We start from the raw sequence: 144,179 nt of genomic DNA, 5'->3' as shown, positions 1-144,179 counted from the left end.
GACATTTTTAAAAGTATACAATATTGTATTATTGACTATTGGTACTATATCATATCTCTAGAATGTATTCATTTTGCATAACTGAAACTTTATACCCATTGAGCAACAATCCCCGATTTCCCTCTCATTCCCCCCAGCCCCTGACAATTGCCTTATATTCTCTGATGTTATGAGTTTGACTACTTTAGATACCTCATATAAGTAGTCATGCAGTATTTGTTCACCTGTGGCCAGTTTATTTCACTTATCATAATGTACTTTAGGTTTATCCATGTGGATACAAATTATAGGATTTCCTCTTTTAAGGATAAACAGAACTCCAATGTATTCCAAATGTATGTATCACATTTTCTTTACCCATTGATCTGTTGATGGGCACTTAGGTTGATTTTTTATCTTGGCTATTGTGAGTTATGCTACATAAACATGGTGAGGCTGATAACTCTTTGGGACCTTTATTTCTATTCTTTTGGATATATACCCAGAAGTGGGATTGCTGGGTAAGTGGTAGGTCTATTTTGAACTTTTTGAGTAACTTTCCTACTGTTTTTTATAGTGACTGTACCATTCTACATTTCCACCAACAGTACATAAGTGTTGCCTTTTGTCCACATCCTCACCAACAGTTGTTTCTTTTTTTTTTTTTTTCTTAATAATAGCCATGCTAGTAGGAGTGATTGGATATCTCACTGTGGTTGTGATCTGCATTTCCCGGATGATTAATGATATTGAGCATCCTTTCATATAACTTTAGGCTATTTATATGTTTTCTTTGGAGATATGTCGATTCAAGTCTTTTGTCTATTTGTTAAAATTAGGTCATTTGGCTTTTGTTCTGTTTTGTTTTCCATTTTGGTGTAGTTTCCTGAGTTGTAGAAGATCCTTATGTATTTTGAACACTAACTCCTTTTCAGATAGATAATTCACAAATGGCTGGTCTTGGTGGCTCATGCCCGTAATCTTAGAGCTTTGGAAAGTGAAGCCAAGTGGCTCTCTTGAGCCCAGGAGGTCAAGACCAGCCTGGGCAACATGGTGAAAACCCTGTCCCTACAAAAAGTTGAAAAATTAGCCAGGCATGGTGGTGTTCCCCTGTAGTCCCAGCTACTCTGGTATTCATGGCTGAGGTGGAAAAATCAACTCAGCCTGGAGGTCGAGGTTGCAGTGAGCTGTGATCATGTCACTGACCTCCAGCCTGGGTGACAGAGTTAGACCCTGTCTCAAAAAAAATAAAAAAGATAATTCACAGACATTTTCTTCCATTCCACAGGTTGCCTTTTCAGCTTGTTGATAGTTTCTTTTGCTTTGCAGAACATTTTTAGTTTGATGTAGTTCCATCTGTTTTTTTTTTTTTTTTTGCTTTTGCTGCCTGTGCTTCGAGTGTCAAATCCAAGAAATTATTGCCAAGAACAATGGCAAGAAGATTTTCCTCTGTTTTCATGGAGGAGTTTTACAATTTCAAGTCTTACATTTAAGTTGTGAATTCATAACAGAAGGCAAACATTTCCCAAGGTTCTGAGTGCACTCAGTTTCTTCCCTCCTGAGAAGCTGGCCCAAAACTAATTTTTTTTCTTTTTAAATATTCTCTAAAACAGAGTCATATGACTAGCAAACAAGGATTATTAAAGCCCATTGTTACCATGTAATTCAGATACCTTTACTTCCTGCTTGGTTTTTGCACAAAACACCCATGATCACTCATCTTTTCTGTGTTGTTATTGTTTACTTTGCTGAGGACGGTCAGCTTTTTATCCACTTTCTCTGCTATGGCCTACCATAGTGATAACATGCAGATTTACCACATAGACTGTAATTTTTTACATATGGGTACCTCAGTGCAGCAGAAAGAAACATCATTGTCATTCTTCTTAGAAGACAACACAAAAACAGAATCAGCAGGAAAACATCCATGTTCAGCAGCTTGCGCCTTCCTGCACTGAGACTTTAAACTGAGAATGCTGAGGATAGGATGATTTAGGAAAATAAAATATTCAAACTGGGTGACTGAACTTCAGAAATGTAATATTTTGCCAATTCATTTTAAGGAAAAAAAGAAAAAAACATAAATCCAAGTACACAAAAAACACCTATACGTAGACTACAGATTCTTACGCAGTTACTATATGCAACACTGGCTTGCCTATTAGCTTCCTGGCATTTTGATCGAAATAATTTTGCATTTGGATAAAGTTAAAATATCTCTACTCTTACATCTTTATGTTACCCACACAATGAGTGGTTTGACCACTTGGCAGATGACAGTTTAATGACCAGAATCAATGAGTGTTTAACAATTTGCAGCAAGTAAGGAAGATTATGGGGATAGTTCCCAAAGCAGCATCTCCCCAAACACACATGAAAACAGGGTTTTTATTGGGAGTGGAGAGTAGCTGAGTCATATATGCAGAGGTGGAGTAAAGGCAGCGCAGGCACAGTTGCTGATCGTACTTCTATGTACTTCACATGGGTAGAAAATGGTAAATAACATCTTCCCTGGGTGGGGATTTTAGTATTGTAATGAGAAGAGTTCCCCAAAATTCAGCTCCAACTCAGGCATTTTGGATTTTGTTTTTCTGGAACTGAGATTCTTCCTGGAATCATTTTGAAATATTAATAACACAAATTTAAGGTGCGACAGTTGCAAGTGAGCACTTTTTTACCCAGGGACCCTGGATTGCTTTTACAAATGAAAAAAATGGCATATCTTTTTATTTATGCTAAGGAAAAAATTGAATAATGAGAAAAAAATTAATATAATAAAGATGTTCAGAAATGAATGGACAGTTATTCTGATGCACTGGTGAATAAAATTAAATTAGTGCAATATTTCTGCAAGAAAATTTGGCAAGATCTACAGAAAATTTAAATTATCTTAAATTTTCAAACTCTACTTTTAGAAAAATAATGTAGGGAGGCTGTTAATCACAAGGAAGTGTAGATAGGTGATAGATAGATAATAGAGACAGAGATAGAGAGATAGATAGGATAGAGACAATACCTACAGTAATAGCCTAGAATTACTGAGTATTTACTAAAAGCAAAATATTCCTGGTTTGCTTTTTATGTTCCTCATTAAATACTCAGGGTATTTTTTTTTTACAAGAACGCGATTACTATGACTGGTATCCCATGTGATGTGACTTCAGACCCAGTTTCTTAATGGCATCACATATTTAGTGAAAATTAGAAGAAAAATCGGTGAATATATAAAGTATTAGACAATCATAAAATGTAATAGCATAAAACCATTTAAATTATATAAAGGAGATATAGCCCTAGATGTTCAGAATATATTTTCCAATAAGACCACTGTTATAAAACTGTACATGAAATTTTATTTCATAATACCTATGTGTATATGAATATGTATGTGCCTATGCATGCATACACAGGCACGCATTTTTTGTGCATACATATATACATATAATGTGGATATATTTATGAATATGGGTTTATACCTACATATGAATGTGTGCATATGTGCATGTCCCAAAGTGTACAGCATATGTGCATTCATGTGCATTCACACATAAATAGGCTTACATGAAAAACTTATCCACCACAATAAAGTATGCTTTATCCCTGGGATGCCAATTTGGTTCAACATACACAAATCGATAAATGTGATTCATGACAGAAATGGAACTAAAGACGAACATCATATGATTATCTCCATAGACGCAGAAAAGGCTTTCAATAAAATTCAATACCCCTTCATGTTAAAACCGCTCAAAATGGAAGGACTGAATTCTCATTCACAATTGCAACAAAAAGAATAAAATATCTAGTATTATAGCTAACCAGGGAGATGAAATATCTCTACAAGGAGAACTACAAACCACTGCTCAAATAAATCAGGATGACATAAAAAAATGGGAAAACATATAATTGATTTTATTGGATATTTAGAAAATAAGTAGTATCTGCAAATACTGAACATTATAGCATTTTTCTTTTCATTATTTTAATTTTTTAATTTTACTATTATATTTCATTGGCTAGAAACAAAATAGAAATATAAAATTAATGCCTAATTCATTATTTATACTTGATCTTAATAGAATTGTTTTAAATGCTTCTTTGGTAATATATGATGCAGAGATCAAATAGTTATTCTTTACCAAAACAAAGGATTTTTTATCAGTGTTTCATGAAAGAAAATTTTATTGGCAATATGTTGGACCTAAAGCTAGACCAAATCCTATGCTTTTAAGCTATGCAAAAAAATAGATGCCTTTGTTTGCGTAGATTGGTTTGAGATAGATTGTCCGTCACTTGCAACAGTAAGAGTCAAATGAAACATCATCATTTCTTTTCCTTAAATCTATCATAATTATCAATTTTACTTTATCTTTGCTTTCTGAAAAAGTGATCAAATATGTTAATCCTTCCTTCATGGTTTTCAACATGAATTTAAATTTAAAGTGATTATTTTAATTGTTTACAATTATTTATTATCACATCATCTGTTATATATCACTTTGCATCCTGTTTTTTGTCACTTAAAATTATTTTATTATGATTATCCCATATCATTAAAGAGTCTTCACACCTTGGCTAAAAGCAAGCTAATATGTGCTATACAATGTAAATTTAAAGTCTGTTTTCCTGTTTTTATAGATTTTGTTTTGTGTAAAAATTTTGGTAAAATATCTCATAGTTTTATCTGATTGTTGTTAATGTTAGTAATTACATTTTAATTTTATTTTTTTTGTCTAGTTTTTTTTTTTATTGTACTTTAAGTTTTAGGGTACATGTGCACATTGTGCAGGTTAGTTACATATGTATACATGTGCCATGCTGGTGCACTACACCCACTAACTTGTCATCTAGCATTAGGTATATCTCCCAATGCTATCCCTCCCCCCTCCCCCCACCCCACCACAGTCCCCGGATTGTGATATTCCCCTTCCTGTGTCCATGTGATCTCATTGTTCAATTCTCACCTATGAGTGAGAATATGCGGTGTTTGGCTTTTTGTTCTTGCGATAGTTTACTGAGAATGATGATTTCCAGCTTCATCCATGTCCCTACAAAGGACATGAACTCATCATTTTTTATGGCTGCATAGTATTCCATGGTGTATATGTGCCACATTTTCTTAATCCAGTCTATCATTGTTGGACATTTGGGTTGGTTCCAAGTCTTTGCTATTGTGAATAATGCCGCAATAAACATACGTGTGCATGTGTCTTTATAGCAGCATGATTTATAGTCCTTTGGGTATATACCCAGTAATGGGATGGCTGGGTCAAATGGTATTTCTAGTTCTAGATCCCTGAGGAATCGCCACACTGACTTCCACAATGGTTGAACTAGTTTACAGTCCCACCAACAGTGTAAAAGTGTTCCTAGTTCTCCACATCTTCTCCAGCACCTGTTGTTTCCTGACTTTTTAATGATTGCCATTCTAACTGGTGTGAGATGATATCTCATAGTGGTTTTGATTTGCATTTCTCTGATGGCCAGTGATGATGAGCATTTTTTCATGTGTTTTTTGGCTGCATAAATGTCTTCTTTTGAAGTGTCTGTTCATGTCCTTCACCCACTTTTTGATGGGGTTGTTTGTTTTTTTCTTGTAAATTTGTTTGAGTTCATTGTAGATTCTGGATATTAGCCCTTTGTCAGATGAGTAGGTTGTGAAAATTTTCTCCCATGTTGTCGGTTGCCTGTTCACTCTGATGGTAGTTTCTTTTGCTGTGCAGAAGCTCTTTAGTTTAATTAGATCCCATTTGTCAATTTTGTCTTTTGTTGCCATTGCTTTTGGTGTTTTGGACATGAAGTCCTTGCCCACGCCTATGTCCTGAATGGTAATGCCTAGGTTTTCTTCTAGGGTTTTTAGGGTTTTAGGTCTAACGTTTAAATCTTTAATCCATCTTGAATTGATTTTTGTATAAGGTGTAAGGAAGGGATCCAGTTTCAGCTTTCTACACATGGCTAGCCAGTTTTCCCAGCACCATTTATTAAATAGGGAATCCTTTCCCCATTGCTTGTTTTTCTCAGGTTTGTCAAAGATCAGATAGTTGTAGGTATGCAGCGTTATTTCTGAGGGCTCTGTTCTGTTCCATTGATCTATATCTCTGTTTTGGTACCAGTACCATGCTGTTTTGGTTACTGTAGCCTTGTAGTATAGTTTGAAGTCAGGTAGTCTGATGCCTCCAGCTTTGTTCTTTTGGCTTAGGATTGACTTGGCGATGCAGGCTCTTTTTTGGTTCCATATGAACTTTAAACTAGTTTTTTCCAATTCTGTGAAGAAAGGCATTGGCAGCTTGATGGGGATGGCATTGAATCTGTAAATTACCTTGGGCAGTATGCCCATTTTCACAATATTGATTCTTCCTACCCATGAGCATGGAATGTTCTTCCATTTGTTTGTATCCTCTTTTATTTCCTTGAGCAGTGGTTTGTAGTTCTCCTTGAAGAGGTCCTTCACATCCCTTGTAAGTTGGATTCCTAGGTATTTTATTCTCTTTGAAGCAGTTGTGAATGGGAGTTCATTCATGATTTGGCTCTCTGTTTGTCTGTTGTTGGTGTATAAGAATGCTTGTGATTTTTGTACATTGATTTTGTATCCTGAGACTTCGCTGAAGTTGCTTATCAGCTTAAGGAGATTTTGGGCTGAGACAATGGGGTTTTCTAGATAAACAATCATGTCATCTGCAAACAGGGACAATTTGACTTCCTCTTTTCCTAATTGAATACCCTTTATTTCCTTCTCCTGCCTGATTGCCCTGGCCAGAACTTCCAACACTATGTTGAATAGGAGTGGTGAGAGAGGGCATCCCTGTCTTGTGCCAGTTTTCAAAGGGAATGCTTCCAGTTTTTGCCCATTCAGTATTATACTGGCTGTGGGTTTGTCATAGATAGCTCTTATTATTTTGAGATACGTCCCATCAATACCTAATTTATTGAGAGTTTTTAGCATGAAGGGTTGTTGAATTTTGTCAAAGGCTTTTTCTGCATCTATTGAGATAATCATGTGGTTTTTGTCTTTGGCTCTGTTTATATGCTGGATTACATTTATTGATTTGCATATATTGAACCAGCCTTGCACCCCAGGGATGAAGCCCACTTGATCATGGTGGATAAGCTTTTTGATGTGCTGCTGCATTCGGTTTGCCAGTATTTTATTGAGGATTTTTGCATCAATGTTCATCAAGGATATTGGTCTAAAATTCTCTTTTTTGGTTGTGTCTCTGCCCGGCTTTGGTATCAGAATGATGCTGGCCTCATAAAATGAGTTAGGGAGGATTCCCTCTTTTTCTATTGATTGGAATAGTTTCAGAAGGAATGGTACCAGTTCCTCCTTGTACCTCTGGTAGAATTCGGCTGTGAATCCATCTGGTCCTGGACTCTTTTTGGTTGGTAAACTATTGATTATTGCCACAATTTCAGCTCCTGTTATTGGTCTATTCAGAGATTCAACTTCTTCCTGGTTTAGTCTTGGGAGAGTGTATGTGTCGAGGAATTTATCCATTTCTTCTAGATTTTCTGGTTTATTTGTGTAGAGGTGTTTGTGGTATTCTCTGATGGTAGTTTGTATTTCTGTGGGATCGGTGGTGATATCCCCTTTATCATTTTTTATTGTGTCTATTTGATTCTTCTCTCTTTTTTTCTTTATTAGTCTTGGTAGTGGTCTATCAATTTTGTTGATCCTTTCAAAAAACCAGCTCCTGGATTCATTGATTTTTTGAAGGGTTTTTTGTGTTTCTATTTCCTTCAGTTCTGCTCTGATTTTAGTTATTTCTTGCCTTCTGCTAGCTTTTGAATGTGTTTGCTCTTGCTTTTCTAGTTCTTTTAATTGTGATGTTAGGGTGTCAATTTTGGATCTTTCCTGCTTTCTCTTGTGGGCATTTAGTGCTATAAATTTCCCTCTACACACTGCTTTGAATGCCTCCCAGAGATTCTGGTATGTTGTGTCTTTGTTCTCATTGGTTTCAAAGAACATCTTTATTTCTGCCTTCATTTCGTTATGTACCCAGTAGTCATTCAGGAGCAGGTTGTTCAGTTTCCATGTAGTTGAGCGGCTTTGAGTGAGATTTTTAATCCTGAGTTCTAGTTTGATTGCACTGTGGTCTGAGAGATAGTTTGTTATAATTTCTGTTCTCTTACTTTTGCTGAGGAGGGCTTTACTTCCAACTATGTGGTCAATTTTGGAATAGGTGTGGTGTGGTGCTGAAAAAAATGTATATTCTGTTGATTTGGCGTGGAGAGTTCTGTAGATGTCTATTAGGTCTGCTTGGTGCAGAGCTGAGTTCAATTCCTGGGTATCCTTGTTGACTTTCTGTCTCGTTGATCTGTCTAATGTTGACAGTGGGGTGTTAAAATCTCCCATTATTAATGTGTGGGAGTCTAAGTCTCTTTCTAGGTCACTCAGGACTTGCTTTATGAATCTGGGTGCTCCTGTATTGGGTGCATATATATTTAGGATAGTTAGCTCCTCTTGTTGAATTGATCCCTTTACCATTATGTAATGGCCTTCTTTGTCTCTTTTGATCTTTGTTGGTTTAAAGTCTGTTTTATCAGAGACTAGGATTGCAACCCCTGCCTTTTTTTTGTTTTCCATTTGCTTGCTAGATCTTCCTCCATCCTTTTATTTTGAGCCTATATGTGTCTCTGCAAGTGAGATGGGTTTCCTGAATACAGCACACTGATGGGTCTTGACTCTTTATCCAATTTGCCAGTCTGTGTCTTTTAATTGGAGAATTTAGTCCATTTACATTTAAAGTTAATATTGTTATGTGTGAATTTGATCCTGTCATTATGATGTTAGCTGGTGATTTTGCTCGTTAGTTGATGCAGTTTCTTCCTAGTCTCGATGGTCTTTACATTTTGGCATGATTTTGCAGCGGCTGGTACTGGTTGTTCCTTTCCATGTTTAGCGCTTCCTTCAGGAGCTCTTTTAGGGCAGGCCTGGTGGTGACAAAATCTCTCAGCATTTGCTTGTCTGTAAAGTATTTTATTTCTCCTTCACTTATGAAGCTTAGTTTGGCTGGATATGAAATTCTGGGTTGAAAATTCTTTTCTTTAAGAATGTTGAATATTGGCCCCCACTCTCTTCTGGCTTATAGGGTTTCTGCCGAGAGATCCGCTGTTAGTCTGATGGGCTTCCCTTTGAGGGGAACCCGACCTTTCTCTCTGGCTGCCCTTAACATTTTTTCCTTCATTTCAACTTTGGTGAATCTGACAATTATGTGTCTTGGAGTTGCTCTTCTCAAGGCGTATCTTTGTGGTGTTCTCTGTATTTCCTGAATCTGAATGTTGGCCTGCCTTGCTAGATTGGGGAAGTTCTCCTGGATAATATCCTGCAGAGTGTTTTCCAACTTGGTTCCATTCTCCGCATCACTTTCAGGTACACCAGTCAGACATAGATTTGGTCTTTTCACATAGTCCCATATTTCTTGGAGGCTTTGCTCATTTCTTTTTATTCTTTTTTCTCTAAACTTGCCTTCTCGCTTCATTTCATTCATTTCATCTTCCATTGCTGATACCCTTTCTTCCAGTTGATCGCATCGGCTCCTGAGGCTTCTGCATTCTTCACGTGGTTCTCGAGCCTTGGTTTTCAGCTCCATCAGCTCCTTTAAGCACTTCTCTGTATTGGTTATTCTAGTTATATATTCTTCTAAATTTTTTTCAAAGTTTTCAACTTCTTTGCCTTTGGTTTGAATGTCCTCCCGTAGCTCAGAGTAATTTGATCGTCTGAAGCCTTCTTCTCTCAGCTCGTCAAAATCATTCTCCATCCAGCTTTGTTCCATTGCTGGTGAGGAACTGCGTTCCTTTGGAGGAGGAGAGGTGCTCTGCGTTTTAGAGTTTCCAGTTTTCCTGTCCTGTTTTTTCCCCATCTTTGTGGTTTTATCTACTTTTGGTCTTTGATGATGGTGATGTACAGATGGGTTTTCGGTGTGGATGTCCTTTCTGTTTGTTAGTTTTCCTTCTAACAGACAGGACCCTCAGCTGCAGGTCTGTTGGAATACCCTGCCTTGTGAGGTGTCAGTGTGCCCCTGCTGGGGGGTGCCTCCCAGTTAGGCTGCTCAGGGGTCAGGGGTCAGGGACCCACTTGAGGAGGCAGTCTGCCCCTTCTCAGATCTCCAGCTGCGTGCTGGGAGAACCACTGCTCTCTTCAAAGCTGTCAGACAGGGACATTTAAGCCTGCAGAGGTTACTGCTGTCTTTTTGTTTGTCTGTGCCCTGCCCCCAGAGGTGGAGCCTACAGAGGCAGGCAGGCCTCCTTGAGCTGTGGTGGGCTCCACCCAGTTCGAGCTTCCAGGCTGCTTTGTTTACCTAAGGAAGCCTGGGCAATGGCGGGCGCCCCTCCCCCAGCCTCGCTGCCGCCTTGCAGTTTGATCTCAGACTGCTGTGCTAGCAATCAGCGAGACTCCGTGGGCGTAGGACCCTCTGAGCCAGGTGTGGGATATAGTCTCGTGGTGCGCCGTTTTTTAAGCTGGTCTGAAAAGCGCAATATTCGGGTGGGAGTGACCCGATTTTCCAGGTGCGTCCGTCACCCCTTTCTTTGACTCGGAAAGGGAACTCCCTGACCCCTTGTGCTCCCCAGGTGAGGCAATGCCTCGCCCTGCTTCGGCTCGCGCACGGTGCGCGCACCCACTGGCCTGCGCCCACTGTCTGGCACTCCCTAGTGAGATGAACCCGGTACCTCAGATGGAAATGCAGGAATCACCCGTCTTCTGCGTCGCTCATGCTGGGAACTGTAGACCGGAGCTGTTCCTATTCGGCCATCTTGGCTCCTCTGACAATATTTTTTATTCATTTAAGCAATAAAAGCAAAAAAAGTATGCTTATGTAAATACATAAAGATAGCAACAATGATATTGAGTATTCACGAATTTCCCATCATTGTCCTAAGTGTTTTAAATGCACTCATGTATTTAATCCTCACAATGATTGTAACATCTAGGTACTATTGTTATCAACACCTTACATGTTAGAAAAAAGACACAAAGAGCTAAGAAATTTGTTCAGTTATCACACAACGATTAAGAAAAAAGTCGGGTCCACAAGTCCATGCAGTCTGGATCCAGGGAGTACATATTTGCTATCATTTCCAGTCATATTAATCTACAAGGCCAGAAAAAAAAAGGATTGAAAATTAACACATTCAACAATTCAGAATGTGAAAACACATAGAAATGGACATGCTTTCTTATGTTTTACTCTCTATAATTAGGAACTGCTAACATTATTCAAAAATACTTGATTGGTGCTGCAGTGTTTTTAAAGAATAATCATGGTTGCCTATCAGATAATGAATCAACTATGCTAAATAAAGAAAGGAAGAGAGGAGATGGAGCAAGATGGCAGAATAGAAGGCCCCATCCATTATCCCCCCTACAGGAACACCAAATTTAACAACTATCTACACAAGATAAGCACCTTCATAAAAAAAAAAAAAAAGGGGGAGCACTTGCAGTACCTGGTTTTAACTTCGTGTTACTAAAAGAGGTACTGAATAGGGTAAGAAAACTTAAATTGCCAGTGCCACCCTCCCCCATTCCCGTGCAGTGGCTGCATGGCATGGAGAAATCTGTGCCGTTGGAAGAGAGCAGCAATTGTGAAACTGCATTGAGCTCAGTGCTTTGTCACAAAGCAAAACTTCTTTGAACTCAGCTGATGCCAACCCATGGAGAAAGCATCCGAACTGGACCTACCCAGAGGGGTATCACCCATCCCAGTGGTGGAATCTTGAGTTCTGGCAAGCCTCACCACCTGGGCTGATGTGTTCTGAGGCCCTAAATAAACTTGAAAGGCAATCTAGGATATGAGGAGTTTAAGACCCAATGCTGAGCTGGGCTATGAGCCAGTGGACTTCAGGGGAATGTGAAGTACTGAGATACCAGCCACAGCAGCTAAAGGAGTGCTTGCGTCACCCCTCTCCCAACCCCAGGCAGCACAGTGCATGGCTCCAAAAGATGTCCCTTCCTTCTGAGTGAGGAGATAAGAGAGAAGGGTAGAGAGGTCTTTTGTAACACCAACTCAGCCACAGTAGGATAGGGCACAAGGAAGAATCATGAGGCCCCCATTCCAGGCCCCAGTTCCCAGATTAAATTTCTAAAGACAGCCTGGGCCAGAAGTGAAGCTGCTGCCTTGAAGAGAAGGACCCAGTACTGGCAGGATCCAACACCTGCTGACTAAGTTGTCCTTGGGCATTGAATAACTTACAATGACACCCAGACAGTACGTCATGGGCCTTGGGTGAGACTGAGACATAATGGCTTCTGGTAAAACCCAGCACATTTCCAGATGTGGTGGTTATGGGGAGAGACTCATTCTGCTTGAGAAAAGCAGAGGGAAGAGTAAAGGGGACTTTGTCTTGCACTGTAGGTACCAGCTTGGTCACAGAGAGGTTAAAAAACTAGCAAGCTCTTGGGATCCCTGATTCCAGTTCTTGTCTCCTAAGTGGCAATTCTGGACATGCAGTGGGCCAGAGTGGAGGACACTGCCCTGAGGGGTGAGTTCCAAATCTGGCAGCATTCACCACAAGCTGACTAAAGAGCGCTTGGGCCTGAAGGGAACATTGGTGGTAGCTTGGTATGACTCTTTGTGGGCCTGGGATGGTGGTGACCATGGAATGAAGCTCCTCTGCCTATGAAAAGGGGAGGGAAGAATGGTAAGAATTGTGTCTCATGGTTTGAGAGTCAGCTCAGCCATAGAAGAATAGAACACTAAGTAGACATCTAAGATCTTTGACTCCAGTCCCTAGCTCCCAGGTGGCATCTTCTGACTTGCACAGGGCCTGGGGGAGCTGGACACCCTAATGGAAGGACACAAGTCTGGCTGGCTTCACCACTTGCAGATTGTAGAGCCCTACGACCTTGAGGAAACACAGGTGATAGCCAAGTAGTGCTTATAGCCGGCCTTGGGGGAGACTCATTGCTGTGCTGATTTCAGATCTGACCCAGCTCAGTGCCCGTGGTGGTGGCCCCAGGGGAGCTTGTGTCACCCTAGCCTCAGCCCCAGGTGGTTCAGAACTGACAGAAAAACTCCATTTGTTTGGAAGAAAGTAAGGGAAGAGAACATGGATTTATGCCTGGTAATCCATGGAATTCTTCCAGACTTAAGCAAGACCATCAAGGCAGTACCTCCATGAGTCTGCAAGACTTGTGGGCTTGGATTGCCCACTGATGCAGATACAGCTTAGATCACAACACCCAAGTCCTTTCAAATACCTGAAATTCCTTGACGGGGAACATCTAAGAATTATTGGCCATAAAGAGGAGGCAGAGAAAGAGATAGGTGTAGAAAATTTATTCAAAGGGATAATATCAGAGAACTTCCCAAACCTAGAGAAAGATATCAGCATTCAAGTACAAGAAGGTTATAGAATATCAAGACAATTTAACACAAAGAAGCCTACCTCAAGGCACTTTAATAAGCAAACTCCCAAAGATCAAAGATAGAGAAAGGATCCTACAAGCAGAAAGAGAAAAGAAAAAACACCATCCAATAAAGTTCCATTATGTCTGGGTGCAGACTTTTCAGTGGAATTTTTACAGTCCAGAAGAGAGTGTCATGACATAATAAAAGTGTGAAGGAAAAAACCTTTTTACCTTAGAATAGTATATTTGGCAAACATATCCTTCAGACATGAATGAGTAATAAAGGCTTTTCCAGAAAAACAAAAGCTGTCATCAACACCAGACCTCTCCTACAAGGAATGCTAAATGGAGTACTTCAATCAAAAATAAAAGATCATTACTGAGCAATGTGACATCATCTGAAGGCAGAAAACTCACTGGCAATAGTAAGTACCCGGAAAAACACAGAATATTATAATGCTGTAACTGCAGTATATAAACTACACTTATGTTAAGTAGAAAGGCTGAAAGGTGAACAAATCATAAAGAATAACTACAACTTTTCAAGCCATAGACAGTATATTACAATATAAATAGAAACAATAAAAAGTTTAAAAAAACTGGGAGATGAAGTTAATGTGTCAAGCTTTTACTAGTTTTCTTTTTGCTTGTTTGCTTGTTTATGCAAGTGGTGTTGGTAATGCCTTAAAATAAAGGGTTATAAAATAGTATTTGCAAGCTTCATGGTAACCTCAAATCAAAAACATACAATGGATACACACACACACACACAAAGCAATAAATTGTTATACCACCATTAAAAAGCACACAAAACTTCACTAATAGGAAGAAAACAAAGAAGAAAAGAAGGAAGAGAAGACCTCAAAACAACCAGACAACAAATAACAAAATGGTAGAAATAAATCCTTATTTATCAATAATAAGTTTGAATGTAAATGGACTAAACTCCGATCAAAATACATGGAGTAGCTGAATAAAGAAAACAAGACCCAATGATTTGTTTCCTACATGAAACACACTTTACCTATAAAGACACATATAGACTGAAAATAAAGCCATGGAAAAAGATATTCTATGCCAATGGAAACCAAAAAAGACAAGGAGTGGCTATACTTACATCAGTCAAACTGTATTTCAAAACAAAAAATATAAAAAGAGACAGAGAAGGTAATTACATGATGAACAAAGTATCAATTCAACAAGAGACTATAACAATTTTATGTATACACACCCAACACTGGAGTACCCAGATATATAAAGCAAATATTATTAAAGCTAAAGAAAGAGATAGCCCCCAATACAATAATAACTTGATACTTCAACACTCCACTTTCAGCATTGATCTTCCAGAGAGAAAATCAATAAAGAAACATCAGACTTAATTTGCACTATAGACCAAATGGAACTAATAGATATTTACAGAATGTTTCAGCCACGGCTGCTGAATATACATTCTTTTCCTTAGCACATGAATAACTCTCAAGGACAGACCTTATGTTAGGCCACTAAACAAGTCTTAAAACATTCAAAAATAAAATAATATCGAGCATCTTCTCTGACCACTATAAAACCAGAAATCAATAACAAGAGGAATTTTGGAAACTATACAAACATACGGAATTTAACAATAGGCTCCTGAATGACCAGTGGGTAAATGAAGATATGCAAAAGGAAATTGAACTATATCTTGAAACAAATGATAATGGAAAGGCAACATACCAAAACCTATGGAATACAGTGAAAGCAGTACCAACAGGCAAGTTTATAGCTACTTGTGCCTGCATCAAAAAAAGAGAAAAAGAACTTCAAACAGGCACCTTAATATACATCTTAAAGAACTGGAAAAGTAAGAACAAACAAACAAAATCAAAAAATAATAGAAGAAAAGAATAAAGATCAGGACAGATATAAATGAAATGAAAACATATAAAACAATACAAAAGATCAATGAAAGAAAATGTTTTTTGAAAAGATAACAAAATTGGCATACCTTTAGAAAGACTAACTTCAAAACGAGAGAAATCCCAAATAAATAAGATCATAGATAAAAAAGGAGACATTACAACCAATACTGCAGAAATTCAAAGAATCACTAGGGACTGCTATGAAAGACTTTATGCTAATAAACTGGAAAATTTAGAAGAAATAGACAAATTATTAGACATATACTACCTACTAAGATTGAACCATGAAGAAATCCAAAACCTGAACAGACCAACAAGTATTGAGTTTGAAGCCATAATAAAAAGACTCCCAGTAATGAAAAGCTGGGTACCTGATTTCTTCAGTGCTGAATTCTACCAAACATGTAAAGAAGAATTATTACCAATCCTACTCAAACTATTCCTTAAAATAGAGGAGGAAGGAATACTTCCAAACTCATTCTACAAGGCCAGGATTATCCTGATACCAAAATCAGACAAAGACTCATTAAAAAAAGAAATCTACAGGCCAATATCTCTGTTGGATATTGAGGCAAAAATCCTCAACAAAATGCTATCAAACCAAAGTCAACAACACATTAAAAGGAACAATCATCATGACCACGTGGGATTTATCTCACTGATGCAAGGATGGTCCAATATATGCAAATTAATCAATGTGATACATGATATCAACAGAATCAAGGACAAAAACCATATAATCATTTCAATCGATGCTGACAAAGCATTGATAAAATACAACATCCCTTCTTGATAGAAAACTGGGTGTGGAAGGAACATACCTCTAACATAATAAAAGCTGTATACAACAGACCCACAGCTAACATCATACTGAATGGGGAAAAACTCAAAGGCTTTTCTGTAAGATCTGAAACAGGACAAGGATGTCCACTTTTACCACTGTTATTCAACATTATACTGGAAGTCCTAGCTAAAGCAATCAGAGAAGTGAAGGAAATAAAGGGCATCCAAATTGGAATGAAAGAAGTCAAATTATCCTTGTTTGCAGATGATACAAACTTATATTTGGAAAAATCTTTCAGAACTGATAAACAAATTCAGTAAAGTTGCAAGATACAAAATCAACATACAAAAATCGGTAGCATTTCTGTGTGCTAACAGTGAACAATCTGAATTAAAAAATCAAGAAAGTAATCTCATTTATAATAACTACAAATAAAATACCTAGAAATTAACTTAAGATGTGAAATATTTCTGCAATGAAAACTGTAAACCAGTTATGCAAGGAGTTGAGGAGGATGCAAAAAAATGCCAAGATATTCTCTTTTCATGGATTTGAAGAATCAATATTTTTAAAAAGTTCATAATACCTAGAGCAAACTACAGATTCAATGTAATCCCTGTCTAAATACCAATGACATTCTTCACAGAAATAGAAAAAAAAAAACATTCTAAAATGCATGTGGTACCACAGAAGACCCAGAATAGCCAATGCCATTATAAGCAAAAAGAACAAACCTGGAAGAATCACATTAGCTGACTTCCAGTTACACTACAGACTATAGTAACCAAAAGAGCATGGTACTGGCATAAAAACAGTCACATACACCAGTGGAACAGCATATAGAACCAATAAATAAATTCATATGCCTACAGTGAACTATTTTATGACCATATTGCCAAGAACATACATTGGGGAAAGTACAGTTTATCCAGTAAATTGTCCTGGGAAAATTGGATATCCATATACAGAGGAATGAAACCAGACTCCTATCTCTCACCATTTACAAAAATCAAATCAAAATGGATTAAAACATAAATCTAAGACCTCAACCTATGAAACCAGTAAAAGAAAGCATTGGAGAAACTCTCTGGGACATTGGACTGGACAAAGATTTATTGAGAAATACTCTACGAGCACAGGCAACCAAAGCAAGCATGGACAAATGAAATCACATCAAGCTAAAAGGCTTCTGTACAGCAAAAGAAGCAGTTGACAAAGAGACAACCACAGAATAAGAGAAAGTATTTGCAAACTACCTGTCTGACAAGGGATTAATAACCAGAATATATAAGAAGCTCAAATAACCCTATAGGAAAAAAATCTAATAATTTGATTTTAACATGAGCAAAAGATCTGAATAGACATATCCTAAAAGAAGAAATACAAATGGCAAACAGTTAAAATGGTTTTTATCCAAAAGACAGGCAATAACAAAAGCTCACGAGGATGTGGAGAAAAAGTAATCCTCGTTCATAGTTGGTGGTAAGGCAATTAGCACAACCACTATGGACAAGAGTTTGGAGTTTTCTCAAAAAACTAACACTAGAACTATCATGTGATCTAGCAATCCCACTCCTAGGTATGTTCCCCAAAGAAAGGAAATCAGCATACTGAAGAGCTATCTGCACTCCCATGTTAATTGCAGCACTATTCACAATAGGCAAGATTTGGAAGCAACCTATGTGTCCATCAACAGATGAATGGATAAAGGAAATGCGGTACATATACAAAATGCAGTAGTTTCTTCATAAAAAAAAAAGAGATCCTGCCATTTGCAATAGCATGGACGGAACTGGAGGTTGTCATGTTAAGTGAAATAAGCCAGATACAGAAGACAAACCTCATATATTCTCACTTACATGTGGTATCTAGAAATCAAAACAACTGAACTCATGAAGATAGTAGAAGGATGGTTACCAGATGCTGAGAAAGGTAGTGGGTGGGAGGGTGAAGGAGAAGTGGGGTGATTAATGGGTACAGAAGATTGTTAGAAAGAATGAATAATACTGAATTTTTGCTAGCAAGACAGGACGACTATAGAAATAATTTAAATGTACACTTTAAGATAACTTAAAGAGTTTACTGAATTGTTTGTAACAGAAAGGATAAATGATTGAGGTGATGGTTACACCATTTACCCTGATGTGACTATTAAATATTGCATGCCTGTATCAAAATATCTCACATACTTCATAAATATATACACCTAATATGTACCCACAAATTTTTTAAATAAAAAAAAGCATTTACTTTCACTAGCTGAGAAAAATGACAGAGAAAGAGATTGAATTTGAAAGGCCAGAAAGTTCTTTCACAAGCCCATGAAACCACAGCAAAATAAAAGAAAAGAGAGAGGGAGAAAAAAATGGTGAAATATGTGAAATACTTCGGTTAAAATAATGCTGATAACCAATAGCTATATAGAATAACTGTTAAACAGCACTAAAAGATGTTATTTAGTGGAAAAAAAAATTCCTAAAATTTTACATTTGATGTTTTGATCAGAAAAACTCATTAAAAGTATCCTTTGTGTATCACTTTTAGCCTTCATATATCACTTTTTTCTTGCTACTTACTGTCATGCCATTCTATTTTCAGTGTAAGAGGGAAAATGAGTTACCTAAGTTTACTCATGATAGGTTCAAGTTGGTATAGTTCATATTTATTTTATTTCTTATTTCCACATATTTTTTGTGTTGGCCATCTGACTAGACCTTCATTACTAAGTGCAGGATTTCTAAATATATTAATTAACATTTAAGTTGTTAACCCAAAAACTTTTTCGATTACATGGAATATAATTTATGATTAGAAAATATGAAAGAAATCTACAATATCCTCACTTTTTCACATAAGTAATTTGAAAAGTATGCATAGATAGACATATAAGATGTATTAACAACCACCCAAATTTATTTCACATTATAGTACTGCGTGTAATTATATGTGTTTTGAGAAATTAAGACTTGATTTTATCATGTAGATATTTAGCAATTTTTGCAGAAGATCGGAGGGTATGTTGCAGATGGAGAGAGTTCCTTTTGTCTAGTTAGCAGCATGTAACTTTATGGAAGACATTAATACTAGCCTAATAACTTATTGTTAACCTTTACAGTGACATTGAGATAACAAAAATGGCTCAATGTCTTTGCTACTTGCATTCCTATTGCTATATTTCTCCAGACATTTGAGAGCCTATTGGGTTCTTATCTCAGTGCAGGAAAACATCTTATGGCTTATGAAAAATATGTGTTTTTGATAAGATTCTTGGTTTTCTCCATTAATTTGTTGCTATCATTCATGTTTTATGTAAGATTCTTGACCCTATAATGCTAGAGATATTGTGAATAACTTATTAAACTATGCATAGTTGGTAGCGAATTTTTGTTTTCTTTTGATGTTCTTTATTCTTTCTATTTTCAATTATGAGGATATATTTCTTTAATAATAAAAGAAATTAGAATAATATTTTAACGTAAAATGGGTTAAGAATATAACTACACAATGATAATGGAAAGAACACATGATTTGGAAATAAAGACAATGAATTTTAAAGTTACTACTTATCATTATTATTCCATTTGGTAAGCAAGTGGCCTACAAGAAATGTAATTATTAGGAGGTAGATAATTAATCATGAGTGATAGAGTAAATAACATCCCATAATAATCTAAAGTTATATGTTATAAACAGAAAATTGAAACATATAATTTCAACTGCTAAATAAATGTATCCAATTACATACTTGGAGACTGAGCAAAACAAAATAGTGTGAGGCTGTGTACTTGCTCAAACAATTATGAGGTGAATTTTGGCCAACATTATTTTACTGCCTCCTTTCATTCCTGTCATCGATACGCCTTATTCTAATGTGAACAACATGAGTCTTTACATCATTTGACTCAAGTGTCAGTGCAGAGATCATATCCAACAGTCCTCAAAATGTCTGGATATTCCTCTTTCATTGGTTATAGAAAATATAAAAAAATAATTTGTATACTTTTCAAAAATTATATAAAATATGTGTCATTTGTATTCTTTTGATGTTCTTTATTCTTCCCATTTTCATTCATGTAAACCTCTTTTCAAAAGAAGGTTATATAGAAAATAACCTCTTTCCCTTTTGGAAAAAAAAAATCAGGAAATTTTTTCCTTTTTTTTTTTTTTTTTTTTTGAGATGGAGTTTCACTCCTAACCCCCAGGCTGAGTGCAATGGTGTGATTTTGGCTCACTGCAACCTCTGCCTCCCAGGTTCAAGTGATTCTCCTGTCTCAGCCTCCCAAATAGCTGGGATTACAGGTGCGTGCCACCACGCCCAGCTAATTTTTATGTTTTTAGTAGAGATGGGGTTTCACCATCTTGGCCAGGCTGGTCTTGAACTCCTAACTGCAGGTGATCCATCCGCCTTGGCCTCCCAAAGTGCTCAGATTATAGGTGTGAGCAATCATGCCTGGCCACTACAATACTTTATGTTTGTACATTATAATCCTCAGAAGTGGCCTGAATTAAGGTTTTGTTATGTTAGCATTTTCAGCAAGATATGTAGGAAGTCAAAAGTCATTGGCTGACTCCTACCTAACAAGCCCAGTTCTAGGGCAGCTTCTTCTACCATCAATATTGGCCTATGGAGGAAAGCCACTATTGATCTTTTCAAAGGTTTATATCATCTTCACCAGTACATTAGTTATTACCTTAATTAAACCAATTTTCTCTGAGCCATCTGCAAAACATAATCAGGTGGTGTATTCTCAAATTCCATTTAATTTACTAAAGGCATATGGAAGTTCTAAGGACCCATTATGACAACCTATTAGATTAGACTCTGTTTTCAGAAAGAGTTGAGTTTTCCATATTCGGTCTTTTGTCCTCACCAGCAAAACTCTCAAGATCCGCTTTCATACTTGTTCCACTGGTTCCTACAATTTATTTGGTACTTAATTAGGCTGTGTATAGAGCTGTCCTTCATAAGCAGCCTAGAACTCATGAGGGTAGTGAGAGCAGATCTTAAGGAAAATCAGCTTTACATGGTGAGGGGCCTACCTCAGGTGAGTTCACAGCATGGTCTCCAGAAAAGAGTGGCTGGTCTTCTCCGGAAAGTGGAAAGTCATTGCTTCTTTCATTCTGGAGATTTAATAGTGAAATCTGGAGGATAAACGTTCTTAGGTTTACCCATTCAAATGTCACCATTCTGTTGCTCAGGTCTCGACAATTATTCATCATTGAGTTTTGTTTTAGACATAATATCAAAATTAGAAACTGGTCCTAAATTTCAGGCCAGGTTTCTCTGTGTTTTGCATTGGTAGTTGGCTTTCCTGACTATACTACATTTTTCAAGGTTCTTAACAGGCTTAAAAGAATTAAGACTATCCTAATCTGGCAAGTATTATTTCCTCAGTACCATGTAACATTATCACCACTGTATTTCTCTTTTTTTAACTTTTAACTTTTGTGGGTACATAGTAGGTGTACATATTTATGAGGTACATGAGATATTTTCGTACAGTCGTGCAAAGTGAAATAAGCACACCATGGAGAATGGGGGTATTTTTCCCTTCAAACGTTTATCATTTGAGTTACAAACAAACCAATTATACTCTTTAAGTTATTTAAAAATGTACAATTAAGTTATTATTGACTACAGTCACCCTGTTATGCTATCAGATAGTAGGTCTTATCTGTTCTTTCTAATATTTTTACCCATTTATCATCCCCACCTCCCCCTTATCCCCCACTACCCTTCCTAGCCTCTGATAACCATCCTTCTACTGTCTACATACATGAGTTTAATTGTTTTGATTTTTAGATCCTACATAAAACGAGAACATATGATGTTTGTCTTTCTGCACCTGGCTTATTTCACTTAGCATAACGTTCCATCTATACTGCATTTCAATTAACCAAAGAAGACAACTTTAATAATTGGATACCACTGCATGACCTATGTTATTATCTACAACTTCCCATCAACAATGGGGTCCTTATGCCATCAGAACAATGGTTTAATACCAGAATCTCATCCTAATTATAGATGCATCTGTCTAAACCTCACCATAGAAAGCCAAGTCTGACACAGAAGGTTTGTATACTATTACTTTATTAGGAGTATTATTCTAAGTAGTAGGGAAAAAGGACAAAGAGAATATAATGGGAAAATCAGGAGAGATGATGCAAGGTTTACATTACAGTTGACAGCTGAAATGTTCAACTGACTATTTAAAGTCATAGTATATCTTTCAAGAACCCATACAAACTAAATCAGAGAATAGCCCACTGTGGGAGAAGAGGGGAATAATTTTTTCACTGATTTTAGTCTCTCATTGATCAAATGAACTCCTATGGAGCTTTAACTCCTCCTCATTTTTGGTTGTGCCTGGATGACTTTTAGGCAGAGAGCTGTGGTGTCCTATCTAGCCATATAAAAAGGAAAGGCCTAGATCAAGAATTGAGGTGCCCAGAACTGTCAGTTGGATAGCCAGGATCTCTAGGGTATACCAGCAAGTCATATGAGAGACGGGGATCCATTATCGTAGGTGCTTCAGTCTGAATACAGCAGTTGCAGAGACAACATGGTCTCATGATTATAGAAAGAGTGCAGACTATAATAAAGCCAAATATGAAGATCAGGGGACAAGGTGCAGGATTGAATCTAGTCAAAAGTATACGGTAATTCTTCATCATCCAAGGTATTTCTAGATCAGGTCATGATTTTTAGACTATTCCTATGTCCAGGTGGTCACTTTAGTCACATGGCCTTTGTAACAAAGTATCACTCTACAACAAAAAATCACCCAATGTCTATTACTATTCAATTGAAATTAGAGCACTCACTCATTTCAACTGTAGCATTTCACGTTATGATTAAAGTAATTTTCAAAGATTCTGGTTGTCCACTCCAGCCTGGAGTTATTTCTTGTGACCTTGTGCATTTTAAGAAGGTATTGCATCAGCTTAACGCACTAGCTGAATTCATTTAGTTTTAACTTCCAAAATATTTAAACTTCTCTTTCTATACTGTGGAAAGGAAATCTGAAGACTTCACATTTTTCAATGTGGGTCACCTTTGAGGAAACCTTTTGTTTACATGTATACTATAAGAACTAAACAATCTACTAAATAGTTCAATATAAATTGAAATCTATAACTGGTGCAACTATAATAATTGTCCTCTAACATTGATAGAGAATTTTCATATCTTACATGCAACTGGATAATTGATATTATTTTTTAAATGAGGAAGACTTAGTTTTTTTTCTGTTTGTTCATTTGTTTATTTTCTTTGTACTCTTTAGGATGTACTTGGAGCAGACTATTTATAATTGTGAAAACAGTGAAAGAAGTATAAGTGAAACAGTATTGTTTTTGCAATAAAATTCCCTGAGGCAAGAAAATAGCAACATTTTTAAGCAGGGAAGGAGGAGTCTCAATGCACAAAAGTGAAGGGACTTCAGTGAACAAGGAAGGCTCAGTATTGGATAGGGCATGAGGAAACTCCAGTTGTCCAAATTCCAACAGTTAAGTTTCTTCAAATTTTCCTTACCTAGCTTTATCTGACTTTTGTTTATGGCAGCAGGTAAGGATTTTAATTCTTCCGAAATTACAGTTTGGCAATACCTCTCTCAAAGTTAAAGGTTTGTTCTTAACTATCTCAGCCCTATAGTTAAAACATGTGAGGAAATCTTTACAGTGTGTTAATAGAAGTCAACATAGGTATTTGATCTGGTCATTTATTTTCTTTTTATTCAATGTTAGAGATACACCTACTTCCCCCACAATTTCTAAATTATTTATATCCTTCATATCCTTTACACAGATATATTAGAGTGTAAATGTGAGTGTTCAAAGCTATTTACTGCCTTCTTCCTTGGTGACTAAACCCATATTTCTCTTTTTTTCCTGGAGGGTTCATTGTCTTTATTGCATCATCGGTATCGGTCTGAATACTTGGTGGTCTGCAACAGAAAGAAAAACTGAAAGCATTAAGCAAAAAATGAGAGATTTATTTAAAAGAATACTGAATACTTAATTAGTAATAGGATATTAATCTTAGTAAATCAATAGAGTGAAAATAAAAATAAAGTACAATTACGTTTTATTAATGAGAGTCTAGTATTCACAGTACACAAGCTGTAGGACCTTGTCAATAACTCTGAACATCACTGTTCTTACTACCATGAATAAATTCTAACCACCCCATCACTCATTCCATATCCAAAAATCCAGGTAAGAGCATTTGATTGGTCATGTCAAGTTCACATTCTTGAGCTCTGAATAGGAGGTAGCAAATCTAGAAACCCTAGTTTCTTTTAGCTGCCATACTGAAAACAGACATAGTTGTCTTCATTGAAATTTTCAAGATTTATATACAAGGGGGAATTCTCTAATAGTAGTAAAATGGCTTGCATGCTGCATTTTTAAAAAGCCAGTGTTTATTGACTTTGCTTTAGATAAATTAGCAAACAATGAAATATTAATTTGGGGTCTATATTATTTTCAGAAAAACATATTTGTAAATGAACACTTCAAAAATATGATATATGGAAAACTGCTCTACAAGGTTTAATTTCAACGCTAATATGCAGCTATTTTCATTATTTATTCTGAAAATAGCAGAAATCTTCAAAATGCAATCTATTGCAAGGCAGTGTAAAATACATGCTTATGGTTTCATACTTAGTTCACACAAAACCATGATTAGTTTATTAAAATAGCATAGGCTGGACGAGGTAGTTCATGCCTGTAATCCCAGCACTTTGGTAGGCCAAGGCAGGCAGATCATCTGAGGTCAGGAGTTCGAGACCAACCTGGCTAATATGGTGAAACCCCGTTTCTACTAAACATACAAAAAATTAGCTGGGCATGGTGGCGCAGTCCTGTAATCCCAGCTACTCGGGAGGCTGCGGCAGGAGAATCGCTTGAACCCCGGAGGCGGGGGTTACAGTCAGCCAAGACTGGCCATTGCACTACAGCTTGGGCAACAAGCGAAACTCCATCTCAAAATAAACAAAAATAAAATAAAATAAAATAGCATAAAACCATATTCCCCCCAAAAATTTTACCAACCAACCAAATATATGTATATAAAAAATATGTGTTTATATATTATATATATTTATATGTACTACATATTTTTCTATATTATATATAATTAATATTATATATTATGTTATATAGTATATATGTTATATATTGTTATATATAACAGTATATTTATGTCATATATTATATATATTTATAGTCATATATTTTATATTACATATATTTATATATAATATACAATGCAACATATCAACATACATGTATCCATTTACGTTTTTTGTCGTTGTTCTAGAAAGCAGCCACATTGAAAACAGAATGAAATGCCTATTTTACACAAGCCACACATGACAAATGCATTTTGCTGTGGTATATTAAACAAATAGATTCCTAAATAAAACTGTGGGGAGAATAAGGAGGAAGTTCAATATGTAAAATACCTTCAAAGCTATAAATTTTGAGAACAAAATAGTATTTTTAAAAATATAAATTGTTTTACACAATTAGCTGTTTATTTAAGGAATATTAAAAGTACACATTAATGTCAAGGAAAATTGAAAACAATTTCACTAATCAATGTTTAAAAGTTACTAGAATATCAAAGCATTTCTTCCCAGTGAAAGAAAATATGGCTTAGATGGAACATTCTGAGACCCTTCCTGCCCAATCTTCCTTTGCTCCTCTTTTCTCATCACAGAGCTCGGACATGCGTCAAAGGCTAAAGCTCTTCTTGCTTCCTCTTGCTTCCTCCCATTTGTCATTCACGAATGTTTTACCAATAAATCTCTTTTATATCCATTTCTATCCTGGTGTCTGCTTTTTGGAGGACTCAGACTGATAGATGGTGATATGTTTTAGCTGTGTTCCCACCCAAATCTCATCTTGAATTGTAGCTCCCATAATTACCATGTGTTGTAGGAGGGACCTGGTGAGAGATAATTGAATCATGGGGGCGGTTTCCCCCACACTGTTCTCGTGGTAGTGAATAAGTCTCCTGAGATCTGATGGTTTTACAAGGTGAAACCCCTTTCGTTTGGCTCTCTTTCTCCCTTCCCTGCCGCCATATAGGATGTGACTTGCTCCTCTTAGCCTTCTGCCACGATTGTGCAGCCCCCTGAGCCACGTGAAACCGTAAGTCCATTAAAACTGTTTTTCTTTGCGAATTACTCGGTCTCGGGTATGTCTTTATTAGCAGTGTGAAAACGGAGTAATACAGATGGTATTTTAGAGATGATCTTTACCTTCCCAATAATCTCCATCATTTCTCTCAAACCATTCCAATAAAATAATGGAAATAAAAACAATATCCTTTTCCTATTAAGAAAGTAAATTCAAGTCAAATTTTCTAGTCCCATTCTCCAATGATACCTCCTTTCCTAATTCCCTATACAATGAGATGTTGGAACTGTAATTGCACGTAGACCATTATGTTTTTGTATTTATATACTGCCTGTTTGAAAATAGCAATACTGTTTAGGGAGAATAGCTATACACTTTCAGGTGAACTTTTGTGTTGAGCTGGGCTATGTGCAGTGGGAGAGTTATGAAGAATCTTTCTACCTTCCCTCAAGGTGGTTTCTGTGTCAGAAGAACTTACAGCACTCATTCTGAAATTTCACGTTAGTTCTCTCATCCGTAAGAGGAGGTTTTCCCAGTGATTTCTAAGTTGTGTATTTCCCCATAATTGGTAGTCTAAGTATTTGTACCTGGATCTTTCAACAGTTGTTCCTATTTACAAGATACCACCACCTGGAAATAATCTTGATATCTAAAACCCAAACATAATGGATTCTCAAATGTTGTTTTGTTCAATGTTGTTTTGTTATAATAGCAATTAAAAAAATATATCCCCCTCTGGCACCACTGTCTGTATGTGATTTGTGCATTCTGCCCACACCTGCGTGGGTTGTCACCGGGTACTCCCATTTCCTCCCACATCCCAAAAATATGCACATTAGGCTAATTGGTATGCCTAAATTGTCCCAGTTGTAGTGCGTATGTCGTGTGGGTGTGTGTGTGAGTGCACCCTGCAATGGGATGGCATCCTGTCCAGGGCTGGCTCTCACCTTTCACCTTGCATGCCCAAATAGGCCCCAGCCAGTGGCCACGCAGAACCAGAATAATTGGGTAAATAATAATTGTACTTGTTTTTATTAATCTTTCTTAAATGTATGTGGAGCTCACATTTCAATGTTTAATATTAGAAGTGTTTTGGTCTTTACATATAAGTCTGGCAATGTTTTAGTGACCAGAAATATGTCATAGAAACCTAGCTCTTGTTTATATCAATTAACCTATGATAAAATTCGTTTCATTATGTCTTTTTGCTAAAAGTCAGTTTCCAAGAACCTGTTGATGATGTTAAATGAGGACTGGCTGTATTCACATGGACTCCTGTCAGAGCATTTGTATTTCTAACCAGTGAATCACCTGGAGTTCTGCTGGTGGTATTAGAATGGCAGACTTAATTAGGATTTCTGACATTTGGACTCTGGAATTGGAGTTTATGTAAAGTATCTTTAGAATACCAATGCACATCAAAACCTGAAGGTGCCTCATTCATACTCTTGACTTTTACTGGCAAAGAGGGTCAGCTGAATTTACTTAAATTCATGGAGATGATCCAATCAGTTTTTGAGTCTCATTGCTCCTTACCAAAGTATATCCTATTTTTCCTCAAATAAAATCTCTGTTCTTTAATCATTTTTCTTTCCCTCCTTTTCCCCCTCACACTTTTTTTAGCCTACACTGTTTAATTATCATTTTTTTTCTACAATAGGTATCACTCAGTGCAGTCATACACACAAAAAAGTTATCTGCTTCAAAATGTCAATAGTCCTGAAGTTGAGAAACCCTAGTTACCATATCTGTGTTCAAACTGTTAATGGCATAACCTGAGCCATGTGGCAACAAAGTTAGGTTACCTGTGGCAAATCTTTACAAGTCTGCAACAACCTCAATTCTTGCCTCCTCAGAAGAAAGAATTTGACTGAGGGACATAAGGCAGAAGAAGAGCAGGAGTGAACGTTTATTAAAAAGCTTTAGAGCAGGAAGGAAAGGAAGTAAAGTATACCTGTAAGAGGGCCAAGTGGGAGACTTGAGACATTAAGTGCGTGGTTTGACCTTCTGACTTGGGGTTTTATTAATATATGTAGGCACACTTCTTGGGTCTTGTGTTCCTTCTCCCCTGATTCTTCTCTTGGTGTGGGCTGTCCACATGCCCAGTGGCTGCTAGTGCTTGCAGAGGTAATATGCGCACTGTGTTTAACTGAAATTGTACGCTTGCTCACTTGAGGAGTACTTCCCTTACCAGTTGAATGTCCCTAGGAAGTCATATATCAGTTAATTTCTGCTATTTTGCCTCTTAATGTGTATGCTTGAGCCCATTTGCCCAACTCCTGAGATCTTATCAGGAAGCTGCTGATCACCAGTTTCAGATGTTTTCTATCTGTTGGAAGACTGCCGTTCCCTTGCACCAGCTGTGACTGATTATTATTTTAGAGAGACAGTTAACAACCACCTGACCATCATCTAATGGTCACCTGACATTCCTGTTAGGAAGAGGCCTCTCCTGCCCAGCTCATGTCTGCAGCTACCCACTGTAACAAAACCACATGGAAAAATGAGGTATTTTCTTTAAATTAACTCTTTTAAATTGTTGCTATTGATAATTAATCAAAGTTTAGAAGTCAGATTATTTGGTAATTTATAAATTGACTACTATTCTAGAGCAAAGATTTATTTTGAGTGTTTTTCAAACATTTGAAATGAGTTTTACATCTTCACTGTGAGTCTAAGGATTTAAATAAATTTCTAAATTATTTGATTCTGAGTTGTCATTGGATAGATAATGATTCCAACCCTTCAGGGATATTGTGAGAAGAATGTGTAATGTGCATAAGGCACCTAGCACACAGTATATGATCAATAGTCACTGTCATTGTATCTTTTTATTTTAATCACTGCCATTGTTAAATATAAATGCTATAAAAAATTGTCAGCATCCCAGGTAAAAGGTATCAGGTATGCTAAGGTCCTGAGTTTCAGAAGAGGTTTCATTTTAATTACGTAGGTTGTTGACAAACTGTGGCCAAGTGTTAAATATTACTTTTGTTTCTGTTCACAGAATTGTATTAGTCCTTTATCTAAAACTTATATGACCTGATTTTATAGGTCTTCATTAGCTTGATTTTTATAATTACTTTTTAATTTGGAAAATGAAAGTAATGCAGCTTAATATTCCTTAAGTGCAAAAATGATGACAATAGTAGCTACTTTATAAGGTTACTGCGAGTATCATATCAGATAACATAAGCAAAAGTACTGTGTGACTCTGACACATTTTCTACATTCAAGTCATCACAAGTTCAGACACTACTATTCCTAGATTTTTTTGACAGATTTTAGATGACGTGTGGAAGTCATACTGAGTAGAATTTCTTTCTACAATTTTTGAGTAAAAGTCCTGAATTACAATGGCAAACACATATATAAAAGAAAGCAAATCAAGGGATATTACTTGAGATGATGAATTTCAACAGATTTAATGACAGATAATTTTAAATTACTTTTGCAGGTTTTGTTTCCAAGTTCTTCATTGACCATACTTAAATCTTTGTAATTTCATCCAGCTTTAGTCAGAACATTGCTCAGATATATTTCAGTCACTGTACAAATTCCGTTGTATGTCAAAATCAAATGATAAATAACTTGTAAACCTTTTAGCCACAGATTTGCAGTTTATGCTGTCGTATGACTGTGTGTGCATGCTAGGAAGCAATTTTTATTTCCTATAATTTATTTTGATAATTATTAAGATAGAACAAAATATCTCCAAATTTTGCAATGGACATTTTTGTATTCTGCTATGCTAATAACTACCTTGTGAAACAACCACAGTCATATAATTTTGGAAAATATTTAGATGTTTGAAATTAAATGGGTTTCTTTAATTTAGGAGCTCTCAGAACATTTATTATGTTGATATGTGTGGTAAATATCAAAAAGATTTCTAGTGAACATAGGTCTTCTCCCCACAAAGTTCCTTCCACCTCTTTCACTTCGTGTTGTAAGTAGGTTCCGGCATCCTGTGTGCTCTGGTAGCCTAAGCTGATCATAGTCATCTTATCTTTCTTGTTTGAGTCATAGAACTAAGTCAATGATTGCATGATATTGCCTTTAGATAGACATTCATTTATAAATGGGCATGGGATTTAATGAAATGTAACAGTTTCCTGAGGTCTTTGTGATTATTTTAATGCTAATAGCTCTCCAGGAAGAGACACTATATACTTTTTGTTCATCTGTTTTTGAATCTTGTTCAGAAGTATGAGACATTTCTCTGACTACTAGCCTGAGGATAGAGGAAAAATCATAGAGAAGTAAACCAAAATAAATTCTTTAGAATTAATTCAACCTTGAAGCTTATCGTTGGACTTCTAGTGTTGTGAGATAATAAATTTCCTTATATTTAATTCTATCTGGTTTCTGTTGATGGCTGCCAAAGATATTTTACCATTGTGCTGTAAAAGGGTAATAGGTTCAAAATTTTTGACAATGCAATATTGTTGTTTAGACAATCCACTGATAGGGCAAACTTTTGAAAATCTAGTATAGGAAGAAAAGAGTGGTTTATATAGTGTCAGCTGATCTGGGTTTGAATGCTTTCTAATTCATTACTAATTTGATTTGGGAGATAATATAATCTATATATAATTAATATTTCTCTGTAATAAAATTATGATAATAAAACTCCCCATATTATCATAAAATTGTTATAAGGATAAGTGAAATATGTAAAATTACCAATAGTGCTTAACAAATAGTATGTGCTCACTACATTTCATCTGTTATAATCATTATTATTTTATCATAATTAAATATTGCTTACTATAACATATAATAAGTATTAATCTGACCAGATCATTAAAGCTATCAAGATACTTTTCTTGTGTCCTCATTTAATATATGCTGCTCACATTCCAGAAGAGTGAAGCATAACAATAAAAACAAAAAAAAGTCCCTGAAGAATATTCTAAAGTCTTATAAAATTTAATATTAATCGGTATTAAAAATTTCAGTGGGCCTACTTTATGATAAGAAAATTCTCTTAAAATGATCTCTAGCTAGTCTTCAGATATTGAACATAAAGTCTTAGCATCATAAAATCTAATGTTAAAAATGTCTTAATAGAAAGCTTAGAGGGCTTAGCCTGACTGGAGAAATAGACTGTTTAGTACCTCTTACAGAATCTGATTATTTTCAACGTAGAGCATTCACAGGCAATATATTTCCTTATTACACAACTCTAAGTGTTTAAAAAATTATTTCAAACTATCCTCTGAAGTTCACAGAGAAAAAAACATAAATATATGGCCTATAGGAATATCCAACTGAACCCTTTCCATTTGTGAGACACCAGGCTAATCATTTTAAGTTCATTACTTTAGTTAAATATCTCCAAAGCTCTATAAGATAGATACTATTATCATTTCTATTTTACATCTAAGGAAATGAGGATTTCAAGAGCCTCAAATTGCCATAAGGCAAACAGTTAGTAACTTGATTTTAACTCATGTATATGTGCATCTGAAGTATCTGATCTTAATTTACAACCAATGGTGCAATTCATAAATAATTAAACGAATATTTTGAATGCCATTTGAATATTTACTATTTGCTTCCTCGTGGGGAAAGGAACTATCACTTAGACTCAATTTAAATAAATGAGGAATAAAAATGGAAATTGCAACTTGAACAACTTCACATAGCTAAGACACAGTGCAATTGATACTTTATAAAAAGTGATTAGAAACTATATTTCAAGACAAACATAACTTCAAAGAAACAGAAAAACAAAAGGCAAAGAGATGAAAAATTAATTATATTGGTTAGTCAATCAGGTGATTACTCTTTTAATTACATCTAAACACAACTTTGAATATGATGTATCAATGATAATGTAAAGAATAGAAATTATTCTCTAAAATAATTTCAACCCTTTAAATGGATATCTTTCCAAATAGTCAATGCTTTTAGTTAATTTTTAGTTAATTTTTTAGTATATCACACATACTACTGTTAGAATAAATTTATAGACTATTTTTGATATATCGTTTCACTGAATGCTTCCTACATGTAGCATCTCATTTAATTATAACAAACCATTTTACCAACAACAGCTATCCTGACATTTTCCATGTCATATATAATTATTAATGTTTTCAATTATAATATGTTCTACAATAAAATAAAAGGAAGATCTGAGGAACTGTTTTATGTAATAGATGCCTCAGAAAGATAACAGGTAAATGCAGTAAGTGATTCTGGATTAGCTCCAGGATTGGAAAAACAAAAGAAATTTAAAACACAATATTGGAACAATAAAATAAATTTGTATACAGGATCTAATATGGATAATAGCATGGCATTTATATTAAATATCTTGATTTTGATAGTTATATTGTGGTATATAATAGAAAGACCTCAATCTTAGTAAATACATAGTGAAGTACTAAGGAATAAATGAGTACTATGTTCCTAACTTACACTCAAATGATTTTAAAATATATACACAAAATCATATACTCTTAGAGTGAGGAAGAAAGTGAGAGAAGAGAGAAAACAGAAAAATGAGGATAATGATAAATGGGAAACTTTATAATTGGTGGCTCTGGATAAAGGATATATGATTTATATACACTATTTTTGTAACTTTTCTATAAGTCTAAAATTATATCAATAATTTACATGTGCACACACACACATACAATGAGTTACTCTTGGTATCTTATTATGTATAAAATTAAGCTATCAATGCCTTGCTTCTTACAATATTGAGAGAATTAAATAAAATAACCTACCTAGTCAAATAGTGTTATGTGTTGAAATAGCAAGTGTTCTGTATGTTTATTTTACAATTAAATAAATAATGATTGAATATTTAAGTAACTTATCAAAGAGAACACTGCCAGAAAATAGCACAGCTGTGCCTTAGAATGCATGTTTACCAATCTCATAACCAGTGTAATTATTTTAAAATTTAATTTGATGCTGGAAAATCTATCCACAAAAAGAGTGATATAATTCATTGAAGAGAATGAGCTAATCATTTTGTGAAGTTCTGCACATTTTGCTTGATTTATTGCTGTCTAGGTTATTCCAAATAGAATTAGTAAATAATGACAGGTTTCTCAATATTTTAAATACTTTTGTTAATTCACTAGAACCAATTTTGAATCAATTACCTGAAGATACTACTAGCATTGTGTTATACTTTCCTCCAATTAATGGCATATGTAAAAATAAGAAACAAAACAAAAATGAGAATAAATAAAACTGACCAACATAATCTAAAATTGTAGCATGAAATATTTTACTATTATTCTAATTCCTGGTTTTAATTAAAATGAATTTTGTGCAATATAAGAATACTATTTTGTATAAAACCAGTCATTTTTATATCTAAAATATAAATATTTACTTCTTGTTATCTAATTCCAGTCTCTATTAAATTTTCTCAGATATATGTGCATACATGTGTGTGTTCATGTGTGTATCGTAATGTTTTTCAGTTTTTATAGGATTACTCTACTTTTTCTTATTACATTTTTCACAGGATGGATTTTTCCTAACTGAAAAATTTACTGATGTAAACCACACCTTTTCATTAGCATTTTGAAAACAAATTCTTTGAATCAGAGAAAGATAAAAAATATTAAATATGTCAGTTTAGGACAAAAAAAAACCAAACTAAAAGAGAAACCAAGGAAAATTAGATACATGACATCACATACAAAAGCAATGAAATTATAAAGTATAAGTTTGATATTATTAAGACTTAAATATACCTTAATTTGTAATTAATCCTTTATAAAAATGAAATATCATATGCTTCACAATCAATATAAAATATGAAGAAATAACATAACAATAAATAAGGGAATAAAGCTTCTAATGCAGACATGAGTGAAAAATGTGATATTTTGTGGGAAAAATGTAAAGTAGAAATTGTGTGTATTGTATTAGGTTTCTCTTAGAAGGACAGAACTAATATATGTATATGTATATATATATATATGGGAATTTATTAAGTATTAACTTACATGATCAATAGGTCCTATAATAGGCTGTCTGCAAGCTGAGGAGCAAGGAGAGCCAGTCAAAGTCTAAGAACTTGGAGTCTGATATTCCAGGGCAGGAAGCATCCAGCATGGGAGAAAGACGTAGGCTGGAAGGCTAGGCCTGTCTCTGCTTTTCACGTTTTTCTGCCTGGTTTATATTTGCTGGAAGCTGATTAGATTGTACCCACCAGATTAAGGGTGCATCTGCCTTCCCCAGCCCACTGACTCAAATGTTAATCTCTTTTGGCAACACCCACACAGACACACTCAGGATTAATACTTTGTATCACTCAATCCAATCAAGTCGACACTCAGTATTAACCATCACATGTATAGTATGTATGTGTGTGTGCACTATTCAAACAAAAATCTTCTCAATAACAACACTTTATAATATGTCACACTTTATTTTGATGGAATAAATGCTGCCCTTGCCTTCCAAAGATGATTGTTGGTATTGTATGGGTGAAACGACATGAGGCCTATATTTTTCTTTAAAATACGTCAGAAGATTAAAGAAACTAAACTTATAAACTAAACAACCTCAAACTAGCAGAAGCTACACAAAATTTGTTGGTCGAGTGGCAGGAAAAATCTGAGAATAACAAATATAAGCAGAACCCAGAAACACTTTTCCAGAATAAAAGAATAAATGGAAATAATGGGCATTACTCTAAGCATTTATGAGAAAGAGAGAAGGTTGGGGGGCATCCATTGGAGAGCTGGGGAAAGTGAATATAAAACCTATTCTCAGATCTAAAGATTCCCCAGCCCCCTTCTTCTCTGTATTGAATTCTCATACTTATGATTGTCTTCAGAACATCTAATCATTATGATTGGCTAGAAAAAAATAAATTAGAACTGCTGCATCTACATATGATCTTCCACATAAAATGCTGAAAACACTGCTGCTAAACATAACAATTTTGGATTTGTAAAATATAAAACAAAAGTCTATTTTAAGGCATTAGAAAGCTCATGAAATGAGGAACACAGAGGCAAAGGTTTTGAAGAAGTGAGAACATCAAAGAGGTATGCTGAAATCGTGAAGCTACATTGCTCCTGGGAATATTTTCCATTTTTTTCAAAGAGACAAAAAAGAATGGTGTATAGAGTGAAAATTTAAGTTTTCCCTTACAAATAAATGTCCATGTTTCAAGAAAGTGGGGAAGGTTGGTAATGTGAAAATAAGTAATTCAAAATCTATGCTGTTGGAAAGTTAAATTATTTTGAGCCTTAACAAAGTATGATTATGGGGCCTGTGTCACCTGGCAAGTATCTGTAAGGTAGGCAGTTGTAACCTTTGTCTCTCTAATTATGAATTAGCCTTTTTCCTTACCTACATTATTTTGGAAAATGTTGTAAATGACTAAAGGGTGCCAGGGAAGACTCCTTCCCCCTTCAATGTTGATACTCATTATATATTATCTTTCATTTTACCCAACTTACACAATGATTTCATGAATATCACCTCGTCTTAAGATGAAATGTTAAATACAATCTTTCAAATTAAAAAAAAAGCAAGCTGCAGGGAAAATAAGACAAACTGTAACTTATTAAATTGTTATATTTCATAAACCAGCCAAGTATAGAAAATGTATAATCCTACTAAATATTTTTTTTTCTGCCTATATAAACAAGACCTTGACTTTTAACTTTAGAGCACTGATCCCATTTCTCTGGAGTATGTTTTTTTCGTGATGGGCATCCGCAGCTCTTCTCTTGAATAAATTCTTTAAACCTGGATTATGATTTTGTTTTAATCATTTCATGTTGACAGTAGTGAACCAAAATCAGAAAAGAATGTGGAGGGCTATGTCTCATAAACAGGTGATTAAAAGGTAGACAGAACCCAGGCCTAAACTAACTTCGTCTCTAATTAGATAGAAGTGATTCAGCAATACTTTATTATTCTAGAACAAGAAAGAGTATATCACCTCTAGGTGAAGACAATATTATCTAGATACTGTATAATTTTGGATATGCAATGGTATATCACTCAAAAAATGCTAGATATTGCAAAAAGAAGATCATATGAATGAAAAGAAATAAAAAGACAAATTAATGGGTAATCCATATATTGGAATAGTAAAAAAGATTTTAAATAACTTATAATTATGTTCAAAATATGAAATCAAGGAGGACATAGATAAGAACATGAAAAATCTTATGAGAAAATTGGATTCTATAAAAAGCAATCAGCAAGAAAAATATCTGGAATGACAGAATAAGGACTTGTTAAAGTCTGCTTCTCCATGAAAAAAAAAAAAAGAAAAGAGAATATTGAAAAAAAAGAGTAAAAACTGACTTTTTCAGAATTTCAAATTAAAGATTTACAACAATCCAAAAAAAGTGGTATTAAAAATAAAATGGCTGAATTCTGGTAAGATTAGAAAGCTTTGTGATGTTTAACTTACCCTAAACTCACCTGTCCCCAGTTCTGCAGTAGCCATAAAAAACAAAAGAACAAAAACTTTACAACAATGGTGGTTTTGGAAAACAGCAGCCTGCTAGTCATTGGAGGAGCAGAATGTATTTAAATCGTGATGAAAATGGTCATCTCTCAGATAATTGTCACTATTCACCTGTTGGCAGCTCTCTGAAAATGCCTTATTCTCACAGATTGTTTTTATTTGACCTTAGAGTTTCCTTTATGCAAACAGTCCTGTCTTCAGTGCATTTGTAGAAAACAATCAATGACAACTGTTTAACATTAAACCTGCTTGAGGTGGCTACAACAGCTGTTGCTAACAAGATGCTAGCTGAAACACTTGAAAGAAGTAGTAGGAGAATAAGATTTCCACAGAAAGCTTTGTAAAGCTCTGATTTACTCCTGAGAATGTAGAATACTGCACACATGTTCAGGGCTGTGTACATGCCCAGCAAAAGCGTGGTTTTTTTAAAACTGATGCATAAGAGTTGTACATAGTTTTGGGCTACATGTGACAATACATTTATATAAGTTTTAAAGCTCAAATCTTTGTACTTCGGGGTATCTATTACCATAAATATTTGTTTTTTCTTTATGCTAGAACTACTCAAATTATTTCCTCTAGCAATTTTGAATTATATAATAGATAATTAGAATCTATAGTCACCCCACTAAACTAAGTTTTATCTCTTCTATCAAACTATATATTTAAGCCAGTTAAAAAATCTGTAAAACATGTGAAAAGACACATCACCAAAGAAAGTAGACAGTTGGCAAATAAGCATATGAAAGACATTCAACTTCATATGTCATTTATGGAATTACAGATTTTAAAAACAAGATACCTAAACAAGTATTAGAACATCTAAAATCCAAAACACTATAATACCAAATACTGAAGAGGACTGAAGCTACAGACATTCTAATTCATTACTGATGGGAATGCAAAATGGTACAGCCACGTTGTCAGTTTCTTACAAAGCTAAGCACATCATCATGTGATGCACCATTGGTTCTCATTGTTTTACCCAAATGAGTTGAAAACTGATGTCCACACAAAAACCTGCACATGAAGGTTTATAGCAGTTCAATAGGTGAAGGGATCAATAAACTTTGATACACCAATGAAATGGAATACAGTTGAGCAATACAAAAATGAGCTACCAAGCCATGAAAATACAATGAGGTACTTTAAATGTATATTGCTTTGTGGAAAAAGCCAACCTGAAAAGGCTGCATACTTGGAAATGTAGCAGTGATGGTCACTCCTGTGGCCATCTTGGTTTGGGCTGACTTCTTTACTGCAAACTGTTTTATCAGCAAGGTCTTTATGACCTGTATCTTGTGCCAGCCTCCTGTCTCATCCTGTGATTTAGAATACCTTACCCGTCTGGGAATGCAGCACAGTAGGTCTCAGCCTCATTTCACCCAGCTCCTTTTCAAGATGGAGTTGTTCCGGTGTAAAAGCCTCTGACAAAACAATACGGACAATTACAAGGTCAGTGATTGCTAGAGCTTGAGGGGAGAAAAAGAGATAAATAGGTGAAACACAGAGGATTTTTAGGATAATGAAAGGATTCAATTCTGTATGATACTGTCATGGTAGATACATGCATATTAACCATGTTTTCTAGTTTTTGAGTCTGATATTTTGACACCTGGGGTCTTGTTGACTAGGACAGTACTGCTCCTCTTAGGGTTAACAGATTCCTGGAGAGAGTAAGGAATTCTCCTGTGTGCCTGTGCTTCATATGCAAACCAACCAATTCAGAGCCCATACTCCCCACCCACTAGCTTTATTGGGCTATAACATTTGTGACACTAGTTCCCTTCCTTGACATCAGATCCCTTCCCTAGGCATCAGACACCTAGAGGCATCCCTTATACCTGAGATACTGGTGAAATTATTTAAACTATCCAATCTTAAACCTCATTATCCTGTTTACACTGCCTCCCCCATTTCTTCCCACAAAAATCATAAGACTTTCGAGCAGTTTGCCTAGCTTTCCCTCTCTGCCTGCAACTGAGTTTGGTGTTCTCCCCTGTGACCATACCTTGCTTACCTTCCTCTTGGGAACTGTAATAAACTATCTTTTTAATAGCAATCATCTACTGATCTGCTGCCCTCACCACATCTGAGTAAAACCAAAATCCCAGGAACACTTTAATGCAACATGACACAATGCATTCGGCAAAACCCACAGAACTACACAACTCAGAGTGAACTCTAGTGTAAACAATGGACTTTGGTTAATAATGATATATCACTTTTGTATCATTAATTTCCACAAATGAGCCATACCAATGTAAGACATGAACAATAGGAGAAACGATAAACCAGGGAGAGGGAATTCTGTACTTTCTAAAAATTTTTCTGTAAATCTAACTTTAAGAAATAAAATCTATTAATTTTTAGAATTAGATCTATTCTTAGAAATAGACAATCTAAGAAATGGGAGAAAATATTTACAATTAATATCTTCAATAAAGAACTTGTATGCAGGAAATAAAAGACCACTTACAACTCAAAGTTTAAGACAAATAGTCCAATTGTAAAAGGGCAAAGCATTTAAATAGAAGTATTTTTCAAAGTAGACAAACAAATGGCCAATAAACACATGGGAAATGCAAATCATTAGTCATTAGGGAAATGCAAACTAAAATCATATTGAGGTATCGTTTCATATCCAATTGGATAGCTAAAGTCAACAACTGTATAGAAAATAACATGTTGTGGAACGGATATAGAAATATTAGGTCTGGAGCAGTGGCTCATGCCTATAATCCTAGCACTTTGGGAGGCTGAGGCAGGCAAATTGCCTGAGCTCAGGGGTTCAAGACCAGCCTGGGAAACGTGATGAAACTCTGTCTCTATTAAAATACAAAAAATTAGCCATGTGTGATGGTGTGTGCCTATAGTCCCAGATACTTGGGAGGCTGAGGCAGGACAACTGCTTCAACCCAAGAGGCAGAGGTTGCAGTGAGCCGAGATAGCACCACTGCACTCCAGCCTGGGCAACAGATTGAGACTGTCTCCAAAAAAAAAAAAGAAATATTAAACTATGTGTCATTAATAGTGGCATAGTAACATGTTAACAGCCATTTTGGAAAAGAGTTTTGCAGTTCTTCACAATGTTAAAAATACAGTAAGCATACTACTCACCAGTTGCAGTCTGAGGTATATATCCAAGAGTACTGAAAATATATATTCAAAAAAGAACTTGCACACAAATGTTTATAACAGCATTATGCATAATGCTGAAAAGTGAAAATGTTCCAAATGTCCACTAACTGTTAAATAAATATAATGTGTTATATCCAAACAGTGAAATATTATTCAACAATAGAAAAGAAGGAATTGTTGATACATACTGAAACAAAATATGTTTCAGTTTGAAAATATGTACACTGTATTGTACAGTTTAAAAGGATAAATTTGTGGTATGTGAATTATATCTAAAAGCTGTTATTAAAAAGAGCATCAAATAAAAATTCTAGAAGTAAAAATGGCAATGACTAAAATTTAAAAATAGATCATGTTTAATAGTCATTTATTGAAAATTTTTCCTATTGAAATGGCCTCATTGTCTGGAGTGATACCTGAGGTTCAGTGTTCCACAACCATGGGGAAAAAGGACGTGGACACACAAGAGTAAGGTAAAGAGTGGAAGTTTAATAGGCAAAAGAAAGAAAAGAACTCCCTCCTGCAGAGAGAGGGGTCCTCAACGGGTTGCCGGTTTCGGTTTCGGGGTGAAATGCAGGGGGTTTTAGAGATAAGCTTGAGGAGGCGGTGTCTGGTTTACATGGAGCGCGAAAGATTGGTCAGATCAGGTGTGTTCTTTGCATGAGGAGCGAAATACCGGTTAGGACTAGGTGTGCCATTTGCATAGGGCATGAATTTCTGGCCTCCCCCAGCCTACACTTTTATTATGCAGATGGGTTCGCTGCCTGGCTGGTACCATGTTGCCCATTCCTTTACTGTACACGTGGTAACAAAAAAGGGAAGATGGAGCCTCCATGTTGGACATGCCTGGCCGCCAGGTAGCTCTTTTCTATTGGCGCAGCTGCCGCATTCCCTCATGCAAGCTTCCGGCTTCTCTATGTTCGCATTTCCATTTTTCAGGCTGCTCTTTGTTAGGAGAAAAAAAAAAAAAAGTGCTCGAGCTGCTTTTAGTTAGAAGGGAAGCATTGCCAAGGACTCTTTTACTTTCACTATCTGCCAAAATAATTTATTTCTATCTCCTGTATTGCTATGAGATCAGGAACTAGACAATACCTAAAATTCTCCCACCCTCTCCCCTGCCTTTTTTCTCTCAAAGCTCTACTGGTGTTCTTTAAATTGGGCCAAAGAAATGTAAATCATAAGGATTAAAAAGGAAAAAAAAATCCTGTGGCTATTATCATAAAATATGATTATTACATAGTAAGATAAAATAATCTGTAGTCAGACAATTAAAACTAAATAAGTGCAAATGTCATATGGATAAGTGGTTAAGAATTAGAGGGGATAAAAATAAGAGAATAGAGAGGAGAACATGAAAAATAAGTTCATTAGTTCCTTTAGGTAGTATGTGAGAATAAATACAACATTTTAAACTGACAAATTAATAAGAGTAATCATATTCAATAAAATAGCATCAAATTATTATTTGCTACACAGAATCAGGAGGAGAAAACAAGCAGAGAGAAAGGAGCAAGATGTAGTAAGAAAATGTTGTTGATCATAATAGGTAAGCAAGAGATATGGCAAAAATCGGTTAAATGTTTGTGTTTATTTGTGAGTGTATGTGTGTGTGTATGGGAGGTGAGTATATTGTTAGGATACATTATATGATATTAGGATAAAATATATGTTAGAATATAAGTAATATTATATATAGACATTAGGATACATACATATAATATTAGGATAAAAATAGCCATGATAACAAATATATAAATGGTCTCATATTTAGAAATACAAGCAAACAATAAAGAAAAGATATGACATATGACATAGAGAATGTGTTTTTAATTTACATATATTATTTTAGATTTACTTTTTATTTGCAAATCCATACATTAAAAATAAGAAAATAATATGACAGAATTTAAAACCAACTTTTAAGTCATATCAAGAAATGTAAATTGACTTAACAGGAAAAAAAAATTTTGAATGAATTACAAAGTCAAATTTAACTGTATGTTAAATATAACAGACATATCTAAAGCAAAAAACTCAAATAATATGCATAAAAAGATGGGCAAAGATATGTCAGACAAATGAAAATCAGAATGAAGACAAGATCATGATATTTGGATCACTAAAGGTAGAATTAGACCCACAAAAAGAAATTTAAAAGTTTGAGAGAACATTTTATATTGATATAATAGCTGTGAACTACACAGCAAACAGTGATTTTACAAGGCAGAAATTACAACACTTCCAAACTACAGAAGACACTCTGTAACACAATCATCACTGAAAGGATGTTCTCAAGGAACCTGGATTCCTTGAGAAAGTGGCTGATTCTAGGTCTGGGAATAGAAAAAAATCTAGATGACCCTGCAACATTTTCTCAGATGAGAAAAAAATGAAACTTTCAAAAGTTAACAGGGTCATGTCAAGTAGACACAGTGGAACTTTATCAATAAAGTCTTGATTGAAAAAAATTATTTGGAAAAAGTGAGGATTAAGTATAAGAATTCTAATGAACTGACACACATAGAAGTATGAATGAAAATTATTGAATCTATATGATACTCAGAAAAAAAGAGCAAAAGAGCAGGAAAAATGGTATGTCGCTATTTAAGATGACTATTAAAATATCTTCTTAATAAAAACAATATCTAAAGGAAAAGTATTAAGTATTTATTCTGGCTTTCCAGTAGGAACTTCACTGCAGTATAACTGAATTCCTACATCAAAGAAGCATCAAATATTCTGATACCATTTTATGTATAATGATATGCATAATAATACCATTCCTTCAAGGCATGTGGATCAAAGAGCTTATAGTTATGAGTTCTAGTTTAAATTGTAAGGTTGGCAAAACTCATTTAATCTGTTCCCACAATAAGAGACTTCCCAATTGCGATACCTTTTCTTCGTCCCTGCTAACCTGTGCCTACTATTCTCTCTCTTTTTAAGGAGGAGGGGGATTACGAAACCGTGGATCCACACAGGCATCTAAGAGCTAACTACTTAGACAATTAATTGGTTTTTGTCTTACTTCTAAAAGATGAAATATCAGCAAAGAAAAGAAAAACATTCAATAATAAAATTTTAAAGTATAAATACATTTGGAAAGTTGGGAAATACTCTATTAGGACGTAAATGGCCAGAAAAAGAGGTCTGTACTGGTATTTCTATTCTAAAATGAATTTATTTTCACTAATATGAAAAAACAATAAAGACTACATTTTAATGAATTTAAAGGTATTATGTTTTCTCTCTTTTACCCATGTCAATCATTGATGTATTTCCCAAATTGCTATTCTCCTCAACTGTTAGATAAATATCCCTACCTTTTAAAGTTGTATATAACAGCTGGAAATTCTCCCCAGGTAAGATCTGACTAAAATGAGCTTAAGACAAAAGAAGCATATTGGAATTTTGTTTCCCATATGCCTCACTGTTATGAACAACTAGGAGAATTGATTTAATGAGAAGAAAAAAACTTAGGCAAATTAAACATAGTGAATATCAATCTAGTAAAAATAAGACAGGCAAATCAATAATGACAGAAGTTAAGGCAGTCAGCTACGTGCAATGGCTAATTTAGGACCAAGTCAAAGTGTAGAGGAGACTAATGAACCTTAATGCAAATCATACAATACAGTGAGAATTGCAAAACATGTGCAATTCGCACACATGTTGGGGACATCAGTCTGAGATTCCTAAATATAATATGAAGCTGTTATCAAGAGAAGATTGGAAACTGGACTTGAATGCCCAGGTATGCAGCTAAATCATCACTTCAAAACAAACAAACAAAAAAAACCCATCGGGTGGAAAGTAACCCAATCAGGCAAAATCTTGTATCTCTCTAACCAGGATTGTCACAAAATAAAATTATATCTAAAAATCAATCACTTGACTCAGAACTGTGTTTTTAACAGTATGTGTCTCATAATAGGATAGATTGACAGTTGCCATGCTGAATTTACAAAGGGAAATAGAAGTTGATCATATTAACTATGAAGCTTCTATTTAAATAATAATTACATGTGGGTCTTTAGTGACAACCCTCATCCTTAGTAAAATTGGTTTAGTTTTGTTACTTCATCCAGTGACCACAAGATCCAACTAGCTTCTTCAGACTCTCTCTCTACCACTGCTTTTTGACCCTCTGAACATTTCGTAGGCTTGTGAATATACTATGTTGTTTGATTAGTAAGCGTACTCTAAGTTGTAAAAGACAAAACAAATTTGAACTAATTTAAGTTAAAAGAAGATAGGATCATATTAAAGGATCAATAGAGTGGAAGTGAGGAATCTGGGACTGAATGCAATTGTCTCAATTCTGTGAAAACTATGAGGCTGGAAACATGAAATTAGTTATTTCTGGACTCACACATTCTCGGCTTCATCTCCTCTGAAAAACCTCAGGGAAAAATCTCTGATTAGCTTTGAGTGAAGAAATAACTAAGAGAAAAAGAATTTAGAAGTTTGTTTTCAAGAAATCCAAGATTGTCAGACTTAGAAGGACTAAATAATGAAATAGAAAACACAAGATGTGTTTCAATGTTTTAAAAAACACATTATTACCAAAATTATAAAGCTTGCTGTTAGTCTATTCAAGTTTGAAAAAAATTCTTATGGGAGCTGGGAGTGATGATAAACTCCTATAATCCCAGCTACTCAGAAGGCTAAGGCAGGAGGGTCACTTGAGCTCAGGAGTTTGAGGTTGCAGTAAGCTGTGATCATCCCACTGTACCTCAGCCTGAGCAACAAGTAAAACCCTAACTCATAAACAAAACCTGATCATTATTACATTTACAAAGGAGGTGATATGTCTTCAGATATCAGCATTTAAAAAGTCAGTGATAAAATACTTTCCTTGGAGAGTCAATAATGTTATAGGAAAGGCTCAGAAATCAACTGAGTTTGGGAGCTGAAAAAAAAAAAAAACCTGTTATATTTGGAATATCTCAGAATGTAAAGTGCACCCTATCCACCTACTACCAAGGGATATGCTATTCACACTTATTCCTAATGTTGGCAGAAAATGTGTTAGTTTTGTTCCCACATTCTCTACTTTTCAAGTTTCTGTCCCTAAAACATAGATTTAATCCTGTAAGTTTGTTCTGTAATTTTGTATATAAAAATCATCAATTTTATACTTTATTTGATGAATTTTATTTCCATAGGTGTGACAAAGGTTGTGACAAAGTTTTTTCTTTTTTTGCTTAGCAAAATTAGAGCCATATCCTATTAAGTTTCAGAAATTAAACCTGTCTAGAGACCTCATATGATCCCTATGCTTGTAACTCTACCCTACACGTCAGAAATATTTTCTTTTTGTGATTATTGGCTCATCAACTGAGATCAGGAACACAGAACAATTCCGTTCACCTCATTTGGGTTATACTGTAGTAGCTGTAATTTTATCAAACTTACAAACACTCTAGCAGAGTTTTCTTCCTATCTCATCTGCTGTGGTTTGAGTTTGCCACACCAAAGCTCATGTTCAAATTTAATTACCAACGTGGTGGTGTTGGGAGGTGGGGCCTAGTGGAAGGTATTTGAATCATGGAGGTGAATCCTGCATGAGTGGCTTGGTGTGTTCTTACAGTAAGTGAGTTCTTACTCTGGAGAGAAAAGATTAGTTCTCTTAGGAGCAGATTAATTTCTGTAAAAGTGCATTGTTAAAAAGCAAGATTCCTCCTCCTGTTCGGTCCTCTTTCTTTGCATTTGTTCACTTCTCTGACCTTATCTGTCATGTTACAATGCAGCACAGAAACCCTCACCAGAAGTGAGGGTCATGCTTTTGAACTTCCCAGACTGTCAAACCATGAGTTAAATAAATTTCTTTTCATTATACATTACCCAGGCTCGGGTATTGTGTTACAGCAACACACAATGGACAAAGACACATTATATCTTATTCTTTTCCATTGCAGACCAGTCATATTGTGGGTTAATTTAGGCCTACAACTTTGTTTTATTAATGGCTTGTCAGCATTCAAACTTACTGTTAATTCTTGACTTCACTAATTTTTTGTTTCTCTGGGACATTTCTCAGAGGCCTGACACATGGCAGTGAACATACCTCTTTGAGATCCTGATTTAAATTGTTTTGGATATATATATAATATCCAGGGATTGTTAGATCACATAATAATACTATTTTAATTTTATGAGGGAATTCCATACTTATTTCTATAGCTACTCTGCCATTTTACATTCCTACCAACAGTGTAAAAAGGTTTCAATTTTTCTGCAATCTAAATAACACAAATCACAGTTATTACCTTTTTAAAAAATTAAAAACCATCCAAACAAGTGTGAGGTGATATCATTTGATCTGCGTTTTCCTTATGACTAATGCTGTTGAGTACATTTTTATAAACCTATTGACCATTTGTATTCCTTATCAGATATACAGTTTGTAAATATGTTCTGTCAACCCATAGTTTGCTTTTTCACTCTGTTGATTGTGTCCTTTGATGTGGAGGAGCTTTTGAATTTGACAGAGTCCCATTTTACTTTTTCTTTTGTTTCTTACTGCTTTTAGTGTCATATCTATGAAATCATCGCTGAGTTCAATGTCATGATGATTTTTCCCTGTTTTTTTCTATGATTTTTACATTTTCAGGTCTTCGGTTTAAGTCTGTAATTATTTAAGTTGATTTTGTGTATGGCATAAGATACGGGTTCAATTTCTTTTCTTTGAGTGTGAATATCCAGTTTTCCAGACATCATTTGCCAGAATAATTTTCTTGTCTTTATTGTATATTCTTTTTTTGTTGTTGAAGTTTAGTTGACTGTATGTGTGTGGGTTATTTCTATTTCAATTATAGCTGGGTTTAATTTCTGGGTTATTTCTATTTCAATTATAGCTATTTCTATATCAATTATATGTCAATTATACCTCAATATAGCTAAAAACTGTTACTTGACTAATACATCATCTCTCATTTCATGGTAGATTTGTTTGGCTTTAGTAAATGCACAGATTATGAGCAGAAATACATGATTAACATACCTCAGAGTTTTCAGAGAGAGAGAGAGAGAGTGGCAGACAGACAGGCAGAGAGGAAGAGAGAGAGCAGGTCATGCATGTGTGAGTTAGGAAATTGGTCATATATCCAAAAGTAGTACAATTATAAACAGACCAATATAAAATATTAATGGAGGCCGGGCATGGTGGCTCATGCACGTAATCCCAGCACTTTGGGAGGCCAAGGCATTCTCATCACTTGGGGTCATGAGTTCGAGACCAGCCTGGCCAAAATGGTGAAACCCCATCTTTACTAAAAATACAAAAATTACCCAGCCGTGGTGGTGTGCACCTGTAATCCCAGCTACTCAGGAGGCTGAGTCATGAGAATTGCTTGAACCCAAGAAGCAGAGGTTGCAGTGAGCTGAGATCATGCCACTGCACTCCAGCCTGGGTGACAGAGTGAGACTCTGCCTCAAAAATAAATAAATTAAAATAAATTAAAAAATAAAATTTTAATGACCTTTCTATTGCTAATAATTTTTTTTCATTTACACACAGCTGTGTTACTAACATCAGACTTAACAACAATCATGAATCAAAAAGGCACAACATGCACCAAATCACTGCTTGGCTCTGGTAAAGATCTTGAAGATACACATCCCATTCTCCATTATAGCAAGTACTTTGTATACCTGTATGTATACATACATTTAGTTATCTGAGCTCTGCTTGGCAAGAAAATTATACCATACTGAAGATAGAGGTACAACAATCCTCAAGAAAAATAAATATATAATTTAATAATCCATAAAATATAACTGGATAATTTTTATTTTATGCTACCAATTGACATCATCCCATAGGCTGTAAAATCAGATCTCCAGATATTTGTCACCAATTGAATGGACATGCACAAATCAGAAACAGGTACAGAACCAGAACTAGACTTTGCTAAGAAAACTAGACTCATTCTGGAAAAAGAATTAGAAAACGTTAGAACGCTTTGAGTAAAACACTAATGACCACATGGGACTGTTTTGTATCTTGGCTGTATCAATGTCAGTATACTTACTGTGATATACACTACAGTTTTGAAAAAGGTTATCTTTGAGAGAAACTGAATAAAGGGAACATGGGCTCTTTGTATTATATCTTACAACTATAAATGAATCTACAATGATCTCAGAATAAAACTTTAACTTAAAAGGTAAACAATCAACAATCAGCCACAAAGGCAGAGATAGTAAAACTGTCCTACTACTGTGTGTGTCAGAAAAAGGATCCATCCTGTAAACAGCTTCCAAGGTGTTCTTCTTGGTTATCACAATTTATTCAGCTCTTGTTAGCCAGTCCCTCTCACCATGTCATGGTAGAAACTATGGCTGTGAAAGGAATAGACAATAGGAAAAGAAAAAAAAAAAAAAAAGCACAACAAAAATGTTGGGTTCTGTCTTCCACTTAGTATGTAGAAAGCTGGAAAGAACACTGAATCCACTCTTATTTATTTATTTATTTTTATTTATTTTTATTATTTTTTTTAATTATACTTTAAGTTTTAGGGTACATGTGCACATTGTGCAGGTTAGTTACATATGTATACATGTGCCATGCTGGTGCGCTGCACCCACTAACTCGTCATCTAGCATTAGGTATATCTCCCAATGCTATCCCTCCCCCCTCCCCCCACCCCACAACAGTCCCCAGAGTGTGATATTCCCCTTCCTGTGTCCATGTGATCTCATTGTTCAGTTCCCACCTATGAGTGAGAATATGCGGTGTTTGGTTTTTTGTTCTTGCGATAGTTTACTGAGAATGATGATTTCCAATTTCATCCATGTCCCTACAAAGGACATGAACTCACTCTTAAAAGCAAAAATAATGCCAGACAATCTGCAAGTTTGTTATTTTTCTAAGGTCACAGATTAACAACCTAAAATCTAAGTGAAGACTGGCGTTTCCAATGAGACAAGGGAGATGAGAAATTGCTTACTTGTGTCTAACTCCAGCAGGTATAAGTAAAAGAAATTCCATTAAAAATTTTAACATATTGCTAAAGACTGAATGAAAACTAGTGAGAAAAATAGAAACTGATGGTCACATAAACAAGGGAAATTTACATCTATTCATAGACTCTTTTTCATATACCAAAACAAGTGCTGACAAATAAGATTGACAAGATTGCTAAGAAGGCCTCCCTTGTCATGTAGAACTTGGAAAAGAGAAATAACGGCTGCTATAGGATAGGTATGAAACTCTGTCTGGGTTCTCTCTCCTTATCTCATTTATTTCCAAAAACTTTGAGCTGCTTAAAGAAGACCACCAAAAATTGCTCTTGTGAAAACCTATTGCGGCTTAGGGAAGAGAATAGCCAAAAAAATAAAAATAAAAGACCTTAGCCAGGGACTAGGGTACATCTGTTCTGTAGGTGCTCCTGCCCACCAGCCCCTCCCAGGTCCCCTGTCTGGCCATCCTGCAGGAGCATTTGCACAGAGCAGCCTCTGGCTACTCAGCCTGGGTGTTTTGCTTCACCTGATTATGTTCCCGGTGGCCTGGGAGTACTTCAGATCCCCCATTGCATCCAGAACTTGACTTGGAGGGTCCAGAGGATGAAGCCACCAGTCAATCGTGGAGGCCCAGAACTGCTAAGCTCAGGAGTACCAACCTGGTATCTGTGGCTGGCACTTGAGCAGGAAAGGACCCCACACTCTCACAGCACTGAGAGGTGTCAGATGCATGGGTTCCTAAGTTGGAGTGGAAGCTGGGCATGCCTCTCCTCACAAGTCCAGCCAGGAAAGGGTGTGGCCTATTTCCCTGACTTGACCTCTGCCCCGGGAGCCCCGTTGCCCAGATACCTAACAACGAAAAAAAAAATACAGGTGCACTGCCAGTGATTGGAGGGGAATCCCCCCAGACCCAGGAGCAGACTAGGTGAGGGAGTCATCTTGCTTTCCACAGCATAGCAGAGCATGGATGCAAATGAATCCATGGATAACGATGGATGAGGAAATAGAGAAGCTGACAGGTAAGAGCCTACCAACCACCCATTACTCTTAAGTGCCATCTACTGGATCACAGCCCAAACTACAACACCAAAAATATTTTGCTAATATATCTCCCTGTGAAACCAAAGGCAAGAATTCAGCCACTAATAAAGACCCTGTATAGAGCTTTGTCCCTCTGAAAACATCCAGAAATAAAGCTAATTGACTATACTCAACTTAGAGCATAGTTAGAAAAAACCCACCCTTCCAGATTAGAAAGAATCAGCACAAGAACTCTGACAATGAAAAAAAAACAAAAAACAAAAAACAAAATAGAATGTCCCCTTACCTTCAAATGGATCCATTAACTCCTCAGCAATTGTTCTTAACTAGTCTGAAATGACTAAAATGACAGACATGGAATTCAGAATCTAGATGACAAAGAAGCTTATTGAGATTAAGAAGAAAGTTGAAAGACAATAGAAGGAATCCAAGGAATACAGTAAAACAATCCAATAACTGAAATGCAATATAACCATGTTAAAGAAGCAAACCAAATTTTTAGAGTTGAAAAATTCACTACAAAAATTTCATAATGTAATCAAAAGTATTAAGAACAGAACAGAACAAGGTGAGAAAGGAATATCAGAGCTCAAAGCTCAGTTCTTTGAATCAATTCAGTCAGACAAAATAAAAATATTTAAAAATGAACGAAACTTTCCTGAAATGTGAGATTATGTAAAGAGACCAAACCTATGACACATGGTATTCCTGAGAGAGAAGGAGAAATAATAAGCAACTTGGAAAATATTTTTAAAGAGATAGTTAACAAAATACTCCCTAATTTCACTGAAGAGTTTGACATGTAAATTCAAGAAATTCTGAGAACCCTGGCTAGATACTGTAAAAGATGACCAACCCCAAGGTACATAGTCATCAGATTCACTAAGGTCAATGCAAAAGATAAAAGCTTAAAATCAGCTAAAGAGAAAGATCAGGTCATATAAAGAGGGACCCTCCATCAGGCTGGCAGCAAACCTCTCAGCAGAAACCTTACAATCCAGAAGAGATTAGGTGCCTATTTTCAGCATCTTTAAAGAAAAGAAATTCCAAACCAAGAATTTCATATCGGCCAAACTAAGCTTGATAATTTAAAGAGAAATAAAATGCTTCTTAGATATGCAAATGCTGAAGGAGTTCCTTTCAACTAGATCAGTCTTACAAGATGATCTTAACGGAGTGCTAAATATCAAATTAAAATAATGACACCAGCTACCCCAAAAACACACTTAAGCACATAGCCCACAGGCAGTATAATGCTAATACACAACCAAGTCTACATAACAACCAACTAAAAATGCAATAACATGATGAAAATCTCACACATCCATACTAATCCTGAATGCAAATGGACTAAATGCCCCCACTTAAAATACACAGAGTGGCAAACTGTAAAAAAAAAAAACCAGATTCAACCATCTGCTGTCTTCAAGAGACCCATCTCACATGTAACAACACCCACAGACTCAAAGTAAAGGGTTGGAGAAATATACATCATGCAAACAGAAAATTAAAAAGAACAGCAATCATTCTTATATCAGATAGAATAGATTTTAAAATGATAAAAAATTAGGACAAAAAGCCATTATATGTTAAAGGGTATGATCCAAAAAGAGGACTTAACTATCCTAAATATATATATACTCAATATTAGAGCACCCAGATCCATAAAACAAGTTGTTCTTGCCCTCTGTGAAGACTTAGCAGCCACACAATACTAGTGGAGACTTACAACAGCCCACTAACCATGTTAAACAGATCATTGAGGCAGAAAACTAAGAAACTCTGGACTTAAACACAACACTAGATCAATTCGACCTAATAGACATATACACAACAATCCACTGAAAAATCACAAAATATACATTTTTCTCATCTGCACACAAAACGTATTTTAAGATTGACCGCATATTTGATCATAAAGCAAGTCTCAATAAATACAAAAAATTTTAAATCATAGCAAGTACACTCTAGGACCATAGTACAATAAAAATAGTAATCATTAGGACATCTCTCAAAACTGCACAAATATACGGAATTTAAATGCCCTGATCCTGAATAACTCCTAGGGAACTTCAAAATTAAGAAAGAAATCAAGAATTTTTTAATTAATGAGAACAAAGATACAACATATCAGAATCTCTGGGACACAGCTAAACCATGTTAAGAGGTAAGTTTATAATGCTAAATGCTCATATCAAAAAGTTAGAAAGATCTCACAATAACCTAATATCACACCTAAAGTATCTAGAAAACAAAAAGCAAACCAACCCCAAAGCTAGCAGGAGAAAAACAACTAAAATTAGAGATGAAATGAAAAAACTGAGATGCAAACAACCATACAAAAGACTGATTAAACCAAGAGTTGTTCCTTCAAAAAAAAATGACAGCTGGATTACCAAAAAGAGATCCAAATAGTGCAATGTTAAATGACAAAGATGACATCACAACTCATACCAGAAAACTACAACAGATCTTCAGAGAATACTGCAAACAACTCTATGCACATAAATTGTAAAATTTAGAGGAAATGAGTAAATTCCTGGAAAAAATACCATCTCCCAAGATTGCATCAGGAAGAGATTGAAACCCTTAATAGACCAATATTGAGTTCTGAAACTGAATTAATAATAAACAACCTACCAATTGAACAAACAAAAATCCATTAAACAGATGGATTTAGAGCCAAATTGTATCAGGCTTACAAGAACTGATACCAATCCTATTGAAACTATTCCAAAAAATCAGGGAGGAGGGGCTTCTCCCTAAGTCAGTATATGAAGCCAGCCTCAACCTGATACCAATATCTGGCAGAGACACAACAAAAAAAGGAAACCTCAGGCCCATATCACTGATGTACCTAAACACAAAAATCCTCAATAAAATACTAGCAAAATGAATCCAGCAGCAGACCAGAAAGTTAAAACACCACGTTCAAGTAAACTTTATTCCTCGTTCAACGTATGTAAATCAATAAATGTAATTCACCACATATACAAATCAAAAGCAAAAATGATATACTCATCTCAATAGATGTAGAAATAAGTTTTGATAAAATCCAGTATAACTTCACGATAAAAATCCTCAATCGACTGGGCATCCAAGGAACATACCTCAAAAAAATAAGTCATCTATGACACATCCACAGTCAAAATCATTTTGAATAGGTAGAAGCTGGAAACATTCCCCTTGAGAACTGGAACAAGATAAGGATGCTCATTCTTACCACCCCAATCAACATAATACTCAATATTCTAGTTAGCGCAATCAGGCAAGTGAAAGAAACAAAAGGCATCCAAATAGGAAAAAAAGAACTCAAATTATCTTTCTTCACTGATAGTATGATTCTATAGCCAGAATACCCTAAAGACTCTGCCAAAAGGTTACTAGCATCGATAAATAACTTTATAAAATTTCGGGCTACAAAATCAATGTATGAAAATCAGTAGCGTTTTTATACACTGGTAACATTCATGGAAGAACCAAATCAAGAACACAATCTCATTTACAATATCCACAAAGAAAAGACCTGGGAATGTATCTAACCAAGGAGATAAAAGATTTCCACAAGGAGATCTACAAAACAATGGTGAAAGAAATCAGAGTCAACACACACAAAACATGGAAAAACATTTCATGCTCATGGATTATAAGAATCTATATTATTAAAATGACTATATTGCCCAAAGTAATTTATTGATTCAATGCTGTTCCTATCACTCTACCAATGTTATTCACAGGATTAGCAAAACTATTCTAACATATAAAAACAAAAAAGAGCCCAAATAGCCAAAGCAATCCAAAGCAAAAGAACAAAGACAGAGGTATCACACTACCTGAATTCAAACTATACCATAAGGCTAAAATAACCAAAACAGCATGGTCCCAGTACAAAAACAAACACATAGACCAATGGAACAGAAGAGAAAACTCAGAAATAAGCCATCTGATCTCCAAGGCAAACTAAAACAAGCAATAGGGAAAGGACTTCCTATTCAAGAAATGGTTCTGGGATAACTGGATACCTATATTCAGAAGAATGAAACTGCTTATCTTTCATTATAATCAAAAAATTAATTCAGGGTGAATTAAAGTTTTAAATTTAAGATCTAAACTCTAAAAATCCTAGAAGAAAACCAAAAAATACCCTTCTCAGCATTGGTCTTGGCATAGAATTTTTGGCTAAGTCCCCAAACGCATTTGCAACAAAAACAAAAATCAACAAGTGGGACCTAATTAAACTAAAGAGCTTCTGCACAGCAAAAGAAACTATCAAAAGAGTAAACAGACAACCTACATAATGAGAAAAAATATTCACAAACTATGCTTCTGACAAAGGTCTAATATCCGGAATCTATGAAAAACAAATAACAGGTAAAAAGCATGAATAGATGTTTATCAAAAGAAGACATAAGAAGCAACAAACATATATGAAAAAATCTTCAATATCATTAATTATCAGAGAAATACGAATTGAAGCCACAATGGGATACCATCTTACACCAGTCAGCATAGCTATTATTAAAAAATCAAAAAAGAACAGATTTGGTGAAACTGCAGATAAAAGTGAATGCTTATACACTGTTGGTGGGAATGTAAATTAGTTCAGCCACCTGAGAAGGCAATTGGTTGACTTCTCAACAAACTTAAAAAGAACTATCATTTGACCCAGCAATACCGTTACTGAGTATATACACAAAGGAAAATAGATCATTATATTGAAACAACACACATACTCCTAGGTTCATTGCCACACTATTCCCAACAACAAGACATGGAATCAATCTAGGTACCCATCAATTGTGGATTAAATAAAGAAAATGTGATACATACATGCCATGCAATATTACACAGCCATAAAATAGAAAAAAAAATCATATTCTTTACAGCAACATGGATCTAGCTGGAGGACATAATTCTCAGCAATTTATACATGAACAGAAAAACAAATACCACGTTTTCTCACTTACACGAGGTAGCTAAACATTGAGCACACATAGACAGAAACATGAAAATAATAGACTTACATGGTTTGGCAGTGTCCCCACCCAAATCTCACCTTGAATTGTAATAATCCCCACGTGTCAAGGGTGGAACCAGGTGGAGATAATTGAATGATGGGGGCAGTTCCACCATACCGTTCTCATGGTAGTGAATAAACCTCAAAATATCTGATGGTTTTATAAATGGTAGTTCCTCTACAAAAGCTTGCTCTTGCTTGATGCCATGTAAGACATGTCTTGCTTCCCCTTCATTTTCTGCCATGATTGTGAGGCCTTCCCAGCCATGTGGAACTGTGAATCAATTAAAACTCTTTCCTTTATAAATTACCCAGTCCTGTATATGTCTTTATTAGCAGCGTGTGAACAAACTAATACAGTAAATTGGTACCATTAGAGTAGGGTACTGCTGTAATGGTACCTGAAAATGTGGAAGTGACTTTAAGACTGGGAAACGGGGGGAGGTTGGAACAGTTTGAAGGGCTCAGAAGAAGACAGGAAAATGTGGGAAAGTTTGGAACTTCCTAGAGACTTGTTGAATAGTTTTGACCAAAATGCTGATAGTGATATGGACGATAAAGTCTAGGTTGAGGTGGTCTCAGATGGAGATGAGGAACTTGTTGGAAACTGGAGCAAAGGTAACTCTTGTTACGTTTTAGCAAAGAGACTGGCAGCATTTTGCCCCTGCCTTAGAGATTTGTGGAACTTTGACCTTGAGAGAGATGACTGAGGGTATCTGGCAGAAGAAATTTCTAAGCAGCAAAGCATTCACGAGGTGACTTGGATACTGTTGAAACATTTAGTTTTATGTATTCATAAAGATATTATTTGGAATTGGAACTTATGTTTAAAAGGGAAGCAGAGCATAAAAGTTCAGAAAATGTGCAGCCTGAAAAATATAATAAAAAAGAAAAACCCATTTTCTGAGGAGAAATTCAAGCTGGCTGCAGAAATTTGCATAAGTAACAAGAAACCAATGTTAATCACCAAGACAGTGGGGAAAATGTCTCCAGGGCATGTCAGAATTCTTCACGGCAGCCCCTCTCATCACAAGCCTAGGAGGAAAGAATGGTTTCATCCACTGTGCCCAGGGCCTTGCTGCTTTGTGCAGTCTTGGGACTTGGTGCCCTGCATCCCAGCCATGGCTAAAAGGGGCCAAAACAGAGCTCAGGCCATTGCTTCAAAAGGTACAAGCTCCAAGTCTTGGCAGTTTACACTGTTGTGGATCTGTGGGTGCACAGAAGTCAAGAATTGAGGTTTGGGAACCTCCACCTAGATTTCAGAGGATGTATGGAAATGCCTGGATGTCCAGACAGAGGTGTACTACAGGGGTGGAGCCCTCATAGAGAACTTCTGCTATGGCAGTGCAGAAGGTAAATGTGATGTTGGAGCCCCCATACAGAGTCCCTATTAGGGTACTGCCTAGTGGATCTGTGATAAGTGGGTCACTGTCCTCCAGACCCCAGTAATGGTAGATCCACCAATAGCTTGCACTATGCAGCTGGAAAAGCTGCAGACACTCACAGCCAGCCTGTGAAAGCAGCCGGGAGGGGGGGCTGTACCCTGCAATACCACAAGGCAGAGCTGCCCAATACCATGGGAACCCACCTCTTGCATCAGCATAACCTGGATGTGAGAAATGGAATCAAATGAGATCATTTTGGAGCTTTAAGATCTGACTGCCTTGCTGGATTTTGGACTTCATGAGGCCTGTAGCCCCTTGATTTTTGCCAGTTTCTCTCACTTGGAACATGTGTATTTACCCAATGCCTATACCCTCATTGTATCTAGGAAGTAACTAACTTGCTTTTGATTTTAAAGGCTCATAGGTGGAAGGGACTTGGCTTGTCTCAGGTGAGACTTTGGACTGTGGACTTTTGAGTTAAGATTGAAATAAATTAAGACTTTGGGGGACTGTTGGGAAGGCATGATTGGTTTGGAAATAGGAGGACATGAGATTTGTGAGGGGCCAGTGGTAAAATAATATTGTTTGGCTGTGTCCCCACTCAAATATCACCTTGAATTGCAAGAATCCCCATGTATCAATGGTGGGCCCAGGTGGAGATAATTGAATTATGGGGGCAGTTCTCCCTATACTGTTCTTGTAGTAGTAAATAAGTCTCACAAGATATGATGATTTTATAAATGGGATTCCCCTTCACAAGCTCTCTCTTGCTCTACTGCCATGTAAGATGTGTTTTGCTCCCCCTTCACTTTCCACCATGATTGTGAGGCCTCACCAGCCATGTGGAACTGTGAGTTTCTTTAGTTTATAAATTACCCAGTCTCAGTTATGTGTTTATTAACCGCATGAGAACAAACTGATATATATAGACACTGCCAACAACTAGAAGGCGTAGGAAGGTAGAAGGAGATGGATCAAAAAACTACCTATTGGGTGTTATGCTCACTACCTGGGTGATAGGATCTATCCCCCAAACCTCAGCATCACACAATATGCCCATATAAAAAACCTACACATGTAACCCCATATCTAAAATAAAAGTTGAAATTTTCAAATAAGTTAAAAAAATCCTAAGGGAGATCTTATTCTCACACAAAAAAAGATAATCATGAGGTAAGAGTTAATTAGCTTGATTGTGTTAATGATTTCATAGCATATTCACATATAAAACATTACATAGCATACTGTAAATACATATAGCTTTTATTTTTCAATTATAACTTAATAAAGTTGAAAAATACTCATTTTTTAAGATACAGTTTCCCTAAAGCATAAACATTTTTTAATGTAGCAGCACTGTATTTGTCTTTATAGCATACATGAATATAATTTAAATTATATAATAATAATAGTGGACTGGTGGAAATGGTAATATGGTATTATAAGGTCCTTACATGACACATGATGCAGTATTTGAAGGTAATTATTAAACATATATATTGTAAATGCTAAGGCAACCATTAAAATCACTACTTTATTGCTGAAAAATAGGATAGAAATCATAAGCCACTAGTGGATACAAAAAGGCTTTTTAAAATATCCTCTTTAATACAAACAAATCAGAGGCAGTGGAATAAAAGAATAAAAAACTGAGCAAAATTATTTTAATCAAATAAATGTTTTCATGAAGTGTAACTTATCTAAATGCAGAAACTGAATGAAAGAGATTGTGAATAAAGAAATAAAACAACTGAATGTTGTCTACAAGAAACCTAGTTTGATTATAAATAGGTAATATAAATGTAAACATATGGAAACATGTAATAATCAAAAGGAAGCTGGAGTAGATATATTAGTACCAAAAAAGAATTAAGAAGGCGATATCCAGTAATAAAGATGATATCGCTTACTGATAAACAGAAAAATTTCCACAAAGTAATTCAAAGAGTATATGAAACTACCAAAAGGACTTCCCAATATATAAAGTAAAAAGGGATAGAATTAGAAAAATAAATGGACAAATCCAAAATTACAGTCAAAAACTTCAATACTTTTTCTAAATAATTTATAAAACAAGTAGACAGTAAGGAAATAGAATAGAACAATACTAACTCACTTGACCTAAGTGTTGTTAATGGAATATGATACTGTGAACAGAATACATAATATTTTCAAATGAAAGTGAAAAAATTTACCAAGACTTATCACATTACAGGCCATCAAACAGACCTACAAATTTAAAATATTAGAAATGATGTGAATTAATTTTTTAAAACAAAATTAAACATAATGAGTAACAAAATCTGCAAATTTTCAAAATACTTATAATGTAAACGACATGCTTTTAACCCACAATACAAAAAAATAAGATTTCAGGAGAATTTAGAAAATATTTTGTTGAGAATGGAAGTGAATGCACATTCACCTAACTTTATGATATACAGATAAAGTATTGATTTGAGAAAAATTTATAGCACTTATTACTTACATTAGAAAAGAGAAAGGACTTCCAATGATCTGTTTCCAAAATAAGAAACAGCACCAAATAGAAGTATAATTTCATCATTAAAATAAAAACAAAGAATTATAAATGATATCCAATAAAATAAATAATATCTACATAATACCTACATGTAACATCATACTTAATGATGAAAGACCAAATCATTTCACCTTAAGAACAGTAACAAGGCAAGTATATTACTTCACATTATTCCAGTTTAATGTTGTTGTTGTTGCTTTAGCCAGTCCAATGGAACAAAAAGGAGCATACATATGAAAATAGAACAGATTAAATTTTTTTTTCAGCAAACAACGTAATTGTCTGTCATGAAAGCACTATACAAACTACACAAAACTTGTTAGAAGTAAAAAGTAAGTTTAGCAATGTCATAACAGTTCATACTTTTTTTACAAACTGTGTATTTCTACATTCTTCCAATGATAAATTCACAATTGAAACAAAAAACACAATGTCATAGCAATTAGAAAATACTTCTCTTAATGTTAAATGCAGTATATATACACTAAATACTACAAAACACTGATGAAGAAAATCAGATAATTCCTAAATATGTGAGGAGACAATGTTCATGGATTGGAGGCTCAAAATTATTGAGAAACCAAATGGATCTATAGATTCAGTTCAATTCCAATAAAAATTCCAGTAGTATATTTTTATAAATCAAGTTCTTTCTAAAATTAAAATGGAAAGACAAAGGAAATAGGATAGCCAAAACTATTATTAAAAAGGAAAACCAGGATGGAAATTTATACTATTTGATTGTCAGACTTACTATAAAGCTATAAAAGTTAAGACAACATGGAATTGAAAAAATAATAGACATATTTTTCTATGGAAACTATTAATAGTTTGTAAATAGACTCACACATACATAGTCAGTTGATTCTCAACAAAGGTGCAAAGGCAATTCGATACAGAATAATCTCTTCAACATATGGCTGAAGAACAATCTACATGCCAGACCAATCTATATGCCAAAAATAAAAAATAGAAATAAATTGTGATCCGTTATTTGGAACCACACAAAAATGCACTCAAAATGAATCCTAGACCTTCATGTAAAACTTAAAAGCATTAAACTTCCAAACAAAAAAAAACATAGAAGACAATCTTTCGGACCTGATTGAGACAAAGCATTCTTAGTTACCATACCAAAAGTGCAATTCATTAAAAAAAAAAAAAAAAAAAAAAGATAGGTTGGGTATGGTGGCTCAAGCCTGTAATCCCAGCCCTTTGGAAGGCCAAGGCGAGCGGATCATGATGTCAGGAGATTGAGACCATCCTGGCCAACATGGTGAAACCCCGTCTCTACTAAAAATACAAAAATCAGCTGGGTATGGTGGCGCACACCTGTAATCTCATCTACTCCAGAGGCTGAGGCAGGAGAGTCACTTGAACCTGGGAGGTGGAGGTTGCAGTGAGCCGAGATCATGCCACTGCACTCCAGGCTGATGACAGAGCGAGACTCCATTTAAAAAAATAAAATATACATAAATTAAATTTTGTCAAAATTAAGAACTTCCGTATACATTTTAATATTGAGTTCTATATAATCATTTAATCATAAGAATTAAAACACTCCTCAGGCAGGGAGAACATATTTGTAAATGGCATAGCTGATATAAGACATATGTATATAATATGAGGTAAATAATAAACAACACCCCTAAAACAAAACAATAACATTGTTGATACAAAATTTAAACATATATATCACCATAATTTTTGTTTTCAAAATTTGTTCAAAATTATTCAATAGGGTAAGGCAAAACCAAAATAAGATATCACTACACACTGTTAAAATACAACAAGTAGAACTCTTAGCATTGCTGGTGGGAGTGCAAAATAATACAGCCATTTTGGAAAACCTGTTTAATAGACTCTTCTGTAGTTAACTATTCTCATACCGTATAGCCCAGAAATCCCATTCTTAGATATAACTTAATGAAATGAAAATTTATGAACTCACAGAAACCTATTTGCAGATGTTTACAGTGTCTTTATTCATAGCGGCTTAAAATAACTATTCAATCCAAATGTCCATCAACTGGAGAATAAACAAACTCTAATACCTCTTTATAATAAAACACTACTTAGCAATTAAAAAGAACCAACCCTTCACATAACAGAAACATGGGTGAATCTCAAGTGCACTATGTTATGTGATAGCAGCCACCTTCACTCATTCTGTATCTTCATGGACTAGTAGGCACTGAGTGGAAAAGAAGTTAACTACAAAGAGATGTGAAGGACTAGGGGATTTGTGAAACTGTTCTATATCTTGTGGTGATAGCACAACTATATGCATTTATCAAAACTTATAGAAAAGTACATTTAAAAGATTAAATTTTACCAAAGGTACCAAAAAAACAAAACAAAGTAATAGAATAAATTATAAGTGCCAGGGAGTGAAAATTAGAAAGACTGGCAAATCAAATATGCACACACACAAACACACACACACACACACACACACAGGAGTATGATAAAAAAAATAATATTATATTTACAGCCAGTGTCTTCATAGTGAAAAGACAATATATTTCTCACTCTCATTTAATATCCACAAAGTTTGAGACATATCTTCAATTGTAATTATAATAGAAAAAATTGCTTTTCTTAGGGATTGATGCGCCAGATTTCCTCAGTCATGAAAACAAGGATTAGATAAAGTAGTCCAATTGATTTTTGTTTAACTTAGCATGCACAGTATAGTCTCCTCCAGCTATTAGATATGATATGCCGCCTTATTCATAATGATGGCAGGGGAAACTGTCATTGTTTTCTTTAGCCCTAATCATGTTTATCTGGACATGGGGAGGGTCAATGAGACCCTGTGGAATGGCTGCAGTTTTCAGATGGAGAGTCTTGTTTTGATCGATATAGCAGGCAACAGTACACTTAGAAATGCAGTTTCTACTACATTCTTTCAAATCTTCATATTTTGATATATGCTGTCCCTTCTACCTGAATTTCACTGTGTCTGCCCCTCCCCACCAATCTCTTTGTGCCGACCTCTAACCATTTGATGTCTTTTAGGTTCAATGCCTTTCATTCATTAGTGAACATTTCCTCTCACTTGTATAGAGAACAGTGTTCAATAATATCATTAGATTATTATATAACCTATAAAATTCTAATTTTATTTCATAAGCTTTAAACTCCTCAAGTTTATTTCTTCTTGTCGATCAAATACATAGCACTGTGATTGACACTTAATAGAAACCAAAATCCACTGTACTAAGAAGTCAGTGAAATTCACGTTTGTAAGCCTCTCTACCTCATCACTTCCGTTCCCCTTCTTTGGCTTCTTGAGTTTTTTTACCCTTGCCAACTTCCAAGGTCTTACTTATTTGAGAGAGACTATATAATTTTTTTTCTGAACTAAAATTAGATTTTGTAAAACGATTAATTAAAAAGCTATACAAATCAATCAATATTTGATAGTCAGAAATAGCGTTGTAAGAAATAGCTCAGAACAACAGGTAGAGAAGAAAAGTAAATGGCAATGGTTGTCCAGAGGTCAAACCGAGGATGAGATATTTCAGAGCAGAGTTTGGAATGAGAAGAAGGTGGAAAAGCTGTAGAAAACTCATGTGTAGTGGGCTATACCCTGGAAGGAATCTGAGAAGAGAGTTTCAAAACCCCTAGTCTTCACTATAACTGATACAATATTGCCATATGGGGATGTTTAAATATAGATAGTTGAATTTGGTAACCAGGAGCTCCCTGGTGACCTTAATCAATAATTTAGATAAACATTATGATAGAATATTGAATGATTGCAGTCTGTTAACGTAAGATCCAGAACCTATCATCATTACACATGTACTATATTTCTACTTTGATATTTGAGAAAAAATCAAATGAAACACAAGCACCCTGATAGGGAAAGATTGGATTGCATGGATTTCACTCCCTGGCACTTGTAACTACCTAAATGTTTTCTAGTTATGCCATTTGGGGAACTACTATATATCTAAATGCCAGAAAAGACAGACTTGGTTGTATGTACTGTAATCACTTTTAAAATAAATAGTTTTCTGAATAGTTTTTTAATGTAAAATACTAGAACTTGATGAACTTAAGAACATTTTATAATGAAGAGTTTTGCATAATCATTTAAAACATACAGTGGTATTACTATCACTTCTTTGGACAGTCTTAGGCAGTTAAATGAACTTCATTCTGTATTAGAGGATATTCAAACCTGGCATGTGACACATGGTATCATCAATATAGATTTATTTTATTCAAATATCAAAATAACACAGGACTGAAACTTTAGTAGTAGTATTGTCTGTACTTTTTAGAAAAGAATAGTTCTCTCTCTATATATACACACACATGCATATAGGTATGCTACATATGTATGGGCATACTTATCTAGCTTAATGTTTTCTAATTTATTAATGACATCATAAATTAGTCTCTTTATCAGTAGGGTTATTTGTCTTGTTTTCAAGCATTATGAATAGTACTTTATTTTTATTCACTCATATCAAATTAAAGCTACATATACACACACCTATTGCTGCTGAATTACATTACAATGACATGAGTCAATGCACTATCGTCAGGGTGTTAGTAGAGCTCAGTTCCTTCTGAAGGCTTTAAAGACAAATCTGTTTCCCTCCCGTTTCCAGCTTCTAGAGGCCATCCACTTTTCTTGGCTCATGGCCCCTTCTTCCATGTTCAAAGCCTAAATCGCTCTCAGACTCTGACCCTCCTCATGTCTCTATCTTTTACTTATAAGGATTTTTGTGATTACACTGTGCTCACTCAGGTAGCCCAGAACAATGTCTTTACCTCAAAACCCTTATTTTAATAATACCTTCCAAGTCATTTTAGCTTTAAAAGGTAGCATACAAGGATTGACCTGTAAGGATTAGTACACAGATGTCTTTGGGGGCCATTATTCTGACTGCAACATCTTACTTATATTCCTTTCAATTCTACTGTACATCTATGTATGTGGAATGTGTTTTTATTTCCCAACTAAGATTGCCTCTATTTTACTGCCTCTCTTTATTTTCTTTCCTGTTTCCCCTTCCCCAACATACTATTTTTTAAAGGCCTTAACTTTGTCTATGTCCTGGCCATTTCATTCTCTTTGAAATTGAAATGTTGCCATTTTTCCAATATGAAAAGCAATTATTTAACTTCATGATAATGCATAAGAATAAAGAGTTGGAAAAAACTTATAATACCAGAGGGGCAAAATTTTCAAAATCATATTATTCTAACTCTCTCTAAAATAATATGCCGTTGAAGATAAGAATGTGAATAACAGCCACTGAGTGGACAGTTTTATGATTGCATATGGTGGGTTTTTTGCCTAGGATTGTTAGTTTCTATTCTATTCACAATAGAGTATTGTTAATAGATCTGCATTTTATTTTGTGAGCTAAAATAATGTTAAATGTATTCAATATAAATGTAAAAGATCTTATTTTTAAAACTGTGGTAAATCAATATCACATTTGAAGGAAATTAATGAAATATGTTTTGTATTTATTTTAATATATCAATTGTACTGTAACAAAAATATTACTCATTCATATTATCTCATAAAGTATCCAAAGCATTGTCCACATTTTACACTACGTTTGTACACAGAAATCTCTTACCATTTACTGAAATTATTGTCTTCAATTTTTATTTTCCTTATAATGTGTCATTTAAAATTTTTTCCACTTCATATACTTTTTTGGTATTATTCTTCCTCTTTCATATTATTAATATAACAAATTAGCAAATAGGTATATATATATTTGAATATATACAAACACACACGTACTATATATACAGTCATAGCAAACATTATATTCCTGAAACGTGACTACATAAAATTTTCATAAATTTTATGTGTTTCTTAATTAGTCTTTGCAAAGTGTTTACATTTTGGTTTACACTTTTATGTATTCTGTTTCAAGGAAATGAAGTTGCATATTTTTCAAGCCCATTGTTTTGTAACTCATTAATGTCTTTATTATTAATTAGTTTCATAGTTTCTGTAGGTTTACTGGTTTGGTTCCTAAGCATCTTGAATTGTACATTATTTTTATTCATTTATAATAAATTAAAAGAGCTGCATCTTTTATTGAATAAACATTGGCTGAATTCCCTTAGTTTAAGTATAATGCATTCTTATGACCACTTATTTCTGAATAGTTTGTAGTTAAACTTGTAATATTTTCTTAAATTATTAATATTTTCTTCCTCAAGAATGATTATGATAGTTTCAAGGATTGGGAGAATCTTTTTCATGTGTTCTTAATTTCTAGATTTAATAAATTTAATCAGTAAACAACCTACTTTTAGAAATTTGTCAAAATATTAAGTAGAAGTTGAAACTTATATTCTATTTTTTTGCAATACATTATAGGTATAAGAAAAATAAATCACCTGTAAAAATTAATTTAAGTGTATATAATTTAACATATAATCAGTCTGTATATATGTACATAAACATACTATGTTCAATCTTCTTCACTTGTTTAGCTAAAGGTCATCATCACTTGCATATCTAATAGGGATTTGAAATTTATGAATATACAGAACAAAAGTATAAATCTCACTGTTCATTTCTCCAAGAGTACTTCCTTCCACAGTTTCTCCCATAAATATGAATGTTAAGGCCCTTCACCTGGTTTGCCAGACCAGATCACCTAGTAGTCATAATTTGTTCATTTGGTTTTTTTTCACATTATTGTCTGCTCTAATTCATTAACAAATCATATTGATTCAACCTCAAATATATATTTTGAATCATGTATTTTTCCCTTCATTTCTCCTTTTTTATCCTTCTTTACAGCTACAATAATATCTCACTAAGATTATCACTATAGCTTTCTAATTGGTCTCCTTTCTATTCATTCTCTACATAGCAGTCAGATAAGTCATTTAAAAATTCCATTTTCACAACCACTTCCACTCATCATCGTCCTTCTCCATGCTTAAACTCCTTCAATGGCTTTTTAATTGCTTTCTGTATAACATCCAAACAAGTCGTTGTGTATTTCTTAGTCTGTTTTGTTTTGCTATAACAACATGCCCAAGACTGAGTAATTTATAAGGAAAGAAATGTTTATTTGGCTCACAATTCTGATGTCTGAAGGTTCATGATTCTGATGTCTGGAAGGCTCATCTGCCTCTGGTGAGGGCCTTTGGCTGCTTCCCTTCCGAGTGGAAGGTAAAGGGAAGCCAATATCTGCAGAAATCATATGGTAAGAGAAAATACGAGAGAGAGAGATGGGGAGGTCTCAAACTCCATTTAACAACCAGCTCTCTCAAGAACTAATAGAGTAAGAAATCAACCTTCAGGAAGAACATTAATGTATTCATGAGATCTCTCTGTGATCTAAACCACTCCTACCAGGTCCTGCTTTCAATATTGTGGATCAAATTTCAACATGAGGTTTGTAGGGGATGTTAGTGTGAACCCCAAATATCTGAGACAGATCTCAGTCAATTTAGGAAGTTAATTTTGCCAAAGTTAAGGATGTACACCCATGACACAGCCTCAGGAGGTCCTGATGATATGTGCCCAAGGTGGTTGGGGCACAGATTGGTTTTATAATTTTAGGGAGACATGAGACATCAATCAGTATATGTAAGGTGTACATTGGTTCTGTCCAGAAAGGCGGGACAAATCAAAGCAGGGAGGGGGCTTCCAGGTCACAGGTAGGTAAGAGACAAATGTTGCATTCTTTTGAGTTTCTGATGAGCCTTTCAGAAGAAGATAATCAGACATACATCTATCTCAGTGAGCAGAGGGATGACTTTGAATAGAATGGGAAGTAGGTTTGTCCTAAGCAATTCCCAGCTTGACTCATCCCTTTAACTTAGTGATTTTTGGGGCCCCAGATTTTATTTTCCTTCTACATTAGCACAGTCTATATAATCTTGCTACTACCTACTTCTCAAAGCCAGTACTCTCCACTGTCTCCCTTGCCATGCTGCACCCCTCTCATCTCTTTTTGATCTGCACAAATTCCAGCTTATTTATACCATTGAGCTTTTGAATATTTTCTTCTTTGTGTCTAGAATTGTTTTCCTTTAAATTTTAGATAGTAAGCTGTAGCTCATTATTATGGTTTATCACATTGCCCATCTTCCCGTTCTTCAGAGAGGACTTCCCTGACAATTATTTTTATTTATTTATTTTTAATTTTTTATGGTGATTGTGACATTTCAGTGCACCCATCATTCAAGCAGTATACACTGAACCCAATTTGTAGTCTTTTATCCTTCACCCCCCCCATCCTTTCCCCCAAGTCCCTGAAGTCCATTGTACCATTTTTATGTGTTTGCATCTTCATAGCTTAGCTTCCGCTTGTGAGTGATTGAGAACATACAATGTTTGGTTTTCCATTCCTGAGTTACTTCACTTAGAATAATATTCTCCAGTTCCATCCAGGTTGCTGCAAATGCCATTAATTTGTTCCTTTGTATGGCTGAATAGTATTCCATCGTGTGTGTGTGTGTGTGTGTGTGTGTGTGTGTATTCCATCATATGGAATACACACACACACACACACACACACACACACACACAAAATTTCTTTATCCACTCATTGATTGATGGACATTTGGGGCTGGTTCCATATTTTTGCAACTTGGAATTGTGTTGCTATTACATGCTGTGCCAGTATCTTTTTTTTTTTTTTTTTTTTTTTTTGTATAATGACATCTTTTCCTCTGGGTAGATACCCAGGAATGGAATTCCTGGATCAAATGGTAGTTCTACTTTGAGTTCTTTGGGGAATCTCCACACTGTTTTCTGTAGTGGTTATACTAGTTCACATCCCTACCAGCAGTATAGAAGTGTTCCCTTTTCACTGCATCCACCTTAGGTAAATTTTTGAGACACTCTCAGAGTTTACAATCCACAAGTATTTGATTCCTCGTGAGTTCACTTTCTGAGCATTTGAGCTTTCTTAGTATAAGTTAGCACTAGGAAGAGGAGAGACATTTTGTAGATCTTAGAGTTAAGTGTAACGTAAAACACTAAAAAAAATTATTTGTTGGATGACTTAACATCTCTTTATGTCACATGATGTCCTTCACTTTTCAGAAACTACTATCCTACTCACAAGATGACAACTGGATCCTTTGATTCTTTCACCAGAAAATGTCCCAATGCTTAGTCCTCTGGTTTGAGCAATGCCCTCAATTTCTGCTGGAATCATCAATTTTTGTCATTTCCCCAGCATGTAGCACAATGGAGTGGGTGAAAGATGTACTCTAGCCCAAAATAAAACAGTAACATAGGATCTCAATTGTTGAAATATGAATCCTATCAGTAGAGGGATTTAAGCTAGTTTGTTCCTACATCAAATGATGTAATTTTCAAAAATGATGTTTTTTTCTTTAAAAGAGACTCCTTTTCATTCTTCTATTTAATAGTTCTCTTTTATTATGCTACATAACATTTAGTTTCTATTTTTTTCTATTTAGGGAACTGGAAACAAAAGGGCTACAACAATTTTTAATTAATTTAAATTTAGTTAAATGATTTCAATTTAGTAAACTTTTTTTTTGGCCTTTGGAGAGCAGCTGGAAATTCTAGAAGTAGAGATAGACAATTCCTTTATCCATACTTTATTTTAATATTTCTTTACACATTTTTCTTTGTAACAGCATATTGTTAGATTTTGATTTTAGACCAAACTGAAGTTTATTATCTCTACTTTGCTTTTATCAAGTTATTACATATCTCTGTATGCTTCTTTGACAATCATTTGCTAATTCTTATTTTGTCAAAAAAGGTTTTTGGTCATTTTTATTCCGCAGTAATTTTTAAACTACATTTCTCATTTTATTCCTGATCCCTCAGAAATTGTGTGAAATAATAAACCATTGTTGTTTTAAGATGTTAAGTTGTAAGGTAATTTTTTCTAGGGGAATATGTAAGCTTTATATAAATATGCAGATATACTGTACATATTTATTATTTAGTATAGGCCTATACTAAAAATTAATGTTATTCCAGTGAAAAAGAAAAATACCACCTCCCTGCATGTAAGTCTTGTACGTGGAATTTTTGCTGATATAATTAGTCATTTTTTATCCAAATTATTATTTTTATAATTTATTTTTAAAATATTGATTAATATTTACATAGTTTTATAGACATATTGGGGATTACTATTGAAACAATTATTCTATTTTTTATCATATCTATTTTATGAATTTTTTAAAACTTTGATTATTTAAAAATTTGAATCATTTCCTTGGAGTTACTCATTATTTGATTAAAACCTCTTCCCTTTAAACTCTGTGTTTGTTTCTCCATTGCCTTGCCACATTTTTTGTGTCCCTCTCCCTTCCTCTGGGGTAATACTTTTAGGATTTATTTAGTAAATACCTAAAATTTCACAGGAATATATATTTGTTCAAGTTTCTATTTATTTGATTCTAATTACTTGAATAATTCTTTCCATAGGAAGTCTTGAATTTTACTTTAGCTCAAGAAAGTTATACCCTATCATTTCACTCTGTTAGATATTACAACATTCCCCAATAGAAGTGCTGTGTGCAGCACACAGAGCTTCTGCCCTGCAATCTCTGAGCTTGGGCTAACATCACATCTTAGGAGATCTGGACAGGCTTGATGGCTTCTCTCTTCTGGAAGCCCTACTGGAGGCAGTCAATATGATGCACCTTTTGCACCAGGTCTCTCACCCTGGATCATCATCCTTCCTGATGCTCAAAAGGATCCCTTGGGCTGCTGTGTGGTGCAGGAGGAAGCATCTCTCTACATTTTGGTCAACATCTGTCTGAACATCCTGATTGCTAACCCAAAGAAATTGTGTTTTGGAAAACCTGATGGAACATTGTACCTTCCAGAGCATTGGTTTCCCTCGGGCTGATGAAGTCCTTATGGTGACAGCTTGGCAAAGATTCTTGTGGATGTTTCATTTGACAGTTTCAATGCTGCCAAGTTTGTTATGAGATGACTCTGTAAATATGAAAACCCCAAGATGAAAACTGAGGCAGTGAGCATCCAGCTCTATCCTAGCCTTGCAATTCTCACTTGCACAAACTGCACAACTTGAAGAAGAGCTATTTGTGGCAATTAAGGAACTTTTAGCAATAGTAAAACAAAAGGCTACTGAGAATTTAGAGAATGGTACCATCTTGCGTAGTTTAAAAGTACTTTAGCATCTTACAGATGAGTCTCCAGCTTCCTGCAAGCACTTTACTGAAAATCAAGAATTGGCAATCCTTGTGTAAGTCTGGGAGAATAATCTCACTGAAGTCAGAAAACTTTCTTTCAAAGCAGCCACTAAAGATGTGGTATAGCCTATCAGCATTCTGTTCCATAGCAAAGAAAGAGAAGTCAGTTATGTTGTTGCAGATGTCATAACCCACCTGACATCTGGCAAACGGCCTAAATATCCCATAACTTGCAAAGATTTTTTCCTCTCCAGGAGCTTCATGCAACCATACCAAATTGGCCAAGTTCAAGGTGTAAGATGGCAGCATTAGTGACCTACAGATCCTTCAAGGTATTTTTTCCCACTCCTTGATAAATTTTCTGAACCAATGATTTGACACTGGTTACAATGGGCTATATATCGTATCTGCAGTAAAAACTGCAAATACTGCAAAATGTTATTTGAAGAAAGATTACGGCTTGTTATGTGACATCCAGGAGCACAGTGAAGCAAACCCCCAAATGCAGCAGATTGCAACCTCCATTCTAGATGACATCAGAATATATTTCATGAAGTATTAGAGACTCCTTCTCTGTCAAATACCTTTTTTAGCCTAAAGGGCTTCAGAGGTGCTACTTGTCCCTCAGCTTCAGATTTTCTGCCCTGTCAGCCACTGAATGTTGAAAGCAGTTGTCATTGGAGTTTGCGAACTGGGTGCCTCATTGGAATTTTTTTGTTGTTGTTGATTTTATAATTACCATAATCCCAACTCAAGTTGGAATAATTTTGAGAACACCCTTTTGGCAAATAATAACTCTGAACTCTGTGGAAAGACTTGGGGGCTTGTATTGGAACAGCTATTCCACTTACTTTTCTCTAGCCCTGGACAATTTCTTCACTCTGGGAGTTTGTTGGCAGAAAGAGATCTGTTTACCCAGAGAAGGAAAGAAAGAGCCTGTGAAAGATTTTGGTATTATGTTTAACTTCATATCAATATTTAAGAGATTCTGCTGAGTTGTTGTTTCTGGTCATGTGAAGCCAGTGGGAAAGAAGTACATTAAAAAATATCAGGGAAATATATGCTTATAAATGTGTTGGTTGGAAGGTAGGATCTCTATTTGAGTGGGATAAAAGGAAAAATGCTAATACTACAGTACCTTTCACTTGAGGGGTGCAGGGAAGGGAAATATATTTTATAATTTCAAGTATTCTGTATTTGGCCTTTTCCCTCCAACTTCACAAATTACATTGAAAAAGAATAGCATTCTGTGTATGTGAACATGCTGGTTGATCATGGTGATATTTAGGACCAAGAATAGAGGGTTTAGATAAATAGAGATTGTAAATAGCAATCTCTCAACATTTTAATTTAGGTGGATCTGTGACCAAAGTTTGGAGGAAGTAGAAGGACCAGAAAAGAAAAAAGAATTTGCCAAAGATTTCAAGAAATGTTCTTACCTAGCATAGAGAAAAAAAATAAAATGGGCTTTTCTAAGAACCAACCTCAACTACATTGAAAATTGTTTCGTTTGTGTCATCTGCAAAGCTCTCCTGTGGAATGGAGCACGAATTCCTTTCTTGCCTTATTACTGAAAACTAATGAGACATGTTTTATCATTCATGTGTTTAAATTTGTTTCTCAAAGAACAAAAGTGAATTTCTATCTGATTAGTAGCATATTTAAAAACAAATAATCAAAAAATGTTCCCCATAAATTATATTAGTTTATTCTCATAACCGTTGACTGTGTTATGACTTTTTAATTAAAATCTACTTTTGGTGATCAAAAATGATAGTTTGCATGGCTTTCAATCACATAACTAATTTAATGACATAGCTAGACTTCAAAAGCCAGCTTTCCTAAATGATTTTCCTTGGTTGTTTTCATTATCATAGAGGTAGCTAGAATTCAATGGTATTATCTCTGTCTCCTAGCAATTGCATATATAACAATGTTAAGTTCCTGGACTTCATTCAAATGGGACAGCATTAGGGAAGAAGCTGAATTTAAGGCAATCAGCCAGAAAAAGGAGGCTCAGTACTTGAGGGTAATAGAGCCTGAAGTAACTCTCTTAGTCTTTACCAAGCAGCCATAGGCAATTTTTCTCGGGAACTTTAAATTAAGCCATGTGTGGGAAGGGAGTTGCTAAAGAAGCAATTCCAGCTTGATCAACCCTCTAAGACTATGCCCTTGCTAGTTTTGCAGCAGTATATTTCCCAGGATGCATGACAAGGGACTCTAAGACAATGCTGTGTAATCATGAGGTTTTAGAAAACATATCTGGTCACTGACTCCAACACTTGTTCATAAATTTTTTTCATATTAACTAAGTGGATTCATCTTACTGAATCTGATACAAATATTGTGAAAAGCTTCTGGAAGTTTGCTACAAGAGAAGTTTGAAGTCATCTTAACTCCTGGGGGAAAAGAAACAGTACAGGAAAACCGCAATCTGGAGAGGGGCGCAAAAGGAGCCTGGTGCTTGCAGTTCTGGGAATGTCTTGCCATCTACACGGTCTGTAATCAAACAAAACACTTCTGGTGATCAGGACTCAGACACTAGGAGTTTAAGTTTTGGAGTATCACCCTGAAATGCAATGGAGGCATAGGGTCATATTGCGTCTCTGGAGGCTAGGACTTCCTTTGAGGGGATAATGGAACTAATCCTGGGGCCGCTAAAGTGGCTATTACTCCTCCTGAACTCAAAGGCCAGTAAACGTTTTAGTATATATCCCTATAAAATGTAATGTAATAATCACCGTATCCAAACCTAGAGGAGAAACGTAGAGACAGGAGCATGGAATAAGATAAAAAAAAAACTAAAGATCAGAGAACTTGAGATAGTTCCTTAGCTCCTAGGGTACACAGATACGTTGTAATAGTATTACATTTAAAATAGCTGAAGTACTATAATCTTCAGATAATGGTATCAATTTTAAAATAGACTTTTACTGTTGTTTTCTTAAAATTGCTGTTTCCTTATATGTAGACCAAGTACATCGAGAAAAACATTTTGGCAGTTTTTGAGATATACATATATCTCTTGCAATGAGATACAAAATTGGTTTTAATTATAAAGTTTAAAATACTAAATGTCTGTTAGTTGTAAATTTATTTATACATATAACTAAGACACATAATGTATAATGTGTTACTTATAATGATTAAAATGAGAAGAAATTAAATAGGTTAACATCTTTGGTTGTATTGCTTTGAAGTGTTTAGGCAAAAATAAATTGGTCTAAAATGTAAATATTTGATCTATTAAATACCAGTATTCTGATTTAAGGAAAAATATTGATTCATAGAAATTACTATTGGTGTCCTGAAATTTTATGATATGGAATCATAAGTTGAGTAAAGAAGGAAAAGGAAACTTAGAAATCTTGAAACTGCTAGACCCTTAGTTAAAAAGAACATATGGTTAGAGTTTAAATAAATAAGCAACAAATAATTTTGTGCATAACACTCTTTAAAGATTTCAAATTTAAAAAATAATGATTTTCATTATGTTCAAAAATGACCTGCCAAATATGGCAGAAAAGAAAAAATTTCCTTTTTTTTTTTAACTTTTATTTTAAGTTTAGGAGTACAAGAGCAGGTTTGTTACATAGGTAAATTTGCATCATGGAGTTATGTTGTATAGATTATTTCATCACCCAGGGCGATGGTTAATGAGTGTCAACTTTATTGGATTGAATGATACAAATTATTAATCCCAGATATGTCTGTGTGGGTGTTGCCAAAAGAGATTGACATTTGAGTCAGTGGGCTGGGGGAAGGAAGACCCACCCTTAATCTTGTGGACACAATCTAATCAGCTTCCAGTGAATATAAATAAAGCAGGTGGCTGGAGCAGTGGCTCACGCCTGTAATCCCAACACTGGGAGGCTGAGGCGGGCAGATCACGATGTCAGGAGATCAAGACCATCCTGGCTAACATGGTGAAACCCTGTCTCTACTAAAACTACAAAAAATTAGTCAGGTGTGGTGGCATACGCCTCTAGTCCCAGCTGCTCGGGAGGCTGAGGCAGGAGAATTGCTTGAACCTGGGAGGCAGAGGTTGCAGTGAGCTGAGATTAGGCCACTGCACTCCAGCCTGGGCGACAGAGTAAGACCCCATTTCAAAAATAAATAAATAAATAAATAAATAAAAATAAAACAGGCAGAAAAATGTGAAAAGGAGAGATGGGCCTCCCTCCCTACCTACATCTTTCTCCCACACTGGATGCTTCTTGTCCTCGAACATCAGACTCCAAGTTCTTGTTTTGGGACTCGAACTGGCTCTCCTTGCTCCTCAGCTTGCCAATAGCCTACTGTGGGACCTTGTGATGATGTATGTTACTACCTAAGCAATTCCCCTATGTATATATCTAGCTTATCTATATAAAACTTTAAAATAATAAGCTTTGTGATCAAACGTGTGTGTGTGTGTGTGTGTATGTGTATGAGTATGAGTCAGGATTCTCTTAGAACTAACAGTTCTATCCATCTATACTATTAGTTCTGTCTGTCTAAGAGAACCCTGAGTCATACACCCTGGTATTAAGCCTAGTACTTGTTAGTTATTTTTTCTGATCCTCTCCCTCCTCCCACCCCTGACCTTCTAAAAGGTCCCAGTATGTGTTATTCCCCTCTATGTGTCCAAGTGTTCTCATTATTATCTCCCACTAATAGGTGAAAACATGTGGTATTTGGTTTTCTGTTCCTATGGTAGTTTGCTAAGGATAATGGCCTCCAGTTCCATCTGTGTCCTTTGAAAGTACATAATCTTGTTCTTTTTATGGCTGCATATATTCTACAGTGTGTATGTATGACATTTTCTCTATCCAGTCTATCATTGATGGGCATTTAGGTTGATTCCATGTCTTTGCTCTTGTGAATGGTGCTGCAATGAATGTACACCATGTGTCTTTATAATTGAATGATTTATATTCCTTTGGGTATACACCCAGTAATGCAATTACTGGGCTGAATGGTATTTCTTTCTTTAGGTCTTAGAGGAATTGCCACACTGTCTTCCACATGGCTGAACTAATTTACACTCCAACCAGCAGTTTATAAACATTCCTTTTTCTCCACAACCTCTCCAGCATCTGTTATTTTTTGACTTTTTTTTTGAGACGGAGTTTTTTGTTCTTGTTGCCCAGGCTGGAGTGCAATGGCACAATCTTGGCTCATTGCAACCTCTGCCTCCTGGATTCAAGCAATTCTCCTGCCTCAGCTTCCTAACTAGCTGGGATTACAGACATGTGCCACCATGCCTGGCTAATTTTGTATTTTTAGTGCAGATGGCATTTCACCGTGTTGATCAGGTTGGTCTCAAACTCCTGACCTCAAGTGATTCACCTGCCTTGGCCTCCCAAAGTTCTAGGATTACAGGTGTGAGCCACCACACCTGGCCATTTTTTGATGTTTTAATAGTAGCCATTCTAACTGATGTGAGATAGTATCTCATTGTGATTTTAATTTGCATTTCTCTAGTGACATTGAGCTTTTTTTAATATGACCGTTGGCCACATGTATGCCTTTTTTAAAAAGGTGTTTGTTTTATGTCCTTTGCAGACTTTTTAAAGGGATTGTTCATTTTTTTCTTGTAAATTTGTTTAAGTTTCTTCTATATGCTGAATATTACACATTTTTTAGATTCATAGTTTGAAAAAATGTTCTCCTATTCTGCAAGTTATCTGTTTACTTTGTTGATAGATTTTTTTTTTCTGTGCAGAAGCCCTTATCCCATTTGTTGATTTTTGCTTTTGTTGCCATTGCTTTTGGTGTCTTCAGTATGAAATATTTGCTTGTCCCTATGTCCTGAATGGTATTGTCTAGGTTGTCTTCCAGGGTATTTGTAGTTTTGAGTTTTAAATTGAAGTCTTTAATCTATCTTGGGTTAATTTTTGTATATTGTGTAAGGAAGGAGTCCAGACTTAATCTTCTGCATGTGACCAGCCAGTTTTCCCAGCACAATTTATTGAATAGACTGTTCTTTCCTCACTGCTTGTTTTTGTCAGGATTGTTGAAGATCAGATTGTTGTAGGTGCGCAGTCTTACTTCTGGGTACTCTATTCTGTTCCATTGGTCTATGTGTGTGTTTTTGTACCAGTAGCATGTTGTTTTGGTTACTGTAGCCTTGTAGTATAGTTTGAAATTGGGTACTGTGCTGCCTCTAGCTTTGAACTTTTTGCTTAGAATTGCCTTGGCTGTTACAGCTGCTTTTTGATTCCATATGAATTTTAAAATAGTTTTTCTTCTAGTTCTGTGAAGAATGTAAATGGTAGTTTACTAGGAATAGCACTGAATCTGTAGATTGCTTTGAGCAGTATGGCCATTTTCATGATATTGATTATTCCTATCCATGAGCATGGAATGTTTTTTTCATTTGTGTGAGTCATTTCTGATTTCTTTGAGCAGTGGTTTATAGTTTTCCTTGTAGAGATATTTCACCTCCCTAGTAAGCTGTATTAATAGGTATTTTATTCTTTTTATGGAAACTGTGAATGGGAGTTCATTTGTGATTTAGCTCTCAGCTTAACTGTTCTTGGTGTGTAGAAATGCTAGTGATTTTTGCACATTGATTTTGTATACTGAGACTTTGGTGAAGTTGTTTATTACTTTTAGAAGCTTTTGGCCAGGTGCAGTGGCTCACACTTGTAATCCGAGCAATTTTGAGGGCTGACGTGTGGATCACTTTAGGTCAGGAGTTCAACACCAGCCTGGCCAACATGGTAAAACCCCATGTCTACTAAAAATAGAAAAAGTAGCCAGCCGTGATGATACATGCCTGTAATCCCAGCTACTCAGGAGGCTGAGGCACAAGAATCACTTGAACCCAGGAGGCAGAAGTTACAGTGAGCAGAGATCACACCACTGCACTCCAGTTTGGGTGACAAAGTGAGACTGTGTCTCAAAGAAAATAAATAAATAAAAAGAGAAGCTTTTTAGCTGAGATGACAGAGTTAAATTCTACAAGCCAGAAGAGATTGGGGGTCAACATTAAATATTCTTAAAGAAAATAATTTCCATCTCAGAATTTAATATCCAGCCAAACTAAGCTTTATAACCAAAGGAGAAATAAGATCCTTTCCAGATAAGCAAATGCTGAGAGAATTTGTTACTACTAGACTTGCCTTACAAGATATTCTGAAGGAAGCATTAAATATGGAAAAGAAAGACTGTTACCAATCACTACAAAAACACACTGAAGAACAAGATCAGTGACACTACGAAGTAACCACACAAACAAGCCTGCAAAATATCCAGCTACCGTAATGACAACAGGACCAAATCCACAGATATCAATATTAACGTTAAATATAAATGGGCTCTCCATCTCCCTCTCCCTCTCCCCGTCGTCTCTGTCTCCTGCTTTCCACGGTCTCCCCCTCTCCCTCGTCTTTGTCTCCCGCTTTCAACGGTCTCCCTCTGTTGCCGAGGCTGGACTGCGCTGCCGCGATCTCGGCTCACTGCAACCTCCCTGCCTGATTCTCCTGCCTCAGCCTGCCGAGTGCCTGGGATTGCAGGTGCGCTCCGCCACACCTGACTGGTTTTTGTATTTTTTGGTGCAGACGGGGTTTCGCCGTGTTGGCCAGGCTGGTCTCCAGCTCCTGACCTCAAGTGATCTGCCCACCTTGGCCTCCCGAGGTGCTGGGAGTGCAGACGGAGTCTCGCTCACTCAGTGCTCAATGTTGCCCAGGCTGGAGTGCAGTGGCATGATCTCGGCTCACTGCAACCCCCACCTCCCAGCCGCCTGCCTTGGCCTCCCAAAGTGCTGAGATTGCAGCCTCTGCCTGGCCGCCACCCCATCTAGGAAGTGAGGAGCATCTCTGCCTGGCCGCCCATCATCTGGGATGTGAGGAACCCCTCTGCCCGGCCGCCTAGTCTGGGAAGTGAGGAGCACCTCTTCCCTGCCGTCATCCTGTCTAGGAAGTGAGGAGCGTCTCTGTGTGGCCACCCATCGTCTGGGATGTGGGGAGCACCTCTGCACGGCCATCCCGTCTGGGATGTGAGGAGCGCCTCTGCCCGGCCGCCCCGTCTGGGAGGTGAGGAGCGTCTCTGCCTGGCTGCCACCCCATCTGGGAGGTGAGGAGCGCCTCCGCCCGGCCGCCACCCCATCTGGGAAGTGAGGAGCGCCTCTGCCCAGCCGCGACCCTGTCTGGGAACTGAGGAGCACCTCTGCCCAGCCGCCCCATCTGAGAAGAGAGGAGCACCTCTGCCTGGCAGCCGCCCGGTCTGGGAAGTGAGGAGAATCTCCGCCTGGCAGCCGCCCCGTCTGGGAGGTGGGGGGCCCCTCTGCCTGGCCACCACGTCTTGGAAGTGAGGAGCCCCTCTGCCCGGCCGCCACTCCGTCTGGGAGGTGTACCCAACAGCTCATTGAGAACGGGCCATGATGACGATGGCGCTTTTGTCGAAGAGAAAAGGGGGATATGTGGGGAAAAGAAAGAGAGATCAGATTGTTACTGTGTCTGTGTAGAAAGAAGTAGACATAGGAGACTCCATTTTGTTCTGTACTAAGAAAAATTCTTCTGCCTTGGGATGCTGTTAATCTATAACCTTACCCCCAACCCTGTGCTGTCTGAAACATGTGCTGTGTCAACTCAGGGTTAAATGGATTAAGGGCGGTGCAAGATGTGCTTTGTTAAACAGATGCTTGAAGGCAGCATGCTCCTTAAGAGTCATCACCACTCCCTAATCTCAAGTACCCAGGGACACAAACACTGCCGAAGGCTGCAGGGTCCTCTGCCTAGGAAAACCAGAGACCTTTGTTCACATGTTTATCTGCTGACCTTCTCTCCACTATTGTCCTATGACCCTGCCAAGTCCCCCTCTCCAATAAACACCCAAGAATGATCAATAAATACTAAAAAAATTAAAAATAAATAAATAAATAAATGGGCTAAATGCCCCAATTAAAAGACATAGAATTGCAAGCTGCATAAAGAATCAAAACCCATGGGTATGCTGCCTTCAAGAGACCCATCTCATGTGCAATGACACATATAGCTCAAAATAAAGGGATGGAGGAAAATCTCCCACGCAAATAGAAAACAGAAAAAAGCAGTGGTTGCAATTTTAGTTTCTGACTAAACAGACTTTAAACCAACAAAGATAAAAAATGACAAAGAAACGCATTACATAATGGTAAAGAGTTCAATTAAACAAGAAGATCTAACTATCCTAAATGTATTTGCATCCAAATTAGGAGCACCTTGATTCATAAAGCAAATTCCTGGAGATCTTTAAAGAGACTTAGACTCCCACACAATAATAGTGGGAGATTTAAATACTCCACTTACAATAGTAAGTTTTAAAATAATTGTTTCCCCTTAGGCTGTTTACTGCCATTTGGTTGAACCCTATTTCCTACAGTCATACTTTTTCATAGTTTCAAATTACCTTTGTGAGCTGTCACCAAGTCACTAGATGATAAATCTCAAGTCACACTTATACTAATAAGCAAAAAATATTTAGCTTTTAATTTGTTTTACTCTTTCCTCACTAGAATACTTCAATTCCAAGTGAATTGAAATTGGAATTGGAAACCGTCTTCAATTTGTAGGCTAAAAGTAAGTCAAAGTGGTTTTTCTAAAATTTATTTCCCTGCTTCTCTCCCTACCTAGTTCAAGAATATGTAAGAAAAAATAATTTTAGTACAATTCTTCCAAAGTTCATGTCTGTATTGCTAGAATACACCTAGTTTGACACATAGAAATGGGTATATTTTGCTAATTTCATGTTGGCCTTTAAAAATATCTGAATTCACTAATAAAGGTAGAAGGTAGCTTTTGTTTTCAACTCTAACTTTACAATAATAAGCTTGATAAATGCTGGTTTCATTTTTGGAAAAATTTACATTGTTCCCTATGATCTATACTAAACAAGAACTTTTTATTACATGGTCAATTAAGTTAATTCTTTAAGCTTTATGGACATGACACCGTTTTGGTTAGTAATCCTTAGCAAAATTATGTAACTGTGATTATTTCATTGACATCTGGCTCTTATTTCATTTTAGTATTTCCCAAGTATCTGTTTTTGAACTGTAAGTTTGGTTGGCATTATTATAGGTGACTGATGTGTTATTTTCAAATTACATATGTTGTATTTCAAATTAGATTAGACAATTCTATTTCAATAATATTTAATGTTTATCATCCATTATTTTATTACAGACCTTTCTGAACAATTTTTATAATTTAAATTTTATTTCACTTGATTAGAGTATATATTAGAGAACCCCACATATCAACAACCTCCCTAACAATGAGAAGATACATTGCATAATTTATTCTTTTCAAAAAGATGTATTATTTATTTTTGTTACCTTTTGCATTATTAAAATTATATACAATTGTATATAAATTAATAAATAAATGTATCAGTAAGTATATATTTATCATAAACAATCAATACATTTCTTTATGTATTGAACAATGCGTAAGCAATTTATATTGAACTACACACATACATACATTACCTTGGACTCCCTACAACTGACATCTTATTTTTTACATACATCAAGAGATAATCTTTTCCATGCTTCTACTGATGATAGAGGTTTTATGATATTAAGAAACACTTTTCGGAGGTTCCAAGATGGCCAAATAGGAATAGCTCCAGTCTGCAGCTCCCAGCGTGAGCGATGCAGAAAATGGGTGATTTCTGCATTTCCAACTGAGGTACAAGGTTCACCTCACTGGGGCTTGTCCAACAGTGGGTGCAGCCCACAGAGCAGGGCGGAGCATCACCTCCCCCAGGAAGCACAAGGGGTCAGGGAATTCCCTTTCCTAGAAAAGGGAAGCCATGACAGACGGTACCTGGAAAATCGGGACACTCCCACCCTAAATCTGCATTATTCCAACAGCCTTAGCAAATGGCACACCAAGAGATTATATCCCACGTCTAGCTCAGAGGGTCCCACACACACAGAGCATCACTCACTACTAGCACAGCAGTCTGAGATCGAACTGCAAGGTGTCAGCGAGGCTGTGGGAGGGGCGTCCACCATTGTTGAGTCTTGTAGGTAAAGTGGACAGGAAGCTCGAACTGGGTGGAGCCCACTGCAGCTCAAGGAGGCCTGCCTGCCTTTGTAGACTCCACCTCTCGGGGGCAGGGCATAGCTGAACAAAAGGCAGCAGAAACTTATGCAGACTTAAACGTCCCTATCTGACAGCTTTGAAGAGAGTAATGGTTCTCCCAGCATGGAGTTTGAGATCTGAGAACGGACCGACTGCCTCCTCAAGTGGGTCCCTGACCCCCGAGTAGCCTAATTGGGGGACACCTCCCAGTAGGGGCTGACTGACACCTCATACAGCCAGGTGCCTCTCTGAGACGAAGCTTCCAGAGGAAGGATTAAGCAGCAACATTTGCTGTTCTGCAATATTTGCTGTTCTGCAGCCTCCGCTGGTGATACCCAGACAAACAGGGTCTGGAGTGGACCTCCAGCAAACTCCAACAGACTTACAGCTGAGGGTCCTGACAGATAGAAGGAAAACTAACAAACAGAAAGGACATCCACACCAAAACCCCATCTATACGTCACCATCATCAAAGACCAAATGTAGATAAAACCACAAAGATGGGGAGAAACCAGAGCCGAAAAGCTGAAGATTCTAAAAATCAGAGCACCTCTTCTCCTCCAAAGGAACGCAGCTCCTTGCCAGCAATGGAACAAAGCTGGATGGAGAATGACTTTGACGAGTTGAGAGAAGGAGGCTTCAGACGATCAGTAATCACAAACTTCTCCAAGCTAAAGGAGGATGTTCGAACCCATCACAAAGAAGCTAAAAACCTTGAAAAAAGATAGACGAATGGCTAACTAGAATAAACAGTGTAGAGAAGTCATTAAATGACCTGATGAAGCTGAAAACCATGGCATGAACTACGTGACACATGCACAAGCTTCAGTAGCCGATTTGATCAAGTGGAAGAAAGGGTATCACTCATTGAAGATCAAATTAATGAAATGAAGCGAGAAGTTTAGAGAAAAAAGAGTAAAAGGAAATGAACAAAGCCTCCAAGAAATAAGGGACTATATAAAAAGACTAAATCTATGTCTGATTGGTGTGCCTAAAAGTGGCAGGGAGAATGGAACCAAGTTGGAAAACACTCTTCAGGATATTATCCAGGAGAACATCCCCAACCTAGGGAGGCAGGCCAACATTCAAATTCAGGAAACACAGAGAACGCCACAAAGATACTCCTCGAGAAGAGAAACTCCAAGACATATAATTGTCAGATTCACTAAAGTTGAAATGAAGGAAAAAATGTTAAGGGCAGCCAGAGAGAAAGGTTGGGTTACCCACAAAGGAAAGCCCATCAGACTAACAGCTGATCTCTTGGCAGAAACTCTACAAGCCAGAAGAGAGTGGGGGCCAATATTCAACATTCTTGAAGAAAAGAATTTTCAACCAAGAATTTCATATCCAGCCAAACTAAGCTTCATAAGTGGAGGAGAAATAAAATCCTTTACAGACAAACAAATGCTGAGAGATTTTGTCACCACCAGGCCTGCCTTACAAGAGCTCCTGAAGGAAGCACTAAACATGGAAAGGAACAACCAATACCAGCCACTGCAAAAACATGCCAAATTGTAAAGACCATCAATGCCAGGAAGAAATGAGCAAAATAACCAGCTGAAATCATAATGACAGGATCAAATTCACACATAACAATATTAACCTTAAATGTAAATGGGCAAAGTGCTCCAATTAAAAGACACAGGCTGGCAAATTGGATAAAGAGTCAAGATCCATCATTGTGCTGTATTCAGGAGACCCATCTCACATGCAGAGACACACATAGGCTCAAAATAAAGGGATGGAGGAAGATCTAGCAAGCAAATGGAAAACAAACAAAAAAGCAGAGGTTGCAATCCTAGTCTCTGATAAAACAGATTTTAAACCAACAAAGATCAAAAGAGACAAAGAAGGCCATTACATAATGGTAAAGGGATCAATTCAACAAGAAGAGCTAACTATCCTAAATATATATGCACCCAATACAGGAGCACCCAGATTCATAAAGCAAGTCCTTAGAGACCTATAAAGAGACTTAGACTCTCACACAATAATAATGGGAGATTTTAACACCCCACTGTCAACATTAGACAGATCAACGAGACAGAAAGTTAACAAGGATATCCAGGAATTGAACTCAGCTCTGCACCAAGCGGACCTAATAGACATCTACAGAACTCTCTACCCCAAATCAACAGAATATACATTCTTCTCATCACTGCATCACATTTATTCCAAAATTAACCACAAAGTTGGAAGGAAAGCACTCCTCAGCAAATGTAAAAGCACAGAAATTATAAGAAACTGTCTCTCAGACCACAGTGCAATCAAACTAGAACTCAGGATTAAGAAACTCACTCAAAACCACTCAACTACATGGAAAATGAACAATCTGCTCCTGATTGACTACTGGGTACATAAAAAAATGAAGGCAGAAATAAAGATGTTCTTTGAAACCAATGAGAACAAAGACACAACATACCAGAATCTCTGGGACACATTTAAAACAGTGTGTAGAGGGAAATTTACAGCACTAAATGCCCACAAGAGAAAGCAGGAAAGATCTAAAACTGACACCCTAGCATCACAATTAAAAGAACTAGAGAAGCAAGGGCAAACACATTCAAAAGCTTTCAGAAGGCAAGAAATAACTAAGATCAGAGCAGAACTGAAGGAGATAGAGACACAAAAAACCCTTTAAAAAATCAATGAATCCAGGAGCTGGTTTCTTGAAAAGACCAACAAAATTGATAGATGGCTAGCAAGACTAATAAAGAAGATAAGAGAGAAGAATCAAATAGTCACAATAAAAAATGATAAAGGGGGTATTGCCACCAATCCCACAGAAATACAAACTACCATCAGAGAATAGTATAAACACCTCTATGCAAATAAACTGGAAAATCTGGAAGAAATGGATGAATTCCTGGACACATACACCTTCCCAAGACTAAACCAGGAAGAAGTTGAATCCCTGAATAGACCAATAACAGGTTCTGAAATTGAGGCAATAATTAATAGCTTACAAACCAAAAAAAGTCCAGGACCAGACGGATTCACAGCCGATTTCTACCAGAGGTACAAAGAGGAGCTGGCACCATTCTTTCTGAAACTATTCCAATCAATAGAAAAAAAGGGAATCCTCCCTAATTCATTTTATGAGGCCAGCATCATCCCGATACCAAAGCCTGCAGAGACACAAGAAAAAAAGGCAATTTGAGACCAATATCCCTGATGAACATCGACGCAAAAATCCTCAATAAAATACTGGCAAACCGAATCCAGCAGCACATCAAAAAGCTTATCCACTACAATCAAGTTGGCATCATGCCTGGGATGCAAGGCTGGGTTCAACATATGCAAATCAATAAACGTAATCCGGCATATAAACAGAACCAACGACAAAAACCACATGATTATCTCAATAGATGCAGAAAAGGCCTTTGACAAAATTCAACAGCCCTTCATGTTAAAAACTCTCAATAAACTAGGTATTGATGGGAGGTATCTCAAAATAATAAGAGCTATTTAGGACAAACCCACAGCCAATATCATACTGAATGGGCAAATCTGGAAGCACTCCCTTTGAAAACTGGCACAAGACAGGGATGCCCTCTCTCACCACTCCTATTCAACATAGTGTTGGAACTTCTGGCCAGGGCAATCAGGCAGGAGAAAGAAATAAAGGGTATTCAATTAGGAAAAGAGGAAGTCAAATTGTCCCTGTTTGCAGATGGCATGATTGTATATTTAGAAAACCCCATGGTCTCAGCCCAAAATCTCCTTAAGCTGATGAGCAAGTTCAGCAAAGTCTCAGGATACAATATCAATGTGCAAAAATCAAAAGCCTTATTATACACCAATAACAGACAAACAAGAGCCAAATTGTGAGTGAACTCCCATTCACAATTGCTTCAAAGAGAATAAAATATCTAGGAATCCAACTTACAAGGGATGTTAAGGACCTCTTCAAGGAGAACTACAAACCACTGCTCAATGAAATAAAAGAGGACACAAACAAATGGAAGAAAATTCCATGCCCATGGATAGGAAGAATCAATATCTTGAAAATGGCCATACTGCCCAAGTTAATTTATAGATTCAATGCCATCCCCATCAAGCTACCAATGACTTTCTTCACAGAATTGGAAAAAACTACTTTAAAGTTCATATGGAACCAGAAAAGAGCCCACATTGCCAAGACAATCCTAAGCCAAAAGAACAAAACTGGAGGCATCACACTACCTGACTTCAAACTATACTACAAGCCTACAGTAACCAAAACTGCATGGTACTGGTACCAAAACAGAGTTATAGACCAATGGAACAGAATAGAGCCCTCAGAAATAATGCCACACATCTACAACCATCTGATCTTTGACAAACCTGACAAAAACAAGAAACGGGGAAAGGATTCCCTATTTAGTAAACGGTGCTGGGAAAACTGGCTAGCCGTCTGTAGAAAGCTGAAACTGGATTCCTTCCTTATACCTTATATAAAAATTAATTCAAGATGGATTAAAGATTTAAATGTTAGACCTAAAACCATAAAAACCCTAGAAGAAAACCTAGGCAATAGCATTCAGACCGTAGGCATGGGCAAGGACTTCATGTCTATAACACCAAAAGCAATGGCAACAAAAGCCAAAATTGACAAATGGGATATAATTAAACTAAAGAGCTTCTGCACAGCAAAAGAAACTACCATCAGAGTGAACAGGCAACCTACAGAATGGGAGAAAATTTTTACAATTTACCCATCTGACAAAGGGCTAATATCCAGAATCTACAAAGAAGTCAAACAAGTTTACAAGAAAAAATCAAACAACTCCATCAAAAAGTGGGAGAAGTATATGAACAGACACTTCTCAAAATAAGTAATTTATGCAGCCAACAGACACATGAAAAAAATGCTCATCATCACTGGCCATCAGAGAAATGCACATCACAACCACAATGAGATAACATCTCAAACCAGTTAGAATGGTGGTCGTTAAGCAGTCGGGAAACAACAGGTGCTGGAGAGGAAGTGGAGAAATAAGAAAGCTTTTACACTGTTGATGGGACTATAAACTAGTTCAACCATTGTGGAAGACCGTGTGGTGATTCCTTAAGGATCTAGAACTAGAAATACCATTTGACCCAGCCATCCCATTACTGGGCATATACCCAAAGGATTATAAGTCATGAGGTTATAAAGACACATGCACACGTATGTTTATAGCAGCACTATTCACAATAACAAAGACTTGGAACCAATCCAAATGTTCATCAGTGATAGACTGGATTAAGAAAATGTGGCACATATACACCAGGGAATACTATGCAGCCATAAAAAAGGTGAGTTCATGTCCTCTGTAGGGACATGGATGAAGATGGAAACCATCATTCTTAGCAAACTGTCGCAAGGACAAAAAACCAAACACCGCATGTTCTCACTCATAAGTGGGAATTGCACAATGAGAACACTTGGACACAGGGTAGGGAACATCACACACTGGGGCCTGTTGTGGGGTGAAGGGAGTGGGAAGGGATAGCGCTGGGAGATATACCTAATGTAAGTGACGAGTTAATGGGTACAGCACACCAACATGGCACATGTATACATATGTAACAAACCCGCACGTTGTATACATGTTCCCTAGAACTTACAGTATAATAAAAAAAGAAACAGTTTTCACAATAATATTGACATATCAATTATAGTTGTGAGAAATAGGAAAAAAAATCTGTGCTAAAATATCCTTCTATTCATAATTAATCAGGTTTCTTTTCAGCAGCATGTTTTTACTATTGCCTCTTACCCTACCATGTGTCAAATTTTAACTTACATAACAACAAAAAAGTTGTTTCGAAATATGAGCTATTGGATATCTATAAACAGATGGCTATCTAATATAAGCAGTTGTGTGTGCTATATGAATATCTCTTAAGTTTCACTGGAGATTATAAACATTTGACTTCTTGTTAACTAAAACATGAAATATAAGATGTGCTTATGTACAGGGTATTTATTCGGTGTTTTCATAGCTTTCATGTATCACTGAGAGTAGGATTTGGGTCACTTTTCATACACAGACGCATCTTCTCATCTACATAGTCATCCAGCATAGAAATACATTAAAAAAAAACCTTCCAAGCATAAATTACTAGAACATGTTTGGTCAGCAAATCTGCTATGTAGTTTCATGAAAATGAATTCTGCTGAAAAATATCTTGTGGTTTCCTTTTTCAGAAATACCAAAAAAATATGGCATTGCCAGAGTTGTATTAACCATGTATACTTATGAATCCTGTTTTTAAATGTAATTAGGAACACTGAAGCAATTTTTTAAAAGAGCATTTAATGTAAATAGAGTCTAAAATTACAATATTCCTAATGGTTTGGCTAGATGTATTATTTTATTGACTTTATGATATCTTCAAAAAATTAAACTTGGGTTCCAACTGAATTCATTGCAGAGTAAGAATATTCAAATGGGTCCTTATTAAATGTTTGTTGCCTGTATTTATTCCATCATTATTATTTTTTCTTATTAATCATTAGCTTCAAATGATATTTTTTATCCTTTTCTTTTTCAAAATATTTTGCAAGCCTCTGCAACGTCTTGGTTTGCATACATAGTAAAAATATATGAAATAACTTGTTTAGTTAACTTTTAACTTTTCATCCTTATACTAACCTCTGAGTTAATTGAAATTCCTCCAAAAGTATTGAAAAGCCAAATGAAAGGAATAGTCATGAGCATTTGCTCTCAAAGATCGGGAAGAAACTTGTTCTAAATGAGTTGTCTAGATATCTCTGTCTTGGGAGCAACTACAGAATGTCCTGCTGGGTCCGGGAACTCAGTTAAAAGACATGTGACTGCCTATTTAAAGTACAAGGATTTGGAGGCAGGAAATATAGATTCTAGTTACTTTGCCTGTGAAATGGGGTTTATACTATTTTCTCTTTCAAATAACAGAGTTATCATATGCAAGATAATGCATTTGAAAGTGTTTTGTAAATACTTGTTAAGTAATACATACTATTGAAAGAAAATAGCAACTATGAGTTAAATTTTTCCTATTTCTTGATATGCAATAGGCACATATAATTTCATTTAATTCTTACCATAACTCTATGATGGATAAATTCTCAATATTGTTTTGATACTGAGGAAAAGAAGCTTAAAAGTGGTTAGGTAATTGTCCCAAACTCGCACAATCAGAGATGGTGGAGCTGGCATGTGAATGCGGGTATATCCATTATACCAGACTGCCTCCATTGTGGAAGTATTAGGCATTTTTAAAATTAACAGTAAACAGGGAAAGTATAATTAATATATGTCTAAATTGTATTGTACATTTAATATTCTGTTGTTTGTTTATTTGTTTGTTTTGAGACTGGGTCTTACTGTGTTGCCCACGCTGTAGTGCAGTAGGACAATCTCGGCTCACTGCAACCTCCTCTTTCCACCTCAGCCTCTGGAGTAGCTGGGACTACAGATGTGTGCCACCGTGCTCAGCTAATTTTTGTATTTTTACTAGTGATGGGGTTTCCTCACGTTGCCCAGGCTGGTCTTAAACTCCTGGGCTCAAGCAATTCACCCACCTCTGTCTCTCAAAGTTCTGGCATTAGAGATGTGAGCCCCCATGCCTGGCCTATTCTTTTCTTAAGTAGTTTATTTTTCAGTACACCTGTCAAAAAATATTTGAACAAATTGAGAGACTATAAACATGCTTAGCAATATTTTGAGGATGTTCTTGTCATAGTCTCAAATATAGACAAGGGCATAAAAATAACTAGAATAGAAGAGAGAGAGAGAGAGAGAGAGAGAGAGAGAGAGAGAGAGAGAGAGAGAGAGAGAGAAATTGCTGAAAAAATGTGGTGAAAAGAAATGTTGTTGCTTTAGACAATAGTGTCAGGAATTAGCAATAATTTTCAAGGAAAAGAAAATGTTTCCAGGTAGCATATTAGTCAATTAAAAGAAAGACATTCCAATTGACTGATTCCACAGTGAATAATCTCTGAAAGTAAAGCACCAGAAGCAGACTGTACCCATTAACACTGTGATCTACTGAACTTAACAAGGCTTTATATAATAAGTATAAAAAGGCTGCTTTATAGTTCATAAAACTTTACCATTTTAGTTATCATTTATACAAATCTTATTTCATTAGATTTATTCTCAAGTTTTACCAGGAACCTAGTTATTAGAACTGGAATCTGACTAAGGCTTAAGGGAAAGTATCTTATTTTTAATGAACAATTCCTACACACTAGGCAACTGAACTCACATACCTCATCTTATTTAAGATTCACAGAAACCCCAAAGTAGATATTATTATTTCACTATTACTGATGAGGCTTAAAGATCTTTAATAGACTACAAGATAAAAAAAATTATATGTTTTAGAGCTAGTACTTGAATCTGTTAAATCACTTATCTTTCTAAAAGCAGAATATTGACTTACTCAGATAAGGTTATTACCTATCTATCTCAGCCTCATGAAAAGCACATTATGAAGCCATTATTAAGTGATTTGAGCCAAAATACAACCTAAGTGGTCCAAAGAGAATGATTGTTTTTAGTTAAATTAGAATTACATCAAGCTTAAGTTATTTACTGCAGCCTCTTGTGTATTTAGCACTGAGTCTTTGGTATTTACTTTACGTCTATGTACATTCTACTATAGAGCCAGATTGCCTAGTTTTAGAAATACAAGGTTATCCTCTTACTAGTTGTATAATGAGAAATAGGAGGGTGGTGATGATGATAATGAAGAAGAAAAAGATAGAGATGATGGTGATAAGAATAATAACAACGTTAGAAGTCTTAAAATGTACCAAGCACAAGGAAATTTTGTTTCAAGAAGGACAAAACAAACCTCACAAGTTTTTGGGAAAGGTGGTGGCAGTGGCAGAGAGAATATCCTAAGAGACAAGAAAGTGTAAGAAATCAAGTGTGGTCCAAGTTTACTGAGGAGGTTTTAGAATAGACAGAAAGATCTGTGTAACAGAAAATGTCTTTCACTCATACTCCTCTCCCAGTATGTCTCCATTAATCCTATCCTGAAAGAAGATCTTTCCATGAAATGCAAGTCAAATTGAGAACTCTGTATCACTATGTGATGTATTGTGTATTCATGTAATATTTGGTTGCAAATAATCAACAAGGAGCTTAATCACACAGGGTAAAGCAATGGAATGGTGCATGGTTAGGAAACACAGTTAGACCTCAGGAGGGACAGAAACCAGAAATTCTAGTGTGAAGAATGTGTTTATTATCTCCTTATTTTCAGTGATACCTTGTCTCTTATCTCTCGTATTTCTCTGTTTTATTATTTTTTCACTCTCTGTAGACAGTTTATGTTAATGTCTCTGCATATTATTAAAAGGTAATTCCAGTTCCAGATTTACATAATTTCCTACATAATTTAACAGTTTTTTTTTTCTGATCAGTCTGTATGAACAAACTCTGTCTACTCTACCTTGTTATTTTGCTTTATATGTTTCATGATTATACTGCTACCTCACCTGTGCTTTTTCTGTCACTCTCACCAGATTAGAAGCTTAAAGAGAGCACATTTTCTGGTTTGTCCCTCAGTGTCCACTGTAGACCTTGTGAAGGATTAAATACCCAGTACATATATGTTGAAAGAATGCTGGATAAATCTCAGACTCGAGATACATGCATACAGAAATAACTGACTTGTGAACTAGTTAAATAGGTAGTATCAGGAGAGTTTTGTGTGTGTGAGAGAGACAGAACATATAAGAGCTTCCAGAAAACAGAGTTTCTGGAAGTAAACATTGCTAACAGAGGAACAATAGCCTGAATGACTGTCCTCCTTTTCTTTTCAGACTCAAAAGGATCATTATCACAAACCATAATTAGTCTCTTCTCTGTAAATTAAGATTATCTCTGTTCTCACTCATTCCATTTCCTGGAAGAATATTCAGAAAAAATATTTAGGAGAAGTGACAGAGTGCTCAGCTAAGCCCAACTTTGACCCAATGATTTATGATAGATATAAATATGGATAGATATAGATTTATATAGATATCAATAATATGATTGTATATATCATAAAATTTCATTTGTTGTTTATGATATACCAAATACTAACCCCACGTACTTTACATATATTTTCTTACCTAATGTACACACCAACTTTATGATATGAATGTTGTTAATAAAAAGCCAATTTTGTAAGTGAGAAACAGACATTTGGTACGAGGATTTGGTACATTGATTGAGGATTTTCCTTTGGGTACTCTTATTTTAAAGCTCATACTCTTAGCCAGGACTCTATGCTACCTCATTACTATTTCTGGGCAATTTCAGGGTGTTGGTTAAGTCCCAGTTGATCCACTCAAGTTTTTACAATTTCATGAACCTTAATTTTATACTCCATCTTCCATCCCACATAGAATTACCTCATATCCATTAAGATTCCACCTAAATTTCAATTTTTTATAAGCACTTGTTTTTAACTCATGCTACAATGCTACACGTGGATCCCACACCTCCTCAAAAATAAACAAACCTAGTTTGTTGATATGTCTATGTACCTCATAAAAATTTTGCCCTATTTTAAATTGAGCAGGGTAGAATTTCTTAATGCAGCTATAAAATAATTTTTGTAATTTCCCCTCATGTTTTCTGTGTTTTTTCTCAGTTTTATTGCTTTACCATGAATTTATGAAACATTCTTACAAGCTTATTACTATGAGGTTCTCTTTGTTAATTCACCCGATTAAATCCTTTCTAATTTTAAGAGTGGCATAATGATAAAATAATCTTTTTAAAAAATCATTCCTTTCTCCCTTCATTGTTTTTCTTATTTTCTTGTTTGTTTTGTAAACACATTGACTCCTAAAATGGTCTCTTTATTCCTTGTCATTTTTTTGGAGCATGTCAGATATTAAGATACCAGGATTGGGAGTTAGAGCTATGTTTAAATTTTGGGCACCACTAATTGTTAAATGAATAAACCCCTTAATCTCCCAAAATGACAAGAGCACTACCTTCTTTGTGGTTGTAATGTAAAGTAAATAAGATAATGTAATTATTCACGCCGTCTGCTCTTCAAAGCCATCCAGAATTGCATTTTATAATTCTCTGTGACAAAACGCCCTCATAACTCACTGAGATCAGCACGTTTCCTCAGATATCTCTTCCACTTGTGATTTCCTGCCTTGGGTGACTTATTTTTTGTGGTTATAGAGAAAATAGTCTGCTCTAAGTTGCCAAATAGCTCATCATAGTGGGCTTGCATGAATTTGTGTGTGTGTGTGTGTGTGTGTGTGTGTGTGTGTGTGTGTGTGTAATCAGTAGTTTTCAGTTTCAATATTGATTACCTAAGGATTCTAAGAGTATGGAAAAAATGTGACCAAACAGAATATGATACAACTAAGTACTGCAGAGACTGAGAGATTAAGACTGAGCTGGGGGCCCAGGATGCTAATTTCAAGTCATAATTCTTCTTTGACTACCTGTGTCATCTTGAGCAAGTTACTTAATCTCTCTGTAACTTAGTTTCCTCATACATAAAATTATAATGAAAGTATCTATCTCATAGGGATTATTGTGAATATTAAGAGGATAAATTTATATAAAAGGCTCAATTAGTATTATCTATTATTGTTATAACCTTAGCATATTTCTTTCTCAGCCTTTTGGCTGTTCCAACTAGATATGGGTATTGGTGGTGTCCTAAAATCATTTTCTTGGTGACAATGCAGTTTTTGCAGTTTGGGTTTGTTTACCAGAGATAGTCCAATGACAAATATAGAAAGCTCAGGAGTCAGGGTGCTTTGATTTACACTATCACCTAGTAACTGAGTGATCTTGGGCAAGTTGCCGCTCTAAGATTGATTTCCTCATGGGTAAAACAAGCATACCTGTCTCAAAGGGTTGATGATCGACTGAGATAATACATTTAAAGTACTTAGCACGGTGCCTAGTGAACAGAATTCTATACCTGAGTCAATGTTTGTCATTGCTGCTCCTGCTGCTATTTCTATAATATATTGTTTAAATCACTTTATTGTGAAATAGATAATAATCATAATTAGAATCCCTTGTAAAAAACAAAACAAAACAAAAAAACGAACAAAAAAACTATGTGGTGCCCTTCGTGCAGCAAAACAAAAACTACAAAAACTGAACAACAACAGACTTTCTATCACTTACAATGGTTTCTTTCTCTTTCCTGTTCCGAAAATTTCACCAGCTAGAAATCCTTTTGAGTAGCAAGTCTTCGCTTTTCAAATAAGATATCTTTCTGAATGGAGAGATTATTGGCCTTCAATACTCCTATAAATTAATTCAATCAGCTTTCTTTCCTTTTCAGTCTTGTTGAGATTAACATCACTGAGAAATGGAATTATTCATTGGGGGAGTAAAGAAGTATGATTACTAGATCTTGGATTACTCTGGTGAAATGTATCAATCAGTCCCCTATGAGTTTATGGAATCATTAAATTTCTGTGAACTTGGAAGCATAGAAGGAAAAGGACAGTTACAGAAACTGGTAATATTTTCTAGGATGAGTTTATGCCCAGGAAACAAACAAACAAAAAACCCCTTTCACCTTTTACTGTTATTACCTTTATTAACCAAGAATAGAAAGCCAAGGAGTAATGCAAAGAGAGAGAAGGAATTACAGAAGGGGCAATATATTGAAGAAGAAAATAAAGGATGGGACTCGGAACACTACAAGTATGATAAACCTTTTGTAGAAAAAAAGTGCACTTCCTCCTTTTAAACTGATTGAAGATGAGTAAAATAGGGGGAAATGGAAATAAGTTTGTGTTTTGTGATGGGAAGATGAGAATATTTGTGTGTGTTAGACTGATTTTCTCAATGAAAGTGGAGAAAATATCAGAGGAAGCATAGGAGATTTGGGGATCAAAGAAAAGACATGAAATAATCAAATTAGGTAGTAATTGCCAAACCTTTTCTGTAAAGGACCAGATGGCAAATGTTTTCAGTTTTGCAGGCCATGCAATCTCTGTTGCAACTCCTCAACTCTGCCATTGTAGGGTGTGATTAATTTTATGTCAACTTTACTGGGCTAAGGGATTCCCAGGCAGCTGGTAAAACATTATTTCTGGGTGTCTTTGTGAGGATGTTTCCAGAAGAGATTAGCATTTGGATTGGTGAGATGATTAAAGCAGATGGCCCTCCACAGTGTGAGAAAGCCCAAATAGATAAAAATGCAGAAGTGATAACTCAGTGGGGTTTTAATTTGCATATCTCTGATGATTAGTTTTTTAAGCGTTTCCTTTATGTACCTTTTGGCCATTTCTTTATCTTCTTCTGAGAAATGCCTATTCAGATCTTTCACCTATTTTTCAATTGGGTTATATATTTTCTTAATATTCAGTTGTTTGAGTTGCTTATATATTTTGGATATCAACCCCTTTTCTGATGTCAAACTCATAGAACTAGGCAGTAGAATGATGGTTACCAGGGGCAGGGGATGGGGGAGTTGAGATAATGTCGGTCATAGGATACAAAATTTCAGGTGGATAGAATAAATAAATATTGCACAGCTGTGTGCAACTATAGTTAATAACAGTGTATTACATGGCTGAAAACTGCTAAGATACTATTTTTCAAGTGTTCTCACCATACAAAAATGATGAGTATGTGCAGTAGTGAATATGTTAATTAGCTCAATTTCGCTATTCCACAATGTATACATATTTCAAAACATTTTGTATGTGACAATATATACAATTTTTGTAAATTAAAAGAAAATGGCAGAGAAAGGGCAAATTTGCTCTCACTCTTCGAGCTGGGACATCCAACTTCTCTTGCCCCAGACAACATCAGCTTACCTGGTTCTTGGTGTGCCACCATTTTTTTTTCTTTGGTAGAGATGGGGTTTCGCCATGTTGCCCAGGCTGGTCTCAAACTCCTGAGCTCAAGTAATTTGCCCACCTCATCCCCCCAAAGTGCTGGGATTACAGGTGTGAGCTATCACACCTGTCCTTAGCTGTTCTTTATAATAAAAAATGTGCAACATTTTTCTCCACCTAGTAGTATTGTTTGTTTTCTTTCACCAAATTTCCTGTGATAATTGTGGAGTTGGTAGACATCTTAGGGTTTTTTAACAACTCTGGGTAATTTAGATAAACATTTTGTAGTTAATCTTTTCATTTTTATTTTTTGTCTTATTCTTCAGAGGGGGATTCAAGGGGCCAAGGGGCCAGTGATTATTTCATTGTTTTTGCTTGTTATTGTTGTTTACTTACTTGCTTACTTGCTATGCTTACCTATAGCAAAGTTTAATCCATTAATAATATTCAACTTTTAAAGTTAGAAAAATTACACATATGCAATCTATTCCCTCTGTCTCCTGCATCCCCTCACCTCTGCACATTTACTTGCAGGTGTTTTTTCCTTAAGGAGAGTCAAATATTTTAACCAGGGTTGTAAGGAAAGTATATTGCCCAGCCCCTTGTCATGGGGATGATTATGTAATTCACACCAGGCTACTTTGGGTGGTCGTAGAATGTTAAAACTGAAACTAAGAAAAACCAAGTTTTTGGATTTCAAAACTAGAAATATATCGAGTTTATGCTTACAGTTTCATGAAGAAATCTTTGGTGAGGGAATTAAATTAGCATAGAGAACTTAGGACAAATGGGATACAAATTTATAGAATCCTAATTGCATTTTATTTTGTTTTTAGCAATCATTGATGTTCCTTTATCCCCTGCTGTGTTTCTTTGTGTTGCCTAAACTGGTTCGGATTGTGTTTCTGTATCTCAAAATCAAAAGAGAGTCCTGGACCTTACCCTTAGACATTGAATTTGTTCTTTTACGGTCACCCATACCATAAGCATTCAAGATTTCTATTGTCCAACTGGAAAAGCCAAGAAAGAAAAAATGTCAATGACAATCTCAGTGTCGTTGGAGAATAAAACACTATGGAGTTTTATTTTCATGTAAATGCTTGTGATAAAAAATAAAATATAGAGTGAAAAATCAAGTTCAGTAAGTGTATTTTCACTTTCTATTCTTTCTGGCCAGCAAATTGATTACTTAGTATTGTTTCTAAAATACTTATAACCATAAGTCCTAATTAAGAGTGTAGCTCTTCTATTGCTATGTTTAATTAAATGTAATGATTTATTGAAATTGTGACACCATATCCCTGGTCTTATTTAATTCCAAATGGCAGAGTACACTAGTTTGCAAGTATTTCTGCAACTGCCTAAGGATAGTGGTTAATTTTACTACTTTGACTAGTACTTTGATTGCTGCTGCTTTAATCAAGCTTCCCATCTACCTAAATCAGCTATTACATACTTAAGAATTGAATGTTTTATGCAAAACACTGTGGCTGTATTTTTATATGACTATATAGAGAATTAGAGACATATCATATAGTAGCAGCTCTCACAGTTGAACAACTTCAAAATCATGATCCATCATAAATAATTGCAAGGATTACATAGAATAATGGACATTTTATATGCTTACAATTGGCTGGTATTGCACTCCAGTCTCCTTTTAACTTTCCAGCATAAATAGCTGGTAAGGTGGTAACAAACAAATGTGTTTTTAATATCTAAACTGTCAAAGTAAAACCCCAAGCTTAACAACCTCAGGGACACCCAATTGACGTGGCTCTAAACATTCAGTAGAGTGAAAGCTTGAATAGGCATTGAATCAATCAGGACAGGTTATAGGCTTTAGTAACAAACGATCCAGAATTCTCAATAGCTTAAAATAATAAAGATTTATTTTGCACCCATGGTACAAGAAGGATACCGCATTACACATCAGAATAACAGAATAGCGCATTGGAGTATAATACCAAGGGTTGGAAAGGATGTAAGGGGAGGGAAACTTCACACTCTACTCTCAGGTGTATTAATTGTGAAAGCTATGGTAGAAAGCAGTCTGGCATTATTTATTGAAATTAAATGTGGTTTTTGCTCTGTGGTTCAGCAAATTGCCAAAGAAAGTCTCCCAAAACCTACAAGAATGCACTAATAATTTTGAATAATTGAAAGGGGATAATATTTAGAGCATAATATTCTTTGTATATATTAAAGCATTTATTCCACAAATACACTGTATCTACACATATATGTAAGTATCTGTATGAAACTGTGTACTATAGTTCTTATAGGAGGACAGGAAATAGAAGTGATAATGAAAGGACATGAGCACATTTAAACATAAATATAAAATGTCCAGTGCTGGACTTATGATTTTTAAAAAGTGCTATGAATTGAGGAAGAAAATTCACTAAATTGTTTTACCTGATATTAAATCCAAGTTTTAAATAAGATGGGGAAGAAAGTGTCAAAATAATACCTACAAACATTTATTTTTGTTTTAACTATTTTTGGTCCATTGTGGCCAAAGTTTACATGAGTTCTGTAGTTCTGGATATAGCCATCATTGGCCAATATATTTTCTGCCGCTAGGGAATTCATTGATCCATTTAATAATCAGCAATTTCATTTTTACTTTCTATTAGTCACCAGGATACAAAAATGAATAGAATTGTTACTTTGCCTTTATTATGCAGGGATAGCATAACTCATGGAAAAAAAAGAAAATATGATAATAATAAATGATCAACAAACTATAACGTGATATATTAAATAATATCAGATTAGGGTGTGGTAAGAGACAAATAGAAAAATTAGAAATTGGGAAATTATGTTCGTGGTTGCAGTGCAGATGTGTGTACATTCAGGTACAAAGAACTCACTTCCATTGCTTCTGACTTAGCTGCTTTTCCGTCAGTCCATTTCTAAATAATTTATTGTGCTTGCATTTTTAATTTTAATGTGGAAAATAAGTGAATACATACAATTAAATTCAATATAAACATACAAAAACAGTAGTCTATGTGTTCCTGGCAGTTTTTCTTTAGACACATACACGTACTTACCATACACACATACACACACATACATCTTACATGCATTACACAGTTTTATAAAGCCCTCTTTTTAATTTACTGTATCACAAATATTCTTACATCATAATCTCACCTCTAAAACATTATTTTTTGAGTTGTAAAGACATTTGATGCACAATGACTTTTTTGACACCTGTGCATTTTTAAACCATTTTATTGAAGTATGATTGACATACAAAAAGCTGCACATTTTTAATGTTTACAACTTGATACGCTTGGAGTTAAGTCTGTACCTGTGAAATCATAACCATAGCCAATGCCATAAATATAGCCATCATCTCAAAGGGTTTTCTGCTTCATATTTATTATTCTTTCTAAGAACAAAAGTATATTTGTATGTAGTATCTGCGTACATAGCACCCAGTCAAGATAAAGAACTTACCATCTGCCCAGAAAGTTACCTCCTGCTCTTAGCAATCATTATCTCCAACTGCACCTGTCTGCTTCCTCGACTCAGGCAACAACTGATCTGATTTTTATCACTCCACATTACTTGTGTCTGCTCTAGAACTCTATTCAAATAAAATTAGAGAGGATTTATTCTTTGATGTTCAGCTTTTTCTTTTTACTTTATTTTATTTTATTTTTAAGATGGAGTCTCCCTGTGTCGCCCAGGCTGGAGTGCAGTGACACAATCTCGGCTCACTGCAACCTCCACGTCCCAGGTTCAAGCTATTCTCCTGTCTCAGCCTCCCTATTAGGTGGGACTACAGGCGCCCGCCACCACCCAGCTAATTTTTGTATTTTTAGTAGAGACGGGGTTTCACCATGTTGGCCAGGCTGGTCTCGAAATCCTTATTGTTGTGTAATATATATATATATATATATATATATATATATATATATATATATATATAAAATATATATATAAAATATATATATATATAAAATATATATATAAAATATATATATATATATATCACAATTTGTAATCCTTTTGAGTTGTTTCCACTTTTGCGACTGCTATGAATGAAGTTGTGAACATTTGGGAGGTTTTTTATGAACTTTTACAACATTATATATTAATAGTTGTATTTTATTCCATTACAGCAATATACTTAACATTTTATTTTGTTGCTGAGCATGGTGGCTCATGCCTGTAATCCCAGCACTTTGGGAGGCCGAGGTGGGTGAACCACTTGAGGCCAGGAGTTCAAGACCAGCCTGGCCAACATGGTGAAACCCCGTCTCTACTAAAAGTAAAAAAAAAAAATTAGCTGGGTGTGGTGGCACGCACCTGTAATCCCAGCTACTTGAGGCTGAGGCATGAGAATCGCTTGAACCCAGGAGGCAGAGGCTGAAGTGAGCGGGGATCACGCCACTGCACTCCAGCCTGGGTGATAGACAGAAACTCTATCAAAATAATAATAATAATTTAAAAATAAAATTTCATTTGTCCTATTTTAATCTTTCTATAAAAACCAATTCTGGTACAGATGAACATGTTTCTATCAAAATATTTGCATAATTATTGAAAATAATTTCCTGTAATTTTTACTGCTTGGTCAAGAATTTGGCTATATTGACAAATCTTGCTTTTAAAATATTGTACAGATTTAAATTTTTGTCTTTATTTTTTCACAAGTAAACGGTTACTAAATTGCATAATTCCTTTTGTTTCTTTTCACTCTGTTTGAGTCAGCCTGTGGAAATGTTATTTGGGAGGTGTTATTTAGAGGAAACCTATGCCCAGTATTGTTTTATTTGTATAAATTTATCACAGTGATGAAATACTTTCAGTGTTCATTGAACCTCTTTATGTTTATACACACACACACACACACACAACTTATATTGCATTCCCATTATGTGCATATGTACATTTGTGTATGTAAACTTAAAGAATTAAAAAATTAAAAATAATGAAATTCCTTCTTATGCCTATCTGTCTTTCATGACTGTGTAGCATCCTTAAAATAGTTTCTTATTACCTTTTGGGAGCCCCTCTTCTGTACTGTGTGCAGTCTGCATGAATTGATCAATATCTTAGGCCTAACTTCCCTTGAATTAATGAAACATGCACGCATTACAAGTTAGATATGTACTCTATAAGTAGATGCTGTGTCAGTAGAGACACAAGTAAACAGGAATCTCACCAAAATCACTTCTGACATACCAGCAGCATCTCCATTGTCAGGTGTCACTGAGGTTAATGTTGCAAACATGGTGTTTATATTCAACAAATGCAGTGGGGGTATCTGCAATGTGAACAGTATTGTGGCATCATTTTTGTCTTAGATCTGAACATTTTCAAGTTCACCCACAATTTCTTGGAGTTACAAAATATTATTTTAATAAATATAACTGCTCTCTAAATAAACTCCATACTACGTTTCATTTGCTTTAAACTAAAAACACCTACAGATAAATACAGTAAGCCTAAGCATAATCACTGGTTTTGTAAGTCAATTGTTTTTCCATTTCTGTCCATTTTTTTCTTGACTTTTTTTGTTTTAGTTCTCTTATTATGGATAGTAATCTATTCTGTAACAAATATGGGGAATATTTTCTCTAAGTCTGTTAATATTATAATTTGATTATTTTCTTAGAATATAAAATTCTATAAAGTACTTGCATACTTTAAGTCAGAGTTAAAATTATGCATATTGGCTAAATTCTCTCCATTCTCCATGTGTGATTTTCCCTGTTCCCTTTCAACCTTATTATCTTTCTCCACTAGTTAATCCTTAAATGTTAAAGAAAGTCTTAAAATAAGACATTTGTGGGAGCAGACTAGTTTTTCCTCTGTAGCTCTGAGATCTACAATTATCATTCCAGCTTTATATAACTATTCAGTCACCTAGGAGAATCACTTCTCATATAACTCTCTTCTGATGAATTATTAAAAGTGACTGATGTTTATGTGAATGTTTTAAAAATTATTACATAAATTTCTGTTTTGGGAGGATTATAAAAGTTTTGTGATATAGGCAAGGATAAAATTATTATGTTAATTTTTAAAATGATACCATAAAATTTTAAGAAAAAATAAAGTTTATATGGTTTTGAAATGAATGTCAATTTTTTATAATATTATTTTTTCCTCTTACATTTCCTATCATATGATGTAAAATTTTAATTTCTCCATTACGTAGCTCTCTTGATTAAGGTGGTATCTCACAGGACTCCCATTGTAAAGGTACTTTGTTTCTCTTTTTTTGTAGAAAAATATATTTTATTTTATTTTTTAATTATGTTTACACAATTGTACATATAAAGGGTATACATTTGATATTTTGATACAAGTATACAATGTATTTTAGACTATATAAATATTTTTCATAAAACATATTTTTATATTTTCATTAAGCTTTCAAATTATTTATATTTTACATAAGTATGGACTTACAGATTTTCATATTATTCAAGTAATATAAACTTCTATTATCACAACTTATTTTCACACATAACTTGACCAGTGGGACCAGCTTTCAGCTGGCTTCTGTATCCCTTTTTATATGTTTCCATTAGTTTTTAAACCTTTCTAAGTTTCCCGGTACAGCCCTAAATTTCAGTCTCATCTTGTCATTTAATATCCATAGCGCTGAAAATAGCCGTTTCTCTCATGAGCCTTAGTTTCTTCTGGTGGAGAGTGGTAATTCAAAAGCAAGATCTTTGCATAATAATTGTTTGTTACTATTGAGGTGCCACAGCTCCAATTGTCTCTTAGTGGACGCAGCTAGGGTATGTATGTATGTATGTATGTATGTATGTATGTATGTATGTATGTATGTTTGCATATGTCTGTGTACAGATTTATGCATTTACATCTGTATTTTTCTCTACCTATCTGTCATGTGTCTATCTACCATGTGTCTATCATTCGTCTGCATGTGCAATACCATGAATTCATACCAAAACTCAAACTCCAAATCCAATCATGCACAGTTCATTTTTATTTTCTCCCTTTTCATATTTGTAATTCCTTTCTCTGATAGAAAGTGATTCCCATTATTACACACACACACACACACACACACAGGTTCAATCCCTTTGTATGAAACTGATCCTTCTTTGCTATGACTTCCTCCAATCCTCATACACACAGGCAGACATCCTCTTCAACACACTCGTGTTTGAACACTTTATGAGGAATAGTGCCATACATAGACATTACTTCTTACCACTCAAGTTAACATTCTTCCTTGGGCTTTCTTCTGCATGAATGGCATCTCTCTAGAGTCAGGCTTTGATACTGTACCAGTTCAGCATCACATCCCACCTCCCACCACACGGACATCTTCAATTTACATAGGCTCTGATATTCTACTGTAGGCCACCAAGACTTCCATCATTCTTCACGTGAAACTCTAACTTAAAAGTTATCAAACTAAATTTTTCAAGAAGGGAAAAAAGGCAAGGAGAAGAGAGAAGAGAAAGAGGAAAGGAACAGATGCTACATCTTCACATTACAAAAGCCCTTAATGGTATGCTAAACAACAACTTTGCAATAGTTTATTTAATTGCTCTGGATTTTGTCTCCAAAATCACTGTGTCTTAGAGAGTTAAGTGACTTGTGCTTTAGAACTTTCATTTTTTTGAGTTTGCAATAAGAATGGATCCAATTATAGAGACTACAGTTAGGGACTAAGTTTGACCTGTGTAGTGAAATTGTCTGCAAAACAGGAACACAAGAATTATAGCTGTAATAATAGAGCAATTTTTAATGTTGCTGAGAAATTAAAATATAACTTTAAAGTGACACTACACATATTTCACAGAAGGGCTCTAAGATTAGAGTTAGAACAACATAATAATACATCCATGCTAAAATAATAAAATTATTGCTCTTAAATAAATAGAAGAGTGGAAATAACTGTTACGTCTACTAGAAAACCAATATTGAAGAAAATAAACAAGACTAAAACTCTAAACATATGAAGCTTTAAGCATAAATCTCACTAAGGAGTGACAAGTGAATGATGGTTATCAATTCAAAGCTGAGCATTTAGCAGCCATCTGAATTCATTTCAGGCTTAAAAATGCTTTGTGTTCTTGTGTGATTCAGAGTTTTAAATTATCTTTTACATCAGTAGTTGTCTCAGTCAGTCCAACAGGAAGCAGATGCTGAGTAGGAGGTAGCAGTATAAACAATTTATTTGGGAATAACACCAGTGAAAGATAAATGGGGAAGGAAGCAGAATTGAGCAGGATAAATCCTCTATCCTCTCAGAAACCTGTGAAAGCAAAGGGACATGGAGTAGGATTGTGCAGGGCTTCATACCATGATACAGATGTGAAAGAGTAGCAGATAATCCAATGAGAGCCCTGGATCAAAGATGGCCCATTAAAGGATGCCCACATTGCCATAGTTTGCATGCCAACACTTGGCTGGAGCCTGCCAATAAAGGAATTGTTTTCAGCTCATAAACTGGAGCTTACCCGGAAGGATGGAGCCAGTCAGCAAACTGCATTCTTCCCAGCTAATCAGGAATTTCTCTCTTGAAGGGCACTCCACGTGTTGCATCTCCATGGCTACCACAACAGGATAATTTGATCTGAAAAAGTCTTTAAAAAGTAATTCTATCAATGCAACAATTTATCCCTCTAATTCGTTCAGCATTTATCTAATGTCAAGCTTTCAGGAGACTATGATAAATACAAACTAGTTATTTCTCCAAGGAGCTTAAGATATGATGGTAGGAAATAAAAACAGTTAAATAGCAATGAAAATGAAATATGACAGATGTTATAATAAGAATATTCTAGAAGACAAAGGATTGAGACCCTAACCAAGCCTGCAGGCATTCCCAGCACTTTCTAGAGCATGAGCAGATAAACTGAAGTCTAAAACAAGCAATAATTGTTTAAGGAAAATGAGTTGGAAAAGTAGGTGCAGAAATCAATATTTTAGAGTAAATATCGTCTTTGAATTTGGTTTGATATATTTATATAAATATATCAAATGTCTTGCTTTGTCTCTTGCTGAGAGAAGAGAAATAGCAGTCACAAAATTTAAGAAAACTGCTTAAGAGTCAGGAGATATACCTAATGCTAAATGACGAGTTGATGGGTGCAGCACACCAGCATGGCACATGTATACATATGTAACTAACCTGCACATTGTGCACATGTACCCTAAAACTTAAAGTATAATAATAATAATAATAATAATAATAATAATAATAATAATAGAGTCAGGAGACTATGGAGAAGTATACTTATTTCTAGATTAACTTTTGAGTAAGAAGGAAAGAACTTTTTAACACAAATATTAGTGCCAAAGGTAAATATTGAAAGGGTGTGGAAAGCTATAGCATCTATTATATGAATAGGAGCCATAGAAAAATGAATAACAAAGGATGACTCAGTAATATCAAAAGTTACATTAATATAACTTTCCATTTAAACATAATTTTAAAACTTAAGGGCAGAAAAGCTTAATTTGTTTAAAAATAAAATTTTGAAATCAAAACTTTTGAGTGAAACAAAAATTTCATTTAAATATGTTCACTATCATCGCCATCATTTATTTATATGTATATATATGCAGAAAGAGAGAGAGACAGAGAGACAGAGACAGAGGGAGACAGAGAGAGAGAGAGAAAGAGAGTGAGTGAGTGAGTGAGTGAGTGAGTGAGTGAGTGAGTGAGTGTATTTCACTCCCATCGCCGAGGCTTTAGTGCAGTGGCACCATCTCTGCTCACTGCAACCTCCTCTGCCTTCCCGGCTCAAGTGTTCTCCTGTTTCAGCCTCGTGAGTAGCTGGGACTACAGGCCGGTGCCACCACTGCCCGGCTAATTTTTGTATTTCTTGTAGAGACACGGTTTCACCATGTTGCCCAGGCTGGTCTGAACTTCTGAGCTCAATCAATCCACCTGCCTCGGCTTCCCAAAGTGCTGGGATTACAGGCACGAGCCACTGCATTTTTCATAGCTTGAAAAATTAACTCCACTGAACAAGTGAGAAAGAACAAATTCTTATTTAATATAAAACTTTCAAGCTCCTGGAGAAAATGCTTCAAAATTATTTTATGAAGCATTTATCTGGTTTATTATTTTAAAGTTAGTGGTGAAAATAAAAGCTATCTTCTCATTTTATTTGTGTGAACGCTGAGGGAGCCAATCTCTCAAGATGAATCTTGAGTGGCCTAGATTCAGACTGGACCTAAGTGGCCATTTACTGATTAGACGTCACACACACACACCTTGAGGTACTGGAAAACCCATGTCTCCTTAATTTTGGGATTTCTTAGCTGCCTGTTCCTGTTTATGCCACCTAAACCAACCAGTAGACTGTGATCTTTGTCTAAAATCAGAACTCAGCAAGCATTAACCAATTAGAACTAAGTAAGTTTGAATCCTTCATTTGCATAAGCAGGCCTTAAGTGGGAACCCTGCGCCAGAACTTTCTCTATAAATGATAAATCTTCCTTTATTGTCTGGAACACACCTCATTTTACACCAAAGGCTGCATCTCCCTGGTTTGCAAACTGCTCCATCTAATCTCTTTTCTTTAAATTATTTTTCAGAGAATTTTTATTTATACTTGTAAATAAAGATTTTTGAAAGACCAACCTATAAATATTAGGCAAAATATTCTCATTTCTATTTGAAAAACTGGATTTAATCTAGCAATACAGGCATGAAGTTTTGGAAATTATGTTAAACTGTTATTCTTCCTTATATATTCTTAAACTAAATAGGGAGGAAAGCAGAAACATAAATTTTAGGAAAACACTTTGATTGACTTTTGGTCTAAAATTTGAAGGCCCTTGAGATATTACAAATAAGAAAGAGTAAAATAAATAAAAATCTAAATATGCATATTATTATAATTACAATACGGGATTTGTCACCTGATAACTTGATCACAATGCACAAAGGTAATTTGAATAATGAAAAGAGATAATAGTAGGAATAGGGGTTATTCAAATAGCAATAAACCTAGGGAGACATATAATTATTGAAAAATTCACTATGACAGGTCATTTCTGAATATAATGGAAGCTACGATTTTTAGTTTAAAATCTTTGGAGAGTTATAAAAACATCATTTATTGGCGGTGTTCTGAGTAAATAAAAATTGTATGTGCCTCGTCTTTCAAATGTCTTGCTTGGTCTCTTGCTGAGAGAAGAGGAATAGCAGTCACAAAGGTTAAGAATACTGCTTAAGAGTCAGGAGACTATGGAGAAGTATACTTAAGTCTAGATCTACTTTTGAGTAAGAAGAAAATAACTTTTTAACAAAAATATTAGTGCTAAAGATAAATATTGAAAAGGTATGGAAAGCCATAGCATCTATTATATGAAGAGGAGTCATAGAAAAATGAATATTAAATGATAATGCAGTAATGTGAATTTTATTTTCCATTTAATATATAAATATAATTTTCCATTTAAACATAATTAATTTTAAAACTTAAGAGCAGAAAACCTAATTTGTTTAAAAATAAAATTATAAAATCAAAACCTTTGAGTGAAACAAAAATTCCATTTAAATATGTTCACTATCATCACCATAATTTATAAATGTATGCTCCAGATAATACAATAAATTATGAAAAGTAATGACCTATAATTTACAAGAAATGGCATTATAATCATGACTTGAAGATGATAACATTATCTGCTTTAAGTTACACTATCAGACATAAAAGCAAAATGAGTAGTTACAAAAAAAATGTACACAATCTACAGTTTTCTTATATATCTAAATTATCTTATAGAAAATGCAAGCAAAAGCAAGAACCAATTTATAATAAAGATAACTCTAATAAACATCATCATAAAAACTAACAAGTACCTTGAATCACCTGTATAAAGGAAGCTACACCACTTCTTTATAGCCACAAATAGGATCTGATTGATTAAATTATTGTATTTCCTAATGAGAAATTCAACAAGATGTCAATTCTGTGTACACGAATCTAATTGATAAGTGAATCCAATTCTGATATAATAATATATATTTTATAAAACTTGAAAATAATTTTAGATTCAGCAAGAAGAATAAACCTTTGACTACAATCATTTTTGGCCAAGAAAAGTTCTATCAAAAGAAATTCATTCCACAAAGAAATAAAATATTGCAACAGTATAATAATGAAAAGATTTTGGTTCTAGAACACAGATGAGTAGGCTGTGCGATGGAATAGAATTGTGAGTCCTGAGAGTTATAGACATGTGTAGGAAATTATTTTTAATATTTTAATTTCAGAGCAGCAGGAGGAGGAAGTATTTTTTAAATAAACCATACTGCAACAACATAATCTTTTGGGTTAATAAAATGAATCTAGTTACCTTTCTGTTCCTGAATGGCCTCAGACTATATTCAAATCACTGAAATACAGTAAAATGAAATAATGGCAGAGATGTCAAAACTATTACTTCAGAGTAATTCAAGTTAAGAGCAACAGATGATCTCATGAATAACTGGCAAGAGAATTAGCTGAAAGGCAGGCACAACCAGGAGCCTGCCTAGTTTTCCTTTGTTAGTCACAACATACACAAGGCTTAAGCTGCATATTGGTGAATAATTGCACACCAAAGGAACTAACTTCCTAGAGAGAATTGTCAGTGGGAGAATATGGATCAAACAGTGAAAAATAATAAAATATGTCCAGGAGTTTTGTTTTGTTTTGTTTGCTTTTGAAAACTTCAAGCATCTTTACCTAGACACTTTTAAAAATGTTATCTAATATAGAGTAAACTTTCTGGTCAAACTGAAAATATAAGTGCTCACTGTCCAAAAATTATCACTCGCATTTTATTATGGTTGAGATATGTCCATCTAGTCCTCATGAATTTCTATCATAATTTAGTATTGACATTCCATAATCTGTAAATTATAACATTTATTATTAGCAGCATTCTGCTATTCAGCTTTTCCAGGTCAACAAGCACATATCACTTTATGTCCAGAAAAAAAATAAAATATAAAAAGATAATTTTAGCAAAATCATGAAAAATGGATTTGAAGAAAGAGAATAAATGCAAGGTGCACAAGTGAAAAAATTACCTATTATTAGAAATGATAAATGATAGGAAATCAACTAAAGAAATTATACAAGCAAAAATTATGATACATTAGAACAATGTTTTAAAGATACAAATGGTATCTATAATTCAAAGAAAGGTACATAATTTAAAATGCTTTTTCAATTTGATGATATTTCTACAATCATCTGTAGGTTTAGGTAAGTTTAGTTATGTTTCAAGGATATTAAATTTTTATACAATTCCTCTTCTATTTAACAGTACTAGTAGGAATGCATTTAAAATATTAGTGTACTTTTTTATTTAGCTTATAATTGACGCATAGCTGTACATGTGTACGGGATACAGTGTGATGTCTAAATACATGTATACATTGCATGATGATTAAATCAAGGTAGTTAGCGTATCCATCACCTCTAACTTTACCATTTCTGTGTGATAATAACTTTCAACATCCTCTTTTTCTAGTTGTCTTGAAATATGTAGTAGATTGTTATTGGGTACAGTCACCCTACTGTGTAGTAGAACTCCAGAGTTTGTTCTTCCTATCTAACTGTAACTTTGTACCCTTTGACCAACCTCTCCCCATCCTTCCTTCCTTAACCTGGGGAAGCTACTATTTTACTCTCTACTTCTATAAAATGAATGTTTTTAGGTTCCACATCTAGGTGAGAGCATGCAGTATTTGTCTTTCTGTGTCTGGCTTATTTCACTGAATATTATGTCTCCAGGTTCATCCACCTCACCATGAATGACAGGATTTCATTCTTTTTTAAGGCTGATCAGTATTCCATTTTATATATATACCATATTTTATCCATCCATCAGTTGATGTACATGTATGTTGATTCTATCTTTCACTATTGATAGTAGTACTGCAATAAACATAGGAATGCAGATATCTCCTCTAAATACTGATTTCAATTCTTTTGAATGCATTCCAAGCAGTGGCATTACTGGATAATGTAGTAGCTCTATTTTAAGTATTTTAAGAAACTGTTTTCCATAATGGCTATATTAATTTACATTCCTTCCAACAGTGTACAAGCATTCCCTGTTCTCCTTATCCTCACAGCATTTGTGACTTTCTTTCTTTTTGATAATAGCTATTCTAACTGAGGTAGGTTGATATCTCATTGTGTCTTTGATTTAAATTTCCCTGACGATTAGTGATGTTAAACATTTGGTCATATTCCTGCTTGTTATTTGTATCTGCACTTCTACATTTGTTGCATCACTGTTTACAATAGCTAAGATTCTAAAGCAACCTCAGTGTTCATCAATAAATGAGTGGATAAAGAAAATGTGGAACATATACACAATGGAGTGCTATTCAGCTATAAAAAAGAATGAGATCCAGTAGTTTACAGCAACATGGATGGAAAAAGAGATCATTATGTTAAGTGATATAAGCCAGGCAGAGAAGGAAAAATACCACAGAATGTCAAAATAATTGAACTCATGGACACAGTAGAAGGATGGCTACCAAAGACTGAGAAGGTTATTGGAGGGGTGAGAGTGAGGGGGAGGTGAGATGGATGATGGGCACAAAAAAGTAGTTAAAAAGAATGATTAACACCTGCTATTTGATAGCACAAGAGGGTAACTATAGTACGTAATAATTGTATCTATCTATCTATATATTTGTTTGTTTTGATATGTCTTTGTCTAGTTTTGGTATCAGGGTAATACGGGTCCTGTAGAGTGAGTTTGGAAGTATTCTCTCCTCCTCTGTTTTACATGATAGTTTGAGTAGGATTGGTATTAGTTTTTATTTAAATGTTTGGAATTCAACAATGAAGCCATCAGATCCTGGGCTCTGCTGAGAGGCTTTTATTATAGCTCTAATCTCACTACTTGTTATTATTCTGCTCAGATTTTGGATTTGATTCTAGTTCAATTTTGGTAGATTGTTTGTATCTAGAAATTTGTCCATTTCTTCTAGATTTTCCAATTTATTGGCATATAGTTGCTCATAGTAGCCACAAATGATCCTTTGAATTTCTGTAGTATCAGCTGTAATGTCTTTTTTCATTTCTGATTTTACTAATTGGGATCATCTCTCTTTTTTTTCTTGGTCTAGCTAAAGGCTTGCCAATTTCGTTTAGCTTTTCAAAAAGCCAACTTTGTTTCATTGATCTTCATATCACTTTTTATTTCAATTTCATTTATTTCTGCTTTGATCTTTATTATTTCTATTCTTCTAATAATTTGGGGTTTGGCTTGCTCTTGCTTTTCTAGTTCTTTAAGATGCATAATTGACTTGCTAATTTGAAGTTTTTCATTTTTCTGATACAAGCACTTACAGCTATAAACTTGCCTCTTAGTACTACTTTTGCTGTATCCCATAGGTTTTGGTATGTTGTATTTCCATTATTATATATTTCAAGAAATTGTTCAATTTCCTTCTTAATTTCTTCATTAACCCACTGGTCATTAAGAAGCATATTGTTTAATTTTGATGTATTCATGTAATTTCCAAAATTCCTCTTGTTTTCAATTTCTAGTTTTATTCCATTGTGATCAGAGAAGATGCTTGATATTATTTGAACTTCTTTGAATGTTTCAAGACTTGTTTTGTGACCTAATGTCTCATGTATCTTTGAGAATTATCCATGTGCTGAGGAAAACAATGTGTATTTGCAGTTCTTTGATGAAATGTTCTGTAAACATCTATTAGATTCATTTGGTTTATAGTGTGGATTAAATCTGTGTATCTTTGTTGATTTTCTGTCTGGAAGATCTCTGCAATGCTGAAGGTGGGGTGTCAAAGTCTCCCATTATTATTGTATTGGGGCCTATCTCTCTCTCTCTTTAGCTCTAATAATATTTCCTTTATATATCTAGGTGCTCAAGTGTTGGGTGCATACATTTATAAAGTTCTTATATCCTCTTGTGGGATTGACCTCTTTATTTTTATATAGTGACCTTCTTTGCCTCTTCTTATAGTTTTTCTCTTAAAATCCGTATTGTCTGATCCTATCTCTTTCTCTACCTCCTCATAAAGGCCAATAATGATTAGATATGCCCTTTTGAGGCTATTTTCTAGATCCTATAGCATGTTTAATTTTTAAATTCTTTTTTTCTTTTGTCTTTTCTGTGTATTTTCAAATAGCCTGTCTTCAAGCTTAATACTTCTTTCTTCTGCTTGATCCATTCTGATATTAAAGGATTCTGATGCAGTCTTCAGTACACCAATTGCATTTTTCAGCTTCAAAATTTCTGCTTAATTCTTTGTAATTATTTCAATCTCTTTATTAAACTTGTCTCATTGAATTCTGAATTCCTTTTCTGGGTTATCTTGAATTTCTTTGAGTTTTCTTAGCACAGCTAATTTTAGTTCTCTGAAAGGTCACATATCTCTGTTTCTCCAGGATTGGTCCCTGGTGACTTACTTAATTTATTTGGTGAGGTCATATTTTTCTGAATGTTGTTGATGCTAGTAGGTATTCTTCAGTGTCTGGATCTTGAAGAGTTAGGTATTTATTGTGGTCTTCAATGTCTGGGCTTATTTGTAGTAGTCCTTGGTAGGAACGCTTTCTAGATATTTGAGAGGACTTTGGTGTTGTCATCTAAACTGTTTCTGCTTTAGTGTGCACCCCAAGCCCAGTAATACTGTGGTTTTTGCAGACTCATAGAGGTACTGCCTTGATGGTCTTGGACAAGTTCTAGAAGAATTATTCAGATTACCAGGTAGAGACTCTTTTTATCTTCCCTTTCTCACAAACATACAGTCTCTGTCTCTGTGTCTGTCTCTCTCTCTCTCTCTCTGGATGTGTGTGTGTGTGTGTGTGTGTGTGTGTGTGTGTGTGTGTGCACACATGCATGTTCTGAGACACCTAAAGCTGGGAGTGGAGTTACACAAGCACCCTTGTGGCCACCACTATGACTGTGCTAGATCAGACCTGAACCCAGCACAGTGCTGGGTCTTGCCCAATGCCTGCTGTACCCACTCCCTGGATACTGCCTATGTTTGCTCAAGGCCTGTTGGGGTAGAGTAGGTGGGAAAGCCAGCCGGGCTCATGTCCTAGTCCATTCAGTGTGGTGAGGTCCTGCAGACTCCAGTGGGTCCACAATTAGCATTTGGGAGTCAGGAACTAGAGTCAAAAACCTTAGATGTCTACCTGGTATTTTATTGTATTGTGGCTCAGCTGGTACTCAAACCACAAGATACTGTCCTTCCCACTCTTCCCTCCTCTTTCCAAAGGGAGAGGTGCCTCACTCCATAGCCAGCACCACCCCTGGCCACAAGGAGTACTGCCAGACTACCACCCATGTTCCCTTAAGGCCCAAGGTGTTTTAAGTCAGCTTGTGGTGAATGCTGCCTTGCTTGGGACTCACCCTTCAGGACACTGGGCTTCCTTCTGGCCCAGCGCAGGTCCATAAATGCCATATAAGAATCTGAACTTCTTTAAGAGAGTTACTCTGAATTCTTTGTCATACATTTCAAAGATCTTCAATTTTTCTAAGACCATTACTGGTGCTTTGTTTCTTTTGATGTTATATTTCCCTGAGTTTTCACAATCTTTACATCTTTATGTTTATGCCTATGTATTTGAGGAAACAGCTATCTCTTTCAGCTTTTTCACGTGTTCTTTAGTGGTGTTAGACATGTACTACATAATATTGAATTGCTGCTCTGCTGCTGCTTCTCATTCTGGGGAGGAAGTAAAATGAGCACCAGAACTAAAATCCTGCACTAGAACTAACTTGCTGTCCTGCTGTTGTATGCTTGGAACGGTTATCATCAGAACTTATATGCTGCACTGGAACTTAAATACAGACTTGCAGTTGTTTCTGGGTCTGGGGAAGACTTAAGCAAACACCATTGCCAACCTTTAACTTGTTTCCAGATCACGGAAATGTTCCACAAAAGCATCTGGGTTTTCTGAGAAATCCAATCAGGAATTTAGGCCTTCTCACAGATGGTGCGCCCTGCAGCACTGTGGTGTCAGCCAATCACTTCACTGTGGCATCCTTACTGATCAGAATGCAGAGCAGCAGCCAAGATCCACATACCAATTTCTGTGATCAGTGCCCTCACCCCTTGTCTCCAATTCAACCCAAGTGGTTTTATCCCTCCTGGTACTTCCATGGGATGGGATCGGATCAGGTGCCCCACAAATATTCACAAACTGGTGGGGAGATTGAATGCCTAACCTCCAATTTCTTCCTCTCACCTGAGAACTTGTAGATCTAGAGAAATTCTCTGCAAGTGATCTTATGCTGGCTTGGGGGACAGGGACAGGGTCAATGGTCTAAAATGACCATTCCTCTTACCAGTCATGGGTTTTCTCATTTCTGTGGGCACGTGGGGTTTTCTGCTTGTCTTCAGAGTTCTGATGTATTCAGGGTGATATTCTTGTCTTTGAATAGTTGCTAGTGTACTTTTGTGGGTGAAGTAATGCTGGAAAATCTTCTATTTTGCTATGTTGCTGACATTACTCCAGTGCACTTACTTTTGAGGAGTATATATTTGTATAATTTGTTATTAATTTTCTCTTTAATTTTCATGATTCTTTATTGCAGTTTGATTGGAGAAGATTAAATGCTAATGTTTGAGTCAATTCCAATCAGAACTCAGGCTACAGTCTGTGACTCTGTATTCTAACTTAAAGAGAAAAATAATCTGACAGCATGATAAGAAATGGAATTACAGAATGAGCAAATATAAATGCAAAGTACTAACTAATGTTTAAGTGTTAGTGTATCTGGGAGGCATTTCTTTTAAGAGATTATGTTAACATCCTATGAAAATGATGTCCAGTTAAAGTCTGTCTAATAATCTACATGTGTATAAACCACTTGAATAAAGTAGCTATCATAAATTTTGTGCATTTTCAGTGCAAAGACTACATACAAAATAATCAACTAATATGAATAATAAATTGCTAAAGGTGGATAAACTAATTTTGTGGAGGAGTTACAGAATAAAAGTGCATTTAAGAAAGTGAATTCTGAAAAAGTACTGCATTTTCCCCAAACTTTTATATTCTCTCAGCCATTTGTTTTTATTTCAGAGGAGAGTCTTGAAATATAAGCCATAGCTTTATTACTCTTCCTCTGTCTTTCTTTTTTCTGTTTTTCTTTTATTCTTTCCATGTATATCTCTTAAAATAAGTAATCAATGTTAATTTAGAAAAAAAGAAAATAAAATAAAGATAAAAGTAAACTAAACAAGCAAGCCAATATGTATGTCATGTACAATATGAATATACTTACATTAACATTGTTAATATATTGGGGCACATCTGTTCACACATAATTTACATACCTATTTATAGAAAACTAATAATGGGATTTTATGTTAAAGTTGCATATTTTTCAGTACATACTTGTGTAATTTAACAATATATTATTGACATATTTTTTACATCATTCACATTTTAAACAAATACAACGAGCCCCTACTATATGTCAGGAATATCCTCAGCCCTCAAGATACAAAAGACATAAAAATCTATTTTTTTCAGTGCTTACAAAATAAATTTACAAATTACATGTTATGTTATATAATTTATAAATTATGTATTGAACAGTTTTAAGTGTTATGGAAGTAGAATGAAATGGGGTATAGAAGATCAGAGGTGTGGGAAAATTCAAATCTCACATAGGATGGTCAGAGCAGACATTGACAAGAAAGTGACATTTAAGGTAAGCAAGTGAATTAGCCATACGAATATCGGGGAGAAAGCACAGTATGACCAGAAGGAGCAATCATCACAAAGTCTTTAAGTTAGGTGTTAGCCCAGAGCATCCATCTGTCTTTCCTTCCTTTATTCTTCAATTTTCCATTTCTTAAAGAATGAGAGACAGAAATATGCTTATGATTTTTCTACTTGGAATATACAAAGAAAATATATGGATTTTTATTTTTGACTTGTAGGCCTTTTGTTCCACATATTTTCAGAGTATCTCTGAACTCTGAATTCTGATTTTTAAATTATGAGTTATGCTTCCTGTTCTTTTTTCCATCTTTTTGAAGGTATAATTGACAAAATTGTATATATTTGAGGTGTATAACATGATATCTTGACTGTATATATATATGTATATGTATATATATGTTCTTTTAATGTCTCTAGAAGACTAGTTCCATGATACTACAATAAGACTAAAATTTGCTGTTCATTTAACATTCTAAATAAAATTGTAAATATCTCCCAGAAATAATTCCCTATTATGTTCTGATATTTATAGAATTTTGAAATTACATTAGAGAACTGAACTGGCACTTCAGATTTGCTTTACTCTCACAATAAATGCAGTGAATCATATAATCAGACTTTGGAACTTAGCCTTAATCAGGCCCAAAGCTGGACTCTTTCTATAACACACAGACTAAAGCTCCCAAAGGCAATATCTGAACGCTTTTATATTTTAAAAAATTAAATTCTTACAAAGAAGAGGAATACATGTTACTGTTATTTTTAACTCTTTATAGAATAAATAAAGTCTATTTTTATTTTAAATTACAAAATTAAAACAAAATTTCTGGTGAAATATTTTCTGTATCTAAAATTTTTAATTCCTTCTACTTTCTAATCACTAAGATATTTATACTATCAAGTATATTTTTGAATTTATGACTAGGACAGCAGTCACTTTCCCAAAAGCACACAGTCTAAAATAAATATATTGAAATGAATGAAAGATGGGTGGTACATTTATCCCGTTTGCAATGGCAAAACTTTATTATTATTATTACTTTTATTTTCCAATGTTTTGATTAATGTCATTAATCTCTCTTCAAGTGTTGAGATATACACCTCTTCTTGAAGCATCATCTTACCCTGAAGTCACACTATTTTGACCCTGAAGTCAAACATTTCGTTAGATGAACATCCATTGAAAACAAATTTTGCACAATCACATGTTCTGGGCATTTAAATTATTTTATCTAACAAAAATATCAACCAAAATACATACTTGTAAATTTTAGAGACCTACTCTGGCTAGTAAAAATACATTGTCAATTTAAAGATATTAGAATGTGACCGGACGTGGCAGCTCACGTCTGTAATCCTAGCGCTTTGAGAGGCTGAGGCGTGGGGTCACTTGAACTCAGTACTTGGAGACCAGCCTGGGCAACATGGTGAAACCCTGTCTCTACAAAAATACAAAAATTAGCCCTGCATGGTGGCATGCACGTGTAGTCCCATGGACTTGGTGTGCTGAGGCCGGAGGATCACTTAAGCCCGGGAGGCAGAGGTTGCAGTGAACCGAGATTGCACCACTGCACTACAGCTCGGGTGACAGACTGAGGCCCTGTCTCAAAAAAAAAAAAAAAAAAAAAAAAAAAAAAAAAGAAAGAAAAAGTAGAATGCCACAATAAACCCAGGAATGCTCACCAAACCAAAACTGGATCTGAGTATTTGTAGCCAGGAAAAAAAATTTAGTTCACATCAGCTCCTTTGCAGCATGGATAGCATTGCTTCCTGTCATTGATACCACAACTGGTTATACAGATGAAGAGCCTGCAACCCCATTACCAGTCATGTCAAAAGCCAGATGTTCTACTTAGAACCTTTACCAGGATATAGAGTCTGCAAAGCTCTTTGCTCAGGTTTCTATTTACTCTAAGATTTCTGGGGGCTCATCTGATTGGAATAGTCAAGGCCACATTCTGGCTCCTACATTTTAGAGGTAAGATTGATAATACGATGAATTCTTTATACACATGAAGGTTATGTAAAAGATGTTTGCAGCCACAATGTGTAACTAATATTCATTACATCATTAAGTGAGCATTAATATCCCAATGTTATAAATAGAAGACTAAGGCCCATTTGATTGCCCTGGTTCTCCTTGTCACAAAAACTAATCCTTCTTGAATGATAGTTCTTATAATATGTCACAGTGCCCTATTTACAAACCTTTAACTTGTATTCAATTCAAAAACAATTCAGCGAATAAGCCACTTTGATAGTTCATAAGAGGTTATACTGATGACATACTGTATTAAAACTATCTATTAAAAATTATGATTATGTAGTTAAACAAAGCTATTAGATAAAATAAAACCATTTAACGTAAAACCTAGCACATCCTTAATGACCAATACATGAAAATAATAACAAGCCCAATAAAAAATGTAATTAGGCAGCAAAATTTTCTAGAAAATAATTACCACTTGAACCTGAATATGAATACTTAAGTTCCTTCTTTTATTATTATGTTCATTGTTTTCTCATTATTCTGTATACCTGCAGAGCTTGTTCACAGATTTAAAAAAAATAGAACTGGGGAGTTGGAAGACCTCTTGGATAATTTATGGTCCCATACTTCTATTTAATAAATGATGGAATTTAGATCCATAAATATAAATTTGCTTTTAAGAGTCTAGTTATTCAGACATCTCATAATGCAGTCCAGTTTAACATCTTATGACAGGATAGTCTTTCCATTACCATGGTCTTTCTGCTACTACAATATCTGGGAAGTCCCAGTGTTCCAGATTATTTTCTGGGTCACAAATCTGGCACGGCATGTGCTGCATTTTATTGTTAGACAACATTTATGTAAACCTAAGCAATCAACATTTATTACATATTTATAATTTGAAATATATATTTATTTTCAATACCAAATATTTTTGCCATAAATGTGACATCAATAAATATTTGTCTATTGATTAGATTGTTATTATTTAATGCAAAATGTTTTATACTATTTTAATGTACTATATAAGTATAGAAATAAAATTACTAGCTAAAAATCACACCAGAAACTGTTCTAACCACTCTACATACGTTTTTACTCCTTTAGTTCTTACTCTAGGTACGCTTCTTTTCTTTTCCTTTTCTTGTCTTCTTTTTGGTACCTAATCTAGGTTATTTTTATTTTTAAAAATAACATTTTTAAAGAACATTTCAGCATTATTCATAATACTGAACATAAAGACGCAATGTAAGTGTCCATTAATATAAAAATGGATAAAGAAAATGTGGTATATTTACACAATGGAATGCTACAGCTTTATAAAAGAAGGGAATGCTGTCATTTGTGACATGGGTGGAACTGGAGGACATTATACCGAGTGAAATAAGCCAAGCACAGAGAGACAAATACCGTATGATCTCACTTATATGTGGAATCTAAAAAGTCAGTCTTTACATCCTCCTGTAAAGTCCTGCATAATATCGTTATTCCATTTCAAAACCAAATAAATGAGACCAGAAACAGGGCGGTTAGCTGTCTTGCCAAGGACCACACAATAAATGCTAGAGCCAGGTTTCAGAATCAGTCAGCCTTGCTCCAGAGTCGATATTTTCTAATGACTCTTGCCTTCAATGTCCAGTTAAGTTAAAATATGTAATTTCCCCCCCTGCATATTTTATCATTTGATAAATACCTTTATTGTCAACAGAAGTGGAGTTCACCTAAACTCTTATAAAAACCAATGAAAGAAGAATGCCCTTTTTATTTTAAATTATAGGCAAGTATTGATACCTTAGGCTAAGGATAAAGTGTGCTCCAAACCACTCCTTCAGATTGCCAAACTCTTCTGTGTAAGTAAAGACTGCTCTCTGTAATTTACACCCAATTTGCCTATAGTGTTCTCCCTGTGTAATTGACACCAAGTTATTATTATACATAATAAATAAACTCCACGGTTGGAAAAAAGATAGAGTAACAGGTGCTTCCCTTTATACATGTTGTGAATATATATTAGAGCACTATTTTAGTGTAAATGTTGATACCGATCTGTATTAAAATGAGGACTACACCTTTATCCCCACTATTTTAATTTTAATATTTTCTTTCACTCATAATGAACACTCAGTACATAAAAAATTGTGAATACTGCATTATTGCAGAAGTGATAAACTATAAGTAGCCTAAATGTCCATCCTCATATGACCCTTTAAATGCACATGAAAGACAAGGAATGGTATATTTCATGATTGTATGATTCTGACAGGCTCACAGAATTTCTTATGTCTTGGTCAGCAGACATAAGAAACCAATAATATAAAAGGTAGACAGGCATTGAAAGAAAAATGAAAAAATAGTGGGGCTTACCTTACAGAGCACAGGAGCAATAGCTATTCTGAGTCCAAGGCAATATTACATTGTGGTGCTGTCTACTATCCATTTCAATCAAGTAGACAGTCTCTATGTGACAGATTTAAGTGTATATACAGCATGACAGAGAAATGGAGGAGACTCAGCAGGAAATGTGAGGAAGTTGAATGAATATACATACATATATAAATAATATATATGTATATTTAATCCCATAAAATTAAAATTTATAATATAATGATAGTTAATAATTTCATTATTATGGCAACATATAAATGAACCTATATTTCATATTTTTAAATAAAGATAATCCCTTTAGTTTAGTACAATATTAACTATTATAATATGTGAACATTTTGTGTTATGTAATAACTATCAATTTTTTTCTCCTTTTTATTTAATCTTTGCAGCAAATCATTAGATAAATTCAACGGAAATTAAGTGAAAATGAATCATAAGGAAAATTTCACTTAGGATGCAATAGAGTTTCAATGAAGTGCTACAGTTTGGAAAATCATTTTAGTGAAAAAGAAAAAAGACACACGTTTTCCATTGGCTAAAATAAATTATATTTAAATAAAGTCTCTTTAGAAATATAAGGTTTATACTGGTACAGTGAAATATATAAAAATAAATTAACATGTACATTTCAATACCAATGAGATGTTCACGTTCATATATATGCATGTGAATGTGTGTGTGTGTGTGTATATATATAGATATATATAATGATTTATGTAGCACACAACCTATTTCTTTTTTTTTTATTTCTCACTCCCCAATACCTCGCCCCATAATTTAAATTGTTTTAAGGACTAGAAGCAGCTTATATTTTGTAAGAAGGCCAATCATAATGGAATATTTTCATGTCTCTAATTGGACTGTTTAAATGTCTAGATTACATTTCTACAAATATGAAAAATGGGTACCACAGATAGGAGGAATTTGAGAGTATGGAGGAGAACCTATTTTTCATCAGAAGAGAGGCTTGGCTCAGATTTATCATTTTTTATATTGTCAACATTTAAAATGTGGTGTAAGACCCCTTTTTTCAAGAGAGAAATCTGAGAAGTAGTCAGAAATCATGAATTCATGAACTTTTTTTTTAACTAAATATTGATACCACTTGAAAGCAATGTGCTTTTCAGAGGACAAAGTCTATACAAACTTTTGCAGATATCAGTACCAAATATTGGGGATCGGCTCTTGTACCTCACACTCATCCTGGATCTGACTGTTACCATTTCATTTTATGCACAGCAATATCTCTGTGAATAATGCAGCTAGAAGATTACTTGATGCTATTTACTTTCTATTTCTGAACACTTTATATACTTTTGCATGGTTTAACTTGTCATATGAAACATGAATCTGGGAAAATGAGAAAATTTTAGGAACCAATAAATTTCAGAAACCAATAAATTTTTATAGTTCGGCTTTCAACTCTGCAGGGGAAAAAAAACTTCATTTGCAAAATTTTCCTCTTTTAAGGAAAGAATCAGGCAAATTTGGATTTGTTATAGTTCTAATTGTTTTAAAAATATTTTTCTTGGTCTTTTTCTTTTAATTTTATTTTATTTGAAACAGACAAATAACTCTCATTTCTGATATTGTTATAAGGAAGTAGATAGGTAAGTGCAAAAAATGGATGGATAGATAGATAGTACGAGTGTTTAAAATAATTTTAGTTTCACAGAGGATGCTTAATTATTGATACCAATTAATAGGAAGATTTTTTTCTACTTTCAAACCCAAACATACAACACAGCATAGTCAATTGTTACATTTTCTATAATTAAAGTCTCTTTCTGAGGCTCCAAAGCATATTGTGTGTTTCTCCATCAGGTTGTCGATCCTCTTACATACTACATACCGCTCTACGTAATAGATATTTGCATTTGTAGCTCTGATCTCTCTCCATCGTGGGTTCTTGAGGACTGTGACCATATTTATTCTCCATAGTAACCTCAGAAATGATCACAGGAATTGGTCCATAATGGCCTTTTAAAATAGTGAGCTAAAAAGGTTGTTAATTTAATAAATTGCTTATTTAGTAATGTAAATAAACAATTACATACAATCGAAAGTCTATAAGGGCTGAGCATGGTGCTCACTCCTGTACTCCCAGCACTTTGGGAGGCCGAGGTGAGAGGATTGCTTGAGCCCAAAGTTTAAGGCTAGCCTGGGCAACATAGTGAGACCCCGTATCTATTAAAAAAAATAGACTACACAAGACACACACACACACACACACACACACAACAGCTGTTCAAAGTCATCAGAACCAGATGTAAGCCTTAACTTTTGACCCATTTTCTATGTGACTTTGAGAAAGTAACATTCTCTTTATTAATCTATACAAATAGCTGATAGATTAAATTATATCTGTCTTCTGTTAAAATATTTCATAATTCTTTACTTTTAAATAACTTGCTGCAAATCAACCAACAATTTACTTGAATAACACTAATTTAAAAGTTAGTATTTAAAGGAAGATATATCCATTAATAACAAGTAGAAAATCTCAGTCACTTCTAAGAATGGAGTTATAACTTGCTTTTGAATTTTGTCTCTTCTCTGCAAATTAACTCCTCTGGAATAAGCAGAGAATTTTTACTCCAGCCTGGCAATAGGCATGATTTATTGTGTGTGGTGGTTCAGACTGCTTCACAGGTATCCTCTGGTTAATGTTGCAAATCTACATCCACTTAGTGACCTGCTATTAGCTTAATGACACTGTTATTAATCACTGAGAATCAAAGAATGATATAAAGAAAGCAAAGCAAAAAAAAAAAAAAGACTAGGTTTCTGAAAAGGAACGTTATTATCTAAGTCTAATTACAATAACCCTATTAAAAACTGAGGATTCAAGAATGGCTTAGCAAAACGATGAAATAAAGAAAAATGGGATATTCTGTGCTTGAACAAGCTTGTGTTAGAATTCTAACTGATGGTGTTTTCTTTGACTCATTTTTAGGCTAGACTGCATGCTTGTTATATTCTCTCACTATGTCTTTTGAGTGTGGCATTTTAGGAGCACTTAGGGACTAGCTTTCTTAAAATTATTGATTTGGTAATTTCTCCTATATAGAACTTGGATCTATTAAACTACAGTTGTAACTAACTATAAGTAACTTAAGCTACCTTAAGAATTCAAAAGCAGAATTTGGAATCAGGATATACGGTTGTTTCACAAAATCTTGCAGCTGAAATATAGTGATGATTCCCTTGGCAATGGACAAGATCCAGAAAATAGTAGACCCTTACAATGAACTCAGTCTCTGTTGTTGATTACTTTCTTCTTTGCAGTCTATTAATATTTCTAATCCAAGCACTCTCTATTCCTTGCTCATTACCAAGCACATTTTCACAGAGTAACCTGAATTTACAGGTTACATATTTAATCATCAGCAAGAACTGGCTTAGAGTCTCCCATGGCTTATTACAGCATCCTATGGGGAGGTCCAATAGATTGATAAGGATGTTTTAAACACTAGTCAAATTAATGTGGACCATGGGACTGGGCATAATGTTGACTGTGAGGGTGCAGTGCTGTGGATGATGCTCTTTCACAGTAAATAAATAAATATAATATAGTGTTTCAAAGGTGGGAAAGATACCTAACCATGTCTACTATAGAACTTTTATAATGTTGTCTTTATTTCTAGTCTTTCCCCATTTTATTGACTACTCTTTGAAGAGGAGAACTAGCATTCAAAATACATTTCAGATTTTAAGAGATTATAAAAACTATTTAGTCCAAACTCCTTTCCCATCTCATGCAAAGCTTAGAGAGGACCAATCTCCTTGTGCAAAGATTTAAAAATATTTGCATAAAGACCTGCTTATATTTAATATACTTTAAAATGATATTCAAGCTTTTAGTGAATTATATGTTATTCAATAACACATAGAATATTATATATATAGCATTTACAATTAAGGAATATACAAACTTCAAATATACAGAGAAAATTTTACTACATCTTATTCAAATGTTCATTCATCCATTAAACAATAAATTATCGATTTACTTATATATTGACCTCTGGTTTCCCCTCAAGTAGTCGTACTTTAAAATGTGAAGAATTTTTACCTCAGTCTGGCATGGACTACAAAGCAATGAGTATCTGAAAAGGTCTTAGGAAACCTTGTATTCTGTTATCCGAATTCCTATTAAGTGCACTAACAATAGCTGAGACAAAGTATGGCTTGTATAAAGCAGCAAAATGCATAGTTGTTCAGTTACAAGAAATACTAAATTTCAGTTCTTGGGTAAAAATTGTCCGCTTTCATCATGCTGAAATTACTTCAAAATTAAAAGTTAAAAAAACATAATAATATTATGGTTGAGTTTAAAACTATCCCCTGATGCCAAGCCCCATCATGACATATTATATAAAGTGATTTTATTTTTTTGAGACCCAAGTCTCACCCTGTTGCTGAGGCCAGAGTGCAGTGGCATGATCACAGCTGACTGCAACCTCAACCTTTTGGGTTCCAGCAATCCTCCCACCTCAGCTTCCCAAGTAGGTGAGACTACAGGCTTACGCCACCATGCCTCACTAATTTTGGTATTTTCTGTAGAGACGGGGTTTTGCCATGTTGCCCAGGCTAGTCTCAAACTCATGGGCTCAAGAAATCCTCCCACCTCAACTTCCTAAAGTGCTGGGATTAGAGATTTGAGCTACTGGACAGGACTAATTTGAATTTTTAATACATTTTGTTAAAAATCACAATTGAGGTAGGACCTAGAAATGTATGCCATTCGGCTTTGAAAAAAAAGATTCATATACCATGTCTATAAGCACATTTGTTTTTATTCGGATAACTTGTAAAATACTTAGAATCATGATATTGAAATATGTAACGTACCCTTTCATATAACCCAATATTTTTACCAATTTTTAAAATCACTAAATATTCACTTACTATAATTTACGTAGCTATATATTATTCCATAATATAGAAAAAGAATGTATTATACACATTCCCATTTATTGTATGTTATGTGGTATCTACAAATAAACATTTAAAAATAATGATGCAGTTATCATGCTCGTGTGTAAATGTACACTCGAATCTTTTATGTTGTATTTAATAGAGTACTCAGGTCAGATGTAGCATTCATTTAGTTCCTAGAAAATATCAGAGCATATCATAATTTTCATCAAGAGAATGGAAACTCAGTACATGCTTTCTAAGGATATTAATAGCTATATAGTATATCTAATTATAGTATATAATACATAGTATAATTATAGTATATAATATATACTATATAGAAGAATGTAATTATACTATATAATATGTAGTATACAGATTAATGTAAAATCTATAAAATTTATAAATATATTTAAAATTGATAATGTAGAAAATATAAGTAAAATTGAAAAACTTATTGGTAAAAGTACTCACCTTTGCAAATGGAATAAAATAAATGTTTTTAAATATTAAAAATAGGCAGTATGGTAAAACCTATCACAACTGAGATAAAAAAAAGTCTATGTTATAAAGCAACAAATTGAATACATATTTTTACTTAAAATTAGAATATCTATTTCCACTAGATATTAAAATGGTAGCAGAAAGTAGAAATAAGGCTAGATAATGATGCCAAATAAATGCAAATAAGAAGAAAGTAAGTTCCTTGATATTTCATATTTTTACCTATTCTATTAATTCATTAAAAACTTCAGATGATACAAGACCACATTATTATTTTTTCTGGTTTCATGTACTTTTTTGTTTCCTCTGATTTATTTTATTTTATTTCTTGAGACGGAATGTTGCTCTGTTACCCAGGCTGGAGTGCATTGGCGCGATCTCAGCTCACTGCCACCTCCGCTTCCCAGGTTCAAGTGATTCTTCTGCCTCAGCTTCCAGAGCAGCTGGGACCACAGGTGTATGCCACCATGAATGGCTATTTTTTTGTGTGTATGTGTTTTTAATGGAGATGGTGTTTCACCATGTTGGCCAGGCTGGTCTTGAACTCTTGACTTCAGGTGATCTGCCCACCTCAGCCCCTCAAAGTGCTGGGATTACAGGCGTGAGCCACTGTGCCCTGCCTGTTCTATTTATTTTTAATGGGAATAATTTTTCAGGACTTTGCTCAAATGATACCTGTAGTAACAACCTTTGTTGGAAACATTGATTTGGAATTAATTTCTACTACTTCTTCCCTTCTCATATATATTTCTATACCTCCATGATGTTATGTCTATTTTCTCTCTTTTTTGTTGTTTATTCATTCATTTTTGCTTGTTTATTCTTCAAGTATATTTGGTTGGTTTATATGTATAGATAATACAGTTATCTGGTAAAAGTTCATACAGTTTAAGTTTATATGCAGTGGAAGCTAACTGTCTTATCAATGTCTGCCACCAGTTCACAGAGGTATCCACTGTTATCTGCTCCTTGTATTTGCTTATGTATTTATATGCCTATATAAGCATATAGATCTATTGATAGATACATGAATTTACATTTCAATGTTTTTTACCAATTTTTATTTAAAATATAAAAGCTGCAGATAGCACAAAGAACAAAGGAAAATGATCTAACAAAGCATTTTGAGTTAAAAACTTTTTACATTTTTAAATATTTCAGGCTTCATTTTTAAAGATTTATACATTCAGCCATTACCTTTTTTTAAAGAAGCTTACCACATTATTTTATTCTTCTCCACTTCATTTGTTCTGCACAAGTAACACAATTCATATTGTCAGACTTTTTATGCATATCACTACAATCTATTTTATCAGATTTCTGTATACATATGCGTATAAAACATGTAGATGTTTTCTGTTTATATTTGTGTTAAAATAATATGCTATTGATAATTTCTTGTCTAAAAAACATATTTTACTGTACATCAATGGTTCACATAAACAAAGAAGTGTATGTAATTAATTCATTTAACAGTTACATAGCATTAAATACAGTATGCTATTCATTTACATAGCTTCATTTTCATCATTAATGGCAATGCTGCAATTAACATTGTTTTACATAACTCCTTGTGAAGAGGCTTTTTGAAATGTTTGATTGCATATATCTTGAAGTGGAAATAAGGACTCAATTGTATTATCAATTTGGCTAGTTACTGTCATACTCCTCTCCAACATGACTTATTAGGCTTAAAGTGTCCATCATTACTTAAAAGACTTAAAATTATTTCTCTGTCAGAGAAATGAAGTTAGTGTTTCTGTATATTTTTTTCTCATTAAGGTATGAACATATATTTTACTGTTTAAATGTGTCATTTTCTGTTTATTTGTGATATTGGTGTTCTTTACATGCTTTTATTGGTTATTCTAACTCCTCTTTTGGGAATTCTTTGCTCATTGTACTACTGTATTGTTTATCCTTTTAAAATTGGTACAAGTTGTTTATATATTTTTAAACTACACTTTGTAGATTCCTTTGGGCAGTATGGCCTTTTTAATGGTATTGGTTCTTACAATTCATGCACATCAAATGTTTTCCATTTGTTTGTATGATCTATGATTTCTTTCAGCAATGTTGTATATTTCTCCTTATAAAAATATTTTATCTCCTTGGTTAGATATAATCCTAAGTATTTTGTTTTCCTTGTGCCTACTGTAAATGGAGTAGCGTTCTTGATTTTGTTCTCAGCTTGAACATTATTGGTGTATAGAAATGTTACTGATTTTTCTACACTGATTTTTATCCTGAAACTTTAGTGAAGTGATTTATCAGCTCAAGAAGCCTTTTGGTGAAGTTTTTAGGGTTTTCTAGCCATAGAATCATATAATCACGGAAGAGAGATAGTTTGACTTCTTCTTTGCCTACTTAGATGACTTTCATTTTTCTTTCTTGCCAGATTGCTCTGGCTAGGACCTTCAGTATTACGCTGAATAGAAGAGGTGAGAGTGAGCATCCTTATCGTGTTCCATTTCTTTAGGGGAATGCTGCTAGCTTTTCTCCTTCAGTATGATGTTGGCTGTCATAGATGACTCATTATTTTGAGATATGTTTCTTCAGTCCCTAGTTTGTTGAGAGATTTTGTTATGATGGAATGTTGGATTTTAATGAAAGCTTTTTCTGTGACTATTGAAATTTTCATATGGTTTCTGTTTTAAATTCTGTTTATGCACGAATCACATTTATTGATTTGCATATTTTGAACCAACCCTGCATCCCAGGAATAAAGCCTACTTGATTGTGGTAAATTAACTTACTGATGTACTGCTGAATTAGGTTTGCTAATATTTTGTTGAGGATTTTTGCATCTGTGTTAATGAGGGATATTAGCCTGCAGCTTTCTTTCTTTGTTGCTTAGTTGCCAGGTTTTGGTGTCAGAGTGATACTGGCTTTGAAGAGTAAGTTGGGGAGGACCTCCTCTTCCCAAGTTATTGGAGTAGTTTCAATAGGACTGATACCAACTCTTTTTTGTACATCTGGTAGAATTCAACTGTGAATCCATCTGGTTCAGAGCTCTTTATATTTGGTAGATTTTTAATTGTTTATTCAATTTTGGAACTTGATATTGGTCTATTCAGTTTTGATTACTTCCTGATTCAGTCTTGGGAGATTGTGCATTTCCAAGAAATTTATCCATTTACTCTAGATTTTAGAATTGGTGCACAGAGAGGAAAAGAGTATCTGAGGATCATTTGTATGTCTGTAGTATTGTTTTTATGTTGCATTTCTCATTGTGCTTATTTGGATATTTTATCTTTTTTTCTTTGTTAATCTTCCTACTGAGGTCTATAGCTGTTGTTTAGTCTTTCAAAAAACACATTTTGGTTTCATGTATACTTTGTATGGATTTTGGGGTCTCAATTTTGTTCAGTTCTGCTCTGATTTTATTATTTCTTTTCTTCTACTAGCTTGAACTGGACCCCTACCTTTTACCAGAGAAAAAAAGTCAATTTGAGATGAAACAAAGACTTTAATATAAGACCTAAAACTATAAAATGTCATATAAGAAAACCTAGAGAATACCCTTCTTGACGTCAGCTTTGGCAAATAAGTCATAACTAAGTCCTCAAAAGCAATTTCAACCAAAAGAAAAATGGATAAGTTGGACCTGATTAAATTAAAGGGTTTCTGCACAATAAAAGAAACTCTCAACAGGGTAAACAGACAGAGAGAAAATATTTGCAAACTATACATCCAACAGAGATCTAATATCCACTATCTCTAAGAAACTTGAACAAATCAGCAAGCAAAAGATGAACAGCCCTGTTAAGAAGTGGGCAAAAAACATGAACAGGCTCTTCTCAGAAGACATACATGTCACCAACAAACATATGAAAAACTACTCAAAATCACAAGTCAGGAAAGAAATGCAAATGAAAGCCATAATGAAGTACCATCACACACCAGTCAGAATGGCTACTATTAAAAAGTAAAAAAATAATAGGTGTTGACAGGGTTGTGGAGAAAAGGGAATGTGTGTTCATTATTGGTGGGAATGTAAACTATTTCAGTGCCTGTGGAACGAAACTTGGAGATCTCTCAAAGAGCTTACAAAAGAACGACCATTCGACCCAGCAATTCCATTACTGGCTGTATATCCAAAGGAAAATAAATTATTCTACCAAAAAGACAAATACATTCATATGTTCATCAAAACACTATTCACATTAATGAGGACATGGAATCAATGTAGATGTCCATCAGCTATGGACTGGATAAAGAAAATGAGGTACAAACATAACATGGAATACTATGCAGCCATAAAATGAAAGAAATTATGTACTTTGCATCAATATGGATCCAGCTGGAGACCATTATCTTAAGTGAATTAACGTGGGCACAGAAAGCCAAATACTGCATGCTCTCACTTATAAGTGGGAACTAAACATTGGTTATGCATGGACATGAAGATGGGCACAATAGACACTGGGATCTACCATGTGGGGGAGGGCAGGATGGAGAAAGGGCCTGAAGAACTACCTATTGGATATTGTGTTCTCTACATTGGTGTTGGGATTATTTGTACCCCATACATCAGTGTCACACAATATACTCATGCAACAAACTCACACATGTACCCTCTGGACCTAAAATAAAAGTTGAAAAAGAGTTGGTAAATCAGTAGGTGGGAATCAGATACATAGGATGGCTATAATCAAAAAGTCAGGCCAGGCATGGTGGCTCACACCTGTAATCCCAGCACTTTGGGAGGCCAAGATGTGCGGATTGCTTGAGCCCAGGAGTTTGAGACCAGCCTAGGCAATATGGCAAAAGCCCGTCTCTACATATAATACAAAGGAAAATAAATAGCCAGGAGTGATGGCAAGTGCCTGTATTCCCAGCACCTAAGAAGGCTGAGGTGGGAGGATTGTTTGAGCCTAGGAAGTGGTGATTGCATTGAGCTAAGTTTGCACCACTGCACTCCAGGCTAGGCAACACATCAAGACTTTGTCTCCAAAAACAAGCAAACAACAACAAAGGTCAGATAATAGCAAGTGTTAACAAGGATGTGAAAGAATTGGAATGCTGATACACTACTGACAGGAATGTGAAATGGTACAGCCACCTTAGGAAACTGTCAGTCCCTCAAAAATTTCTACCTAGTGTTAGAATATGAGCCATCAATTCCATTCCTAGGTATACTATTAAGAGAAATGACAACACATACCTACCAAAAACTTTTACAGAAATGTTATTGGTAACATTATTCATAATAGCCTATAATCAGAAACAACCCAAATATTTAGATAAATAAATAGATCAATGAAATGTAGTATATCCATATAATGGAATACTATTGAGCAATAAAAAAGAAGTGAAGTACTAATATATGCTACAGTATGTTAAAGTACGTCATGGATAGAACCTTAAAAACAGTAGGCTAAGTGTAAGAGGCCAGTCACAAAGACCACATATTGAATTCTTCTATTTATTTGAAGTGTCCAGGATAGACAAGTCTGTAGAGACAGATGATCTATTAGTAATTGCCTTGGAATGGAATATTAGGCAGAAATGAGGAGTTATTAATAATAGGTATAAGGGTTTTTTTTTGTAAGATTAAATGTTCCAAAATTGAATTCTGAATATACTAAAAACCAATGAATTATATATTTTAAACTGGTAAATTGCACTAGATATATAAGCTGGATTTTTTTAAGTAAATGAAAGAATCTGGGAATTCAGTAAAGTGTATTGGTGTTAAACTTTTTCAGTAAGATGTTTTTCACAGGAGACATATATGGGGCAAAACAGCTTACGTAAAGTAAATCCTGGAAGGTAAAGATTAACATGGTAGGTTGCAGCAGTTTATGGATGACTGAATATCAGGGCAAGTAGTTACAAAGTAATTGTGCTGGGAAGAAAGAGCTATCAAAGGCATTTTACCTGGAGAATGACAAAATCAGAGCTGTATACCTGAAATAGTAAGTAGTAGGAAGGCATATAAAGAATTAGATGAAGGAGGCTCTAAGAAATTGTGTTCTGGTCAAATATCAAATAAATGTGACAGGAAAGAGTAGGTGATACTAATGGAGTATTAAGTTGTTTGATATAAAATGTGATCATTTAAACAAAATGCTAGGAGGAGAAGCATATTGGGGTAAATAGATTATAAATTTGGTTTTAATTATACTGGATTAAGTTGTTGGTGGAATATCGAGATTAACCTACAAAGCAAATTAATTTGAAATGTGGCCTAGAAAGTTACGTGATCTGGCATTTTTAAGATTACATCCTGTTCCAGAGGGTGCTAATTAACTTATGTCACAGTTTTGGTATTCTGGACTTTGCAATTGCATATTTTCTTTATGCTATTGTATTGACCTTTAATACTGTAAGGAGATCATGATATATTGATGATCATGAGCTAAATCAGGCCAGCATTAGTTTATATTTTATTTTTGTGGGATTATAAGAAAGACTTTTTTTTTTTTTTTTAGCTTGGACAGCCTTGTGCCTGGGTATGGGCTTGGCAAACAACTTGGGCTGAATTTCAGCACTGGCTCTCTTCCTCAGTTGGGCAGCCTTGAGCAGCATCTGTATGACAATACACAGTGATCAAAATAATCAACAGTGTTTCCAAGTTATATTTTTAATGTTGAGTGAAACTACTGTAAACACATAGGACCATATTTGAATTTGACCCACGAAATTAAAAAAAAACTCTAATATAAGTACCATTGGTAGTATGGGTAAAATAACTACATTAGAATTCCATAGCAGAATGTACTATTCTTTAAATCACTAGAAGCTCCTTATGAGTGATCTTGGCTTTTTTCACATGGTTACACTTCACATTACCACCTTGAATATCCTATCTCATGCATCACTAACTCATAGATAATCAGGGCTGGACTCCTGGGGTTTATTGCACTTTGATTTTAAGACTGGTTTAATTGCACATGACTAATGCAAACCACCTTCTCTTTCAAAAACCTATTTTCAATGCAGTGTTTCCTCCTTCTAGCCTTAGAGTTTTCATGTATGTCATCAATCTTAGGATAACTGTAATTTTTGTATGAGTATTTAAAAAATAATAAGCTGTGTTCAGCCTATACAAGTTAGAGAAAAACCAGGCTAATCTTACTAATATTAATTGATTAGTGAACTTTCAGACTTCAAAATTCAGGCAAATTCCACATAACTGATTGTACACTGTGAAATTTGTAGTTTAACAATATATATTACATCAGAAAATGTGTTTTCCTACAACTCAAAAGCACTCAGACTGTAATATTATTTATTTAACATTTTATTCAGTGATTTTTTTTGCAGTATCATAATTGAAGTGTCTTTTAATGGCATTTTTACATAGTTAAATACATGTGTCTATTTTATTTTTTAAAAATCATCTTAATTAACAAAAAACAGAGACATGTGTGGCTTGAAAAGCTAAAATACTTATTATCTGTCCTCCTTTTTATTTTAGCATAGGTTTGTCTTATAACCTTTAGTGTGAATGATATCAAAATATCCCTATGATTTATGGATACATCAGTAATCATTTCACATTTTCCCATTTTACTCTTTAAGATGTGATTACTTCTGTAATTAGACAAACTGATTCTAAATATGCACATAGGAGGGCAATGGTGTAAGATCACAAGATGGGGTAGATGAAGTTACAGGAAAGAGGTTTCCAAGCACAAAATTGGTGTGTATGTATAAGGAATTTATACATATTACCAATAAATAACTAAGACTTCAATACCTGAAGAATGCTGCAAGTGTTCAGTTTCCAAAAGAAAAACAAATTGCCATTAAAAATAAAATATTATACAAATTATAATACTTTATAAATATAAAATAAATAAAAATTTTGTATCACTGGTAATCAAGAAAATGCTAATTGAACCAACAACGTGATAGTGTTAGATGAATTTCATTAGGGATAGTCAAAATTTTAACTGTATCAATTATCATCAGAATATGAATGTATTGGTTCATTTTCATGATACTATGAAGAAATACTCAAGGCTGGCTAATTTATAAAGAAAAGAGATTTCATTGACTCACAGTTCTGCATGGCTTGGGAGGCCTCAGGAAACTTACAGTCATGGGAAGCACACACATCCTTCACATGGTGGCAGGAGAGAGAAGTGCAGAGCAAAGTGGTGAAAAGTCCCTTACAAAATCATCAGATCTAATGAGAACTCACTCAAAATTATGAGCACAGCATGGGATAACTGCCCACATAATCTAATCACCTCTCACAAGGTTCCTCCCACAACATGTGGGGATTAGAATTTGGATTACAATTCAAGATGAGATTTGGGTGGAGATGCAGAACCAGACCATATCATTACACCCCTAGCCCCTCGCCCCTCCCAAATCTCATCTTTTTCACATTTTAAAATGCAATTATGCCTGACCAACAGTTCCCCAAAGTCTTAACTCATTTCAGCATTAACCCCAAAGTCCAATTCCATAGTCTCATCTGAGACAAGGCAAGTCCCTTCCACCTATAAGCCTATAAAATTGAAAGCAAGTTAGTTACTTTCTAGATACAATGGGGGTACAGCCTTTGGATAAATGCACCCATCCCAAATGGGAAAATTGCTACAGGCCCCATGTAAGCCTGAAATCCAATAGGGCAGTCATTAAACCTTAAATTTCCAAGATGATCTCCTTTGATTCCATGTCTCACATCCAGGTCATGCTGATGCAAGAGGTGGCTTACCATGGCTTTGTGCAGCTCCACTTCTATGGCTTTACAGGGTACAGCCCCACTCCTGGCTACTTTCATGGGCTGGTGTTGAGTGTCTGACTTTTCTGCTGCCGCGTGCAAGTGGTTGGTGGAGCTACCATTCTAGGACCTGGAACACGGTGGCCCTCTTCTCACAGATCCACTAGACAGTGCCTCAGTGGAGACTTTGTGTTGGGGCTCCAACCCCCATATCCCTTCCACACTGCCCTAGCAGAGGTTCTCCACAAGGGCTCCACCCCTGCAGCAAACTTCTGCCTGGACATCCAGGCATTTCCATACATCCTCTAAAATCTAGGCAGAGGTTAATAAAGCTCAGTTGTTTACTTCTCTGCACTTGAAGGCCCAACAGCACATGTAAGCCACCAAGGTTTGGAGCTTGTGCCCTCTGAAGCAACAGCCTTAGCTGTATGTTGGCCCCTTTCAGCCATGGCTGGTATGGCTGGAATGTAGGGAACCATACCCTGAGGCTGAACAGAGCAGGGGGGCCCTGGACCCAGCCCAGGAAACCATTTTTCCCTTCTAAGCCTCTGAGCCTGTGATAGAAGGGGCTGACCTGAAGGTCTGTGACACGTCCTGGAGACATTTTCCCCATTGTCTTGATGATTAACATTCAGCTCTTCATTATTTATGCAATCTTCTGCAGCCAGCTTGAATTTCTCCTCAGAAAGTGAGTTTTTCTTTTTCTATCACATTAACAGAGGCTGCAAATTTTTCAAACATTTATGCTCTGCTTCTTCTCGAACACTTTGCTCTTTAGGAATTTTCTCTGCCAGATATACTAAATCATCTCTCTCAAGTTCAAAATTCCACAAATTTCTAGGGCAGGAGCAAAATGCCTCCAGTCTCTTTGCTAAAGCATAGCAAGAGTGACCTTTGCTCCAGTTCCCAACGAGTTCCTCATCTCCAACTGAGACAACTTCAGCCTGGACTTCATTGTCCATATCACTATCAGCATTTGGTCAAAGCCATTCAACAAATCTCTAGGAAGTTCTAAATTTTTCCATGTTTTCCTGTCTTTTTTTTGAGCCATCCAAACTGTTCCATCTCTGCCTGTTACCTAGTTCCAAAGTTGCCTTCTACATTTTTTAGTACCTTTATAGCAGTGCCCCACCCCTGGTACCAATTTACCATATTAGTTCATTTTCATGCTGCTATGAAACAATACCTGAGACTGGGTAATTTATAAAATAAAGAGGTTTAAGTGACTCACAGTTCCACATGTCTGGGGAGGCCTCAGGAAACTCAAAACCATGGCAGAAGAGAAAGCAAACACATCGTTCTTCACATGGTCGCAGAGGGAAAAGTCCCTTATAAAATCATCAGATCTCATGAGAACTCACTCACTTTCAGGAGCACAGCATGGGGAAACTGCTTCCGTAATCTTATTGCCTCCCACGAGGTCTCTCCCCCAACACATGGGCTTTACAATTTGAATTACAATTCAAGATGAGATTTGGGTGGGGACACAGAGCCAGACCATGTCAATGAATAAACAGGAAATTAACGATAGGTCATGGCTAATGTTATTATAACCACTTTAAATAGAATTCGAAGACCCTGCACTTCTGTTTCTAATTGTATTTTTGTCTAGAAAAATTTCCTACACATGTATACCAGAGATATGTATTAGGATGCTCCCATAGGTATGGTTTCTATCAGAAAAAAAGTGGAAACAACACAAATGTCTAATAAGTGAAAACATGAATTAAAATATTGCTTTATATATATTCAAAATGCAATGTGGAAAGTAAAATGAATGATGTTTATCTAAATTTGAAAGCTTATACATGAATAGATCTCTAAAACGAAGTGTTGAATGAACAAAGCAAGTTTCACATCACCCTCAAGACCTATTAGGTATTGAGAGTATATTCCTTGAGGAGAAGATGATGTTATTGTCTAGATCATAATTTCCACATTGTCTACCTTCTCCTCCAGATCTAATGTAATTCTGTACATTTATGACCTAGTGTCTAGTTTTGGAAAAAAGATCAAATTATGAAGAAGCTCCTTACTCTTCTAGGAAAAACAAATAGAAAACATAATTTTGCTAACATTGTCTAACTTGTAGTCATTTCTTTAAGGGCAAAATATTTTATCCATAATTAAAAGGGATAGATGAAAAGTACTTGGCAAATACTTATACAAAAGTAAATAAACCAAAAATGTGATGGTGTTATGTAAAATCATGATGTCTTTTAAAATGTTCATATACTGTGAATCTCTAATAAGGTTTTATTACCAGTTAGTGATAATACCATGAAGAACACAAAATTATGTTAGTCTATTTACAGACAAAAAATTTTGGTTTTCTTGCTGAGGGCAACTACTCCCAAGATCCCATACTCTTAACCATCACCAGAAATTCATTATGGCTTTCCAAGTACAAGTATTATCCATAATTTTAAGTTTCAAGAGAATAACCTGAACTCTAATTAAGAGAACATAAAAGACAGCTTTTTATTGTGTGAGTAAGCTGGACTCATTGCTATTTAAAACTCACTGGCAGTATGTAAGCAGTTTCAACATATAAAAGGGCTGTGTATCACAATTTCATTTATAAGACATTTGTGAGCTTGAAAACTCTTTCTCAATAGAAATAATATAAGAAGCTTTAGTTTGCAAATATTTTACAAAGAGTGATTTAACCAAGAGAATTACTGAAATTAAATGATACCCTCTAAATTATATTTTTCTTTAGAAATTGCTTTTTTTCACTCTAAGAAGCCTTTCCCTCCATTTCTGCTGTACATCCCTATTCCACAATAAAAATAACAATTTTCAAATATAAGTTTAAAGACATCAAAATATGCTTCATAGTGCTTTATGAGTTTACATGTTCATCTGATCTTTCTCCTCACCCTTCAGGAGCTACCTACTGTATGCATGGGCTCATCTACTATTAGGAATATGCCTTAGCCCAGGTAAGGTGCATATGACAGTTGTCCTCTATCATTTCTCTTCCCAGCATCATGCTAAGCATTTGTGTCAGCACACTTAAGGTAGGAAGTTCAAAATAGTATCAAAGTTGTTGGCATAATTAAGGAACTGTCTGTTTTATAGTATATAAATATCTATGTTTGGAAAGGCACTGTGATTACTCCGTGTTTCAGTTGGTCAACTTTTAGAACTGTGTCATTGAAAGACTAATTCACTGCACTGATAGACTCTGTTATATACACTTGAGACAACGTTATCATACGATCTAGTAAAACTGTGTTCTAAATCATTTACTTCTTACACATAGCTAGCTCTATTTAATTTACCCTAGATTCAAGTACACGTTCAACTTAATATTCAGTCTGAAATAATAACAATAATAGTGTTATTTTTAGTTTTAATATTACCCCCATATTGTAAATGTAATGTCTCATTTAATACTCATAACAATGTAGTGGAATATGTTCTATAATTAACTCAGTTTATGAATAAGAAACTAAGATATAGAAATATTGAGTAATCAAGGTCATATACTAGCTCTGTGACAAGACTGGAATTTGGACCAAGTCTGGAAGACTCCAGAATATGACTTATTTTCCACTAAGCTATAATACTTTCTATTGCCAAATGTGATACTGACCAAAAAACGAGGTTAAAAAGAACAAGTAAATTTCTTCCCCAAAACACATTTAGTCCAAAATAACTTCTGTTCAAGTTTTCAATAATACAGAAAAGACTACTGCTTAATTTCACCTAGGTATTTATATTCATTGAGAAATCCACTTTCACACTATTAGTTATTTAAATAAAACATATTTCTAAAAGTCTCATTTAATATTTTCTGGAGAAAAAACTTTCTTGAATAGAAAAGTAATATAATCATCTATTTTATTATGTAAATAGCTTTACCTTTGTTCGTTGATATCCCCAGTGCCTAGACAGTGTCTGGTACATAACAGTCACAAATAAATATTTGATGAATGAATAAGTGAATGATTTAATTATTCATGTCAGTAGGAACTCTGGCTATTCCTAGTAAAATATAATTATAAAAGAAGCTTCCAACTGGTATTCCTATTCTGAACTTATATATCATCTTTGGCTACATAAGTATAAAACTTTGCATTTTTCTATGATTTGTTTTATATTTGAGTAGTATGTGTATTAATATTCCCAGTAGGTAAAGTATTTATTTCTGCTCTGGAGTATACAAATACACATTTGTCAAACAATTTAAAATTGTATCCAAATCAGAGAAAGAAAGGCTGATGACCAGAATTCTCTGCTCTTCTTCTGGAATGAGGGAAGTCTTTTAATCAATTTTTTGAACTACATTCAAGCAACTGGGTATAATCATTTGCACATCTAACTCCAACTTTTATAATGTTATCCTTTAGTTCAACTGGAACTAATGACTAGGGCTTATTAAAAGTGCAAGGTTAACTTTTATTATTTTCTCTCATACTTGAGCTTCTATATTCACTTACTATTGTTTTTCCTATCTTGTCCAGTTTGAAGTCCATTTTCTTTTCCGTAAAAGAGAAAAGCTAAATATGGCACATTTGGCACTAAAAATAGGTGGGAGGTAGGGGAGGAGGAAAACAATGTGCTAGAGGAATAAGGAAAGGAAATAAAACAAGTGAAGAAGGAATGGGATGGAGAGTCTTGCTTATAATCTAGAAGACACTGAATTTGTCATAAAAAGGTTTTGTTCATTTTCTTACTCCATAATTTTGCTATATGACCCTGACTTTGCTGAAATCCTAAGGGTTGAAATAATGGCAGCTTCACTCATCTTACAAACCTGCTTTGAAAATTAAAGCTAGTAAAAACAAATTGTAGATTGTAAAGTGGATTACAAATACAAGTATGTAATAGCAAGTGCAGTGGGATATGAATTATATTAACTGGACTTGAATTACAGATTTGCAATTATACAGGTTATTTTGCCTATCTTGGCCTCTTTCCTATGTTTAAAGATGACGAAGGTTGTGAAAGTTAAATAGTAAAATGCATCGTAAGTTTTCTTAGAGCCCCTCAAATTTTTAATGAAGCTGAAAATATACTCAGTTATATGATGTAACTTGATTTTTACTCATTCTATATGTGTGTACTCAGAAAAGTTACTATTATATACTATTATGCAAGATAACAAAACAGAATTTAAAATGCTTATTATATAGAATGAGAATTAGAATTTGGTTCTTCAACATTTTTAGAGTCTATGGTAAACATTTTACACGATTATTAAAACGTTGTCCTACAAAAAGGATTGATACAAGCTTTTCTTGGGTTGAATGGACACTAGAAAAATATTATATTCATCACAAACTATGATGTTTGTCTCTACTGTTTCCATATGGCAAAGAGGATTATTTCCTTTTATCAGAATGTTACTAAAAAGTTAGAACATTCTAGTGTATGAGGAAATTAACACATAAGAGGGTTTGAAAATTTAATAAATTGAATATTCTACTGATTACTCTTACACTCGAAGTTAATTATTTTCCCCTTGAACATCTCTATATCATCCCTCTAACTTATTTATTTGAAACGTAATAGGGCATATGTCAACATGGCTATATAATAAAGACATACAATATAAAATAAGCGCAGTTATTATGCTCTATTATTTGGTTTATCACATGTTCAGACAGCAAGTGAGTGGAAAATGCAAACAAATTTAATGAAAGCAGTACAATCCCCAAAATAACTTCCAAAATATTTTGAATAAAGTGCTTACCTACTAGCAGAATTTAAGTTGGAGAAATAAACAAAAGGGATGGCAGAAGAATAATACAATTGTTAAGGAATTTTATTCTTCTGGCACCAGTGAGAAATATACAGAATAAAATGAAACAAAAATAGGAGATTCCTCCATGAAAACATAGGGGTTGACTTAGAGAGAAGATGCAGTGTAGCAGGATTGGAAACTACAGGCACTTGGCCCACTTCTTCATATAATTTATTTGTGCAGTTGGGGCTTCTTCTGGACCGATCATGTCCTGAAGAATGCAATGTCTTGCATTGAGTGATGGACTATTGTTATGCACACCAGACTCTATGGCTTGGTAGGTCAGTTACCATGTAGTTCACAACAGGTAGATCAGGTTGCATGGTAAATATATGGCCCGTAGTCAAATGTTCAGCTTCTACTAAGGCCCGGTAGCAAGCTAAGAGCTGTCTCTCAAAAGGAGAATAGTTATTTACAGATGATGTCAGGATCTTGCTCCAAAATCCTAGAGGCCTTCACTGTGATTCATATACAGAGTCCTACCAAAGGCTCCAAGGAGCATCTCTATCTGTCACTAACACTTCAAACACCATTGGATCTGCTGGATCATATGGCCTAAGTGGCAGACCTGCTTGTGCAGCAGCCTAAATGAGCTGCAGAGCTTTCTCTTCGTACAGGCCCCACTCAAAAAACTAGCAGCTTTTTGGGTCATTTGGTAAATGGGATGGAGAAACACATTCAAATAAGGCATATGGCACTTCTGAAAACCAGATAGGCCACTAGGTGTTCTGCCTCTTTCTTGGTTGTAGAGAGGATACAACAACTTATTATTCACTCTAGAAGGGATATCTTGACATCCCTGATACTACTGGATCCCTAGAAATTTCACTGTGATGAAAGGTCCCTGAATTTAGTCACTCTCTGATATTCAAATGTCTTACCAATCAGCATAATATCATAAATATAATGGACTGGTGTGATATCTGGTAGAATGGAGAGGGAATCAAGATCCCTATGAACTGAATTATGAACTACAGCTAGAAAATTAATATACCCTTGAGGAAGGACAGTGAAGGCATTGCTGTCCTTGCTAACTGAAAGTGCACTGCTTCCGGTGGATCTTAATGGACAGAGATAAAGAAAAAAGGCATTTTTCAGATCAATAACCACATTCCAGGTACCACGCAATGTGTTAAAATGCTTAAGCAATGAAACCACATTGGCTATAGCAGCTGCAATTGGAATCACTATTTGGTTAAGCTTACGATAATCCAGAATTCTCCAAGAGGTTGTCATCTGCATAAGGGAAATAGGAGAGTCGAATGTGTGGGTGGTGGGAGTCACCATCGCTACATGAAGTCCTTGAGAGTGGCACTAATCTCTGCAATTCCTCCAGGAATACAGTATTGTTTTTGATTCACTAGTTTCCTAGGTAGAGGCAGTTCTAATGGCTTCCACTTGGCCTTTCTCACTATAATGGTTATCACTCCGCAAGTCAGGGAACCCATGTGGTATTCTGCCAGCTGCTAAATATGTCTGTTGCAATTATGCATCTGTGACTGTGGAAATAACCAGAGTGGGTATGGGGACCCACTGTGAAACGGGCCTGAGTTAAAACTCCAGTGATCACCTGACCATCATAAGTTCCTACTCTAAGTAGAAAGTCACAGTAACATTTTGGGTCTCCTAGATTCAGTGTTCAGAGGCAGTGTCCAGTAGTTCCCAAAAGATCTGATTATTTTCTTTTCCCTATGTTCAGTTACTGTAGTAGAAGGCTATATGACCCTTTGGGAAAAGTTAGAAGGAAAATTAACAGTGTCAGGCCTCAGTAACATATATTAAGATTATTTCTCAAGGATATCTGTCCTCTCTTTCCTTAAACATGGTCTGGATCTGTAAAATAGGGGATTCTTCCATGAAGGCATAAGGGATGATTTAGAGAGAAAAGTTCAAGTGTGGGAATTGATTGAGAGGCCTTCACTCTCTCTTTTTATGGTTGAGTTATACTTTTGTTCACTTGATCTGGAACTTTTCTGCTTATCTAGATAAGTATGAATTTAGCAGACTTCCTATCTGTCTCACTTCTAGGACTACCACAGTTAATAAGCCAACACCATACATCCACATGAGTCAGGCTATTCTGAATGCTGCTTTGACTCTGACATCCATTACTGTAACTATACCCACCTTGCCCCTGGCAGTTGAGTAGTGCTACTTGGCCCCTGCCCCATGCAGGACACAAAAATTTCTATTGCATTAAGATTTTCCATTTGAGTAGCTACAGTTCTAGCATACAGAAAAGAGAGCGATTGCAGACCTCTTGGCAGGTGCTGGCTGGTGCTCTCCTCACATTCCTTTCTAAAAGTATTGGTGAAAGACATGCCTTCTGGACCTTTCCAGTGTGGGAGGGTAGGTCTTAAATGACAAATCCACTCTAACGTTTCAATGATCTTTGAATGCCTTCCTCTGTATGAAACCAAGAGAGGTTCAGCATCTCAAATTCACTCATGGTGGACCATCTTTGATCTATGTTTCAGCAAACTAACCATACTGCTAGAGACCTTTCTAACTCCATGAGCAGCAGCAATAAAAAATAATTCCTGTTTAGTGGGCCAATATATCAATAATTTGGCCTGTTCAATCTTTATGTTCCTTCCACCATTATCCTATACCCTTAATAGGCATTCCCACACATATTCACCTGATTTCTGCTTGTATATATTCTGAAGATTTTTTTGGTAGGGGAGTGGAATACACTTCCTCACAGGTAACACTTTGTATCTCACCTATAAGGTCCTTCTGGGTCTGGTCTACTTATAGGTCTGGAAACAAAGGGGCTGGTGGGGGGAGAATCAACATTGCCTTACACAGCCACTGCCGCAGTGGAGGTCGTTACTGCTTTCTCGAGCAATGCAGAGTTAATTCCCTCAGAAGAAGGGAAAATACTTATACCAGTGTGGTTGGGAAGGCTGCTATCACTGAGGTTGGGGAGAGCACTTTTGCTAGGGTTGCAAGAAATTTGATTCTTCTGGCAACAATGAAAGACAGGTCAGAATCAAAATATAAACAAAATAGTGAATCACCTTTGTTATTTTAATTTATGTATGTCTTTGCAAGAAATAGCCTATGGGCAGAGAACTGGAAAGGGTAGCATCCTGGAAAATGTTTGTATGCTACAACAAACATGGAATATTTTATATATGTGTGTTTATTCTATTTAATATTCTTTATTTCTATAAACAATTCTAGGTTTATTATGCCTACATCTCTATAGTGTTTTACTGAAAATATGTTTCAGGTTTCCAAGAAATATCTTTTTGTCAATTTCTCTTTGGTGTTCACATTTTTAGCATTATACGTAATGCTAAAATAATAATGAGTATAATATTTCAGAAGTGACTAATATGCCTTATTAGTATTAAAGTAACCTTGTATAAATGTTCTATTTATTCCAATGTTGTTTAATAGTAGCTTAGCCCTTATGATATATTTTATGTTTGCTGCTGTTAGTATCTACCTGATAAACATGTGTCAAATATTTTACTGTTAACCTGTCACTATCATTTTGTTTTTAATTGTAAATAGTTTCAATAAAGGACTATAAAGTACAGTGACTGTGAGTGCAGGCTTTGGCATTGTTAGACCTTGTTTCAATCGTGGTCTCAGTACCTCTAACTCTATGGTTTTATATTTTACTAAATTACTCTAGGCCTAAATTTTCTTGCTTGCAAAATGAGTACAGTTTCACCTACATAATTGAGTTTTATGAGAAAAGATATGCTGTATAAGAAAAGATATGATTCAAAATAATGAATACTCAATAAAGGGCTCTTATCAGTATTATATTTTTGTTTCTTGGTCTTAAGTTATGTTTCTGGTTCTTAATTTTTTACATTCACTATATAATTCTCTTAATTCTGTGTCTTTTAATATATGGGCTATATCTATATTGCTTATTTGGACTTCTTTTACATTTACTTTAAAGTTACATAGTTTATGTTTCCATTAGTGAATAGTCATAAGTATGTATAAGACCTACTTGAACCTACAAAGTTATACTTGTATGGATGGACTACAGCCTCATAAATTAACATGATGAATCTAGCATTATTTTTCTTACCTCTTACTATCAAGTGCTTATATAATGGGTCCTATCTTTCTAACTAGTAAATTTAAACAAGCTATTTGCTCAATTATTAATAGGTTTTTTTGATAATAATTTACCTGCAACATTTCTTAAAAATATTAACTATTATTATTTAAATATCTCTAATTTAGTCATTTCATTGTACATTGTCTTTTGATTTCAATGTTTATCAAGTCTCTACTTCTTCAGATTGACTTCTAATAATTCTAATAATTGGCCAAAGTCTACTTAAGAGCATTTTGTTTTATGGTAAGACTATAGTATGAGTAAATTTTCTGGCCCTATGGGTATATGAGATTACGTTTTGATTACCTTGCATAGGAGTGACAAATTGGACTTGAAATTTTAGGGTTTTTTTTCCCCCACAGATTCTATTTTTTTTTAATATTTGGAAGGGTAGAACAATAATCTTTGGAAGAAAATAGTGTTCCCTTCTAGATTATTTTATTTTATATTTTATTTTACTTTAATTTTTGAGACAGGGTCTCGCTCTGTTACCCAGGCTGGAGTGCAGTGGTGCAATCATGGCTCACTGCTACCCCTGCCTTCTGGGCTCAAGCGATTTTCCTACCTCAGCCTCCAAAGTAGCTGGGACCATAGGCAGGCACCACCATGCCCAGAATTTTTTTTTTTTTTTTTTGGTGGAGATGGGGTTTCACCCTGTTGCCCAGGCTGGTCTGGAACCCCAAAGTCCAAGCGATCCACGCACCTCGGCCTCCTGAAGTGCTGAGATCACATGTGTGAGTCACCATGTCTGGCCTGAAAATTTTATTTTTTATACCATCTTTGCAATGAAGATATTATTTTTATTAAATGTTACCTATAGCCAGTAATTTCTTTTAATTAAACAATTTTCTTAATTTTATTAAATTTGTTTACTTAGCTAATTAATTTCAATATTGCTTTTGTTCTATCTCATCTGATATTTTTCCTAGGAATCCCATTAGATAAAGAGTTAATGTTATTGTCTCCATATCTAAATTTCATCTTATTTACCTTTGGCTTTAACACTTTGGTTTGCATGAAGTTTTAAAATTTTTCTTCTACTTCACCAGTTTTATTATGCGTAATATCCTAACTGCTCCTTACATTCTTTTTTATTTTATTTAGGCATCATATTTTCAATGTTTTTCAACTTCCTTATCTCAAAGTATTTCTTTTCAGTGACTGTTTAATTCTGGAAACACAGACACAATAGTCACTAGAATCTTTAAAAAAATAAAATTAGAAACGCTTTCCTATTCTTAAGCCTCTTTTGAGAGTATAATACACACGTGGAAAATGCACCACTTGTAAGTGCAGGGCCCAGTGTATTATTGCACAGTGAGCATGCCTATATAGAAATAGATCATTTCCAGGTGATTTTGTTGCCTATGTCCAGCTCTTCCCACAAAGTT

General features: G+C 35.1%; 1 long non-coding RNA gene across 1 annotated transcript; it reads right to left on the bottom strand.

The window, feature by feature from the left end:
• Positions 1–23,730: 23,730 nt before the first annotated feature.
• On the bottom strand, positions 23,731–134,229 carry LOC101145977 (uncharacterized). The gene is made up of 5 exons (XR_002007295.2): positions 134,172–134,229; positions 103,227–103,352; positions 95,698–95,765; positions 37,988–38,071; positions 23,731–23,964 (listed from the first exon to the last, which is right to left on the bottom strand). It is a non-coding gene; the product is annotated as an uncharacterized lncRNA (long non-coding RNA).
• Between the last annotated feature and the right edge of the window lie 9,950 nt (positions 134,230–144,179).

This window comes from Gorilla gorilla, chromosome 13 (genome assembly GCF_029281585.2).
Source record: "Gorilla gorilla gorilla isolate KB3781 chromosome 13, NHGRI_mGorGor1-v2.1_pri, whole genome shotgun sequence".
NCBI lineage: Eukaryota > Metazoa > Chordata > Mammalia > Primates > Hominidae > Gorilla > Gorilla gorilla.
This window is presented reverse-complemented; position numbering and strand designations above follow the sequence as displayed.